This window comes from Callithrix jacchus, chromosome 7 (assembly GCF_049354715.1).
Source record: "Callithrix jacchus isolate 240 chromosome 7, calJac240_pri, whole genome shotgun sequence".
Taxonomy (NCBI): domain Eukaryota; kingdom Metazoa; phylum Chordata; class Mammalia; order Primates; family Cebidae; genus Callithrix; species Callithrix jacchus.
Window position 1 is genome coordinate 64,818,952 of NC_133508.1, and position 141,619 is coordinate 64,960,570.

At 46.1% G+C, this 141,619-nt stretch overlaps 5 protein-coding genes and 4 non-coding genes across 11 annotated transcripts; 3 read left to right on the forward strand and 6 right to left on the reverse strand.

Annotated features, from left to right (window-relative positions):
• Nucleotides 1-599: 599 nt before the first annotated feature.
• Nucleotides 600-704, reverse strand: LOC118143412 (U6 spliceosomal RNA). The gene has a single exon (XR_004727632.1). It is a non-coding gene; the product is annotated as a U6 spliceosomal RNA (small nuclear RNA).
• Nucleotides 705-2,319: 1,615 nt separating this feature from the next.
• Nucleotides 2,320-2,381, reverse strand: LOC118143435 (U7 small nuclear RNA). The gene has a single exon (XR_004727651.1). It is a non-coding gene; the product is annotated as a U7 small nuclear RNA (small nuclear RNA).
• A 2,622-nt stretch (nt 2,382-5,003) lies between these two features.
• PTAFR (platelet activating factor receptor) lies at nt 5,004-48,995 on the reverse strand. 2 transcript variants are annotated; one of them, XM_035308389.3, is made up of 2 exons: nt 48,884-48,995; nt 5,004-8,646 (listed from the first exon to the last, which is right to left on the reverse strand). In XM_035308389.3, the coding sequence occupies exon 2, from the start codon at nt 8,600-8,602 to the stop codon at nt 7,574-7,576; it is 1,029 nt and encodes a 342-aa protein (XP_035164280.1). In that variant the 5' UTR covers nt 8,603-8,646; nt 48,884-48,995; the 3' UTR covers nt 5,004-7,573. The 2 variants fall into 2 exon arrangements, with proteins under 2 accessions (XP_035164280.1, XP_017829948.1); XM_017974459.4 differs by lacking the exon at nt 48,884-48,995 and adding an exon at nt 32,976-33,073.
• LOC118143437 (U7 small nuclear RNA) lies at nt 15,530-15,593 on the forward strand. The gene has a single exon (XR_004727653.1). It is a non-coding gene; the product is annotated as a U7 small nuclear RNA (small nuclear RNA).
• LOC118143341 (U6 spliceosomal RNA) lies at nt 38,911-39,017 on the reverse strand. Its single transcript, XR_004727568.1, has one exon. It is a non-coding gene; the product is annotated as a U6 spliceosomal RNA (small nuclear RNA).
• Nucleotides 48,996-55,304: 6,309 nt separating the features above from the next.
• On the reverse strand, nt 55,305-81,788 carry DNAJC8 (DnaJ heat shock protein family (Hsp40) member C8). Its single transcript, XM_002750510.7, has 9 exons — nt 81,684-81,788; nt 78,462-78,563; nt 69,140-69,196; nt 63,497-63,563; nt 62,900-62,994; nt 61,226-61,297; nt 58,514-58,605; nt 57,280-57,355; nt 55,305-56,129 (listed from the first exon to the last, which is right to left on the reverse strand). The coding sequence occupies exons 1-9, from the start codon at nt 81,759-81,761 to the stop codon at nt 56,007-56,009; spliced, it is 762 nt and encodes a 253-aa protein (XP_002750556.1). The 5' UTR covers nt 81,762-81,788; the 3' UTR covers nt 55,305-56,006.
• A 6,980-nt stretch (nt 81,789-88,768) lies between these two features.
• On the forward strand, nt 88,769-91,067 carry ATP5IF1 (ATP synthase inhibitory factor subunit 1). Its single transcript, XM_002750511.6, has 3 exons — nt 88,769-88,915; nt 89,006-89,097; nt 90,804-91,067. Exons 1-3 carry the CDS (start codon nt 88,829-88,831, stop codon nt 90,943-90,945), a joined length of 321 nt encoding a protein of 106 aa, XP_002750557.1. The 5' UTR covers nt 88,769-88,828; the 3' UTR covers nt 90,946-91,067.
• An 11,381-nt stretch (nt 91,068-102,448) lies between these two features.
• Nucleotides 102,449-112,074, reverse strand: LOC144576960 (uncharacterized). The gene is made up of 3 exons (XM_078330905.1): nt 111,420-112,074; nt 103,861-103,946; nt 102,449-102,547 (listed from the first exon to the last, which is right to left on the reverse strand). Exons 1-3 carry the CDS (start codon nt 111,807-111,809, stop codon nt 102,541-102,543), a joined length of 483 nt encoding a protein of 160 aa, XP_078187031.1. The 5' UTR covers nt 111,810-112,074; the 3' UTR covers nt 102,449-102,540.
• Nucleotides 111,512-132,609, forward strand: SESN2 (sestrin 2). 2 transcript variants are annotated; one of them, XM_002750512.7, is made up of 10 exons: nt 111,512-111,931; nt 120,134-120,199; nt 122,279-122,476; nt 122,918-123,100; nt 123,180-123,392; nt 123,943-124,093; nt 124,617-124,735; nt 125,718-125,908; nt 129,401-129,545; nt 130,833-132,609. In XM_002750512.7, the coding sequence occupies exons 1-10, from the start codon at nt 111,842-111,844 to the stop codon at nt 130,917-130,919; spliced, it is 1,443 nt and encodes a 480-aa protein (XP_002750558.1). In that variant the 5' UTR covers nt 111,512-111,841; the 3' UTR covers nt 130,920-132,609. The 2 variants fall into 2 exon arrangements, with proteins under 2 accessions (XP_002750558.1, XP_035164281.1); XM_035308390.3 differs by lacking the exons at nt 129,401-129,545; nt 130,833-132,609 and adding an exon at nt 126,331-126,457.
• Nucleotides 132,610-141,619: the final 9,010 nt, after the last annotated feature.

Here is a 141,619-nt window from a genome sequence, read left to right on the forward strand (position 1 = left end):
TTAGTAAAGACGGGGTTTTGCCATGTTGGCTAGGCTGGTCTCGAACGTCTGACTTTGTGATCTGCCTGCCTCGGCCTCCCAAAGTGCTAGGATTACAGGTGTGAGCCACTGTGCCTGGCCATGAACCATAATTTTTATGTAAATTTAAAATGAATACACGCAAAAAATATCAGCATACATTTTACAAGCATACATACAACATCAAGGATATATATTGCCTGCACTAGAACTGCTGTGGAGGATGAGAATGGAAAATGTTGATAAAAGCAAATGATATGCATTCAGACAAAAATGAATGAGAAGCACTCGCACGGTAGAGGCAAAATAAGGATCTCTGCATCCGGTTATTGCTGTGTGACCTGGATGTTAGTCATTTTACCTGCTTGATGCTCGTCTCTCTTGTCTGGAAGGTGGAAGATAGGGATCTTCACATTCTGTGTCATGAAGGGGAAGGCAGTGAGGCAGAATGAGCTTGGGAGCTGGATGGACGCAGCTAGGCCAGCCATTCACTGTGTGACCTTGGGAATCACTTTATCGTCCAAGCCTCTATTTTTTGCGGGGGGGGGGGGGGTTGGTTTTCATTTTTTTAAATTTATTTTAGTTATATGGAACACTTCATGAATTTACATGTCATCCTTGTTCAGGGGCCATACCTGTATCTCTGTATTGCTCCAGTTTTAGTTATGTGCTGCTGAAGCAAGCACTGTTTTATATATATATATATATATATATATATATATATATTATTATTTTTTTTTTTTTTTTCAGGAGGGCACTGAGTTTAATGAGACTGCAGAGCCATGAAACCCTGCACACTCCCTACCCAAGCCTCCATTTTTTTTTTTTTTTTTTTTTTTTTTGAGTCAGAGTCTTGCTCTATCACCCAAACTGGAATGCAGTGGTATGATCTCGGCTTACTGCAACCTCAACCTCCCAGATTCAAGTGATTCTCCTGCCTCAGCCTCCTGAGTCGATGGGATTATAGGTGCCTGCCACCATGCCCAGCTAATTTTTGTATTTTTAGTAAAGACAGGGTTCTGTTATGTTGGCCAAGCTGGTCTCAAACTCCTGACTTCAGGTGATCTGCCTACCTCGGCCTCCCAAAGTACTGGAATTAAAGGTGTCAGCCACTGCACCAGGTCCCAAGCCTCTTTTTTTTTTGAGACAGAGTCTTGCTCTGTTGCCAGGCTGGAGTGCAGTGGTGCGATCTTGGTTCACTGCAACCTCTGACTCCCAGGTTCAAGTGATTCTCCTGCTTCAGCCTCCCGAGTAGCTAGGATTACAGTCACGTGTCACCATGCCCAGCTTATTTTTGTATTTTTAGTAGAGATGGGGTTTCACCATGTTCGTCAGGATGGTCTCAATCTCCTGACCTCGTGATTTACCTGTCTCAGCCTCCCAAAGTGCAAGCCTCCATTTTTGAGTGAGATAGTCAAGCAGGCCTCACCAAGAAGGGGACATCTGAGCAAAGCTGTGAAGGAAGCAAGGAGGTGAGCCGTGTGGATCTCCCGGGACAAAATAACTCAGGCAGAGGGAAGAGTCAGTTCTAGCCATAGGGGCTTGGGAGGAGTAAAGTTCCCCTTCCAGTAAGTGGTCAGCAAATGTCAAGTGGCCACCTCTGACCCTCCTCTTAGGATATCAGGATCCAGGTGACGGATAAGAGCACCTTCTAGCTCCAGTGACAGTGACCACTCTGGCTTCTGAGGGTCTCTGGAACACTGTGTTCATGGATGCCATCCACCCTCAGGGGTAACCTCCCTAGCTGACCAAGGTTACCCGAGCTCAGGAAACAGTCATTGCTGCTGGGGTTTTAACCTGCACGGGGAGCACAGAGGCCTCAAAGAGGAAGCCAGAAACAGCAAGGTGGAGGCCCTTACCTCCCATTGGAGGTCTCTTGGGTCATTCCCCCAAGAGAGCCCTGTCCCAGCGCTTACCAAACTGCCTTGAGAGAGGGGCTTGGGCGAGGGTACAGCCACATGGCAGGGTGGGAAAACACAAGGAAAGAGACACATGCTTACTAAGGCAGATCTGGCTTTGAATATTATTATGTCATTTAGTAGCTCTTTTTTAAATCTACCTGTCTCAGGTACCTGAACCCTTCTGAGCCTTAATTTCCTCATCTGTAAAATGGGCATGAAATGTTCTGTTCTGTGGGGTGGTTGTGAGGACTTGATGAGATAAGATAGGTGAAAGTGGCAGGCAAATAGCTGGGGCCCCCTTCCTTCTGTACCAAGTACCTGGGAGGCAACCACTACCTCTTATTCAGTTAGCTCAGGTCCTTATTTATGTTATTCATTTTTTTTTTATTCCTTCTTTTTTAAGGGCTTTCTGGCAAAAGTTGGAAAGCCTGCTAGACAAATTCTAAAAGAGCTGTAACACTTGTCTTATTCATTTCTGTGGGGATAAAACCACCCATGTTTCAGGGAGAGTATCAGGTTTTAGTGAGAGAACTGTTGTTGTTGTGTTGCTGGACCAAAATAGGCCGTCCATAGGTGTTTGTCAGTTACCTAAAGGGATGAGGGAATGGATGGATGAATGGATGGATGGATGGATGGATGGATGGATGGATGGATGGATGGTAAAGGGATGGTTGGATGGATGGATGGTTAGAGGGATGGATGGATGGATAGAGGTATGGTGGGATGGAGGGATGGATAGGCAGACAGATGAATGGGTATGTGGGAGGATGGCTTACTGGCAGAATGTCAAAAGGAATAGGATTTTTTCTACAGAAATATCAAGTCTGCACAAAAACCAGGTGCTTTACAGGAAGGTCTTATTATATCTCTTTGCAACCCTAGGTCTTGAGCACAGATATAACACATGAGTGAAAACAGGCATTAACACACCCAGGTCTAGTCAACTGTGACCTCCACTTACCATTCTGGGGTCTATGATTCACCTCAGCGAGGCCAGGTCTTACATAGCCAGCATTCACCAGCTGAGATCACTGGTGGTTCCCTGGGGCGAAAGCTGAGATCGGGGCAAATGCAAGGTGAGGCTTTCCTGATACACAGGATGCCTTGGAAATTCTAATCAGTGATGTTTCATCAAAAGAATTGCAACTCAACTCCTCCCATAATCCCTGTCATCGTTGCAAGAATGGAGAGATGCCGGTGAGCAACCAGCCCTGCATCCGCCACAGCTCCACACCGTGTGACCTCCGCAATCACTTAGCCCTCTGAGCCCCATGATCTCCTTAGTAAGATGAAGGGGTTGGACCCTTCCAGCTCCACGATGTTTTGATTCTCTGAAAACTCTACGTCTTCCTTTAAAATATGGACCTAGAACTTTGGAAGAACATGTATGACATTTCTTTTCCATCTGTCTCTATAGGGTCTCCTCAAACCCTTTCAAAATATTTGCACGTATATGTCAACATGTCTGTTTATTCTAAGCCCTGGGGAAGCTGTACACTTTGGAGACAGACAGATCTCAATTCCAGGCCGTGTGAGAAACTGGAGACAGATTGTTAAGATTCGGTTCCTGCCCCCCAAGATGGGAAAGATGGCATTGCAATGGGTTCACTTTAATGGTCACAGTAATTAAGGTAGACAAATGTTGGACTTTCCCACTCCCAAAAGGCTGCCTGGAGGAATTCAGAAGACTGCTTATTGGAGTATTCTGGGATATGTCAAAAAGAAGAGAAGGGCTGGGTACAGTGACCCATTCCTGTAGTCCCAGCTACTGGTGAGGCTGAGGTAGGAGGATTGCTTGAGGCCAGGAGTTTGATCCTGTAGTATGCAATAGTCATGTCTGTGAATAGCCATTCCATGCCAGCCTGGGCAATATAGCAAGATCCCACCTTCAGAAAAAAGTTTAGAAAAAAAGAGAAGAGACAGAGGATACAGGAGGAGTAAAGGTGGCTGTATTTGGGTGGTGGGGAGATCAACAAGGCTGTAGCATGAGCTACAACCTACAGTACTCCTCCCACCCCGCTAATCCTTATGAGAGCACGGTCTATGTGTTGAGGTGACATTCTGGGAGAAGTAAGGAGGTAATCACAAGTCGCTGTCTCAGAACTGTCAGTTACTCTTTTTTTTTTTTTTTCCAATTAGAGACAGGGTCTCGCTATGTTGCCCAGGCTGGTTTCAAACTCCTGAGCTCAAGCAAACCTCCTGCCTTGGCCTCCCAAAGTGCTGGGATTATAGGCATGGGCCCAGAGTTAGTCTTTATTGAGACCCTGTGAACTTTACACACATCACAGTAGAGCTTCCTGAAGTGCTACACAAGTCACTAAGACATGTCGAGTGACTTTAGACAGAACACAGAAAAACTTTTTTTTTTTTTTTGAGACAGGGTCTTGTTCTATCACCCAGGTCAGAATGCAGTGTGGCATGATGATCACAACTCACTGCAACCTCGACCTCCTGGTTCAAGCAATCCTCCCACTTCAGCCTCCCAAGTAGCTGGAACTACAGATACACATCGCTATGCCTGGCTACTTAAAAAAATTTTTTTTTTCTTTTTTAGACAGAGTCTTGCTTTGACTCCCAGGCTGGAGGGCATTGGCACAATCTTGGCTCACTGCAACCTCTGACCGGCGGGTTCAAGTGATTCTCCTGCTTCAGTCTCCCCAGTAGCTGGGACTACAGGTGCCCACCACCATATCCAGCTAATGTTTGGGTTTTTAGTAGATACAGGGTTTCGCCACATTGACCAGACTGGTCTTGAACTCCTGACCTCAAGTAATCCATCCTCCTTGGCTTCCCAAAGTGCTGGGATTACAGGCGTGAGCCACCACACCCATAAATTTTTGGTGGAGACAGTATTTTGCTATGTTTGTCAGGCTGTTCTCAAACTCCTGGGCTCAAGTAATCTGCCCCCCTCAGGCTCCCAAAATTCTGGGATTACAGCCATGCACCACTACATTCAGCCGAGAAATATTTTTATAGTTACTATTTTATGTTTTCGTTTACCTTCTATTTGTGACAGGTAGTATTAGTTTTTATTTATAGTTATGTTATAATGTTTTCTTTCCAATAAATGTAAGCTTTTAAAAATGACTTAAAGAAAAATTTATTAAGTAAACATATAGTTGGTACATGGATATTGCAAAAATTTCAAGGCGGGTACACAAATGACTGAAATTCAGGAGACACTGGAGTGAGCACAGAAGCATTGTTCTTGTTCAGAGTTCTTTTGGCTGTGAGTCATAGACACTCAATCAAATCAGCTTCAGCAAAGTAAGAGAATATATCCTGACAAGGGACTCTCACAGGGCCCAACGGAAAGAGTGCTGGGTCCCTGGAGGGTGGAAGGAGGCCAGCAGGTCCCTGGAGACGGTAGGCACCCCGTTGCTCTCCAGGCACCTGTGATTCCCCTGGTCTCTGCCTTGCTATGCGTATCTTTTCTCTGAGCAGAGCCATTTTCTCCACTACACTCATGCAGGTGGCCATCCCCCCAACACACACAGACACAGTCACAGCTCCAGAGTTTCTATGTTTTCAGGTAAAAGACCTGCAAAGCCTGAACAGCATTCCTGCTCTAGATGCCCACCTTGCATCTTTTCTGCTCCCATCAGAGCATCAGGGGGCGGAAATTCTCAGGAAAGGGGGAGGGTCTAGGATGAGCAGTCGCCCTGATCAAGAGGTGTCTACCTCAACATTGGCCACTCATAACAATCCCATGAGGTAGCTTTAACCTCATAGACAATGACCCCAAGAGGTAGGAAATTCAGCGCCTGGTCTCTCAGCAGGAAATGACACAACCAAGACTTGAGCCAGGCCTCTGTGACACTGAAGCTCAAGTGTGCTGCACTAGGCACCCAGTCACGTTATCAGCCAAGTCCAGCCCACAGCTACCATCCCAGACTTCAGCAGTTTACTGGCCCACGGGGAGACATTTCTCAAAATCCACAATTGGCATTTGCCAGGTGCACAGGATGCGAGTATCCCAGCTTCACAGGGACACCGACTGGGAGGAAGGAAGACCTCTGAAAGAGCACAGCGCTCTGCAAACCAGAGACATTTCCTCTGAGCCCCTTGGGTCTGAGGCTGCCAGATTGACACTGCAGGTACTTGTCTCGGCAGGAGAGGCGGCTCATTTGCATATACTTGCCAAAAATCACAAGCAGACATCTAGAGATCCTCAAGAGAAACTGACACCTGGCTGACATCTGCTGACAGTAACTGCTCCTCCCACCTCCTGGAAGCTGTGTTAAGAGGAGCCTCCCAGAGGGCAAGGAAGGGGAGAGGAACTGACACAATCTTCCACCCAGGGGCCTCACACACTTCCCAGCCCACAAGCCTGTTCGCATGGAAGCCCCTGGACATCGAGATGTCCTGGCCTGGACAGCCCCAATTTTGTTTCTTTTTTTTTTGAGACATAGTCTCACTCTGTCATCCTAGCTGGAGTGCAATGGTGAGATCTCAGCTCACTGCAACCTCCGTCTCCTGGGTTCAAGCGATTCTCCTGCCTCAGCTGCCCAAGTAGCTGGAACTACAGGCAGGCATGCAACACCATGCCCAGTTAATTTTTATGTATTTTTAGTAGAGACAGGGTTTCACCATATTGGTCAGGCTGGTCTCAAACTCCTGACCTCAAATGATCCACCCACCTCAGCCTCCCAAGTGTTGGGATTATAGGCACGAGCCACAGCACATGGCCTTAATTTTTGTATTCTTAGTAGAGATGGGGTTTCACCATGTTGGCCAGGCTGGTCTCAAACTCCTGACCTCAGGTGATCTGCCTGCCTCGGCCTCCCAAAGTGCTAGGATTACCGACATGAACCACTGCATCCAGCTTCAATTTTGCTCTCAAGGGGCCTTTGCCCATCCTCAGTAGGTGGCTGCCCCACAGAAGATACTTAATTAGTGACTGTTGTTGAGACGGAAGGATGGAGGAGGTGGGCATCTCTCTCCCACTCCCCCAGAGCTGACCAGGCCAGAGGCGAGGCCTTTGTGGAGAGACACGTCTGCCTTGGGAAGCAAGCTCCTTTCCTAGCTTTTGGTCTGTTCATGTTTTATTTTCTCTGGTCACCATTCGGGACAGGTTGCCAGGGGAGTCAGAGAAGGTTCCATCAAGGCACTTCCCCTGAGAAAGGTCACAAAGACCTTGTGCCTGAGGGTAGAGAGAGAATGGCATCATCCTAGCTCTTAAGTCTGCCCCAAGATAGTGCCACACAGAGAGGGCAGTGTCCCTTTCCCAACTCCCATTTCTGCCTCTATCACTTGAGAGTGCTTGCCCAAAGCTTTAGACTGATGCCCCGTCGGGGAGAACTAGGCGGCTCAAAGTCTTCCCCCAGTGTCTGCACCTCTGCACCTGGCCCTGGCATTCCTTCCAGCCCCATAAGATTAAGGGACTCAGGATGAGGTAGTCCACCACAGTTACTACAGTACACGCCCACAGGCGGATGAAGGGGCTCATTTGAGTTCTGGATTTTCTGACAGTCTGGCTCTGCCATCATCCCTGCCCGGGTGAATTAGCCTCCAAACCTAATGGCCCACCAGTGCTATTAGGTGGCAGTACCACGGAGGTGGTACCCAGACCACAGCAGATATCCCTTCTTCCCCAGCTCAGTTCATGATGTCCAAGGGGAGAAGACTTCAGGCCTGGTCCCAACAAGCAGGGACTAATTTTTGAGGGGAGTGCCAGGGACCTGGTTGAGTGGCACAACCACTTCAGTGACTGTATCTGTGGTGGCCCGGGAGCATTTCCGGCTGCTTCGCATGCTGTAGAACTTTTCGGAGAGATGCTTACGGAACTTCTTGGTGAGGAAACAGTAGATTACAGGGTCTAAGACACAGTTGGTGCTAAGGAGGCAGAGGGTGACCTGATGTGCGTCGTTAATGGCCTGGTGGAAGTTGCTGTTCTGGAATCCCAGTTCAGCCAGGGTCCAGGGCAGCTGCACCACGTGGTGGGGCACAAAGCAGATGATAAACACCGCCAAGACCGTGCACACCATCCACAGCGCCCGGCGCTTGACTTCAGCATTGCGCTGCTGCTGCACCGGCTGCATGAGCAAGGTACGAATGATGACCAGGTTGCAGAAGAAGATGATGAGGAAGACCAGGAAGAAGCTGAACACGATGAAGATGTGGATGATGAGGACTGGCATGCTGCCCTTCTCGTAATGCTCGAAGCAGCGGGTGATATTGCCGGAGCCAGCACTGTTGGACACTGTGTTGGTGGAGTCCATGATGAGGAAGTAGGATGCAGCCCCCACAATGGCCACCCAGATAGCCAGGGACAAAGAGATACCACGCTTGCGCGTGTTGGTCTGAGCAGTCTTGATGGGCTGAGTCACTGCCTGGAAACGGTTATAAGTGATGACGCCCAGGAAGGCCACAGAGCAGTAGGTGTTGATGAAGAAGAAGCAGCCAGCCAGGTTGCACAGGAATTTGGGGAGAATCCAGTTGCCCCGGTTTTGGTAGTAGACAATCCACAGTGGCAGGGTGATCAAGAAGAGCATGTCCGCCATGGTGAGGTTCACCATGAAGATCTTTATCTCATTGAGTTTCTTGGAAGGGTACAGGCGGGCAAAGACCCACAGCACGTAGCCATTAGCAATGACCCCAAGCACAAAGATGATGCTATAAACAATCGGGAAGAGAGTGTATCGGAACTCAGAGTCCACGTGGGAGGAGTCTTGTGGCTCCATTGCTGTGGGCTGGAAGGATCAACTGGTCCTGGCCCTGGCAGTGCCTGGAAGACCACACAAAAATTCTGGTTAATAAAGGGACAAGAAGGGACTGTTTTATTTCATGAATTCCAAGACTCCTTGCCATGGTTAGGATGATGTCCCCTCCAAAGTTTATGCTGAATCTTTTTTTTTTTTTTTTTTTGAGACGGAGTCTTACTCTGTTGCCCAGGCTGGAGTGGCCTGATCTCAGCTCACTGCAACCTCCGCCTTCTGGGTTCAAGTGATTCTCTTGCCTCAGCCTCCTGAGGAGCTGGGATTACAGGCAAACTAATTCTAGCCTGTAATTTTTATATTTTGAGTAGAGATGGGGTTTCACCATGTTGGTCAGGCTAGTCTTGAACTCCTGACCTTGTGATCCACCTGCCTCAGCCTTCCAAAGTGCCGGGATTACAGGCATGAGCCACTGTGCCTGGCCTCTGTCGAATCTTAATCCCAGTGCAGAGGTGTGGCCTGTGGGATGTGATTAAGTCCGAGGGTGGAATGGGATTAGCATGGTTAGAAAAGGGTGCCAGGTTGCCTGGGGAGGTCAGGTTGAAGTGAGCCATGATCTGGCCACTGCACTCCTGCCTGAGTGACAAGTGAGACCCTGTCTCACACACAAAAAAATTAATAATTCTTTAAAAAGGGCTCAAGGTTGAAGAAAGCACTTAATCTTGCCCTTTTTGTCTTTCCATCCCTTTTGCCATGTGAGGTCACAGCTTTCAAGGTGTGACCTTGGAAACAGATAACTAAACCTGCTGGTGCCCTGATCTTGAACATCCTCCAGAACTGTGAGAAATAAATTTCTTTTTCTTTTTTCTCTTCTTTTCTTTGTTTTTTGCTTTTTATAGACAATCTTTCTCTGTCGCTTAGGCTAGAATGCAGTGGTGTGATCATGGCTTCCCACCTCAGCCTCCTGAGAAGCTGGGACTATAGGTATGTGTGTAACACCACACCCAGCTAACTGTTGTATTTTTTGTAGGGAAGGGGTTTTACTATGTTGGTGGTCTGGAACTCCTGGCCTCAGACGTTTCTCCCACCTCAGCCTCCCAAAGTGCTGGGATCACAGGTGTGAGTCACCACTCTCGGCCAGAAATACATTCCTTGCGCTTTATAAATTACTCAGTGTCAACACTGATGTTGAGACACTCCCAGTTTATACATCTTTAAAATTCTGAAATTGATGGCATTTTCCAATTAATTGGCAGTGGTCCTTCTCTCTCTCTCTCTCTTTCTTTCTTTCTCTCTCTTTCTTCCTTTTTTTTTGTTTTGTTTTGTTTTGTTTTGTTTTTTTTTGAGACAGAGTCTCACTCTGTCATCCAGGCTGGAGTGCAGTGGCAAGATCTAGGCTCACTGCAACCTCCACCTCCTGGGTTCAAGCAATTCTCTGCCTCAGCCTCCCAAGTAGCTGGGATTACAGGCACCCGCCACCACATCTGGCTATTTTTTGTATTTTTAGTAGAGATGGGGGTTTCACCATCTTGGCCAGGCTGGTCTTGAACCCCTGCCATTATGATCCACCCGCCTCAGCCTCCCAAAGTACTACAATTACAGGTGTGAACCACTGCATCTGGCCTCTCTCTCTCTTTCTTTCTTTTCTTTCTTTCTCTCCCTCTCTCCTTCCTTCCTTCATTTTTTTCTTTCTTTTGAGACAGAGTTTCACTTTGTCACTCAGGCTGGAGTGCAATGGCATGATCTCAGCTCACTGCAACCTCCGCGGGGTTCAAGCAATTCTGGTGCCTCAGCCTCCTGAGTAGCTGGGACTACAGGCATACAAAACCACACCTGGCTGATTTTTTGTATTTTAGTAGAGATAGGGGTTTCACCATGTTGGCCAGGATGGTCTCCAACTCCTGATCTCAGGCAATCTTTGCTCAGCCAGAAAAGTTATATTTTAAAATGGAATAAAAAAAAGAGGCCTGGCACGGTGGCTCACACCTGTAATCCCAACACTTTGGGAGACCGAGGCCGATGAATCCCGAGGTAAGAATTTTGAGACCAGCCTGGCTGACATGGCAAAACCCCGTCTCTACTAAAAACACAAAAATTATCTGGGCGAGATAGCACGCGCCTGTAATCCCAGCTACTTGGGAGGCTGAGGCAAGAGAATTGCTTGAACCTGGAAGGTGGAGGTTACAGTGAGCCAAGATTGCACCATTGCACTCTAGCCTGGGCAACAAGAGTGAAACTCTATCTCAGGGGAAAAAAAGAAGAGGAAGAAGAAGAACAACAACAACAACAACAGAACTGCTATTGATTTTGTTGAATTTCAGTTGCTATTCATTGTCAAAACACATCATTATTTTATGTAGAAAAAAAACACTGCATGGTCAGGTGTGGTGGCTCTCACCTGTAATCCCAGCACTTTGGGAGGCTGAGGCAGGTGGATCACCCAAGGTCAGGAGTTCAAGACCAGCCTGGCCAACATGGTGAAACCCTGTCTCTACTAAAAATACAAAAATTAGCCAGGTGTAGTGGTGCGTGCCTATAGTCCCAGCTACTCAGGAGGCTGAGGCAGGAGAATTGCTTGAACCCGGAGTCAGAGGTTGCAGTAAGCTGAGATCCTGACATTGCACTCCAGCCTGGGCGAGACTGTCTCAAAAAAAAAATAAAAATAAATAAGTAAAAATTAAATAAAATATGTTTGTCTTCTTTTGACCTAGAATTTTAGATCATCTGTTTCTACATGATAAATATATATACATTCTTATTATACAAAATTTGAAATTTTAATATTTTTCTTTTTCTTTTTTTTTTTTTGAGACGGAGTTTCGCTCTTGTTACCCAGGCTGGAGTGCAATGGCACGATCTCGGCTCACCGCAACTTCCGCCTCCTGGGTTCAGGCAATTCTCCTGCCTCAGCCTCCTGAGTAGCTGGGACTACAGGCATGCGCCACCGTGCCCAGCTAATTTTTTGTATTTTTAGTAGAGACGGGGTTTCACCGTGTTGACCAGGATGGTCTCGATCTCTTGACCTTGTGATCCACCCGCCTCGGCCTCCCAAAGTGCTGGGATTACAGGCGTGAGCCACTGCGCCCGGCCCTTTCTTTTTCTTTTCTTTCTTTCTTTCTTTCTTTTTTTTTTTTTTTTGAGACAGTCTCGCTCTGTTGCCAGACTGGAGTCCAGTGGTGTGATCTTCTCTCACTGCAACCTCTACCTTCTGGGTTCAAGTGATTCCCTGCCTCAGCCTCCAGAATAGCTGGGACTACAGGGGTGCGCCACCACACCCAGCTAATTTTTGTATTTTTAGTAGAGACAGGGTTTCACCACATTGGCCAGGATGGTCTCGAAATCTTGTCTTCATGATCCACCTGTCTTGGCCTCCCAAAGTGCTGAGATTACAGGCAGGAGCCACAATGCAGGGCCAAAATTTGGATATTTTTCTACCGATAAGATTTGAAATAAAAATTTTTATGGTAAAATGCCCTACATTTTAAAATAAATAATGTGCTCATCAAAGGTCTGGAAAATATAGAAGTATACTATTAGGGTCACCCAGAGAATAAAATAGTAGCCATCATTTAAAAGGACGTATTAGATATGGCCGTACTGATTTGGAAAGGTGTCCTTGGAATACAGTATTAACTAAAAACAAAACAAAACTGGCCAGGCATGGTGGCTCACACCTGTAATCCCAGCACTTTGGGAGGCTGAGGCAGGTGGATCTCCTGAGGTCAGGAGTTTGAGATCAGCCTGCCCAACATCATGAAGCCCTGTCTCTACTAAAATTACAAAAATTAGCCAGGCGTGGTGGTGGGTGCCTGTAATCCCAGCTACTCAGGAGGCTGAGGCAGGAGAAACACTTGAACCCAGGAGAAGAGGTTGCAATGAGCTGAGATCAAGCCACTATACCCCAGCCTGGGCGACAAGAGCAAGACTCTGTGTGAAATAAATAAATAAATAATAAATAAATAAAAATAAAAAGAAAACAAAACAGAAAAGTTGCAAAAAAATATTTGGTATGAGCCCATTATGTGTGTTTGAATAGAAGATCTAGAAGGATACATCTCAAGCAGTTGACAATGGTAAGTAGCCTCTGAGAAGGTGAAGTAGCTTAGTGGGAAGTTTATTTACTTTATACTTTATGTGTTTGTTTGAATCTTTAAAGGGCACTTCTTATCTTAATAATTTACAATTCTGAAAATACAGTGTAAGGGTATGCACAGTGGCTCATGCCTGCAATCCCAGCATTTGGGAGACCGAGGCAGGAGTACTGAGTGAGCCCAGGAGTTCAAGACCAGTCTGGGCAACACAGTGAGACCCCTGTCTCTACAAAAATAAATAAATAAATAAATAAAAACAATTAGCCAGGCATGGTGGCGCATGCCTGTAGTCTCAGCTACTCAGGGGACTGAGGCAGAAGGATCATTTGACCCTCGGAGTTTGAGGTCAGTCTAGACAACATAGTGAGACTTCATTTCAAACAAAACAAAATAGTTGCTCCCTCCCCTCTTGTTCCTCCCACTACTGCTGTCATGGTAAGCTTCTAGGAGTTCCCCTGTTGTTTACGTTGCAGTGGGCATGACTCAGGGAAGCAGCAGGCAGGGAGGAGGATGGGAAGCAAGATCTCAGCTGGGGCTAAGCGAGGTCCAGCTCATCATAGCTAATAGTGTAGTAAAAAGAGTACAGTAGGCCAGGAACAGTGGCTTATGCCTGTAATCCCAGCACTTTGGGAGGCTAAGGCAGACAGATGCTTGAGCCAGGAGTTTGAGACCAGCCTGGGAAACATGGCAAAATCCTATCTCTACAAAAAAAAAAAAAATTAGCCAGGCGTGGTGATGCTCGCCTGTAGTCCTAGCTACTTTGGAGGTTGAAGTGGGAGGATCGCTTGAGCCCAGGAGGTGGAGGTTGCAGTGAGCCGAGATTGTGCCACTGGCATTCCAGCCTGGGTAATGGAATGAGATCTTGTCTCAGAAAAAAAAAAAAAAAAGGGAGTGAGACACAAGGAAGACAACACCTGGAGCAACTTCTTTAGAGCCAGGTTCGCTGCTAGGTGCTTCCACGTGTACTACCTCATTTGAGTCTCACACAAACACTTTGAAATAGGAAGTAAAATGTTACAGAATAGGAAACTGAGTACAGGGTGGTTATGTGACTTGTGCAAGATCGCACAGCTATTAAAGAATGGTGCCAGGATGTCAGGTGCAGCTCTATTCTTTCACATATCCAACCAACAAATATTTCTGAGCACCAACTGCATGTAAGGCACACGGCTAAGCACAGGAGCTACAGGGCAAACATCCAGCAGAAGGGCCCTGCCCTCAGAGAATTTACATCTCTTGGGAGAGACCGACAAAAGCAATTTAAACAAACACCATTGTTATACAAATAAAAAGGGGTGCTGATATGGAGAACAAAAAGAGATCTACTTAGAAAGGAGGTAACGTTTCAGTTGAGGCCTGAAAGAGGAACAAGAGCAGAACATTCCAGGCAGAGGGCTCTGCATGGGTCCACAACTGAGGGAAGAGCTTGGTGGTTTCCAGGAATGGAAATAAGCTTACCAGATGGCCCTGGCCCTGACCTCCAGCTGCCAGTCTACCCTCACCTCATGCGACATTAGCATCAGGCTCTGGCCAGGACAGATTTCCCAGGTGGACCATCAAACCTGTCCAGATGTTTCCTGCCTAGGAGCCTCCACAATACCAACCTATCTTGCTGCTTTGAATGCTTTTAATGCTTTTTTTTTTTTTTTTTTTTGAGACAGTCTCACTCTGTCACCAGACACCAGGCTGGAGTGCAGTGGCACAATCGTGGCTTACCGCAACCTCTGCCTCCTGGGTTCAAGCAATTCTCCTGCGTCAGCCTCCCAAGTAGCTGGGACTACAGGTGCGCGCCACCATGCCTAGCTAATTTTTGTACTTAAGTAGATATGGGGTTTCACCATGTTGGCCAGGATGGTCTCAATCTCTTAACCTCGTGATCCACCCGCTTTGGCCTCCCAAAGTGCTGGGGTTACAGGCATGAGCCACCGCGCCCGACCGCTCTTTTTTTTTTAGGCTGGAGTGCGATGGCACAATATCGGCTCAATGCAACCTCCACCTCCTGGATTCAAGTGATTCTCCTGCCTCAGCCTCCTGAGTAGCTGGGATTACAGGCACCGGCCACCACGCCCAGCTAATTTTTGTATTTTTAGTAGAGACGGGGTTTCACCATGTTAGTCAGGCTGGTCTTGAGCTCCTGACCTTGTGATCAGCCCACCTTGGCCTCCCAAAGTGCTGGGATAACAAGCGTGAGCCACTGCGCCCGGCTCTATTCCCCACTTTCACCCTGCCAAGTGCAACTCATGCTTTGGACTTCAGCTGAATTTCACTGCTTTAGGGAGGTCTTCGCTGGACTTGGGCCCAAGTCAGCATCTCCTACTCCTCCAAACTCTCTGTACTTTATAAATCTTAGCATGGTTGCAATCATATTGGTATTTGTGTGATTATTGAACATTTCCTCACTTGACTATGAACACCAAGAGAGCTAGGACCTTCTCTATCTCTTCAATACTGTGTGTTTCCAGTGCTAAGATGAAGGAATGGGTGACAGCCTTTGTTAATTAAGCCCATCCCTTCTGGAGCCACAGCAATGGAAACACTTAAAGAAGCCTAAAGATACTTACAAACTTACAGGTATGTTTAAAGAAGCAATTGGCTCTAATGGAATTTGGTTCACTGAGATTTTTATGCTTTGCTCCATTGAGTGTGGTGGTAGTTTATCTGCCTTAAATATAAATATGTATTTTATTATTGCCAATAAATCATTGTTATTTTTTTTTTGAGACAGGGTCTCACTCTGTCATCCTGGCTGGAGTGCAGTGGTGCCATCTTGGCTCACTGCAACCTCAACCTCCCAGGCTCAAGCAATCCTCCTGCTTCAGCCTCCTGAGTAGCTGGGATTACAGGTATGAGCCACCATGCTCTGCTATGTTGTAGCTCTTTTAGAATTTGTCTAGCAGGTTTTCTGGTTTTTACTGGAAAATGCCATCCCCCAACAAAAAAATTACTAGGTTCCACTGTGCTGGGACCCTTTCCATCCCAGAGTTAGTACTGCCATCTATTCCAAAGCTCCAGGGCAATAGTTCTCAAACGGTGGCCTATGGAATTGGAGACTTGGGAGTCTGCGAGGCCAAAACTATTTCCATAATAATACCAAGACATTATCTTCCTTTCCCACTGTATTGACATTTGCACCAGTGGTACAAAAGCAAAGCTGAGTAAAAGCACTGGCTCCTTAGCACAAATCAAGGCAGCAACACCAAACTGTATCAGGAGTCATTGAACCCTTCACAGCCCAGACTGAGCGTGGGGGGAAATGGTCAACTTCACTTTAAAATGTCTTCAATAGGCCAGGCGTGGTTGCTCTCGCCTGTAATCCCAGCACTTTGGGAGGCCGAGGAGGGTGGATTACTTGAGATCGGGAATATGAGACCAGCCTGACCAACATGGAGAAAACCCGTCTCTGAAAAAAAAAAAAAAGAGAGAGAAAAGAAAAAAAAGTCTTCAATAAAGCAAGGAAATGATGCATTTTATTAAATCTTGAATATATATCTTTATAATATTCTGAGTGTAAAACAGGAAATATTCATGAAACACTTCCGCTGCAAACCTAAAGTGGTCTTAGGAAAAGCACCTACCTCTGAGATTGTTAGAGTTGTGAGCTAAACTTTTTTTCTGGATCATGATTAGAATAAAATGACTGATCAGTCGGACACAGTGGCTCACGCCTGTAATCCCAGCACTTTGGGAGGCCAAGGTGAGAGGATCATTTGAGTCCAGGAGTTCAAGACCAGTGTGGCCAACATGGTGAAACCCTGTCTCTACTAAAACTACAAAAATTAGCTGGGCATGGTGGTGCATGTCTGTAATCCCAGCTACTAAAGAGACTGAGGCAGGAGAATACCTGAACCCGGGAGGCGGAGGTTGCCATGAGCATCCTGTCACCACACTCTAGCCTGGTCAACAGAGCAAGGCTCTGGCTCAAAACAACAACAACAACAAAAAGACTGACTGACAAACTAGGATGGTTTTTTAGACTTGGGTGTCTGGCAGACATTTCCTTAAATACAAATGAAGAGAGCCTATTGCTTCAAGGGAAACAAATGATGAGATTTGTTGCCAATGATAAAATTTGAGCTTTCAGCCAGGCACAGTGGCTCACGCTTGTAATCTCAACACTCTAGGAGCCCAAAGCAGGCAGATTGCTGGAGCCCAGGAGTTTGAGACCAGTCTGGTCAACATAGAAAAATCCCGTCTCTACAAAAGAAAAAATTTAAATTAGCCAGGCATGGTGATGCACTCCTCTAGTCCCAGCTACTCAGGAGGCTGAGGATTGAGCCTGGAAGCTCACAGCTGCAGAGAGCCGTAATTTCACCACTACACTCCAGCCGAGGCAACCAGACCTTGTCTCAAAGAGAGAGAGCGAGAGAGAGAGAGAGAAAGAGAGAGAGACAGAGCTTTCAAGAGATAATTAAAATTTTTGGAAAAATTATATTTGCCAGTATGAGCTTGACGGCTTTCTAATACCTGGCATTCTGATGAAATTAGTGGAGAGATTGACTGGGTGCAGTGGCTCACACCTGCAATCCCAGTACTTTGGGAGGCCAATGTAGCGGATTAGTTAAGCCCCATAGTTTGAGACCAGCCTGGGCAACATGGTAAAACCCCATCTCTACCAAAAATACAAAAATTAGCTGAGATGGTGCTGCGTGCCTGTGGTCCTAACTACTTGGGAGGCTGAAGTGGGAGGATCATTTGAGCTGAAAAGTTGAGGCTGCAGTGAGTTGTGATCATGCCACTGCACTCCAACCTGGGCAACACAGCAAGACCCTGTCTCAGAACGAAAAAGTCCATTGATATAATTTAGGTTCTACGTTATAACAAACCTTTAAGAAACTGCTATTTGTGGGACTTTGGTATCATATCAAAGAAGAGTATCGGCTGGGCGTGGTGGCTCATGCCTGTAATCTCAGCACTTTGAGAGGCTGAGACAGGTGGATTACCTGAGGTCAGGAGTTCAAGAGCAGCCTGGCCAGCATGGTGGAAAACCCCACCTCTACTAAAAACACAAAAAATTAGCCAAGCGTGGTGGCAGGTGCCTATAATCCCAGGTACTTGGGAGGCTGAGGCAAGAGAATCATTTGAACCCAGTAGGCAGAGGTTGAAGTGAGCCAAGATCATGCCATTGCACTCCAGCCTGGGCAACAAGAGTAAAGCTAAAAAAAAAAAAAGAAGAGTATTACCAATTACCCGAAAAAGCCATTAAAAGATCCCTCCCTTTATAAGTACATATCTGTGTGAAGGCAAATTTTCAACCAAAAAAAATACATCACAGCAGCCTAAGTGCAGAAGCAGATACGAGAATCCAACTGTCATCTATTTAGCCCAGCATTAAAGAGATGTATAAAAAATGTAAATCGATGCCACTTTTTTCCCTAAATTGTTTATGTTTTAGAAAATCTAGTTGTTTTTCACAAAAATGTGTTATTTATGTTAACATGGAAGGAGTTTATTATTGGGGTGTTTTTGTTCAAAAATGAAAATTTTTAGAATGTCTAAGTTTTAATTTTTGGTACAGTAAGTATTGCTGGAGACAACTTACGTAAACAAAAGCTCTTTGGCGCCCGAAATAATCTTAAAGGATACAAAGGGAGCCTGAGACCAGAAGATTTGAATACTGCTGCTCCACAGTCCCAGCACCCCCACCCTTCCTTTGAGCCCAAGATGCCAAGTTCACCCAGGACCGGCCTTGTTTCTCTCTCAGGCTAGACCCTCTTGCCTTGGGGGTCCTGTTCCCAGGGCATGGAGGCATATTTGGCCTAGCCCTGCCTGTATGTGGCTGGGGGTGGCCCACAGCTGGGCAAGGGCATGGTGCTCACTCTGCATCTTTGGGGAAGTCAGGTCCCTATGTCTCTGCCACCCCCGTCCCCTTGCCCAACACAAAGTGCCTTCCTCTTCTTGGGTTTGGATTCTCTGGAAACTCTCCAGCCAGAAGACTCAACCCAGGACATCCTAAGCCCTGCACCCTGCCTGCCCAACCCTGTTGAGAAAGCCTTTCCTCCAGGGCCAGGACTAGAATGAAACATGTGAGGCATTCACTGGGTGCAAAAGTTAAGGAGACGCCAAACCTCAGTAATCAAGATAAATAATGTTTTACTTTATTTATTTAGTTTTGAGACAGGGTTTGGCTCTGTCACCAAAACTGGAGTACAGTTGCGTAATCTCAGTTTACTACAACTTCCACCTCCTGGGCTCAAGCCAATCTCCCACCTCAGCCTCCCAAGTAGCTGGGATTACAGGCACATGCTACCACACTAGGCTAATTTTTGTGTTTTTTGGTAGAGATGAGGCATGCCCATCGTGGCCAGCTAATGTTTGTATTTTTAGTAGAGATGGGGTTCTGCCATGTTGGCCAGGCTGGTCTCAAACTCCTGACCTCAAGTGATCTGCCCCACTTGGCTTCCTAAAGTGCTAGGATTACAGGCGTGAGCTGCTGCGCCTGGCCAGTAAATAATACTTTAATGCAATATTTTTTAAAAATCAAAAGGAGTATTACTGATTCTTCCCTCCTGCCTCAGGCTCTAATATGACTCTGTCTGGCACTATCATGATACTGTCTTCATCTAAAATGTTGATACTTTGTTCATCATACATTTGTTTTGCTTTAATTTTGATTTTTTAAAAAAGACCTTCTCATCATGTGAACAGAACACACACAGAGACTAGCCTAATTCACTCATTCAGTTGCTCATTCATGCATTCATTGGACAAGCATTCATAGCTCCAGAATCTGAGCAGTGCACTGAGGCCTCAGAGAACAGACCCAGCCCTGGCCCTTGAGCTGCTCACAGGCCATTTTGCAAGAGAAAGAGATTCAGAGACAGACAAGCAGTCGGTGCTATAATGATGGAAGTTTCAGGTGTAACAGGGATTCAGAGAAGCTGCCCCTAGCCCAGACTTGAGGGTGAGAAGAGACCTCCTGCCTATGTGGAAGGAGTTAACTTTAATAGTGCAAGGAGAGAAGAAAACAGGCAGAGGGGACTGCAGGGCAGAGGCCTCGAAGAAGAGGCAAAGATGCGCCTTGTTCTAAAGGAACGTGAACTATTTGGTTTGGCTAAAACTTAAAGTCTAAGGAGTTGAGAAGTGACAAGGCTTAAAAAATAAGCATCAGTCAACTCAAGATGGGTCCTGGAGGTCTAAGTGCAATAGGACACTGGAAGGATAAGTGCCCTCAGTTAAAGAAAAAGCAGGAATGTCCGGAGCAGGGGGCCTCAGGAAAGGCAGATGGAGCTGTGTTCAATATGGCAAAAGGGTTGCTGGACTGAATCGGACTGAGATCATCTGCCCCCAAGGAGCCCATGGTCAGGAAGACAGTAGGGGGCAGAAGACAATCTCCTGGGACTAACTGTGAACCAGGCCCCAGTGGTTATCGAAGTGAAGCCAGAGGCACAGCCAGTTAGACAAAGACAGTACTCAGTTCCGAGGGAGCCCTTGAGGAAATCCAAGTCCATCTCAGACACTTGAAAGCTTTTGGAATCACAGTTCCTTGGAAATATTGCAGGAAAAGCCACCGACAGAACCCCTCAGACACCAGAATGAGGAAGGAAGAGACTTTTATTCAGCTAGCTGTGGAGCTCGGCTTTTTTTTTAAAACACACGTCAATGGATGCCCCACAGCTAGCTGAATAGAAGTCTCTTCCTTTCTCACTCCGGTGTCTGAGGGGTTCTGTGAGTGGCTTTTCCTGCAATATAAGGAGTCAGGACTTTGTTCTGCAGATAATGGGAGTTATTGAAGGATCTTGAGCTTGGGAGTGACAAGACAGGGTCTGGATTTGGTGAAGATGGCTTTGACCGCTGTGCACAGAATGAACTGGAGGGAATCAGACCAGAGTCCGGGAGACAGCAAAGAGACTAATGCAATCATCTGGAGGGCCTCAAGAGGACTGCACCATGGCAGAGCAGATGGAGGGAAATGGATGGTTGTGAGAGTTATTTGGGATGCCAGACGGACAGAACTTGGTGATGGATGGGATACTGGTTGAGAGAAAAAGGGAATCAGAGACAACTGCCAGGTTTCTGGGCCAGACGATGGAGGATGTGGTGGCATCTGTTTTCATGGAGAAGACTCTGAGGAGGAACAGCATGGCGGGGGGAGGATGAATTCATTTAAGGACATATCCCATTTGGGGTGCCTGTGAAACACCCAAGAGGACCAGGGTTAAACCCTCAAGAGCCCAACATCAAGGAAGCTGTCAGACGAGAAACCTACGAAGGAGGCAGAGACAGGACAGTCAGAGACAAGGAGGGTTCCATGCTGAAGGCCTAAAGGAAGAAAGTTTCAAGAGCTTGGGAAGACATGGGCAGCAGTGTGAAAAGCCACAGGGAGATGAATAATGTAGACAGAAAGGCAAACACTGGATGTGGCAACATGGAAATCAATCTCATGTGATCGGATCATGTGATCAGAGGGAGAACAGTAGCCCAGGCATGGATTAAGGAATGAGTGATAGGAAAGGAAGGGGAATGTCAAATCCTCATTCAAGAAATTCAATTGAGCTGGGTGCGATGGCTCATACCTGTAATCCCAGCTCTTTGGGAGGGTAAGGCAGGCAGATCACTTGAGGTTAGGAGTTTGAGACCAACCTGACCAACAGGGCGAAACCCCATCTCTACTAAAAATTAGCCAGGTGTGGTGTCTACTAAAAATACAAAAATTAGCTGGGCAGGGTGGCAGGCACCTATAATCCCAGCTACTTGGGAGGCTGAGGCAGAAGAATCGCTTGAACCCAGGAAGCAGAGGTTGCAATGAGCCAAGAACATGCCACTGCACTCCAGCCTGGGCAACAAGAGTGAAATTCCGTCTCAAAAAAAAAACAGAAGTTCGACTGAGCAACAAAATGCTGTGTGAGGACCTTTTTCGGATCCTGATTCAAATAAACCAAGTATAAAAAATATTTTCTAGACAATTGGGCCAGCTGTGGTGGCTCATGCCTGAGGTCCCAGCACTTTGGGGGGCCAAGGTGGGATTGATTGAGCTCAGGAGTTTGAGACTGGCCTGGGCAATATAGCAAAACCTGATCTCTATAAAAATTTTTAAAAATTAGCTGGGTATGCTGGTGAATACCTCTCGTCCCAGCTACTCAGTGAGCATTTTGGGAGACCAAGGCAGGCAGATCATTTCAGGTAAACAAATGAAACTAGCCTAGCCAACATGGTGAAACCCCATCTCTACCAAAAATACAAAAATTTAGCCGGGTATGGTGTCAGGCACCTGTAAACCCAGCTACTCAGGAGACTGAGGCAGGAGAATCACTTGAGCCCCGGAGGTGGAGGTTGCAGTGAGCAGAGATCCTGTCACTGCACTCCAGCCTGGGCAACAGAACAAGACTTCATCTAAAAAAAATAAAAAATTCCAGGAAGACCAGGTGTGTTGGCTCATGCCCGTAATACCAGTACTTCGGGGGACTGAAGAAGGAGGATAGCTTGAGATCAGGAATTCAAGACCAGCCTGGGCAACATAACAAAACCGCATCTCTACACCTGCCCCCTCCTCCCCCCGACACACACACGAAAATAAAATATTCCAGGAAAATCATGTCTGCGTGCTAGTCTCTGTTTCAAAGTTGGCTTCCCAGGAACCCAACCCAGGAGATTGTATACTCAGGTCTATCTGACATCAGAGCCTCCCCAGTCCACACGGCCCCCACCGGAGGCCCAGCAGGAGTAGCCTCTTCCTTCCAGATATAGGACCAGAATCAGTGAGGGGAGTCCTGGTGGAGCCCCTGCTTGGCTCAAAGCCACTGCACTTGGTGCCGCCAGTACCTGTCATCCCGGCTTTTCCTACTTCCTCTGCCTTCTGTTCAATCCCAGGTTCCTGGTCCCCATGTGACTCCCACTCCCTGGCCCCAACCCAAACTTGGTGGCTATCGCTGTATCTTTGCCTCAGTAGAACCCTTGAAATCACCCGAAATGTAAACAGCTGAGTCTCCTCCGAGCCTGAGAGCTTGTACTTTCATGACTTCATTCACGCTGTTTCCTCTGCCAAGAAATCCTTCCTTCCTTGTCATTGCCTGGATGTTTACTAGAACATTCTTTGAGATTGCTCAGACCTCATTTCCTCCGAGTAGCTTTTTCTAAGCCTCCTGGCCTCCTGCACACCCGGCTCCACCCACAGCCTGGTTAAGTGCCCATCCTTTGGATTTCCAATAGCTCATGGCTCTTTATCCCACTGAAATTGCCTCTATGTGTCTTCTCTGCCATCCAGAGGCAGGGACAGTGTCCATTCATTCACCTCACAGTTGTTGACATCCCCACTGTGTTGGGGAGTCTGCAGAAATAAAACAGACAAGGTTTCTGCTCTCGAGGGGCTTGCATTCTAGTTGGGGGAAACAGTCAAAAATAAGTGGAGTGACAAACAAGGTAATTTCAAACTGTGATGAATTTAATAAAGGAAATAAACATAGTAACATGAAGATAGGGTAGATGGCTTAAAAGAAATTTTTTTTTTGTAATAAATAGAGATAAGGTTTCACTATGTTCCCCAGGCTGGTCTTGAACTCCTGAGCTCAAGTGGTCCTCCTGCCTCAGCTTCCCAAAGTGCTAGTATTACAGGCATAAGCCGTTACACCCAGCCGATGGCTGTTTTAAGTAGAATGACCAGGGAAGGCTTCTTGGAGGAGGTGACATATAAACAAACCCAGAGGCAGCCTTACCATGCAGTCAATAAAGCTTAAGCTTTAAAGCCCTCTCCTGGGCCCTCTATCTAATTGTATATTAGTAATTTGGCGTCTTCAAAGGCAGGGTCCCTTCAAATTGTATAAGCTTTAGTAACCTGCAAAATCTGTGTCTCCTCTTGGCTGAATTCTAAAAAAGATAAAAGGAACAAGTAAGGGGAAGATCTGGATTTTTTCAGGCAAAGAGTATCATGTGCAAAGGGCCTGTAGTGGGAGTAATTTATTCCATCATGTTCTGAAGTAGGAACAAGAAACTGAAAGGTGAGTGTGGCCCTAGGGAGTGAGAAATGGGAAGAGTAGGATGTGATCAGTGGACAGCAGGCTCCAGATTGCTCCTGAACCATAGTAAGGAGCAACCATTTTATTCTGTGAGCATCGGAGAGCCGCTGCAGTGTCATTAAGCAGGGAAGTAACATGATCAGACTAGCTTTAGTTGTTAGGTAGAGAATAGATAGTAGGGAGAAAGCATGGAAACAGCAAGACCATTCTGGAGGTCAGACGTGGTGGTGGCATGGACCAGAGAGTGGCGTTTCCAATTCCTCTCCCCATCCCCTGTACTCAGGGGACTTAGTGGGGCAAAAGTTTGGTAAACATTTGTTGGGTGAACAAACACCTAGCAAACGGCAGGATTGCCTGCTCACAAGACAGAGCAGCTGCCACACAAGGCAGAGAGCCCTCTGCAAACTCAGGACTCAAACTGTGGTCCTTGGACCAGCAGCATTAGCACCACCTGCAAGCTTGTTAGAAATGCAGAATCTTGGGCTCCACCTAAGATCTCCTGTATCAGAATCTGTATGTTGGCTGGGCGTGGTGGCTCACACCTGTAATCCCAGGACTTTGGGAGGCTGAGGCAGGCGGATCACTTGAGGTCAGGAGTTCAAGACCAACCTGGCCAACATAATGCAACCCCTCTCCACTAAAAATACAAAAATTAGCTAGGCATGGTGGTAGGTGCCTATAATCCCAGCTACTCTGGAGGCTGAGGCAGGAGGACAATTGCTTAAACCCAGGAGACAGGTTGCAGTGAGCTATGATCACACCACTACATGCCAGCCCGGGTGACAGAGCAAGACTTTGTCTCAAAAAAAAAAAAAAAGAATCTGTATGTGAATAAGATTCCCAGGTGATTCGTGCATGCACTGAAATCCAAGACGTGGTGCCCCAACACACTGCCAGCCACACACACTCTCCTGGTCTAACACCTTCCATGGCTCCCTGGCCCAGGATCAAATCCAAGCTCCTTTCCTACCTCATTTCCACTGTTCCCCGCTACTCATCCTCTACTGTTGCCACACTGAACTTCTTGCTGCTTCCCTAAAAACTCCACTTTTCCCCCAAATCTCTCTGCCTTTCCACAGGCCACATCCCGCTTTTGCTATTGCTTTACCTAGAAAAATCTTACTCACCTTTAAGACCTAATCTAAAGGGTGCTTTTTTTGTGATGCCTTCCCCAATTGCCACAGACAGAATGAGCTGCCGCCTTCTCTGGGTCCCCATGCACTGGGCGCATACCTCAGCCTAGCATCTGACACAATACGTTTTAAGTATTAATTTCTATGGCTATTTCCTTGGCAGATTGGGCACTTCTTGAGGGCGGGGACTAGATCTTTTTCACCTCTTTAATCTCAGTATCAGGCACTGAGGAATGGAAGGATGAATGACCAAGCCCTGATGACTGCTCCGAAATCCCCGGCACAAAGGAAATGTGCGTGGTCTCCCCAGGGAAGGTGTACTGGGGTGGAGTGGGTTGGGGGAACAAGGTCTCTGGAGTCAGAAAGGTCTACAGGATCATGTCTGGCTTCCCATCTACTTGCTGCGTGACCTTGGGCAAGTGACCTCACCTCTCTGGGCTTCAATGTCTTTGTTTGCAAAATCTTACAATCCTGATAATGGTTTCAATGATAAGTATACAAAGTGGCTGGAATAGGACCTGAGCCACAAATGACCAAGCCTCCCTCTCCCCACTGGCCCAGCTGCTTGGAGCCAGGGGAGGGGATTGTGGGGCACCACTGACCCAGGGGCTTTGACCTACACACTGGCTTTCCTGCCAGCTCCAGAAAGATCCTCCAGCTAATGCCAACAAAGCTTTCAACAGCTCAGGAAGAGGATGAACATTTGAAAAGAAAAGAGGCTCAGACCACTCAGTTTGTCACATGGGCACAGTTCCCTGATGGATCAAGGCTGGGCAGCTAGCCCAGGCATGGCCCTCAGCTAGGAGTATGGTAGGGAGGGCATAAATATTCATGGAGACAGAAGAATTCTGCTGTCTTACCCTTTCCCCTGTGCTGCATTCAGCCCCCATCCCTGCGGGAAACATTCTCAGTCCCTAGGGAACCTGGAGAAGGGGTTCTCATCCATAGCTGGACAGCCAGGGAAGAGGGAGCTTCAGGAGATGGGCAGAAGGAGGTTTGTGCTGGTTGATTCCCCAGGCCAGATTGTGGGTCAGGAAGTTGGGTTCACCAGTCATGTTAGCCCCTAACATTTGGGGGGCCAGTTGAAGTCAAAAGTACTAAAGTCTACGTATTTATAAGCTGTAAATAAGATACATCCAAGTTCATCCACAGCTCCTGTTCCTTGCAGCCCCGCAGGCCTGAGGATACGTTCACCAACAGGGCAAGAGCTAGAAGTGGTCAAGGTGGGGGGTCGAGGTGGGGGAACACCATGTTCCAAGTGGTCACACTATCTTGGATCCAAGTACTCCTTGCTCTGTGCGGAGCATGAGGCTGGAGCCCCCCTAATTTCCAGGCACTAGGCACCATTTACTGGTTAAATGTACAGATACATCTTGCCTATGATCATATTTCCTCCTCACATCATCTTCATGAGGCTGGTTTTACAAGATACCCAATTTTTTAAGGGTAAAAAGACTAGAGAAGAAAACAGATTTGTCCACAATCGCACAGCAGGGAAGTGACAGACTTGGGATTTTGAACTCCAAGTTCCATCCTGACTCTCCTAGAACAAGTGGTGGTCTCTGCTGGAAGCAAACCGCTCCTGGGCCAACTTGTGTACGCACAGGCCTGTCCGCCAGCCTGACAATGGGAGCTCCAGATGCTCTGAGGCCCCGGAAGGAGATGTCTTTGACGTGGGGTCCTGCTTTTACCTTTGTTCCTCAAAGCTGGGAAGGGCATGGGACAAAGGAATGGCATGACCTGCTCTGTATCCATCTGACTACCGCCTGGCAGGGAGAGAGCTGGGTCAGGTCCTAGTTCAAACACTACTCTCATCCTGTGGTTGAGTCTCTGTTTCCTCATTTGTAGGCTGAAGATTTTTTTTTAATAAGGCTAAGAGAAAATGATATTAAGAAAACAATCTCATTTACAACAGGATCCAAAAAAATAAAATACTTAGAAATAAACTTAACCAGCCAAGCACAATGGCTCATGCCTATAATCCCAGAACTTTGGGAGTCTGAGGTAAGCAGATCACTTGAGCTCAGGAGTTTGAGACCAGCCTGGTCAACACAGTGAAACCCCGTCTCTACTAAAAATACAAAAATTAGCTGGATGTGGTGGTGCATGCCTGTAGTCCCAGCTACTCAGGAGGCTGAGGCAGGAGAATGGCTTGAACTGGGAGGCGGAGGTTGCAGTGAGCCAAGATCCTGCGACTTTCACTCCAGCCTGGGCAACAGAGCAAGACTCTGTCTAAAATAATAATAATTAATTAATTAAATTAAATAGAATAAATAAACTTAACCAAGAAAGAAAAAAACTTGTGCACTGAAAACTACCAAACATTGTAAAAAGAAAGAAATTGAAGATGATACAAATAAATGGAAAGATATCCCAAATTCGTGGATTGGAAGACTTAATATTATTAAAATGTCCAAACTACCCAATGTGATCTACAGATTCAATGCCATTCTAGCAAAATCCCAATGTAATTTTTACAGAAATTTTTTAAAAATTATAAAATTCATATGAAAGCTGAAAGGACACAAAATAATCAAAACACTCTTGAGAAAGAAGAACAAAACTGAAAGACAACTCCTAATTTTAAAACATATTACAAAGCTACAGTAATCAAAATGGTTTGGTACTGGCATAAAAACAGACATAGATCAATGGGACAGAATAGAGAGACCCCCAAATAAACCCCCACATACATAGTCAAATAATCTTTGTCAAAAGGACCAAGACTACAAAATGGGGAAAGGATAGTCTCTTCAACAAAAGGCACTGGGAAAGATGGATATCCACATGCAGAAGAATGAAGATAGGCTCTTATCTTACACGAGATATGGATTAAAGATCTAAACATAAGACCTAAAACTATAAAACTCCATAAGAAAACATAAGATAAAAGCTACACAGCTGGGTGAGGTGGCTCACGCTTGTAATTTGAACACTTTAGGAGGCCAAGGTGGTCTGATCACCTGAGCTCAGGAGTTCAAGACGAGCCTCGCCAACATGGTAAAACTCCATGTCTACAAAAATACAAAAATTAGCCAGGCATGATGGTGGATGCCTGTAATCCCAGCTACTCCAGAGGCTGAGACACGAGAATCACTTGAACCCGGGAGGTGGAAGTTGCAGTGAGCCCAAGATCGTGCCATTGCATGCCAGCCTGGGTGACAGAGCAAGACTCTGTCTCAAAAACAAACAAACAAAAAAGGCCAGGTGTGGTGGCTCACGCCTGGAATCCCAGCACTTTGGGAGGCCAAGGTGGGCAGATCCCCTGAGGTCAGGAGTTTGAGACCAGCCTGACCAACATGAAGAAACCCTGTCTCTACTAAAAATACAAAATTAGCCAAGTGTGGTGGCACATGCCTATAATCTCAGCTACTCAGGAGGCTGAGGCAGGAGAATCGCTGTAACCCAGGAGGCAAAGGTTATGGTGAGCCAAGATTGCTTCATTGCACTCCAGCCTGGGCAATAAGAAAGAAACACTGTCTCAAAAAAAAAGGCCCAGCGCGGTGGCTCACACTTATAATCCCAGCATTTTGGGAGGTCGAGGCCAGCAGATCACCTGAGGTCAGGAAATAGAGACCATCCTGGCTAACATGGTGAAACCCCATCTCTACTAAACATACAAAAAATTATCCAAGCATGGTGGCACACTTCTATAGTCCCAGCTACTCGGGAGGCTGAGGCAGGAGAATCACTTGAACCTGGGAGGTGTCGGGAGGCTGAGGCAGAAGAATCACTTGAACCTGGGAGGTGGAGGTTGTAGTGAGCTGAGATGACACCACTGCACTCCAGCCTGGGCAACAGAGCGAGACTTGGTCTCAAAAAAAAAAAAAAGACATTTTCACATTTGCCGTCTCTTAGGCCATTAATTTTTTTTTTTACTGCGGTGAAAAACCATAGTAAAAATATTCACAATTATCAAGCGTGGAAACACCGAAAATCTCCAAAGACAGATGAATGGATAAGCAAAATGTGGTATCTACATACAATGAAATATTATTCAACCTTACAAAGGAAGAAAATCCTGACACATGTTACAACATGGATGAATCTTGAAGACATTTATGCTAAGTGAAATAAGCCAGCCACAAGAAGACAAATACTATATGATTCCACTTACATGAGACATTTAAACTAATCAAAAGTATAGAACCAGAAGTAGAATGATGGCTGCCAGCGGCTGGGGGGAAGGGAAAATAGAGAGAAGTTCAACAGATGTAGAGTTTCAAGCAAGATGAAAACATTCTCTTTTTTTCTTTTTTCTCTTCTTCCTTTTCTTTCTTTTTTCTTTTTTTTTTTTTTTTTTTTTTTTGAGACAAAGTCTCACTCTGTAACCCAGGCTGGAGTGCTGTGGCATGATCTCAGCTCACAGGAACCTCTGCCTCCTGGGTTCAAGCAATTCTCTTGCCTCAGCCTCCCAAGTAGCTGGGACTACAGGCACGCACCATCACACCCAGCTAATTTTTGTATTTTTAGTAGAGGTGGGATTTCACCATATTGGCCAGGCTGGGCTTGAAATCCTGAACTCAAGTGATCCTCCCACCTTGACCTCCCAAAGTACTAGGAGCCACTCCTCCCAGCCATGATGAAAACATTCTCTTGGCACTCACAGAATTTTTTTAAAAAGAAACTGGGAAAATGTGGCACATATACACCATGGAATATTATGCAGCAATCAAAAATGATGAGTTCGTGTCCTTTGTAGGGACATGGATGAATCTGGAGAACATCATTCTCAGCAAACTGACACAAGAACAGAGAATGAAATACCGCGTGTTCTCACTCATAGGCGGGTGATGAATAATGAGAACACATGGACACAGGGAAGGGAGTACTACACACTGGGGTCTACTGGGGGGAATAGGGGAGGGACAGCGCTGTGGGGAGCTAGGGAGGGATAGCCTGGGGAGAAATGCCAAATGTGGGTGAAGGGGAGGAAGGCAGCAAAACACACTGCCATGTGTGTACCTATGCAACTATCTTGCATGTTCTGCACATGTACCCCAAAACCTAAAATGCAATGAAAAAAAATATGTGAAGTTAAAGAAGACTAGATTATAGAATAAATGTTAACAGTGATTGCTTTTGGGAAAAAAAGAAAATATTCTAGAAATGTATTATAGAACAATGTGAATATAGTTAGCATGACTGAACTATACACTTTTAAAATGTTAAGAGGGACCAGACACATGACTCATGCCTGTAATTCCAGCACTTTGGGAGGCCAGAATGAGTGGCTCATTTGAGCCCAGGAGTTTGAGGCCAGACCAGACAACATAGCAGCACCCCAATCTCTATAAAATAAGTTTAAAAATTCATGGTAAGAGAGTAAATTTGTTATGTTTTTTCACCACAGTAAAAAAAAAATTAATGGCCTAAGAGACGGCAAATTTGAAAGCACAATGTATTTTTAAGTTAGAGTCATGTAGACTCAGTTATGACTTAAAAGCTGTGCAACCTTTGGTAAAACTGCTTGCCTTCTTTGGGCCCCATGTGTAAAATACAAATAGTAACACATCTTTTTTATAGGACTTTTGTAAGCATCAAGTGAAATAAAGGCTGTATAGTATTTAGAGAACAGTGGTTAAGAGCATCAACTCTGGAGTCAGACAAACCTGGGTTCAAATCCTGCCTCTCTCACTTATTGGCCACAGGACCACAGCCAAGCATGTCCTCCCTCTAAGTCTCAGGTCCCTCCCTGAAAATGGAGCTGATAATCCCCAGGCACATGCCTCTCCAGAGTGGTGAAGAGTCCATGAAATAATGTGTATAAAGTCCTCATCAGGGCCAGGTGCAGTGGATCACGCCTATAATCCCAGCACTTTGGGAGACCAAGACAGGCTGGAGCAGACCACCTGCAGTCTAGATATGATCCTGGCCCGTCATTCCAGATACATGTGGACATAGCTAGAGCCAGCTCCCTGTCCACCCCACATAACCACAGACACATATGCACACACAAAAACACAACAGAAACCCAAGAAGGGCTGGTCAGAGAGGAGGCTGCAGCAGGGTCCCAGTATTTGCCCTTCAGGAGCTGGCTCGTCTCCTAACCCAGACACACATCCTCAGGCCCAGGGGTGCTACCAAGCTCCTGCTCCACTGTTGCCCCCTCTGAGGCCCAAGCCTCCACCGACCTAGGGGATTGGTACAGGGAAGTGGGGATGCCACCAAGAAGGAGAATGCCATCCTCTTCAACAAGGCCTCCTTCACAGGCCTGGGGTGGGAGGGGGAAATCTTTGCTCCCTGTAAAAGGACAACAGGATTCCAGCTTCTCCTCATACCTGCCTTTCACCCCATCACCAATTTGGCCATTGAAGGAGTAAGGAACGGCCAGATTGGTGACGGGGTGAAAGGCAGGTATAAGAAAACTCACTCCTGGAGGCACGTTTTTGTCATTGATGCTGTAAACTGTGAATTCCTTACTCCTTCAATGGCCAGATGGGGAAACTGAGGCCCAGGTATGAGAAAGCATTTTCCCAAGGTGAGCACAGTGTCGGGGGCAGAGCTGGGACCAGATACTGGGTCTCTGGTTCACTGTCCATTCCCTAATAACGGCAACGATCTCTTCATCATTCATCTTTCCTGTGCATATTCTAAGCATATGCTCTGTTGCAAACCCTGTGTTAAGGATAAAGGATACAACAGTGAACAAAACAGATTCCTCATCCTTAAGGTGCTCACAGCAGGTATCACCGAGTCAGTGTTAGAGGGAATGCATTGGTCCCCTTTGCACAGCATTTTCCAATTGACAAAGCACTTTCCTACCCCACCTCTTATTTCATTCTTCCCGCAAACCCACAGGTCAGCTTTTGTTGTTGTTGTTGTTCTGTTTTTGGTTTTTTTGAGCGGGAATCTTGCTCTATTGCCGAGGCCGCAGTGCAGTGCTGCAGTCTCTGCTCAGTGCAACCTCTGCCTCCTGGATTCAAGCAAATTCTCCCACCTCAGCCTCCCGAGAAGCTGGGACTACAGGCTTGCACCACCACGCCCAACTAATTTTTGCATTTTTAGTAGAGACGGGGTTTCACCCTGTTGGCCAGGATGGTCTCAAACTCCTGACCTCAAGTGATCCACCCACCTCGGCTTCCCAAAGTGCTGGGATTACAGGTGTGAGCCACTGAGCCCAGCCCACAGAGGTCAGTATTTTAACCCCCAATCTGCAAAGGAGGAAAGTGGAACTTCCGAATGGCTCAAGGCCCCGGCTTGTCAGCAGGAGCTGAGATCAAAACCCTGGATGCCCACCTCAGTCCCAGGACCCATCTTCATCTACGGAGCTGACCTCTTTCTCCAGCTGGTTTGCCAGGACCTAAAGCTAGTTGTGTCTTTTTTGCTTCGCTAGCACTCCCCAACACACCTCCTACCCCTCCTCCCCCAACACACACACACACACACACACACTCCCCAAACACCTGGAACACAGCTGGGTATTCAGTCAGAGCTAATAGAAAACAGCCTAAAGGTGTGGGGAGAGCGCCTGCTGGTTCTGTCATATTTCCCAAGTGAGAGAGTGCACAATCCCACATCTGGACCTCCTGCCAGCCGAGGACGGTGGGTGCCAGCCTGGACCCTGTCCCCAGCACCTGGGACCTGATAGGGCCACTGGTTGTGGGCTCGGCCCTTTGTATAATAACCTGGTTATTTCAGGAACCCCTTCCCCACCCGGCAAACCTAGCATTTAGTGAATTCCTAAGTACCCCGCCCTGTACCAGGTCGTTTATGTGTTCCAGCAATTCTGTGGGGGAGATAGCATTATCCTTATTTGAAAATTTAGAAAACTACGCAGAGATGGAGTGTAACTTGGCCAAGACCACACAGCTTGTCAAGCAGATGTCATTTGGCTCCCCGAGATCCAAGTTTCCCCCATCACCACCATCACCACCTCCCAGTGAGGTTTCTGGGGTCACCTCAGCACTGCCTTAAGACTCAGAAAGCCAAAGATGAGTGTTGGGCTCTCCAGGAATGTTTGAACTCAAGAAATTATTTCTTTAACATGAGACTCCCAGATACTGTGGAGGCTGAGGTGGGAGGATGGCCTGAGCCTGGCAGGTCCAGGCTGCAGTGAACTGTGATCACACCACTGCACTCCCACCTGGGTAACAGAGTGAGATCCGGTCTCAAAAAAAAATAGAAGCACCCACCTGTGCAGCCTAGTGGCATGACCTTGGTTTGCCTCCCGAGGACATTTTTATAGCCTCCCCCTTGCCCAGCAGGGGCCAGGACCCCATCTTACCTGTAGTAGGGGCAGTGGCTGCAGCTGCAGGGGCTGTGTGTCTCTGCCTGGGTCCTGGCCCCAGCCTCAGTCTCTGCGCAGCTGGCAGTTGCAGAAGTGAGGAAACAGAGTGTATCACTGCCAAGTCACCCCCGGGAGGAAATGCTGTGACCCTAGGGCCTCTCAGCGGGTGCCACGGGAACTTCCAAGCTGGGCAACCAGGACCTGAGCACTGCACAGAGGCTTCTCATAGAGCAAGGGGCCAGGTCGGGTATAGGCAGCACCCAATGCCAGGGAGCTGAGGTGAGAAAGAGGAAAAGCAAGAGAGAGAAAGCAAGTGAGAAAGAGAGCATGAGGGTGAGGAATAGGAGGGAGGAGAGATGAGGGACCAGGAAAATCGAAGGAGAGAAGGGGGGTGTGGGACGGAGTCAGGAAAAAAAATGAGAGGGTGGAGGAAGGGATGGAGGGAGCGAGGCTCAGGGAAAAAGATGTAAACACCGGGAGAGATGAGAGGAACAAGGAGATACACAGACAAAGACCAGGGAAGGTCCACAACCAGACACAGTCAGTGAGCGGGCGCCTGTGCACATTTGGGTCTGTGTGTCTCTGGATGGGGGTGAGAGAGAAAATCAGAGACAGGGAGCAGAGGAAAGAGAGTGGCCTTGGGATATAAAATGGAGAGAGAAGAGAGGAGCTCAGAAGAGCCACTGTGGTGAGTGGCACGACTGGGCAGGGCATCCCTAGTGACCAAGAAGCATTGAGCTCAGAAATCCCATGGGAACAGAGCTTTGGGGCTGGAGGCGGAAGCTTCCTGAGATCTGGAGCCTGGGTTGGGCAGTGTGTGAGTTCATGGGAGCGTGTGGGTGAAGAGGGGTGGGCAATCAGGGATGAACGCACATGAATGTGTGAGTGTGAGTGTGAATGTGGGGGTATGTGTGAAAGTGAGCCAGTGGGAGCATCCTGTGTGCATAAGTGAGGGGTGAGCCAGAGTCCCTGCCTCAGTTTCCAATTCATTTACCCACTCACTCCTTCAACCAGCCAACAAGCACCAACTGAGTACCCCCAGGCACCAGGCCCGACCGAGGGTGCCTGTCTAAACAAGCAAGTCCCTCAGACACATCAGCCAAGCCAACAACCTCCTACACAGGGAGGGAGACGGAGGTCCCGACAGGACCAGGGTCCCACAGCAAGGCAGGTGCAAGCAGAGTCAGGGGCCTGCGTCAGCATCAGCCTCAACTCCACACTGGGTGTCTGGGCCAGCCTCCTCTTCCTAATGTCCCTTATCAAAGCCAAAAATGGCTCTCAAAGGACAAATCACCTTTTTTTTTTTTTTGAGATGGAGTCTCACTCTGTCACCCAGGCTGAGTGCAGTGGCAAAATCTCAGCTCATTGCAACCTCTGCAACCCAGTTTTAAGTGGTCCTTCTACAGAGTAGCTGGGATTACAGGCCTGCACTGCCACATCCAGCTAATTTTTTATTTTTAGTTGAGATGGGGTTTCACCATGTTGGCCAGGCGGGTCTCAAACTCCTGACCTCAAGTGATCCACCTGCCTTGGCCTCCCAAAGTGCTGGGATTACAGGTATGAGCCACCACACCCAGCCCATTTTTTTTCTTCCCCCCCACCCCCCCACCCTTTTGTTTGAATCAGGATCCAAGAAGATTCATGTAGCAATTGGTTGCTATGTCTCTTAATTCTCCTTATTTAATTAATTTATTTATTTAGAGGCGAGTTCTCACTGTGTTGCCCACGCTGGTCTCAAACTCCTGTGTCAAGTGATCCTCTTGCTTTTTTGAGATGGAGTCTCGCTCTGTCACGCAGGCTGGAGTGCAGTGGTGCGATCTCAGTCTCACTATATTGTCCAGGCTAATCTCAAACTCATGACCTCTCAAGGTGCTGGGATTACAGGAATGAGCTCCTACCCACTCGACCTCCTAATTCTCTTTTAGTGACTAGTTTCTCCCTATATCTTTTTTTCTGGTTTAGAATTTATTTATTGAAGAAAGCAGGTCTTTTGTTCTGGATGTTTATCATCTGCGTTTGCTGAGCTAAATCCCTATGATCCATTTCCTTCTGTTAACTGGAGAAAACTGGTGGTTGAACTTGCTGATTCTACTTCGATTTCCTGGCAAGACTGTTTCGTAGGTGGTGTTGTGAATTGTGCATGCTCAAATACAACTTAGAAAATTTTTCATACATAACACAAAAAGAGAAAGCAGATTACAATAAATCCTTGTGGCAGTTTCCTATGGCTGCTGTAAAATGTTACCACAAACTTAGTGGTTTAAAACAACACACACTGGCCAGGTGTGGTGGCTCAGCCTGTAATCCCAGCACTTTGGGAGGCTGAGGCAGGCGAACTGCTTGAGGTCACAAGTTTGAGACATCTCAAAAAAATAAATAATTTAAATAAATAAATAAATAAAATATGTTGCCATACTCTCTATTTCTCCCCCCTCCCTTTATTCCTCTTCCTTTCTTTCTTCTTCATGCTCTCTGTTCATCCTTCTTTCTTTTCTTTGTCTTTCTTACTTTCTCTTTCTCCTTCCTTCCTTCTTATTTTGCTGCAATATTTTAAAGCAAATTCCACATATATGAACATTTTATTATATAGCTGTAACACCATTGTCTCCTAGTAAAATTATCAAGAAATCCTTAGAATTATCTAAAATCCTGTCCATATACCAGTTTCCAGTTTCCTTGATTTTTCTCAGATATGTGTGTCCTGGATATCTGCTGTTGTCTCCTCCAGACCCACTCTGGGAATGGTGGTGCATGCTCAGAGTGCACTCCACCCTCTTCACCCCGCTCTGCGCCCCGAGAAGCTGCCCTGTATGGACCACGTTAATTGTTCCCTTGTTTCTGGCTGGGCTCAGCCAACTGGCGGTGCTGATAAGACGTCAGAGGATGGGAGAAAAGAAAGGGTTGAGTATTTATTTCCTGGTTCCTCCCTGCCAGTTGCAGGATCAGCTGCAACTTTCTTTTTTTCTTTTCTTTTTTTTTGGAGATGGAGTCTTGCTCTGTCATCACCCAGGCTGGAGTGCAGTGGTGTGATCTCAGCTCACTGCAATCTCTGCCTCCTGGGTTCAAGCGATTCTCCTGCCTCAGCCTCCCAGGTAGCTGAGATTACAGGTGCATACCACGACGCCCAGCTGATTTTTATATTTTTAGTAGAGATGGGATTTCACCATGTTGGCCAAGCTGGTCTCAAACTCCTGACCTCAAGTGATCTGCCTGCCTCAGCCTCCCAAAGTGCTGGGATTACAGACATGAGCCTCTGTGTCCAGCCTCTTGAATCTCTTTTAATCTGAAACAGTCTCCTCTCTGTTTCTTGTGTGCTTTTATTTCATTTTATTTTTAACCTTTTGTGTGTGTGTGTGTGTGTGTGAGGGTAGAGACAGGGTCTCATTATTTTACCCAGGTTGGTCTCAAACTCCTGGGCTCAAGAGATCCTTCTGCCTCAGCTTCCCAAAGTGTTGGGATTACAGGCATGAGCCACTGAGGCGGCCCTGTGTTTGTTTTTGTGTTCATGTGGTTGATTTCTGGAGAGAACTGGCTCATTTGTCCAGTAGAATGGTCTATATTCTGGAATTGGCTGATTTGCTTCCTTGTGAGGTTCTTTAATTTATTCCTTTGTCCCCTGTATTTCCTGAAAACTGAGGTTAGACCTAAAGGCTTAATTAGATTCAAATTTGGACATATATATATATTTTTTTCACCCAGGCTGGAGTGCAGTGGCACCATCTTGGCTCACTGCAACCTCCGCCTCCCATGTTTAAGCTACTCTCCTGCCTCAACCTCCCAAGTAGCTGGGATTACAGGCACCCAATACCACACCTGGCTAATTTTTGTATTTTTAGTAGAGATGGGATTTCACCGTGTTGGCCAGGATGGTCTCAAACTTCTGACCTCAGGTGATCCAGCCGCCTCAGCCTCCCAAAGTGCTGGAATTACAGGCATGAGCCACCATGTCCAGTGGTTTTCAATTTTTTATAAATAAAAAAGGGTTTTTGTTGTTTGTTTTTTTAAAGAAATTCAATTTGGTGTTTGTTTTTTAAAGCAATACTTGGTGAGTTTTGAGATCAGAACAGCAGTGGAAAAGAAAACTGTCCCAATATGATGTAGTGGATAATTGTATCTTGGGATGTAATTTTCCTGTGAGAGCGTCTTACTGGGATGTTAAGTGCTGCATCATATTAAATGTGGACGGAAGTGAAAATGATGCAGCCTAGAAAGCTCTGTTAAATGACGAAGAGGGGCCATAACAGCAATGAAGGCGCTGGCATAACAGATGCCTATAAAGGTTTGAATACATTCGTTTTATGAAATTTGAGTGCAAAAAAGAAATATTTATAAAATAATGAGCTATTGCCCAAAATGTGTAAGTATATACGTAATTAAAGAAATAAGTTAAACATTATAAGTAAGGCTGGGCACAGTGGCTCAATGCCAGCACTTTGGGAGGCCAAGATGGGAGGATGGCTTGAGCTCAGGAGTTTGAGACGAGCCTGGGAAATGTGGTAAAACCACGTCTCTACAAGTAATAAAAAAAAAAAAAAAAAAATTAGCTGGGTGTGGTGGTGCACATCTGCAGTCCTAGCTACTCAAGAGGCTGAGGTGGGAGGATCACTTGAGTGCAATAGGTTGAGGCTGCAGTGAGCCGTGATTGCACCACTGCCACTCCTGCCTGGGAGACAGAGTGAGATCCTGTCTCCAAAAAATGTGTCTGTGTAATAGGTAGGCATTTGACTATACCAGTGATTCTCAACCAGGAGCTATTTTGCCTTCTAGGGACAACTGTCCGTGTCCAGAGATATTTTTGGTGGTGACAACTGGGAGATGGGGTGGGGTGAGGTTGTGCTGCTGGCATCTAGTGGGTTGAGGCTAGGGATGGGGCTAAAAATACGACAACGCACAGAACAGGCCCTACAACAAAAAATTATTTGATTTAAAATGTTAATAGTACTAGGACTGAAAAACTCTATCATATTAGCTATATTCCTAAGAGTTTCTATATATTCAACTTGACCTTTAAAAAATCTCTTTTGGCATCTTATCATCAAGAAAGTAGGAGACTGCTTATTTTAGGGGTTGCCTTATTTTTTATTACTTATTTATTTATTTTTGAGATGGAGTTTTGCTCTCGTTGCCCAAGTTGGAGTGCAATGGTGCAACCTCAGCTCACTGCAACCTCTGCCTCCCAGGTTCAAGTGAGTCTCCTACCTCACCCTCCCAAGTAGCTGGGATTACAGGCATGCATCACCACCCCCAGCTAATTTTGTATTTTCAGTACAGACGGGGTGGCACTATGTTGGTCAGGCTGGTCTCACACTCCTGACCTCAGGCGATCTACTCACCTTGGCCTCCCAAAGTGCTGGGATTACAGACATGAGCCACTGTGCTAGGCCAGGGGTTGCTTTATGTTTGTGTTCATAAGCTATTTTTAAAAAATTTTCGTCAAACCTATTTTAAATTTTAAAATAAATAAATTTACTTTAAATTTTAAATGATGGAGGGATGACAAAATGAGTAGGTAGGGAGAAAGAAAAAGAGAGAGGAAAGAAGGAAGAAGGAAGGAAGGAAGGAAGGAAGGAAGGAAGGAAGGAAGGAAGGAAGGAAGGAAGGAAGGAAGGAAGGAAGGAAGGTCCAAAATCTTGCCACTTCTCACCACCTCCACTGCTACAGCCCAGCCCTGGTCCAAGTCCCTCCACCTCCCTGCTTGATTGCAGCCTCCTCCCCATCTCCCTGCTCCTGCTTCCATACTCTTTAGTATGTTCTTTTTTTTTTTTTTTTGAGTTGGAGTCTTGCTCTGTCACCTAGGCTGGAGTGCAGGGGCATAATCTCAGCTCACTGCAACCACCACCTCCTGGGCTCAAGCAATTCTCCTGCCTCAGCCTTCCAAGTAGCTGGGATTATAGGCATGCGCCACCATACTCAGCTAACTTTTGTATTTTTTTAAAATATGGAACGCTTCACGAATTTGTGCGTCATCCTTGCGCAGGGGCCATGCTAATCTTCTCTGTATCGTTCCCATTCTAGTACATGTGCTGCCAAAGCAAGCACTAATTTTTGTATTTTTAGTAGACATGGGGTTTCACCATTTTGGCCAGGCTGGTCTCAAACTCCTGACCTCACGTGATCCTCCCACCTCAGCCTGCCAAATTGCTGGAATTACAGGCATGAGCCACTGCACCCAGCCTAGTCTGTTCCTAACACAGCAACTAGGTTGAACTATTCGACATCAATCACTTCACATCATTCCTCTGCTCAAAGCCCCCCAGGGCCTTCCATCTCACAGGAAAAGTCAAAGTCCTTTAAAGCACCTGTGAGATCCTATAAGACCTCTGCTCATCCCCTACATCTCACTCCCCCCGCTGTAGTCGTTCTGGTCTTCCCGCCCTTCCTCAGCACACTCTCACCCTCACCCTTTTATTTTTCTTTTTTGTTTTTTTGTTTGATTGTTTTTGAGACAGAATCTTGCCCTGTCAGCCAGGCTGGAGTTCCATAGTGTGATCTCAGCTGACTGCAACCTCCTTCTCCCAGGTTCCAGCGATTCTCCTGCCTTAGCCTCCTCAGTAGCTGGGATTACAGATGCCCGCCACCACACCAGCTAATTTTTGTATTTTCAGTAGAGATGGGGTTTCACCATGTTGGCCAGGCTGGTCTTGAACTCCTGATCTCAGGTGATCTGCCCACCTTGGCGTCCCAAAGTGCTGGGATTACAGGTGTGAGCGACCGTGCCCAGCCTCACCTCACCCTTTTGTACCTGCTGTTCTCTCTGCCTGAAACACTCTTCCTCAGACACTCAAAGTTTGATCTTTCCTCAAATGCCACTTTCTCAGTGGGGCCTTTCCTGACCACCCTAATAAGTTGCAGCCATCACCCCTCATTCCCAGGCCCTCACCCTGCTTTCCTTTTCTCTATAGCAAATATCACATCTAATAAAACATGTCTTTTATTTATTTACTTTGCTCATTATCTTCTCCCCAACTAAACTGTAATCTCCTTGAGTTTATTGCCAAGATCTAGAAGATGGCCTGGCACTTTGCAGATGCTGGATAAAGCTTATTGAATGAATGAATGAATGAATGGCATTAGAGAGAGGAAGTGATTTACCTAAGTAACATAGCTGGCAGGTAGCAAAGCTGGAATTAGGACCCAGATACGCTAAACTAGGGCAGTCCTGCACAACTATCACAAAGGTATCGTCCAGTTCTTTCTGCCTTCAAAACCTGTCCTTTGCCAAGAGTGTTGTGGACACTTTCTTGCTGTAAGTATTGCTTTTCTCATCAAGAAATGAAGGATAATACGAGTGAAAGAATACCATAGGGAAAAGGGCACAGGTTTTAGAATCAATGAAACTTGAGTTCAATTCTTGATGCCACCTGCTTTCTGTGTGAACTTGAAAAACTCAAATTACCTCTTCAAGCCTGCTTTCTAATTTGCAACTGGGAATAATCATATAGGAATAATCACAACCTCATTCTGTTGTGAAGAGTATCAGACCAAAGGAAAAAAAGTTATGAAGATTGGAAAGGAAAAGCAAACCTGTCATCTTCACAGACAATATGACCTTTTCCATAGAAAAATTGCAGCAATTCCATGGAAAATTTATTAGAACCAGAAAAGCACTTAAACATGTAAAAAGCAATCACGTTCCTTTAAACTAGCAATTAAACAAAAAATGACATTTTTAAGAAGACACAACTTACAATAGCAAGAAAACTATTTTGGCTTGTTTTTTTTTTTTTTTTGGCCAAAGATTGCAGGATCTTTGAGATGGAGTCTTATCCTGTCACCCAGGCTGGAGGGCAGTGGCACTATCTCAGCTCACTGCAGCCTCCATCTCTTGAGTTCAAGCAATTCTCCCGCCTCAGCCTCCCCAGTAGCAGGGACTACAGGCACACGCCACCATGCTTGGCTAATTTTTTTTTTTCCAGTAGAGACAGGGTTTCACCATGTTAGCCAGGCTGATCTTGAACTCCTGACCTCAGGTGATCTTCAGCCTTGGCCTCCCAAAGTGCTGGGATTACAGACATGAGCCACTGCACCCAGCCCTAAGATGTACAAAATCTTGATAAGGAAAATTATAAAACTCATTTTGAAAAAAACAAGAAGCCAGGCGCAGTGGCTCACGCCTGTAATCCCAGCACTTTGGGAAACTGAGGCAGGAGGATCATAAAGTCAGGGATTCAAGACCAGCCTAGCCAACATAGTGAAACCCTGCTTCTACTAAAAATACAAAAATTAGCTGGGCATGGTGACACATGCCTGTAGTCCCAGCTACTCGGGAGGCTGAGGCAGAAGAATCACTTAAACCCTGGAGGCGGAGGTCATGGTAAGCCAAGATTTCGCCACTGCACTCCAGCCTGGGCAACAGAGTGAGACTGTCTCAAAAAAAAAAAAAAAAAAAAAGCAAAGAGCCAAGAGTAACGGAGAAATTTTTGAAGAACAAGGGCATATATATATGAACAACAAGGATACCTGAAATGACTTTTCACATCCCATGTCAAGTCTTAATACAAAGTCATAGTATTGGCCAGGCACAGTGGCTCACACCTGTAATCCCAGCACTTTGTAAGGCCGAAGTGGGCAGATCACAAGGTCAGGAATTCGAGACCAGCCTGACCAACATGGTGAAACCCCATCTCATCTAAAAATACAAAATGTAGCCAGGTGTGGTGGTGGGCGCCTGTAATCCTAGCTACTCAGGAGGCTGAGGCAGGAGAATTGCTTGAACCCGTGAGGCGGAGGTTTCAGTGAGCCAAGATCACGCCATTGCACTTCAACCCAGGTGACAGAGCAAGATTCCATCTCAAAATAAATAAATAAATAAATAAAACAAAGTCACAGTATTAAGACAGAGTGGGGCTGGGCATAGTGACATTCACCTGTAATCCCAGCACTTTAGGAGGCTGAGGCAGGTGGATCACCTGAGGTCAGGAGTTCAAGACCAATCGGGGCAACATGGTGAAACCCCATCTCTAATAAAAATATTAAAATTATGCCAGGTGCAGTGGCTCACGCCTGTAATCCCAGCACTTTAGGAGGCTGAGGCGGGCAGATCACAAGGTTATGAAGTGAGACCATCCTTGTTAATACAGTGAAACCCTATCTCTACTAAAAATACAAAAAATTAGCCATGCATGGTGGCACATGCCTACAGTTCAGATACTCAAGAGGCTGAGGCAGAAGAATTGCTTGAACCTGGGAGGCGGAGGTTGCAGTGAGCCAGGATCATGCCACTGCACTCCAGCCTGGGTGACAGAGCAAGACTCTGTCTCAATAAAACAAAACAAAACAAAACAAACAAACAAAAATTATCCATGGTGGTGGCATACGCCTGTAAATTCTGCTACTCCAGAGGCTGAGGCAGAAGCATTGCTTGAACCTGGGAGACAGAGATTGCAGTGAGTTGAGATCGTGCCATTGCACTTCAGCCTGGGTGACAGAGGGAGACTCCATCTCAAAAGAATAAAAAAAATAATAATAAAAGACAGAGTGGTTTTTTTTCTTTTATTGAGACAGAGTCTCACTATGTTGCCCAGCCTCATCTCAAACTCCTGAGTTCAAGCGATCCACTGGCCTTGGCCTGCCAAAGTGCTGGGATTACAGACATGAGCCACCTCGCCTAGCCCTCAGAGTGGTATTATCATAGTGATTCCAAAACCCATGCTCTTCTCCCTGTGGTATTCTTCCACCCCAACTATCCTTCATTTACTGATAAGAAAAGGGCTACTCACTGAAGTGAGGAGGGATAAACAGTGGTAAAAACAAAACAGAGACCCCATAAATAGAGAGCTCATCTATGGAAATTGACACATCACAGAGTTGCCATTACAGATCAATAAGAGTAGATACTAGCTACTAATAGTCACTAATAGTGCAAGTTATTAGCTATCCATTAAGGAAAAAATAATAAAATTAGATCCCTCACATCATATCCAGAATTAAATTCCAAGTGGAGGAACAACCCATGCAAAGCAAAGTATGCAAAGTTCTGGAAGAAAATAGAGGAGAATATCTTTATGATCTAGGGTAGGGTAAAAAAAGGGGGAGGTTGTTTGTTTGTTTGTTTTGAGACAGAGTCTCACTCTGTTGCCCAGACTGGAGTGCAATGGCACACTTGGGGCTCATCACAACCTCCGCCTCCTGGGTTCAAGCGATTCTCCTGCCTCAGCCTCCCAAGCAGCTGAGATCACAGGTGGGTGACGCCATGCCTGGCTAATTTTTCTATTTTTAGAAAAATAGAAATAGTAGAGATGGAATTTCACCTAGTTGATCTCAAACTCCTAACCTCATGATCTGCTCACCCCAGCCTCCCAAAGTGATGGGATTACAGATGTGAGCCACCATGCCCAACCAAAAAAAAAATTTTTTTTTAAAGACAGAGTCTCACTTGTCACCCAGCTAGAGTGAAGTGTTGCAAACTTGGCTCACTGCAACCTCTGTCTCTGTGCTCAAGCAATCCTCCCACTTCAGCCTCCCAAGTAGCTAGGACTAAAGACACATGTATTTTTTGTAAAGGTGGGGTTTCACCATGTTGCCTAAGCTGGTCTCAAACTCCTGGCCTCAAGCGATCTGTCCACCTCAGTCTCCCAAAGAGCTGGGATTACTGGTGTAAACACCATGCCCAGCCAAGAAAACTTCTTAAATTAAGACATGGAAATTACAAATAATAAAGAAAAGCTGGATCAATTTGACCAGAGAAATTTGAAAACTGTGCACATTAAAACACACTGTAACACTGACGAAAGCCGGTGCAGTGGCTCACACCTGTAATCCCAGCACTTTGGGAGGCTGTGGCAGGTGGATCAGTTGAGCCCAGGAGTTCAAAACCAGCTTGGGCAATATAGCAAGATCCCATCTCTGCTAAAAATACAAAAATGGCTGGGTGCAGTGACTCACACCTGTAATCCCAGCACTTTAGGAGGCTGAGGTGGGCAGATTGCTTGAGCCCAGGAGTTTGAGACCATCCTGGGCAACACAGCGAGACCCCATCTCTACTAAAAGTACAAAAATTAGCCTGGTGTGGTGGCACGCGCCTGTAATCCCAGCTACTCAGGAGGCTGAGACATAAGAATCACCTGAGCCCAGGAGGCAGAGGTTGCTCTGAGCCAAGACTTCACAACTGCACTCCAGCCTAGGTGACAGAGGGGGACTCTGTCTCAAAAAACAAACAAACAATGTGGGTGAAGGGGAGAAAGAAAGCAAAACACACTGCCATGTGTGTACCTACGCAACTGTCTTGCATGTTCTGCTCATGTACCCCAAAACCTAAAATGCAATAAAAAATTAAAAAAAAAAAAAAAAAAAACAGGCTGGGCACAGTGGCTCAGGCCTGTAATCCCAGCACTTTGGGAGGCCAAGGCAGATGGATCATCCAAGGTCAGGAATTTGAGACAAGTATGGCCAACATGGTGAAACCCAGTCTCTACTAAAAATACAAAAAATTAGCTGGGCATGGTGGCTGGCACCTGTAATCCCAGCTATTTAGGAGGCTGAGGCAGGAGAATCCCTTGAACCTGGGAGGCAGAGGTTTCAGCGAGCTGAGATGACACCATTGCACTCCAGCCTGAGCAACAAGAGCAAAACTCAGTCTCAAAAAAAATAAAACTGATGAGGAGTCACAGATCAGGAGAAGATATTTGCAACACATATAACAAAGAATTTTCAGCCACTGTATAATATAAATTTCATAAGTCAACTTTAAAGAAAAACCCAGTAGAAAAATAAGTCAAGAAAATAATAGGCAATGCACAGAAGGAAAAGCCCAAATGATCAAGAAATATAAAAATATAGTCAACGTTCTGGGAAATCAGGCGCCAAGTTAAAACAATCACCACCCACCTGAATGGAAGAAATTCAAGTCTGCCAATTCCAAGTACTGGAGAGGGTACAGAGCAATGGAAACTCTCATTACCCTGCCAAAAGACAGTGCAGCTGCCACTACTATTTTGGAAATTAATTTCATAATAAATGCTTGCCAGATGATGTGTCAATAATTTTATAATAAAGTTAAAAATGTGCACATTCTTTGCAAGTATTTACCAAAAATATTAAACACAGAAGGAAACAGACATTTGTATGTTTTTTCAATGCAATCCTGTGCATATGTGTACATACGTTAAAATGAAAAGAGCTGCATATAACAACAAGGATAATAAACATGCAATACTAAAAAAGCATGTTGCAGAGGATAAATTACACTTTTGAGATGAGGTCTGGCTCTATCACCCAGGCTGGAGTGCAGTGGAGCGATCTCGGCTCACGGCAACCTCCACCTCCTGGGCTCAAGGCATCCTCCCACCTCAGCCTCCTGAGTAGCAGGGACTACAGGCATGCACCAAGTGCCCAGATAACTTTTGCATTTTTTGTAGAGACAGGGTTTCTCCATGTTGGCCAGGCTGATCTCGAAATCCTGGAATCAAGTGATCTGCCTGCCTTGGCCTCCCCAAGTGCTGGATTACATGAGCCACTTTGCCTGGTCAGATAACATTTCTTAACATATTAAAACATTGTTATGTTGGAGAAGGCAATACACACGCATCCATATATAGAGACAAATTCAGGATATGATTACCTCTGGGAAAGAGGGGGTGAATTAGTGTGGGTACACAGGAGGCTTCTATTATAACTGTAATATTTAACACTATAGTGGATACACAGGTGTTTGTAATACTATTCTACAGATTATATCTATTTTATATTGTATGAGACAAATACATGAGCCTGATATTGCCAAACAGAATCTGGAGAGTGAGAGAGTGAGAAGTCCAGGAACATGCCGCATCATCTATCAGCCTTGCCATTAAGTTGTAGTAAAGAAGGGATGGTATAGACAATTCCAAGGACAGGTGATAGCGCAAAAGAACAGAATAGTCACGGGAGGAAGGGGATTGCACTAAAGAAACATACAAATGTCTGCTTTACAACCAGAGGCCCCTGAGAGCCCAAAAGTAAGTTGGGCAGAGACTCCTGGGGATGAACAGCCCTGAATCTTCTCTCCCTCCTCACCACAACTTCAGCTTCTCTCTCTCTCTCTTTCTCTCTCTCTCTTTCTCTTTCTCTCTCCTCTCTCTCTCTTTCTCTCTCTCTCTCATCCTCTCTCAAATTTTGGGAGTTTGAATCCCATCTCTGCCACTTCACAACTGCATCACCTTGGACAAGTCCCTGGGCCTCCCGGAGCCTCAGAGTCTTCATCTGTGAAGCACCCCATCCTCACAATGGGATTCAGCCAGTAAAGGACAACGCCTGGCCACTATGATTCTCCTCTCTCTTCTCCTCTCCTCTTCCTCTTCTTCTCCCTCATCCTTTCCCTCCCTTGCTCAGGTCTGAGTCCCGCTGGCCCTCACTCTCCAGCTCAGGAGCAAAGAAAGAATTGCTCTGCTCCCCATCTTGTAAGGTTGCACCGGCATGCACTGTATCCTGAGAGGAAACCTCAGACCATGCAGAGGAGGACTGACGGGGAGAAAAATCCAGACCAGGAGATTCAAAGGCAGGGAGGTCCCTGGAGATTTAGGGCAGCAGAGGACTTAAATTCCAAGAAGCCCTGGATGAGGCCGCTGGCTTTGCCTGGGCAGGGGAGGGCCTTGGAAAGCCCACAGAGCCCGGGCACTCTTCTTAGAGCCCTGAGAGACTAGAAAGCCATGACATTGGTATGAAACGTAACCGTCATAAGTCTAACTCAGTGGTTCAAAGAGAGGTCTTCAGCCAGTCGCAGTGCCTCACACCTATAGTCCAAGCACTTTGGGAGGCCAGGGTGGGTGGACCGCTTGAGCCCAGGGTTTGAAACCAGCCTGGGCAACATAGTGAGACCTCATATCTACAAAAAGAAAAAAAAGAGAAAGAGACAGAGAGAGAGAGAGAGAGAGAGAGTCTCCAAGAGCGACTCAGGCTTCCCCCAAGAGGGAAATAGGGTGGTTGGAGAACAAGGACAGGCGAGATCTTCTCTCCATGCACTCTTTTATATCTATCGAAATTTTAACTTGCTGATTATTACCTCTCATTTTGGGTTTCTTTGTTTGTTTTAAATCAAAAAAGCAGAGGCTGGGTACGGTGGCTCACACCTGTAATCCCAGCACTTTGAGAGGCTGAGGCGGGCTGATCACGAGGTCAAGAATTCGAGGATACCAAAAATACAGAAAAATTAGCTGGTCGTAGTGGCACATGCCTGTAATCCCAGCTACTCGGGAGGCTGAGGCAGGAGAATCACTGAACCTGGCAGGCAGAGGTTGCAGTAAACTGAGATCAGGCCACTGCACTCCAGCCTGGGCAGCAGGGTAAGACTCTGCCTCAGGAAAAAGAAAAAAAAAAGAGGTAAGAGGCCAGGTGCTGTGGCTCATGCCTGCTATAATCCCAGCACTCTGGGAGGCCAAGGCGAGAGGATTGCTTGAGTCCAGGAATTCAAAACCAGCCTAGGCAACTTGATGAAACCTTGCCTCTACAAAAAATATAAAAATTAGCTGGGCATGGTGGTGCATGTCTGTGGTCCCAGCTACACATGAAGGGACTGAAGCAGGAGGAACGTTTGAGCCCAGGAGGTCCAGGCTGCCATGAGCCAAGATCATGCCACCACTACACTCCAACCTGGGTGACAGAGTGTGATCGTGTCTCAATAAATAAATAGAAACGTTTAAAAAAGAGATGGACTCTGGGACTAAATTCACCTAAGTTTAAATACCACTACAGCCTCTTAGCTGTGGTACATTAGGCAACTTTTGTAACCTCTCTCAGCCTATTTCCATAGATATAAAATGAAGACAAGAATCTCTACTTCATAAAGGTTTTACACAACTGTATAAGATAAGGCTTGTAAAAGCCTTGAGCATGGCGTTTGGCTCCCAGGAGACGTGGTAAATGCCGGTAGCTGGAGCTTTTCTTTTTTTGAGACAGAGTCTTGCTCTGTGCCCAGTCTGGAGTGCAGTGGTGCGATCTCAGCTCACTGTAAACTCTGCCTCCTGGGTTCAAGCGATTCTCCTGCTTCAACCTCCTGAGTACCTGGGATTACAGGTGCACACCACCATGCCCAGCTAATTTTTGTAATTTTAGTAGAAACAAAATTTTACCATGTTGGTCAGGCTGGTTTCAAACTCCTGACCTCAGATGATCCACCCGTTTTTATTATCAGTGTGCTGTAAGTTCTAGGGCCATAGGAAGCAACACTGAGACAGCTGGGATTGCTAGCCTCTCCTGTTAGGCTCGGTGCAGCTGGGACCCCTGGCTCTGCTCCTGCCCTTTTTGACCCACTGTGCTACCCTGGCTGCCAGCACTTGAGGAGGGTGAGAAGTGGGGATGGGGTTCCTGACTTACTGACTGAAGAGTAGGGCAGGGGCAGAGGCGCATCTGAGGGAAGGGCAATTCTGTGGTATGTACAGGTGGTTGCGTTGTTGTGTGTATGTGTGTGCATGTGTGCACATGTGGGGCAGATATTTGTGAGACCTTGTGGAGTGGGTTTGTTTGCAGTGAATGGGTGGAGGGTCTTCCAGGTTGGGGCGTGTGTCTGCCAGTGCAGTTGTGCCTCCTGTGTGTCTGTGAGGATGTTTTTCCTTGGGTTAGGATCTGCATCGCCTGAGGCAATCTTGTCTGTTGGTGCCCATTTGTGTATGTGTATAGGGAGGGTCATGGGTTGTATCTGTGGATGATGAGGCTCTGTTGTGTGTCATGAAGGGGTTCTGTGGGTGATAAGGATGTGTTTTGTGTGGTCTGTGAGGGAGTGTGTGTGAATGGCCGTGAGGGGTGGGAGGATTGTGCTGTGTCTGTGGGCAACAAAGACGGGCCCTGTCTTTGAGGGGTGCTGACAGGAGGGCAATCAGGCGTCACCCAGCTCTGTAGACCCTTCCGGAATCTGAGCAGCCTTGGGGATTCTGCAGGGCAGCTAGATGAAGCGGCCGAACCTGAGTCCTTCCCTCAGGCCACCAGCCTCTTACCTGAGAAACGGCAGGGATGGTGGCCCAGGCACTGGCAAACGGGCTGAGGCAGACAGAGCACCTGAGAGCATGTTTTCTTGCAGCTTCTCCGGGAGCTCCTGGACGGCTTCTCGGGAAGGGCAGGAAGCAGGAAATGAGTGGAGAGGAGGCAGAGGACGGGTCCAGGCGCAGGTGTGTGACTCACTCTGCTCTAGCCTCCAATGGGCAGCAGCAGGATGAAGGGTTAGGAAAGGCCTGCCCCCGGGCTCTGCTGGGTGGGCAGGGCAGCTGAGGCCAGGAAGGCAGCTCCTGGGGTGGGGCCCCAACACCGAGGTCACCAGGAATACCCACATCCAGCCAGGCACACCAGCTCATCCCACAATACTGGGCTGGGCCCCCGCCCCCAGATGCTGTGTCCCTCTGGGAGGAAGGGCTGTGCCTGGGCTGCCAGAGGAGAGAGGAACTGGATCCTTTGACTGAGAGGGAGATGATCCCTAACCTGGAGAAGGACCCAGCCCTGTCCTCAGGAGCTCCCAGCCTGAGCCTTGTCCTAAGAAACCCAGGCTTCAGTGGGCGAGCCTTGTCCTAAGAAACCCAGGCTTCAGTGGGCACAGCCCCGAATCCAGTGAGCCCCAAACTGATGAAAAAGACCCAAAGCTGCCTCTAGAGGCACCCCTGTTTTAAGGGACATACAGCCAGTTTGTCCACAAGAGGCCAGTCCAATGGGTGTGACAAAGCTGCGCCTACAGGTACCCTCAACCGAAGAGGAGACAGCCCTGCCTTCAGAAATGCACAGCCTCTGGGAAAGAGAAGATTCTGCCTTCTGAAGCCATATCCAGCTGAGAGGGACACAAAGACATCCCTGTCCCCATAGCCCCCAGACTGAAGGAGGACACAAACCCTTGCTCTGAGGAGTCCCTTGTCTGACCAAGGCAAAGGACCAGAGTTCTAGGACTGCAGCTGGGATTCCAACTTTGCAGGTTCTGCACTGAAAGTTACACAATTTCTATTAATACCTCTGCCCACCCCTGACCCCGCAACCAAAATATTGGGCTTAGCAGGGAGCAGAGGTGTCAGGCCACAGAGAAAAGCAAACTGGGCCATGGCATAGGTGGACATTCTCAAATACCAACTCTAAGAATCTGACAGATCAGGCTGTAACTGCCACCTCTGGTCCTCATCTTGAGCCCTACAGTGAATGTTCTCTGAGTCTGCTTCCTGACTCTGTAGCAGCAAGACATACATCCTACCTCCCACTTAGCATGATGACTGCACATACCAGGAGTTCCGTAAATGAAAATCACTTTATTTACCCAAGCTCCTGTCCAGTGTCCTGGGGTTGGGAGTCAACTCCTTTCCCCACATCAGACTCAGTCAGAGAACTTGTTAAAAATAAAGGTAGAGCCAAGCATGGTGGCTCACAAATGTAATCCCAGCACTTTGGGAGACTGAGGTGGGTGATCACCTGGGGTCAGGAGTTTGAGACCAGCCTGACCAACATGGTGAAACCCCATCTCTACTAAAAATACAAAAATTAGCCAAGTATGGTGGTGTGCACCTGCAGTCCCAGCTATTTTGGAGACTGAGGTAGGAGGATCGCTTGGGCCTGGGAGATTGAGGCTGCAGTGAGCCATGATTGCACAACTGCACTCCAGCCTGGGTGACAGAGCAAGACCCCATCTCAGAAAAAAAAAATAAACAAGATTCTGAATCAGCAGTGCTGGTGATAGGGCCAGGAAGTGAAAAAAAAAATTTTTTTTTTTTTTGAGCAGAGTTTCACTCTTGTTGCCCGGGCTGGAGTGCTATGGCTCAATCTCGGCTCACCACAACCTCTGCCTCCTGGGTTCAAACGATTCTGCTTCCTCAGCCTCCACAGTACAGCCTCCATAGTAGCTGGGATTACAAGCGTGCGCCACCATGCCCTGCGAATTTTTTTTTTTTTTTTAGTAGAGATGGGGGTTTCTCCATGTTGGTCAGGCTGGTCTTGAACTCCTGACCTCAGGCTATCTGCCTGCCTTGGCCTTCCAAAGTGCTGGGATTACAGGTGTGAATCACTACTCCTGGCCAGGAAGTGAAATTTTAACAAGCACCCAGGTGATTCCAAGGTAGCAGTTCATGGAGCAATATAGGCTTGGAGGGACTCCAGAGGAAGCCAGGGAGAGGAGAATTTAGTCCTTCAGGGGCTCTTTCTTTTTCTTTTCTTTTTTTTCTTTTCGTTGTGAGAAGGAGTTTTGCTGTAGCCCAGGCTGGAGTGCAATGGTGTGATCTCCGCTCACAGCAACCTCTTCTTCCCGGGTTCAAGTGATTCTCCTGCCTCAGCCTCCCAAGTAGCTAGGGTTACAGGCATGTGCTATCACACCTTGCTAATTTTCTATTTTCAGTAGAGATGAGGTTTCTCCAGTTGGTCAGGCTGGTCTCAAACTCCCAACCTCAGGTGATCCACCTTCATGGGCTCTAACTATGCTTGCCGATGGCCCACCATGGGAATGGCAGCCCTGCTGAGCCACAGATGTATGGTTAGGGTAATGGCATCACTGACAGAACACTAAGCTCTGCCCACCCCCAACTTCTTGGAGGACTGGCTGTCCCTGCCCGATGGCCCCGGCCCCGGCTGGGTTAAATTGGGAGCTTGTTAAAGATTCAGCTGTCTGGCCGGGTGCGGTGGCTCACACCTGTAATTCCAGCACTTTGGGAGGCCGAGGAGGGTGGGTCATGAGGTCAGGAGTTTGAGACCAGCCTGGTCAAGATGGTGAAATCCCGTCTCTACTAAAAATATAAAAAAATTAGCCGGGCATGGTGGCGAGGGGCAGGTGATCCAGATGTGCTAGGATGAGGTTAGGGAGCGGGGAAGGAAATGGAAAGGGGCAAATCCTGTTTCCTTGAGGTTCCACCCTCAGAGCAGGCCCAGACCCAACCACAACCTCCCACACACTTCCTCCTATCTCCACTGGGCCCCAGGGAAGCAGGAGGGGCCAGAAGGTGAAGCTGGCTGTGGCTGCTCCAGAAAGCAGCTGAGAAGCCACAGCCATAGGGTGGGAGGGATTCAGATGACTGGAATGCCAAAGGCAGCAGCAATTCTCCTGCCTCAGCTTCCTGAGTAGCTGGGACACAGACACGCACCACCACGCCTGTCTAATTTTTATATTTTTAGTAGAGACAGGGTTTCACTATGTTGGCCAGGGTGGTCTCAAACTTCTGACCTCTAGTGATCTTCCTGCCCGAGCCTCCCAAAATGTTGGGATTACAGGCATGAGCCACTGCGCCCAGCCTACATTTCAATTTAACGGTGCAGTTCCCACTTTACATACGAGGATGCTGAGGCTGAGTTGATGTTTCCAGTTGTACCTGGCTGCCTCCTTCCACCCCATCTCTGCCCACAAAGGCTCTCTTGCCAGCAGTTGTCCCCAAAGCTGGGGAGCCTATCTGCTTCATTAGTCACAGAAAACAAGACAAATGGCTCATCCAGCCTTTCATTCTCTCTGGGTCCTGGCGCTCCTCCAGCAAGCCTTCCCTGTCCAGACAGCTCCCCTTAACCTATTCATGGATGAAGGGGCAGGAGAAGATGGCACTGTCATAGCTACAGCACTGCCCTGGAGGCCGGTCTTGGCTGTGCTGTCTCAAGTCAACACACAGCACACACCCCTCTCCCCAGCCAGGTCATCACAGAGATTGCTCCAAGCAGGGTCATAAGAATGTGCTGGGACCACTGCTGATCTTCTGAGTGGGTCTGTCACTAAAATGCACCAGAAAGGAAGTGGGAAGACTTTGGTCCATCTAAGAAAATAGGATGTCCTGATTGAAACCCAAATTCCTCAGTACGCCATTATGATCTCCCTGGTCTCATCTCACCTCACATCTGTGCTCCAGGCACAACAAACGTTATTCAGTCCCATGAATGGGCTAGGCTCTTCCCTCTAGGCCTTTGCACATGCTGTTTCCTCTGACTGAAACACCTTTCCTCAAGTCCTACCCGTCCCGTGCCAGACACTGTTTGTTGTTTCCAGCAGGCATTCTTTCATCCTTGCCAACAAAACTTTATTTTATTGGAAACAGGTGCCGAATCCCAAGGAGTAAGGTTTGGTGTATTGCCCACTCATTCTCCTTGGTGGCTCTCCTAGCCAAACTTACAAACATGGGTCCATGTGACCCATTTTCTTTTCTTTTTTTTTTTTTGAGACAGAGTCACTCTGTCGCCAGGCACCAGGCTGGAGTGCAGTGGCACAATCTCGGCTCACTGCAACCTCTGCCTCCCGGGTTCAAGCAATTCTTCTGCCTCAGCCTCCCAAGTAGCTGGGACTACAGGCGCACACCACCACGCCCAGCTAATTTTTGTATTTTTAGTAGAGACAGGGTTTCACCATGTTGGCCAGGATGGTCTCGATCTCTTGACCTCGTGATCTGCCTGCCTCAGCCTCCCAAAGTGCTGGGATTATAGGCATGAGCCACTGCGCCCAGTGATGTGACCCATTTTCTAACCAGTGACTTCTTCTGGGAAAAATTTCCTTCCTGGACAACTTATTTCTATTTGGTAGTTGTTAAAAGATGTGGTGCTAGAACCTTCTTACAACTATGAAATGCCAAGCCCTCCAGAGAGGATGGAGAAGCATAGTAAGAGCCTGTTTCCTTGGAGGTATTACTGAATGAATGACACCACCACAAACAATACCTGAAACCACCTGTCTCCTCTTATGGAAGTAAAATATTCCTCTAATTCTTTTTGCTAGTTATTCCTTGCAGCCAAAACATTCCTAACTGATGCATCAGCCCTAGGTTCCAGTTTTTTGGTTTTGAGATGGAGTTTCACTCTTTTTGCCCAGGCTAGCGTGCAATGGCACGATATTGGCTCACTACAACCTCCACCTCCCGGGTTCAAGCAATTCTCCTGACTCAGCCTCCCAAGTAGCTGGGATTACAGGCATGTGCCACCACACCCGACTAATTTTGTATTTTTAGTAGAGATGGGGTTTCTCCATGGTCAGGCTGGTCTTGAACTCCCGACTTCAGGTGATCTGCCACCCTTGGCCCCCCCAAAGTGCTGGGATTACAGATGTAAGTCACTGTGCCCAGCCGGGTTCCAGCTTTTAAAGAGTCCACTTTCTCCAGGAAATATTCCCTGGCTGCTAAAACCGAGATCAAGGGCCCCCTCCTTGGAGCAGTGGACACAGTCTCATTGCCTGTGTGCCCCAGCTGTGAGGCAGGCAACAGGGGTCCTGAGGTGTTCATCATGTTATTTCTAAACCAATATATTTGTTCAATGAAGAAACACACCTGATATGATTTGAATTTGTGTGCCCGTCCAAATCTCATGCCCAATTGTAATCCCCCCAATTGGAGGAGGGACCTGGTAAGAGGTGATTGGATCACAGGGGCAGCACCCTTTGCTCTTCTTGTGATAGTGAGTTCTCCCTAACACTGTCTCATGGTAGTGGGATCTGGTTGTTTCAAAGTGTATAGCGCCTCCCCCTGCACGCTCCTCCTCCTGCTCTGGCCATGTAAGACGTGCCTCCTTCCTCTTCATCTTCTGCCTCAATTGTTGTTTCCTGAGGCCTCCCCAGCCATGCTTCCTGTACAGCCTGTGAAACCATGAGTCAATTAAACCTCTTTTCTTTATAAATTACCCAGTCTCAGGTAGTTGTTCATAGCACTGTGAGAACTAATACCCATAGCTAATTGCTGGCACAGCCTCCCTGAGGGCAAAGGTAAGTTTGCAGATGGCTGAACTAAACAACCACCACTTAAGCTCTAAGGAAGGGGTGTGTGCACCCACATCCTGGAGATGGGGGTCACTTTGCTTTGCCTGGCTAGAAAAGATCATCATTGCCCCTACTCAGGACAGTCTGCATTACCTCACGTAATGTATCACTTTAGCAGGACAACTAAACATTTCCTCCCTCTGCCTCCGTCCAGTTTTAGCCAGGGGCACACCCACCCATCCACCCACCCACTCACCCCTGTGCTCTACTTCATGTGTGGTTTGGATGTGCTCAGCTGTACTTGGAAGGACAGTAAGACACTCTGTCCTCTCCCATAAAGAAATCAAAGCTGCACTTCTCATGATATTAAAAGACATTGTGCCTTTCGTAGTCATGGTGCCTGTTTACTCGTCTACAAGACATTAGTCTAGTTTTGAGTCACCTAGTTTCCTGTATCTTCACATTTCAAGTGTTACCTTTCCACGTCTCACTTTAGGCCCCACCAGAGGGCTGATTCTGTGGCTGGAAGCAAGCCAGCCTTTGAGCATAGACTAAGAGCTGGACGCTTCAAACGTTACTTCATTTAATTCTCAAAACAATCAGTATCTTCATTTTACACAGAAATAATAGTTTTGTAGATGAAGACACTATGGTTTGCCCAGGTCTGTCCAATCCCAAAGCATTTCAGGGTTGAGCCAAGCCAGACAAGGAACCCAAAAGGGATAGTACAAGGAAGAATACATCAATAGTTTGGATATAAAAATTTATTATACATAAAGAATATTACCACTAACAAATGCAGACAGGCTATGACACTGTGGTACTGGGTGGAGGACGGCTAGCTCTTTGGAAAGTGAAAGGTTTGGATGGCGTGGGCCTCATGCCACGCTGATTGGTCAGTAGACGGGAGGGCACATGCCAAATGCCACAGGGCACCAGGGCAGCAGGTGCCTGCTCTGAGTGCTCTCAAGTGTTCCCTGTCTCATCTGGGCCTTCAAAGGGAGCACAGCCAAAATCAAGCAACTGAAGCGAAGGGGTCTCCTAAGGTGCCCCAGGCCTGTCTCTGTAGTCACAGCAACACCATTTTAAGCAATATGTTTAATGGGATGATTTCCACAAACTATCCACAAAGTTTCTAACCATCACAATTCAGTGAAATACAAAACATTAAGTTACAGGCTGTGGGAAGAGAAGGCAGCACCAGTGGTGGCACCTTCCAATCCTGGTGGTTCTAGGGGCAGGGAGAGGGGAAGGTCTTCTTTTTAAACCAAGCCCCTCATTTCAATGTACAAAAGAATTACTCTGATCGGTATTAAATTGTATTGAAAACAAAATGGACTAAAAAGCAAATACTACTCTATGTTGGGGTGGAAGTGGGAGGAAAGAATGAGTCCTTCGAAGCAAGAAGGGAAACAGCAGGGGGAAGGTTCTGTGCCTGTGACCCTGGGCGGTCACTCACGCTGCTCCATTTTTACTTTCGGTGGTCTCAGGAAGGTCCGATTTTTCTTCTCTTTCTTCCCCTTTGTATTGGCTTGGAAATTTCGCCAGCTGTCTACACGACCATCTCTACTTTCCTAAGCACAAAGAAGTTTGAGGTGAGGAGACCAGTTAATGAGTAGAAAGGCCTAAACCTGCCCTGCCATCCACTCACCCTCCTGTAGCCCAGCCCAGTTCAGTCCTCTGAAATAATCCAAGAGTAGAACAGAGCTTTCTTCCCACTCCCATGGGCCCAAGAAAGTGTCATAGCGCCCCTAGAAAGCAGGATGAGCTGCACGTTGAAAGAGGAGGATGAAATGAGTAATAATCATCACAACACCAAGGCCCCATTTGTTGGGGACCTCGAGGCTAGAACGTTCAGCATATAGTATTTCTAATCTTCACCAAAAGCTGACTATGGTGTGTACTGCCACCAGCGCTTCACAAATGGTAACACTGAAGCTCAAAAAGGTTATATTATCTTCTCAAAGCCATAGAGCTAGCTAGCAGTATAGCTACTCTTTCCATTACAGCTTTCTGCTGCCTTCCAAAACTTGGATGGCTGCTCGGAAGCCAATACAATGCCGAGCCAGTTGTGTAGAGATGGCCACTAGGACCTCTGCCTCATTATCATTTTTTCTCTTTTCAAACATGAAGTGGAACAGAAACAAAGTCATCAACTCTGATTAACCAGCCCCTAACCATGAGTCCTAAACCCTATAGAAGATAAGACTGAATGTTGCCACAATGCAGAAACCGGCCACGCACCTGAAGGATATAACCAGGGTGTCAAAGAAGAGTCAAGTTCAAAAGTTTTAACTCTCTCTACAGGCAGGACACTGAGGCCACAAGAACTGCAGCGTCTACTAAGAGATCTCTAAGCAGGGCACTCCTCTATGTTTACCCCTAAATTAACAGCGCAACCCATTGTTCCTGAGCCCACTGGGCAGCTGTGCCTACTACAATCTAAAAAAGTCATTCAGGGTGCAACTGTTAGTGTGCTGTAAAAAGAAATTAAATAATAATTTTAAAAAACATTTTTAAAAAGCCATTCAGGCATCCTCACTGCCCTTGCCAAGGCTACAGAGCTCACAGGAGGCTAAGCCAGGACCAGCCTCATTCTTCACAGCTCCCACTCTTCCCCATATACCCCACTTCCCTCTGACCGCCCCACTCAGTCCTGGGAGTGCCACAGGAACCAAGCCGCCTTAATCTGGAATTAGAATCCCTGGCCACCATGGAATTTACCTCAAAGTTTTTCTGCCACTCTCTTTCTCGTTTGGCTTTTTCTTGAGCTTCGATCTCTTCCTCCCTTTGTCGCTTCCTGGGAGGAAAACCAGATCATAGTATTCATGTGATACTTACAGACTGAATTAACCATACAAGACGGCATCTCCCCACAGAAGCAAGCATATATGGTAAATCAGTTCCCTAGAAGTCTACAAAGACAGCGGTCTGCAAAGGACTCAAAGCACTTTCAGTCTAAAACACGCAGATGAGATTGTGGGCACAGCTGTGGGAAAAGACATAAATATCCCTGTTACACAGATAAAGTAACCAAAGCCCAGCCAACAGCAATCTGAGGTTTTGGGCTCTGTCAGTGACAAAGCTATATCAAGAACACAGGCCACCTTATTTCAGCAGAATGACCATTATAAACCCGAAGTTCTTAAGTTCTCTGGACAAAACCCTATTCCCAAACATGGACATTTCACATAACCTCAACTAGCAAATTTTAGTTACTGCTACACACCAAGCAACAATATAAAATACACACAGAAACAAAACTCGGCCAGGCATGGTGGCTCGTGCCTGTAATCCCAACACTTTGGGAAGCTGGGGTTGGCAGAACACCTGAGGTCAGAAGTTGGAGACCAGCCTGACTGACACGGTGAAACCCCATCTCTACTAAAAATGCAAAAATTAGCCAGGTATGGTGGTGCACGCCTATAATCCCAGCAACTCGGGAGGCTGCAGCAGGAGAACTGCCTAAACCTAGCAGGTGGAGGTTGCAGTGAGCTGGGATTGCACCACTGTACTCCAGCCTGGGCAACAAGAACAAAACTCCAACATTTCTGATGTTCAAGAGAAATCATATTTTAGAACACTGAACATTGTTACTGATAACACTGTACAATACACAATACTATATACTCACCAAAGCTGTAGCCACTAGTCCCACAAAAGGTTCTGGCCTCAATAACAATGGCCTTAGTAACTGCTTATTTTGCTCCAGGATGTCAGAAAGAACACAAGGCTCCTGATTATAAATAAACTCCCTAAGGACAGAGCTATTCAATAATTCCCAAAAGTCAAAAAAAAACTTCTTACCCTGGTGATTCAAATGCTTGACTGTTTTTAGGTAACTATTTTTACAGTCTCTTAAATGATATATCATTTGTTCGCTAGGAAAATCACCAAAGACCAATGTTAGTTAATCTAGGTGTTTAAACATGGTTTGAATGAAGACACTGCTATGTACCTTTCATGCATCTCTTTGGCTTCTCTCTCTTTCCTTTTAATTTCCAGCTCAGCAAAGAGTTTCATTGTCTGTTTATATACAGCTTGTTTGAACTACAAGAAAATCAAGAACAAAAGAAAATCAGAGTAAATATTTTTATCAGCAACTTGAACCATGTACTTTCACTTGAAGCCCAAGATAAAGCAGATTAAAACCTGGTACCGGCTGGGCACAGTGACTCACACTTGTAATTCCAATACTTTGGGAGGCCAAAGCAGGAGGATCACTTAAGGTCAAGAGCTCAAGACCAGCCTGGACAACATAGTGAAACTCTACCTCCACAAAAATATTTCTTAAAAACTAGCATGCAGGCCGGGCGTGGTGGCTCACACTTGTAATCCCAGCACTTTGGGAGGCTGAGGCAGCAGATCACCTGAGGTCAGGAGTTCAAGACCAGCCTGGCCAACATGGTGAAATCTCGTCTCTACTAAAAATAGAAAAATTAGCCGGGCGTGGTGGCACATGCCTATAAATCCCAGCTATTCAGGAGGCTGACGCAGGAGAATCACTTGAACCCGGGAGGCGGAGGTTGCAATGAGCTGAAATTGTGCCATTGCACTCCAGCCTGGGCAACAAGAGCAAAACTCTATCTCAAAAACAAACAAAAACTAGCAGGACATGGTAGTGTACACCTGTAGATCCACCTTTTTAAAAGACTGAGGCAGGATGATCACTTGAGCCCAGGAGTTTGAGACCACCCTAAGCAACATAGTGCTTTTGTAGAGCCCACCTCTACAAAAAATAATAAAAATAAAACATTAACCAGGTATGGTGTGCACACTTGTAGTCCCAGCTATTCAGGAGGCTGAGGTGGGAGGACTGCTTGAGTCCAGGTCAAGGGTGCAGTGAGCCAAGACTATGCCACTGCACTCCAGCCTGGACTCCAGAGCAAGATTCTACCTCTTGAACCCAGGAGGCGGAGGTTGCGGTGAGCCGAGATCATGTCATTGCACTCCAGCCTGGGTAACAAGAGCAAAACTCCGTCTCAAAAAAAAAAAAGTACACTGTATGACAGTCTTACAAAGATAGGAACACAAGCTATTATTATTATTTATTATTATTATTTTTGAAACAGGGTCTCAATCTGTCGCCAAGGCTAGAGTACAGTGGCGTGATCATAGCTCACTGTAGCCTTGAATGGTTAGGCTGAAAAGATCCTCCCACTTCAGCCCCCAAAGCACTCGAATTATAGATCTGAGCCACCAGAGGTTATTATTAGAATGTATAATATCCACTAAGGTGGGAGGATCACTTGGGCCCAGGAGGTCAAGGCTGCAGTGAGTTGGTCACGCCACTGGCCAAGCGCAGTGGCTCACACCTGTAATCCCAACACTTTGGGAGGCTGAGGCGAGCAGATCATGAGGTCAGTAGATCGAGACCACCCTGGCTAACATGGTGAAACCCCATCTCTACTAAAAATACAAAAAACTACCAAGGTGTGGTAGCACCTGCCTATAATCCCAGCTACTAGGGAGGCTGAGGCAGGACAATCACTTGAACCTGGGAGGCGGAGGCTGCAGTGAGCTGAGATCACGCCACTGCTCTCCAGCCTGGATAACAGAGTGAGATAACATCTCAAAAAAAAAAAAAAGATCACGCCACTATACTGCAGCTGGGGTGACAGAGGGAGACCCTATCTGTAAAAAGAATTACAAAAAATAAGTGAAGGTAAGTGACCCAGGCCCTGTTACACCAAGTAACAAATCACAATCCCCTCCCTACCAGTTTTTAATTCTTTATTTTCAAGAGTTCTTAAGAACAGAGCTTATGTTCTTACTGTACCTTTAAATTTTTTTCTCCAGATATAAAGTATTTTAAATATATATGGAAGTACAAAACTAATCCACCATGCAGATTTAATAGTGCCTATATTCTAAAATCAGACACTGGAGCAAAGAGTGATATATGGAGAAAAAGGAAAATTAAAAAGTCCCTAAATTTCTGTGACTTCTCTTTTATCCTGTTACCTGCTAGACACTGCTCACTGAAAGCAATGCTTCAAACCCCACTCCCTAATAAAGACAAACATCAAAGGGATAAAGGAATCTGTAATGAATAGTTCAGTATCTTTAAAAGCTCCAAACACTGGATAGACAGACACTGGTGATTTCATATTTTTAGTATTTCTCTGCTCTTTCCATATTTGCTATCATTAGCATGTGTTCTTTTATATTCAGGGAAGAAAAGCAACTGAAAAAAGTTGGGCCAGGTGCGGTGGCCCACGCCTGTAATCCCAGCACTTTGGGAGGCTGAGGTGAGAGGATCACTTGAGGTCAGGAGTTTGAGACCAACCTGGCCAATATGGTGACATCCTATCTCTACTAAAAATACAAAAATTAGCCAGGCATGATGGCGGGCACCTGTAATCCCAACTACTCAGGAGCCTGAGGCAGGAGAATCGCTTGAACCTAGGAGGCGGAGGTTTCAGTGAGCTGACATCTTATCACTGGCTCTCCAGTCTGGGTAACAGAGTAAGACTGTCTCAAACAAACAGATACATAAACAAATGTATATTTATATGTTTTAAGTTCAAATAAAATGTTTAATTTAAAAATTAAAATATGTGAAATGAATAGCACATATATATCATTCTTTTGGCTTCTGTCTCTATAACCAACCCATTTGCAGACTCAAACACACAAGATACAGTGGCTTCTCCCATATTTAACTCACCAGCTCAGGATCATCCTCCTCTACAATCGTAGGTTTTCCTTCCTTCTTTAATTGTTTTTTTCGCTCTTTCACCTAAAAAGAATTTTTTTTTCATCAAAAGATGAGCACCTGTGCTTTGAATATATCCACTGGGCTGTACACATACAATATATGTAACTTTCTGTAGGCACAGGTATAGAACAAGTTTCCATTAAAAAAAAAAATCTTTGTTTACACAGGCAAAAGAACAACAACAACAAAAAAATCAGACCCTCCCCTCCCTCCTCAAAAGAACAATGGAATCAAGAAAAATTAGGAACCACAAGTCCTTTTTCTAACCTCATCTAAAATCCAATCTACCAGGAAGAATGAAAGGGGACCAATGGGAGGTTGTCCCCAACTCACCAGATCCAAAAAGTCTTTGATGAAATAAACTGACTACTCATTTATCTTTCTTGGCTTGTGGTTATGTGTTTAAAGCAAAGAAAATATATTTGTCAAGTTTTAGAAAAAGCTACAGAATTTGTGGCATTATATCCAAGTACTGTTTTTCTGGCATTTCTGTAACTGCATTCTCAATCATTTTCACTGTGGAACCCTCTTAAACCACACATTATATTAACTGATACTTTTACCACTTTGGCCACTACTGAGATTAAAAAAAAATTAAATATACCCATTCATACAAGGATGACACTACTCCATGTACTGTCCAGTCTATTATACCAGCAAAGGCCATGTGCCCTCTAAGTTCAGAAAAGCCCTATTGCCACCCTGTGGTCAGGAAGCCTAATTACTTTCTTGCAGGCAAAAGACATAGGAAGGGTATCTACTATAATGATTTAAAGAGAAACTGTCAGGCACTTTTCCTATTTCTACCAGGATAAGGCCTACAAGTGCCATTTCCAACACATGACCGGCAGGACATAGTTATGGGCCCTTTGTTTCCTCTTCTTATCCATTTTTCTCACCGAAACTGGATTCATTATTACGGTTATAAAGTTCTGTTTCAGATTCCAAAGCTCTTCAAGTGAAAAGTCACATCCACATTCAATCACAATTGAAACAGCTCTTAAAAATGGCCACAAGACTCTTGCCCCAGCAAGTAAAAAGTCAAAAGACCTTTCTTACCTCAGGAAAGCCATACTGTCATTTCCCACCACATGGGAGATTTGTGTCCCCTCAAGAGCAAACAAAAGTAACACCAGCTATAACTTAACTTCCTTCAATTGAGTTCTTCCCAACTCTGTTATTATGATGGACATAAAGCTCCTATTTTAAAAAAATTTACACCTATCCTCCTGCTAGCCTTTGATAAGCCTTGTTCCAAACCCTTCGCAGGGACAAGAATAAAAATCAAGAGTCACAGGCTGCTTCACATTTCCAACGTAAGAACGGGATAATTGGCAATATGCAATGAAGGGGAGAGAACGACCCTTTCTCCCCAACACAGGACTGGTAAGGAAAGAGGTAGGAGCAGTGTCCTAGCTACTCCTCACCTGAGTTCTTCTCTTCGGGGTGAATTACAGCTTCAGGCACACACTATTCATGACCACCACCACAAAATGGTGGAGAGCATATTAAGTAGCCACAAGTTGTGCCAGTAGGCATTACTATGTTAACATGTACCCTCCTACAAGGTGCCCAAGGCTTGCTGATACTTCCTGTAAACACAGCAGCACTATAAATACTTACAGTGTGTTCCACGTATTCTTTTCCTGCCTGAATTACATCCAGGGCCCTCTTCTTTTGCTCCTGATCCAGTAGCAACTTGTAAGCTTTGTCCACAGCTAATGCAAAACATTGAAATTAACTGTTTCTGCAAACACCCTCTGAAAGTCTGAACTAAACTCAGGTAGTGTAAATGGACTTGTGCGTCTAAAGCATTCCCTACTTTAATTATTTACTGTCGTTAAACTAATTTTAAAAAAACATTCAACTACACCAATGACTTTTCTTGAGAGCCTGGGAAAAAATTAAATTTATACTCAAGGCTAAATACACCACATCTGGATTTAATTCAATAATAAAATTCTTTATGTTCAAAGAAAAAAAGTGATCCTATGCAATAATAGTTTTTGTTGGCATATAAAAGTTTTAACAAAGCAAAGTTAAGGTCTACTTCTAAAATAGCAACATTCTGCTTTGAAATGGCAACTGTTCTAATGTAAACCAAAGCTTCTTGGTGACCAGAAGACAAAACTATAACACTCTTTGCTTGATCTAGGACAAGGAACAGTTAGGCCCTGACATTCACAATCTAAACTCAGAAGCAGGTAAATTTACAAATACCTTCAAAAGCCTTTTGTGCTCTGTCAGCATCATCTTGATTTTTGTCAGGATGCACCAATATGGATAACTACAATAAGAGAAAAGTTGGAGTTGTCAATAAGAGAAACATTTACTTATTTCCAGCCTGCCATCTCGTTATAACCAAAAGCTCTAAGGTCCTACAGCAAAAAGAGACTCTTAGCAAGAAACATTTTTAAAAAATTAACAAAGCTCTTTAAATGCCCAGAAATACTGATCTTTAACAAACTTCAAGCACCAAAAGGTAAATGTACAACTAGGAAACATTTCAGGTTTTAATCACAAAGTTGAGAACAAACGTACCAGGCACAGAGGATCACGCCTGTCATGCCACTACTTTGGGAGGCTGAGGTGAGAGAATTACTTAAGCCCAGGACTTCAAGACCAGCCTGGGCAACATAGCAAGACCCTGTCTGTACAAAAAAATTTTTTTTAATTAGCCAGACGTGGTGGTACTCGCCTGTAGTCCCAGCTACTTAGGAGGCTAAGGTGGGAGAATCACTTGAGCCTGGGAGGCTGAGATTGTGCCGTTGCACTCCATCCTGGGCAACAAAGTGAGACCATGTCTCCAGGGAAAAAAAAAAGAGAGAGAGAACAAATGGAAGCCTAGCACTACGAAGATGTTGTAATAATTTGGGGGAGGAGGGAAACTGAAAAGTATCAAGTTCCTATCATGTTCCTTCTGCAGGCTGAGCACCCAAAATCCAAAATGCTCCAAAATCTGAAACTTTTTGAGTGCTGACATGACACTCAAAGGAAACGCTCATTGGAACATGTGGAATTTTCAGATTAGGGATGCTCGATTCTTATGCATTCCACAAATATTCCAAAATCTGAAAAAATCTGAAATGCTTCTAGTCTCAAGCATTTCAGATTAGGGATACTCAACCATACTGAGCACTAAGGCGGCTAAAGCAGGTTTGAGACATCACTTCTCTCCTAAAATAACTTCTAATCTAAAGCAGTGTTTCTCATTCTGGCTGTGCTCCAACCCTGTGAAGCTTCTAAAAAACACAGCAGTCTAATTTCCACCCTCAGACCTTCTGATTCAGTCTCCAGCATCTGCACTTTGTAAACCTCTACTAGACTGGGTTTCAGCTAATTGTAGGGAATTAGTGCTCACTCATTTTGTTAGGTGGGAAGTGGTTATGCAAGAAAATGTCCTTTTTTATTTTGGAAGGATACATGCTGAAGTATTCAGAGGCAAAGGATCATGGTCTACTGCAATTTACTTTACAATGATTCAGCCAAAAATATATAGTTAAATATATAGTTAATGTCAGCCAGGCGCGGCGGCTCACGCCTGTAATCCCAGCACTTTGGAACGCCAAGGCTGGCAGATCACTTGAGGTCAGGAGTTTGAGACCAGCAGCCTGACCAACATAGTAAAACCCTGTCTCTACTAAAAATACAAAAATTAGCCAGGGATGGTGGCACACATCTGTAATCCCAGCTACTCGGGAAGCTAAGGTAGGAGAATCACTTCAACGTGTGAGGGGGAGGCTGCCGTGAGCCAAGATCGCAACAGTGTACTGCAGCCTGGGTGACAGAGCCAGACTACGTCTCAAAATGAACTGTTCAATATATATGGTGGATATATGAATATTCATTATTCTAGTCATTCCTTTTTTTTGTTCTTGAAATGGAGTCTCACCCTGTTGCCCAGGCTGGAGTGCAATGGCAAAATCTCAGTTCACTAAAACCTCCACCTCCCAGTTTCAAGCGTTTCTACTGCCTCAGCCTCCTGAGTAGCTGAGACTACAGGCAAGTGCCACCACGCCCAGCTAATTTTTCTATTTTTAGTAGAGACAGAGTTTACCATATTGGCCAGGCTGGTCTCAAACTCCTGACCTCATGATCCGCCTACCTTGGCCTCCCAAAGTGCTAGGATTACAGGCATGAGCCACCACACCCGGCCTCATTCTTTTTTCTTTTCTTTTTTTTTTTTTTTTTTTTTTGTGAGATAGTCTTGCTGTATCATCTGGGCTGGAGTGCAGTGGTGCTATCCCAGCTCAATGCAGCCTCAATCTCCTGGACTCAAGTGGTCCCTACCTCAGCCTCCCCCGTAGCTGGGACTACAGGCATGCACCATCACCCCTGGCTAATTTTTGGGTTTTTTTGCTGTTGTTTCTAGTTTTTTGTAGAGACAGGGTTTCACCATGTTGCCCAGGCTAGTCTCGAACTCCTGAGCTAAAGCAATCTGCCCATCTCAACATCCCAAAGTACTAGGATTACAGGCATGAGCCACTGTGCTACTCCATTCTTTTCTTTTTTTTTTGAGACAGAGTTTTGCTCTTTGTTCCCCAGGCTGCAGTATAGTGGCATGCTCTTGGCTTACTGCAATCTCTGCCTCCCAGGTTCAAGCGATGCTTCTGTCTCAGCCTCCAGAGTAGCTGGCTATACAAGTGCCCACCACGACGCCTGGCTAATTTTTATATTTTGAGTAGAGATGGGTCTCACCATGTTGGCCAGGCTGGTCTCCAACTCCTGACCTCTGGTGATTCGCCTGCCTCAGCCTCCCAAAGTGCTGGGATTACAAGCATGAGCCACCATGCTGAGCCCCATTCTTTTTTCTATATAAAATTTGTGTAATAAACCAGCTGCAAAAAAAGGACTTTCATAGGTAATTCAGAAACTCACAGTTAAAAAACATGACATACTGTCATTGACAGATAGAAACCAACTAGTTGGAGGCCAGGTGTAGTAGCTCATGCCTGTAATCCTCACACTTTAGGAGGCCAAGGCAGGCAGATCACCTGAGGTCTGGAATTTGAGACCAGCCTGACCAACATAGAGAAACCCCACCCCTACTCAAAATACAAAATTAGACAATTGTGGTGGTGCATGCCTGTAATCCCAGCTACTCAGGAAGCTGAGGCAGAATTGCTTGAACCTGGGAGGCAGAGGTTGCAGTGAGCCAAGATTGCGCCCCTGCACTCTGGCCTGGGCAACGGAGCAAGATTGTCCAAAAAAAAAAAAAGATTTAAACTAGTTATACAGCTCCAACACACATACTCTTTCAATCCATATTAATGATTTAGTAAGAACTCTTAACTCTTATTAAGTTCTTTATGTAGCTACATAAAAATTTGTTTTGACTATGAACTTGAATGCTTATTAATTTGGGAATGACTGGTAATGCACTATTAGAAAATTTGAAATTTTAGAAAAACGATAAAAGCTAAATATAAGCATAGAGTAGAGCTTAGGAAGGAAAAAATAAAGATATTAAGTTACATAAGGGAAAATGATTACGTAGACTAAGATAAAAAACATCTTGGCTTAACTGCAGATCAGAAAATGACTATGAGCCAGCAATATGGGTGGAGAAAATTACTGCACTGAAGAAACAAGCACACCACTGTGTATTAACCAGTATCTCATGCAGAAGCTAAAAATTACATTCAGCACTGGTCAGACACTATTAAAATATGAAGTACATAAGAATATAAAGACGCTAAGGCAAGTTTTTTTTAAAAGACATGGAATATACAGAAAATCCACAATGCAAAGACAAATTACAGGGACTCTGATTATTCAACTCATAGACAAAAAGGCCGCCAGGCACAGTGGCTCATGCCTGTAATCCTAGCACTTTGGGAGGCTGAGACAGTAAAATCACTTGAACTCGGGAGGCAGAGGTCGCAGTGAGCTGAGATCACGCCATTGCACTCCAGCCTGGGCAACAGAGCAAGACTCCATCACAAAAAAAAAAAAAAGAGGCGGGGCGCAGTAACACATGCCTGTAATCCCAGAACTTTGGGAAGCCAAAGCAGGCAGACCATGAGGTCAGGAGATCGAGACCAGTCTGGCTAACATGGTGAAACCCTGTCTCTATCAAAGATACGAAATTAGCTGGGCGTGGTGGCACATGCCTGTAGTCCCAAGTACTTGGGAGGCTGAGGCAGGAGAATCGCTTGAATGCAGGAGATGGAGGCTGTATTGAGCTGAGATCATGCCACTGCACCCCAGCCTGGCGACAAAGCAAAACTCTGTCTGAAAAAAAAAAAAAAAAAAAAAAGGCTAGGGATGGTTACTCAGCTGTCAAAACTGAAGGATTTTTTTTAAAGTTTATTTTAAAACTTTGTAGTTCCGAGCTGGGCGCTGTGGCTCACGCCTGCAATCCCAGCACTTTAGGAGGCTGAGGCGGGCAGATCACGAGGTCAGGAGTTCGAGACCAGTCTGACCAACATAATGAAACCACATCTCAACTAAAAACACAAAAAATTAGCTGGGTGTGGTAGTGTGCACCTGTCATCCCAGTTACTTGGGAGGCTGACGCAGGAGAATCACGTAAACCTGGGAGGCGGAGGTTGCGGTGAGCTGAGATTGCACCATTGCACTCCAGCCTGGGCAACAGTGTAAGACTCCATCTCACACACACACAAAAAAACCTTTGTAGTTCTGCTGGGCACAGTGGCTCATGCCGGTAATCCCGGCACTTTGGGAGACCAAGGCAGGTGAATCATGAGGTCAGGAGTTCAAGACCAGCCTGGCCAACATGGTAAAACCCTATCTCTCCCAGAAATACAAAAATTAGCCAGGCATGGTGGCATTCATCTGCAATCCCAGCTACTTGGGAGGCTGAGGAGAATCGCTTACGAGAATCGCTTAAAGGCCGGGCACGGTGGCTCACACCTATAATACCAGCACTCTGGGAGGCCGAAGAGGGTAGATCACAAGGTCAAGAGATCGAGACCATCCTGGTCAACAAGGTGAAACCCCGTCTCTACTAAAAATACAAAAATTAGCTGGGCATGGTGGTGCGCGCCTGTAATCTCAGCTACTCAGGAGGCTGAGGCAGGAGAATTGCTTGAACCCAGAAGGCGGAGGTGGTGGTGAGCCGAGATTGTGCCATCGCACTCCAGCCTGGGTAACAACAGCGAAACTCCGTCTCAAAAAAAAAAAGAGAATCACTTAAACCCAAGAGGTAGAGGTTGCAGTGACCCAAGACATCACCACTGCACTCCAGCGTGGGCAACACAGCAAGACTTGGTCTCAAAAAACAAAAATAAAAAATAAATAAAATTACAGATAAGGCAGGGCATGCTGGTTCACGCCTGGAATCCCAGCACTTTAGGAGGCCAAAGCAGGCGGATCACTTGAGGTCAAGAGTTCAAGACCAGCCTGGCCGACATGGTGAAACCCCATCTCTACCAAAAATACAAAAATCAGCCAGATCGAGACATTATACTCAAGCCTGGGTGACAAAGCAACACTCTGTCTCAAAAAAAAAAAAAAAAAAAATTACAGATGAATGGGGGTCTTAAAGGTAAAAATGTGCTATGAATCATTTGATGTGTTCCCTCCTAGAAGACAGGGTGTTTGGTAGTTACAACTTCATGTAAGCTCTATTATTTTACTTTATACTTATCCCTCTTAATTAAGGAGCTGCAGATATTCTATTTAGATGTAAAATTCATTCTATTTATAGGTAAGCTATGGTCGTTAAATTATTTAAAATTTTATATATTACTATGAGCTTTTTTACACAACAGTTATACAGCCTTAAAAGAAAACAGGTTAAACTGTGGCCCAAACATATTAAGTCATAATAGCAAATACTGAAAGAATCATGTGCTTCATACATTTTCAAAAAGATCAAACAGGGAAATAATACTGTACCTGCCGAAACCTCTTTTTTATTTCTTCATCTGTAACTTCAGGATCTATCTGAAGAACCTGGAAGTATCAAAATCAAAACCATATAAAAGGTGAAAATAAATTACATGTATATTTAAGAAGTGCTCAGTAATTATATATATTATAATCAGCATCTAGAATAGTACCTCATGGTCTAGAACACAGGCTGGCACACAGTTCTAGAAATCATTCAAGAAATATGAATAATCAAATCAACAGAGTAACAATTATATTGTCTTATGGTCCTCAATTAATATGCTTATTTTCTCTTCATCAGAAAAATAATATATTTTATACCCAGAGACATGTTTTTACATGAGAAAATTTTGCATTTTTCCTTCGTTCATTAAAAAAGTTTAACTCTCAGGCCGGGCGCGGTGGCTCACACCTATAATGCCAGCACTTTGGGAGGCCGAGGCGGGTGAATCACAAAGTCAAGAGATCGAGACCATCCTGGTCAACAAGGTAAAACCCTGTCTCTACTAAAAATATAAAAATTAGCTGGGCATGGAGGTGCGTGCCTGTAGTCCCAGCTACTGGGGAGGCTGAGGCAGGAGAATTGCTTGAACCCAGAAGGCGGGGGTTGCGGTGAGCCGAGATCGTGCCATGGCACTCCAGTCTGGGTAACAACAGCAAAACTCCATCTCAAAAAAAAAAAAAAAAAAAAAAAAAAAAAAACAAAGAAAAAAGTTTAACTCTCCCCTCCCTTTATCTTTGCAAATGTCAAGAAAGCATAGTAACTCAAAAAAGAAAAAATTAGGCCAGATACCTGTTCATCTCAATCCAGAAATGGATACTTTATAATTTACGTGGCCCAGGGGTTCTTAATCAGAGTGAATATTAGAATCACCTGTAGAGGCCAGGCACAGTGGCTCACGTCTGTAATCCCAGCACTTTGGGAGGCTGAGATGGGCAGATCATGAGGTCAAGATATCAAGACCATCCTAGCCAACATGGTGAAACCCTGTCTCTACTAAAAATACAAAAATTAGCTGGGCATGGTGTCGTGCGCCTATAGTCACAGCTACTCTGGAGGCTGAGGCAGGAGAATTGCTTGAACCCAGGAGGCAGAAGTTGCAGTGAGCCAAGATCGCACCTCTACACTCCAGCCTGGCACCTGGTGACAGAGTAAGCCTCTGTCTCAAAAAAAAAGAATCACCTGTGGAAACCTGCCAGCAATGGCTTGCCACTTTAAGAAAATCTGATTCCAATCCAGTAGAGTGGGGGTAGGGCCAATGGCCAGAACAACCCTATTTTTTACGCAACACTTCTTTAAACAAATTTTTTTTTTTGAGACAGTGTCTTACTTTGTTTGAGCAGTGTCTCACTGTGAAGTGCAGTGGCATAATCATAGGTCACTACTGCAGCCTTAAACACTGGGGCTCAAGTGGTCCTCTGGTCTCAGCCTCTTGGGCAACTAGGACTCTAAGTGCATGGAGCATACAACCATGCCCAATGACTTAAAAAAATTTTTTAAACATGGGGTCTCCCTGGCTGGGAGTGGTGGCTCATGCCTGTAATCCCAGCACTTTGGGAGGCCAAGGCTAGTGGATCACTTGAGATCAGTTCAAGACCAGCTTGGCCAACAAAGTGAAACCCCATCTAAAAAAAAAGTTAAAAATTAAAAATTAAAAAAAAAGAACAGAAAATCAAACACTGCATCTTCTCACTCATAAGAGGGTGTTGAACAATGAGAACACGTGGACACAGGGAGGGAAGCATTACACACTGGGGTCAGTCAGAGGGGGCTAGCGGAGGGACAGCAGAGGGTGGGGAGGGATAACATGGGGAGAAACGCCAAATATAGATGACAGGGGAATGGAAGCAGCAAACTATCTTGCCTTGTAAGTACCTATGCAACAACCCTGCACGATCTGCACATGTACCCCAGAACCTAAAATACGATTTAAAAAAAAAAAAGAAAGAAAGAAAAAAGAAAAGAAAAACCTGGCAACAAGTAATGTCAAGATTTATGGCCAGGAACAGTGGCTCACACCTGTAATCTCAGCATTCTGGGAAGCCAAGGCAGGCAGATTGCCTGAGCTCAGGAGTTCTTAATCAGCCTGGGCAACACAGTAAACCCCCCAACTCTACTTAAAAAAAAAAATACAAAAAATTCACTGGGCACGGTGATCACCTGAGGTCGGGCATTCTTGCCTATAATCCAAGCACTTTGGGAGACCAATGCAGGCAGATCATGAGGTCTGGAGTTCAAGACCAGCCTGGCCAACATGGTGAAACCCCATCTCTAATAAAAATACAAAAAATTAGCAGGGCGTGGTGGTGGGCACCTGCAATCCCAGCTACTCAGGAGGCTGAGACAGCAGAATTGCTTGAACAACCGTGGAGGTGAAGGTTGCAGTGAGCTGAGACTGCACCACTGTACTATTGCCTGGGCAATAGAGCGAGACTCTGTCTCAAAAACATAAATAAACAAACAAACAAACTTTTGAAGGTTATGACAGGAACATACACATTTTCCAATATTGGGGGTACAAAAGGGAAGAGGGAGAAGTAAGAATCACTTTAAAATGAAAATTTTCAAGTCAGTGCACCCCATTCTTACACCTTCCCAAGGGAGAAAGGAATTGGAAAAGCCACTTAGTAGGAAGAGCAAAGTCACATAAGATTTACAGACAAGGGGAGGTAACTGCTCATACAAAAGTATTCATAAGAGAACCATTAGTTCTGAGGAAAAGGACTTTCTAGGGGCAAACCAAAGCCTAAGAAATCCCAGGTGTCCAAAATAAGTGAGAAAGAATAGAAATTGTCCCACACCCACAAAAAAAGCCTCTGATAAAGTAAGAGTTTCCAACTAATCATGCCGAAATGCAATTCATAAACTCTGATTTCTTTTTAAAAAACAAATTTTGCTGTGTATATTTGGGGCTTACAACATGATATTATGAGATATATACAGACAGTAAAGTGGTTATAGTGGTTTTTGAGCTAAAGGGAAAACTAAAATAGCTATAAAGGAGATTTTGGGGACAGCTGGGCCCATTTGCATGTTAACTATATGCTGGATGAAGTTACTTAATCTTGTTTTCCTATGGCTAAAGTTTCCTTAGCTCTAACTTTATTAGAGGCTTTTTGTTTCGTTTTGTTTTTTGAGGCAAAATCTTGCTCTGTAGCCCAGGCTGGAGTACAGTGGCGAAATCTCAGCTCATCACAACCTCCGCCTCCAGGGTTCAAGCGATTCTCCTGCCTCAGCCTCCTAAGTAGCTGGGACTACAGGTGTGCGCCACTATGTCTGGCTAATTTTTGTATTTTTAGTAGAGACAAGGTTTCACTATGTTGGCCAGGCTGGTCCTGAACTCCTGACCTTGTGACCCACCTGCCTCGGCCGCCCAAAGTACTGGGATTAGACTACAGGCATGAGCCTCCACGCCTGGCCTATTAGAGGCTTTTTTTGTGAAGATCAAACGATTTCTTTTTTTTTTTTTTTTTTTTTTGGAGACAGAGTCTTGTTCTGTCGTCTGTTACCCAGGTTGGATGGAGTGTAGTAGAGCAATCTCAGCTCATTGCAACCTCTGCCTCCTAGGTTCAAGCAAGTCTCCTGCCCCAGTCTCCTGAGTAGCAGAGATGACAGGTGCATGCCACCACACTAATTTTAGTAGAATGGGGTTTTCAGCTAATTTTTTGTATTTTAGGAGAGATGGGATTTTACCATGTTGGCCAGGCTGGTCTCAAACTCCTGAGCTCAGGCAAACCACCCATCTCACCTCCCAAACTGCTAGGATTACAGGTATAAGCCACTGTGCCCAGCCTTTCTATTATTTTGTAATGTTATTTTCCATGACAGTGGTGTCACAGAAGTGTTCTTGTTTTGAGGAGATGCATGCTAAAGTTGCTCAAGTATTTAGGCATTAAGTGTTAACAATGTCTGTAGCTTACTTTGCCACATGACTGGGCAAAAAGGAAGAGTATATATACATACATACACATACAAACGCACACCCCAAAAGTTATTTTTCTAAGAGTTACATCAAAGCAAATATTCACTGAGTGCCTGCAAAGCCAATCCAACTCTTCTTCCTCTTCTTTGAAATCAGCTTTATACATTAAGTACCAACTTTTAGAGCACAAAACGTTTCTAAGACAGCTAGATACTGTGCTCACTACTTTTCTTAGTCTGTTTTGTATTGTCAGAACAGAATACCATAGACCGAGCAGTTTATAAAGAAAAGAATTATGGCCGGACAAGGTGACTCACACCTGTAATCCCAGCACTTTGGGAGGCAGAGGTGGACAGATCATGAGGTCAGGAGTTCAAGACCAGCCTGACCAACATGGTGAAATGCCATCTCTACTAAAAATACAAAACTTAGCCAGACATGATGGCACATACCTGCAATCCCAGCTACTCAGAAGGCTGAGGCAGGAGAATCGCTTGAACCGAGGAGGCAGAGGTTGCAGTGAGCAAAGACTGCGCCACTGCACTCCAGCCTCGGTGACAGAGTGAGACTCCATCTCCCAAAAAAAAAAAAGAACAGTCATGGAGTCCTGCCCACTGCCCGCTCAGACATAATCTTGCACCTTTCAGAGTGTGCAACCTCACCATATCTTCACACATTTAAACATACTTCCTATAATGAGAACAAAGGCTACTGGGCAATGAGTTCCACTTTCAGAACCACATTAACTAATAGGGTACTAAAATCCTATCCCCAACAACCTGTCCCTTCTCAAAAAAAAAAAATATTTATTTTTTTTGAGACAGTCTCGCTCTGTCGCCCAAGCTGGAGTGCAATAGCGCAAATCGCCAGGCATGATGGTTCACACCTGTAATTCCAACACTTTGGGAGGCTGAGGTGGGTGGATCACCTGAAGTTAGGAGTTCGAGACCAGCCTGACCAATATGGTAAAACCCACTCTACTAAAATTACAAAAATTAGCCAGGTGTGGTGGTGTTCACCTATAGTCCCAGCTACTGAGGAGGCGAGGCAGGAAAATCGTTCGAACCCGGGAGGTGGAGGTTGCAGTGAGCCGAGATTACGCCACCGCACTCCAGCCTGGCACCTGGCGACAGAGCAAGACACTACTCAAAAAAAAAGAAGAGTTATGGGGATGGATAATAGTAATGGTTGGACAACACTATGAGTGTATTTAAAACCAATGAACTGCATACTTAAAAATGGTTAAGATGGTAAATTTTATGTGTATAATTTTAAAAATTAAAAATATATATATATTCTTCAAACTTTTTATCTCCCCCTTCCCTTCCTAAGCAATAAATCCAAATCCATTAAGTGAGTCAGGCAGAGCAGACATCTACTCTGGGTGGGAGTCACATGGCCCAGAGCACAGCATCAGAGTCCACCTGGAACAAGGAAGGCAGTGACCACACAGGGAGTGGTGGCTAGTCACAGGGTGCTGGAGCCCAAATGGGGTGAGAAGGGCATCCACAAAGAAGAACAGCCTGACATGGAACACAAAGCAAGTTAAGAAAGGCATCCCATAGATAGGCAGGCTGGCACAGGAACATCAGAACCTAAGTAGGGAAAAAATATCAGCATGAGAGGGCAGCCAGTGCTGGATTTCAGAGCCCAAGAGGGATGAGGAAAGCATCCGTGTAGAAGTACAGCCCAACACAGGGTGTCTGAGACCAAGCAGGGTACAGAGGTTGTCCACAGGCGAAGGTAGCCTGGCACAGGGTACGAGAGCCCAACCAAGGAAATTCTCACAAAGGGCAGCCAAGCATGGGATATGGAAGCCTGGGTATGGAGAGAAGAGTGTCCAAGTAGGAAGGCACCCAGTGTAAAAAGGCAGCCCAACACACGGTTCAGAGCTCAAAAAAACATGGAGAGACCTGGAAAGTAGAGCCAGAGCCCAAGTCAGAGAAGAAAGGTGTTCATGGAGGCTTGACAGAGGATGTCAAAGCCAGAGCAGGGTAGGGAAGATGCCTACTCAGCAGGGAGGATCAGTATGGGATGCTGGAGCCCATGCAGTGAAAAGAGCCCTCAGCAGGTAGAAGGCAGCCTCAGAAAGCCAGAGAGGATGGAGGAACACACCCACATGGAAGGGTGGCCTGACATGGGAGTTCAGAGCCCAGGTGCGGTGAGAAAGGCTTTTGCATAGACACATCCTTGTGCTGCTATCAGAGAACAGTGGGGCAAGGAGAGCATTCAGAGAAAAGGAGTGGTAATGGGAAGTTAGCTGCATACAGAGAGACTGTCTCAAAAAAAAAGGCTGAGTGCAGTGGCTTATGCCTGTAATCCCAGGACTTTTGGAGGCTGAGGTGGGTGGCTCACACGAGGTCGGGAGTTCGAGACCAGCCTGAACAACATGGAAAAACCCCCATCTCTACTTAAAATACAAAAATCAGCTGGGTGCGGTGCCATGAGCCTGTAATCCCAGATACTCAGGAGGCCGAGGCAAAGAATCACTTGAACCCAGGAGGCAAAGGTTGAAGTGAGCCGAGATTGCACCACTATACTCCAGCTTGGGCAACAAGAGCAAAACTCTGTCTCAAAAAACAAAAAAGAAAGAAATGATTAAACAAATTATATAGAATTATTTTTTTGCCCCCACTCTATTATTTTATAAACCATTTAATAAGTAGTTTCTTGGGGATGATATATTACTTACACATTTTCTATGTAGTAAGCATGTATGCATATGTGAGTGTATCCAACATATACACTCACATATGCATACATGCTTACTACATAGAAAATGTGTAAGTAATATACACATTTATATTACTTACACATCCTTGGCAGGGAGGATACCAAAAAAAAAAACTGCAAAAAAAAGTTTTCCCTTTTTTTTTTTTTAGTTGTCAAATTTTTTTTTTTTGGCTGGGCACAGTGGCTCACATCTATAGTCCTAGCACTTTGGGAGGCTGAGGCAGGTGGACTGCCTGAGCTCAGGAGTTCAAGACTAGCCTGGACAATACTGCAAAACCCCATTTCTAGTAAAAATATACAAAAAATCAGCCAGGTGTGGTGGCACGCATCTGTAGTCCCAGCTATTCGGAGGCTGAAGCATGAGAATCGCTTGAACCTGGGAGGTGGAGGTTGCAGTGAGCCAAGAACATGCCACTGCACTCCAGCTGCTGGGCAACAAAGTGAGACTCTGTCTCAAAAAAAAAATTGTTCTTTCTAACTTTTAAATTTACCAAACACATTTAAAATGTTATATAAACATATTTTCATTAACAATATAGGATTAAGGCCAGGCACAGTGGTTCACCCCTGTAATCCCAGCACTTTGGGAGGCTGAAGCAGGCAGATCACTTGAGGTCAGGAGTTCTAGACCAGCCTGGGCAACATGGTGACACCCCATCTCTACTAAAACTACAAAAATTAGGCTGGGCTCGTGCCTGTAATCCCAGCACTTTGGGACGCCAAGGTGGAAGAATCATGAGGTCAGGAGTTCGAGACCAGCCTGGTCAACATGGTGAAACCCCATCTCTACTAAAAATACAAAAAATTAGCCGAGTGTGGCAATGGGTACCTGTAATCTCATTGGGAGACTGAGGTAGGAGAATCTCTTGTACCCAGGAGGTGGAGGTTGCAATGAGCCGAGATCGTGATATTGTACTCCTGCCTAGGCAACAAGAGTGAAACTCCATCTAAAAAAAAATTAGTCGGGCATGGTGGCACACACCTGTAATCCCAGCTACTCAGGAGGTGGAGGCAGGAGAATTGTGTGAACCTGGGAGACAGAGGTTGCAGTGAGCTGAGATTGTGCCACTGTACTCCAGCCTGGGTAACAGAGTGAGGCACCATCTCAAAAAAAAAAAAAAAAAAAAAAGGATTAGCTAACACCCTTTTCGGCCTTAGCCCACCTGTACCCAGGTGAATAATAAAAATATTTCAAAAAAAAAAAAATGCATTTAAAACAGCATCGAAGCTGGACATGGTGCCGAATGCCTGTAATCCTAGCACTTTCGCCCAAGGTGGGCAGATCATTTGAGCCCAGGAGTTCAAGAGCCATGATTATACCACTGTACTTCAGCCTGGGTGACAGTGAGACCTTGCCTCAAAAAAATAAAATAAAATAAAATCATATTAAGCTGAGTCAGGCATAGTGCCACATGCCTGGAGTCCCAGCTACTCCAGAGGCTGAGCAGGTCAGGGAGATCACTTAAGCCCATGAGTTCTAAGCCAGCTTGAGCAACATAATGAGGCCCCTCTTGTTTTTCTTTTTTTAAAGAAAAAAAAAAAAAAGTGAGGCGCAGTGGCTCACGCTTGTAATCCCAGTACTTTGGGAGGCCGAAGCTGGTGGATCATGAGATCAGGAGATAGAGACCATCCTGGTCAACATGGTGAAACCCTGTCTCTACTAAAATACAAAAAATTAGCTGGGCTGGTGGTGCACGCCTGTGGTCCCAGCAACTTAGGAAGATGAGGCAGGAGAATCACTTGAACCCAGGAGGCGGAGGTTGCAATGAACCGATATTGTGACACTGCACTCCAGCCTGGCAACAGAGGGAGACTCTGTCAAAGAAAATAGATAAATAAAAAGCAGCAGCAGAAGCATTAAGTGTATGATGCTCCATGTTTTTAAGCAAAACAGTTTGACTGTAAACACTAGTGGTTATTTCTCTTAAGTGGGATTATACATGATTATTCTTGCTTTCTGTATATTTATAACAAATATGACTTACTTTTATAGTCAGGAGAAGTTTAAAGTTATAAAATTAAAATCAAAAAGTATATTCACATATCTAAAATCTTGTGATCTGTTTTGTTGTTGTTGGGTTTTTGGCATTTTTTTTAATACAGTAACAGAAAAGTTTTAACAAGAAGTCTAAATCAAGAATCCTAAATTTATCAGAGCTAGTCACATCTGAAATTAAATCCTTGTATATCTGGGTTGCTAAAAGATGACAGAGAATATGTGACCCTCTCACTTTCCTTAATTTGCTGCCTCACCAGCTCTGCTCAGTAAAACCACCCAAGTTTAAAGACAATTTACATACAGGTTTCATATCCCTAACCCAAAAATCCAAAATGCTTCAAAATCTGAAACTTTTTGAGAGTCAACTGATGCTCAAAGAAAATGCTCGTTGACATTCTGAATTTTCTAATTTGGGATGCTTCAACCAGTAAGTAAGTAGAATGTATACATTCCAAAATTCAAAAAAAAAAATCAAAATCCAAAAAATTTCTGGTCCGAAGCATGCTGGATAAGGAATATTCAATATTGTACTGTACAGATTCCAACACTTTACTCCACCATTTTTCTCAATCCTAACTATGATATAAATTAAGTATGTATTCTTATGTAGTTACACCTGCAGCTATGCAAAGCTCCCACATTACAGAGGCCCTAGTAACATCAATCGGCTCACCTCAAATGGGTTCAAATTGAAGTAAGAGGAACCAGGACGGGTCAGTCTTTCAATCTGATTTTTGGATGTTAGAACCGAGTCTCTCTTCTCTATTTGTTTCACCTAAAATTATGAGGATTAAAAACTTCATTAATAGATTTCAATAATAAACTGAATTGTTTATCTTAACACAATATTTACTGACATGTTCAACAAACATTTATTTGTATGTTTAGCACATGCAAGACATTTTGCTAAATGCTTTGAGAAATAATTAAAACTACCATTTGTTGAATTTTAACACAAAAACCTTAATGTATTTATTAATCTCAACAACTCTATGTGGTAAATACTGCTATTATACCCATTTCACAGATAAGAATACTGAGGCTTAGAGAAGGTAACTGACTTATTCCCAATTAACCAACTTGTAAGCCAGAATTTTAACTCCAACAGTTTCACCCCACAGCAGGCATCAAAAGGATTCAAAGATAAATAAGTCACAGCCTTTAAAGAATTTCCACTCTAACGATGGAAGATGTGCTCGTGTGTGGTTATACTTCATTTACAACTTTCAACTTTAAGAAAAGAAAAATGAGAGATTTATTTATCTGTGGGGAAAAAAAATAAAGAAAAAAATTAAAGAGCAAAAAAAGGAAAATTACAATCACAGTAAGACATAAACTACAAGCAACATTTAAAACTGTCATAGGAGAGAACAAATAACTCCACCACCTAACTCTAATAGAGTTAGAAAAATCCCAGACTTGGCCAGGCACAGTGACTGTCACCCGTAATCCCAGTGTTTTGGGAGACTGAGGTAGGTGGATTGCTTGAGCTCAGGAGTTGGGAGACAAGCCTGGGCAACATGGCAAAACCCCACCTCTATTTTTAATTTAAAAACAAGGGAAGAAAGAAAAAAGAAAAATCCCTGACCTGAAGACAATGCCAGGGAGAACAAGCACCAAGCAGCCCCCGGAAAACATTCTTGGTGTCACTGTCAGAGCTGGAATGCTAGTTGGAATGAATCTCTGGTATCCTATATACCATCTTTATTCCTATGGCCAAAACAAGGTTGGAAAGAATTTCATTAACATAAAAAGTCATTCCTTCTAGACATCTTCCCTCTTTACTCGTTGCCTTCATACTCTCTATCCTCTTTCTTAGATTTACTTATCGCTACCTGACACCATGTAGGATATCTGTTTGTTAGGGTTTAACCTACTCTACAGAATGCAAGCTCTATGAAAACAGGATTTTTCTCTCTTGTTCACTGCCACATACCCAACACCTAAATAGCAAGCTAGTACACTTCAGATGTTCAATAAACATCAGTTAAATGAATGAGGCCAATGTGATAGCTTATGCCAGTAATCCCAGCACTCTGGGAGTCTGAGGCAGGAGGATCATTTAAGCCCAGGAGTTCAAGACCAACGTAAGCAACATGGCAAGACCCTGTCTCTATTTTTTAAAAAATGACTGAAGCATCCTTCCTTAGATATTTTTTCCCATACAATTCAAACAAACAAAGGTATTTGGTTTTTTTGTTTTTTTTTTTTTTTGAGATGGGGTCTTGCTCTGTCACCCAAGCTGGAGTGCAGTGGCAGCCTGGGTCACAGAGCTGGGTAATCATGGCTCACTGCAACCTCCACCTCCTGGGCTCAAAGGATCCTCCTGCCTCAGCCTACTAAGCAGCTGAGACTACAGGCAGCACCTGCCAGGTGTCTAGACCTAAATGTAATACTTTGGAGAAACTACTATGTAACAAGCACTGTTACAAATGCAAGAAATAAAAGATGAATGTGATATGGTCCTTACCCCTGAATAGCTCACAGCCTGCTGGGGGGCAAGTCTATTCCTCAAATCCACGCCAACCTACAGAGGTCCCATCTCTGTCTTGTTTAACCCTGAGAAAGATGCTTCTGTTTTATTTTATTTTTATGAAATATTTTCTTATACATTAACTCCTTTAGTACTCACGAAAACGCTTGTTTTAAAATTAACTCTGGTCAAGCACGGTGGCTAACACATGTAAACCCAACACTTTGAGAGGTCAAGTCAGGAGAAATGCTTGAGCCCAGGAGTTCAAGACCAGCCTGGGCAACACAGGGAGACCCTGTTGCTACAGAAAAAAAAAAAAAAAAAATCAGCTGCGCATGGTGGCACAGACTTGTAGTCCCAGCTACTGGGGAGGCCGAAATGGGAGAATCACTTGAGCCCAGGAGGCAGAGGCTGTGCATTCCAACTTGGGCTAGAATGAGACCCTGGCTCAAAATAAATAAAATTAACTCTCACGCTTTTACAGATGTGAAACATGAAGATCTGCAAAATTAATGCCTTGTAAGAATTCAATCTCAGTCCAGTCAGGTTAACTGCCTTCCAAGAATTTTTTTTCTAGCCTTTTTCTTTCTTTTTAAAGAGACACGGTCTCACCCTACCGCCAAGAATGGAATGCAGTGGTCCGATCATAGCTCAACGCGGCCTCAAACTTCTGGATTCCTCCCACGTGAGCCTCCCAAAGTGCTGGGAACACAGACGTGAGCCACTGTGCCCGGCCCCTTGCAAGAATTTAATCTGAGATTCTGATTCCAAATGCCATGCTTTTATTTCATTTATTCATTCATTCACTCAACAAATATTTACCGAGCATCCACGACACACTAGGCGCTGGATATGCTATAGTAAAGGAGGCTCAGACCAAGCCCACTGCTGTCCTAACATACCACCAGGCTGTAACCTACTGTAAGGCCCCAAACTATTTCACCTCCCTAAACCTCAGGTTCGTCATCTGTAAAATGGGGGTAATATAATGTCTAACTGGCATGATACACACTGCCTGGCGTTCGTGAATGGCATAAATAACCACGAAAACAACTCCTTACAGACGACTAAAAAACGTCTTGGGGGCCAAGAAGGCTAAGTCACTCCCAGGAAGGGCCCAGCCTCTTAGCAAGTCCCCGACTCCGCGGACTTGGGGCACTCTGCCCGCGCGCCCGCACTACGTTGGACACATGAGCCACCTCCCTCGATAGGTCGAACACCAGCCCCTCTTTTGTTGCCGGTGGCATATCCCAGCAGCTATCAGTGGGAGACGCTCACACACCCCTAGACCCCCTCCACCCCGAAGACTGGACTGGAGGAATAGCCCAACGGTCCAGGCCAGGCGGCCACTGCCTTTGTCCACTGGGAAAGCAGGCCCGGGAGAGGTCACCCCGGTGCCAATACTCCTCACTCTGTGCTCACCTCACTGTAGAAGGTCATAAATGCTTCCTCTGTGCTGCCTCCGCCGCCCGAAGTCCCGCTCTCTCCCGAAGCCGCCATTTCCCTGGCCAGCCACCACGTGACCCTTCTGCGCAGGCGCCGCCTCACGTGATTCTTACAGGTCCGCCCCTCTAGCCCCGCCTCCCGTCTGAGAGACTCTGAAAGAGCTCTCAGCCCAGCCAGGCACTTTAAACCTAGGTGGGCTTTTTGAAATTTAAACGAATTGCCCATAACATATAATTAGCCAGTTTTTTTTATTATTTATTTATTTATTTATTTTGAGACGGAGTCTTGCCCTGTCGCCCAGGATGGAGTGCAGTGGCACGATCTCAGCTCACAGCAGCCTCCACCTCCCGGGTTCCAGGGATTCTCCTGCCTCAGCCTCCCGAGTAGCTGGGATTATAGGCTCAGGCCACTACTCCCGGCTAATTTTTGTATTTTCAGCAGAGATAGGGTTTCACCATCTTGGCCAGGCGATTCTTGAACTCCTGACCTCAGGTGATCCTCCCACCTCAGCCTTCCAAAGTGCTGGGATTACAGGCATAAGCCACCGCGCCTGGCCATAATTAACCACTTTAAAGTAAATAATTTGCTTAAGTTATTATTGTTAGGTTAAAAAAAAATTTTTAAAGTAAATGATTCAGTTTTTTTGTTTGTTTGTTTTGTTTTTTGAGACAAGATCTCGCCCTGTCGTCCAGTCTGGAGTGCAGTGGTGCAGTCACAGCTCACTGCAGCCTCTACCTCCTGACCTCAAGCTATCCTCCCACTTCAGCCTCCCAAGTAGCTGTGACGGCAAACGCGCGCCACCATGCCCAGCTAAATTTTTGTACTTTTGTAGAGACCGGGTCTTGCCATGTTGCCCAGGCTGGAATTCCTGGGTTCAAGTGATCCACCAGCCTCAGCCTCCCGAATTACAGGCGTGAGCCACAGCGCTGGACTGGCTCAGTGGTCTCTAGAACACTCACAGTGTTCTGCAACCACCACGTCTCTCTAGTTCCAAAATACTTTCATCACCTCAAAAGGAGACCTAGTACCTTTTTTGAGGCAGTCTTGCTCTGTCGCCCAGGCTGGAGTGTAGTGGGGCGATTTCCGCTCACTGCAATCTCCGCCTGCCAGGTTCAAGCGATTCTCTTGCCTCAGCCTCCCGAGTAGCTGGGATTACCATGTCCACCTAATTTTCGTATTTTTAGTAGAGATGGGGTTTCACCATGTTGACCAGGATGGTATCAATCTCCTGATCTCGTGATTCACCCGCCTCGGACTCCCAAAGTGCTGGGATTACAGGCGTGAGCCACTGCGCCCTGCCAAGGAGACCTGGTATCTATTAAGCAGTTACTCCCTATTCACCCCCCTCCTCAGTCCCTGAAAACAAGCAATCTGTATTCTATCTCTATGGATTTACCTATTCTGGGTATTTCATATAAATGGAGTTAAACAATATGTAAATAGGTATTTCACATAAATGGAATTAAGCAAAATGCCAGGTAGGGCTGGTATTTTCCTAACCAAAAGAATATCAATAAAGCCAATTTTAATATTTCATAGAAAACGAATTTTGTTTTGTTTTGTTTTTTGTTTTTAGACAGAAGTCTCGTTCTGTCGCCCAGCCTGGAGTGCAGGTCTCGGATCACTGCAATCTTCGCCTCCGGGGTTCAAGTGATTCTCCTATCTCAGCTGGCTCACTGCAATCTCTGCTTCTGGGGTCAAGTAATTCTCCTGTCTCAGCCTCCCGAGTAGCTGGGATTACAGGCACGCCACCATGCCCAGCTAATTTTTTTTTTTTTTTTTTTTGAGACGGAGTTTCACTCTTATTGCCCAGACTGGAGTGTAATGGCACAATCTTGCCTCAACGCAACCTCTGCTTCCCAGGTTCAAGCGATTCTCCAGCCTCAGCCTCCCAAGTAGCTGGGATTACAGGCATTTGCCACCGTGCCCGGCTAATTTTTTGTATTTTTAGTAGAAACAGAGTTTCTCCATGTTGGTCAGGCTGGTCTCAAACTCCCGACCTCAGGTGACCCACCTGCCTCAGCCCCCCAAAATGCTGGGATACATGCCCGGCCCCAAAGAAAGTATTTTTATAATCATGAATCTGGCCCAATTCTCTCATCTAAAGGAGAAGAAACAGAGAAGATAAAATGACTTAGAGAAGAGCTATAAACTTTGTGAAAGTAAAGATTACTATTGTCTTATTCACATTCATTAGACAGGAGGTGAAGGTTAAGCTTTCCCTAGACTCCTACTTATGCTTTTTTTTTTTTTTTTTGAGACAGAGTTTCGCTCTTGTTACCCAGGCTGGAGTGCAATGGCGCAATCTCGGCTCACCACAACCTCCGCCTCCTGGGTTCAAGCAATCCTCCTGCTTCAGCCTCCCAAGTAGCTGAGACTACAGGCACGTGCCACCATGTCCAGCTAATTTTTGTATTTTTAGTAGAGACGGGGTTTCACCTTGTTGACCAAGATGGTCTCGATCTCTTGACCTCGTGATCCACCCGCCTCGGCCTCCCAGAGTGCTGGGATTATAGGCATGAGCCACTGCGCTTTATGCTTTTTATTTTTTTGAGACGAAGTCTTGCTCTGTCACCCAGGCTGGAGTGCAGTGGCGTGATCTTGGCTCGCTGCAACCTCTGCCTCCCAGATTCCAGCGATTCTCCTGCCTCAGCCTCCTGAGTAACTGTGACTACAGGCACATGCCACCCTACCCAGCTAATTTATTCTTAGTAGAGCCAGGGTTTCACCATGTTGGCCAGGATGGTCTCGATCTCCTGACCTCGTGATCTGCCTGCCTTGGCCTCCCAAAGTGCTGGGATTATAGACGTGAGCCACCACGCCCAGCCTCCTCTTTTCTACTCCATTGTACCACATTGCCAAAAGTGCAGTTATTAAGCCCATTTAACAATATGTTGTTAACAACAACAACAAAAACTGTAAAATAGTTTTAAAAGGTTTTTTTAAATTGCATTTTAGGTTTTGGGGTACATGTGAAGAACACACAAGATTGTTGCATAGGTACACACATGGCAGTATGATTTGCTGCCTTCCTCCCCTTCACCTATATCTGGCATTTCTCCCCATGCTATCTCTCCCCAACTCCCCACCCCCCCACTGTCCCTCCCCTATTTCCCCCCCAACAGACCCCAGTGTGTGATGCTCCCCTCCCTGGGTCCATGTGTTCTCATTGTTCACCAATATGAGTGACCACAGCTTGGGGAAACACAGTCTCAAGAGGTCCTAGGAAAGTGTCCCTGAGGTCATCAAGTTATAATTTGGATTTTCTTAAGGGTTTTTTTCGGAGAAGGAGTATTTTGTTTTTTGAGACAGTCTTGCTCTGTTGCTCAGCAGGCTGGAGTGCAGTGGTGCCATCATAGCTTGTTAATATCTTGAACTCCTAGGCCCAAGATATCCTCTTAAGTAGCTAAGATTATAACGCATATACCACCATGCCAGGCTAATTTTGGAGGGAAAGGGAGGTAGAGATGATGTCTCACTACATTGCCCAAGGTGGTCTCAAACTCTGGCATCAAGTGATCCTCCTGCCTTGGCTTCCCAAAGTGCTGGGATTACAGACATGAGCCACCGCACCCAGCCCACAGTTTGGTTTCATACATTTCAGGGAGACAGGAGTTACAGGCAAAGATATAAATGAATTCATGAAAGATATACATTGATTTGGCCCAAAAAGGTGCAGTATTTTGAAGCACGGGCTTAGAGGTTATAGGTGGATTCAGATTCTTTAATTTGCAATTGGTGGCCAGGCGCGGTGGCTCAGGCCTGTAATCCCAGCACTTTGGGAGGCCAAGGCGGGTGGATCACTTGAGGTCAGGAGTTCAAGATCAGCCTGGCCAACATGGTCAAACCCCATCTCTATTATTTAAAAAAAAGAAAAAGAAAAAGAAAAGGAATTTGCAATTGGTTAAAGGAGTAAAATTAGTCTAAAAATTTGGAGTCAGCAGAAAGAAATGTTTAAGATAAGGAAGGCTGTTAGCCAATACATTGGGTCAGAGTGACCTGTAAATGTGTGTGGCATAGCCTTAAGTCCTATTTATAATTCAATATCTAATTTTCACAAAGAGTGTGTTTTGCTAATCTTATGATCTCTATTTCAACATTGACGCTGGTCAGTTGTTGTGCTTCAACACCAAATGGAGGGAGCATAACAAGATGTGCGTCTGACCTCCCTTACTTTCACAGCTGGCTAAGAATTCAGTTTTGTTTGTTTTTGTTTTTTGTTTCTTTTTTCTTTTTTTTTTGAGACAGAGTCTCACTCTGTCTCCCAGGCTGGAATGCAGTGGTGATCTTGGCTCACTGCAAACTCTACCTCCTGGGTTCCAGCAAGTCTCCTGACTCAGCCTCCCGGGTAGCTGAGACTACAGGCATGTGCCACCTCACCCAGTTAATTTTTCTTTCTTTTTTTTTTTTTAAAAGTAGAGACGGGGGTTTCACTGTGTTGGCCATGCTCCTCTCGAACTCCTGACCTCAAGTGATCCTCCTGCCTTGGCCTCCCAAAGTGCTAGGATTACAGGTGTGAGCCACTGCACCCGGCCTTGTGTTTTTGTTGTTTTTTGTTTTGGAGATGGAGTCTCATTCTGTGTCCCAGGGATGGAGTCTCACTCTGTGTGCCAGGCTGGAGTGCAGTGGCGCAAACTCGGCTCGCTGCAATCTCTGCCTCCCAAGTTTAAGAGATTCTCCTGCCTCAGCCTCCAGAGTAGCTGGGATTACAGGTATGTGCCATCATGCCTGGCTAATGTTTTGTATTTTTAGTAGACACAGGGTTTCATCATTTGGCCCAGGCTGGTCTCCAACTCCTGACCTCAGATGATCCACCCACCTCAGCCCCCCAAAGTGCTGGGATTACAGGAATGAGCCACCGTGCCTGATGAAAATTCAGTTTTTAATGATTTTTCTGGTGTCCTTTGGCCAAGAGGGGGTCCATTCAGTCGGTGGGGTCGGGGGGCAGCTTGCAATTTTATTTTTGTTAATATTAATACAATCCACAAATATTAATTCAGTGCCCACTTGAGCAAGGACCTGATAACTTCACAAGGTGAAAAGTGCAAAGAAAAAGAGACCAAAACAGGGAGGAGATATGAGAGAATCCCTGGTGATAGAATGACAGAGGAGGTTATATTTAGGTGTTTTTCTTTTTTTAGTAGAAACAGGTGTTGCTATGTTGCCCAGGAAGGCCTGAAACTCCTTGGTTCAGGTGATTCTCCCACCTTGGCCTCCCATACCATTGGGATTACAGGCATGAGCCACTGTGCCAGGCCAGGGAAGTTTTCTATGAGGTGACATTTATGTTGACTGGAGAGTGAAATGTCAATGAAACAAAAGAAGCCTGGGTAACACAGCAAGACCTTTTCTCAACTAAAAATAAAAAATTGGCTGGGCGCAGTAGCTCACACCTGTAATCCCAGCACTTTGGGAGGCTGAGGCCGGAGAATCATGAGGTCAGGAGATTGAGACCATCCTGGCCAACATGGTGAAACCCCTTCTCTACTAAAAAAAAAAAAAAAAATTAGCTGGGCATGGTGGTGGGTGCCTGTAATTCCAGCTACCCAGGAGGCTGAGGCAGGAGAATCGCCTGAACTAGGGAGTAGGAGGTTGCAGTGAGCAGAGATCCTGCCATTGCACTCCAGCCTCAAAACAGAGAGAGACTATGTCTTAAAATAAATAAACATAAATAAATAAAATTTAAAAATTAAAAAAAAGTAGCGGGCACAGTGGCATTCGCCTAAAGTACCAGCTACTCAGGAGGCCGAAGTGGGAGGGTTGCTTGAACCAGGAACATGGAGCGTTCACTGAGCAGTGATTGCATCACTGCACTCTCTGAGTGCAGACTCTGTCTTAAAAAGAGAGAGAGAGAGGGAGGGAGAGAGAGAGAGAGGAGAGAGAGGAGAGAGAGAGAGAGAGAGAGAGAGAGAGAGAGAGAGAGAGAGAGAGGGGCCAGGTACAGTGACTCACACCTGTAATCCCAGCACTTTGGAAGGCCGATTTGGGTGGATCACCTGAGGTCAGGAGTTCGAGACCAGCCTGGTGAACATGGCCAAACCCCGTCTCTACTAAAAATCCCAAAAAAATTAGCCAAGAGTGGTGGTGCACTCCTGTAATTCCAACTACTCGGGAGGCTGAAGCTGGAGAATCGCTTGAACCTGGAAGGCAGAGGTTGCAGTGAGCTGAGATCATTCCACTGCACTTCAGCCTGGGTGATAGTGAGACTTCATCTCAAAATAATTAATTAATTAATAATTAAAAATAATTTTAAAAAAGAAACAAAAGAACACTGATACTTTTTTTTTAAGAGGAGGTCTTGCTCTGTTGTCCAGGCTGTAGTGCAGTGGCACGATCTAGGCTCACTGCAACCTCCGCCTCCCAGGTTCAAGCCGATTCTCCTGCCTCAGCCTCCCGAGTAGCTGCGATTACAGGTGCGTGCCACTACAACCGGCTGATTTTTCTATTTTTAGTATAAACGAGACAGGGTTTCACCATGTTGGCCAGGCTGATCTCGAACTCCTAACCTCGGGTGATCAACCACCTTGGCCTCCCAAAGTGCTGGGATTACAGGCGTGAGTCACCACGCCGGGCCAGAGAACACTGACACCCCTCGTAACAAATGAATGCGATTTACGTAACTCTAAGCCGAGGCACGTCGGACGTCGGTATCCTGGACGTCAGCATCCAGGGACACAGCTCCCAACTCCATGTTCCCCCATTTTATTGACGCTAGCAGGCCAGGGAAGGGAAAACTTCCTTTGAGCTTTGAAATAACAACGACTTTTAGGACTGAAATCGTGGGCTGGGGCTGGACGCCACGCCTCATTCTGATGGGTCCAAGAGCTGAAATTTCGGCTTCTGGTTCTCTCCTCACCCAGCTCTCTAAGCTCCTCCGTCATTCTTCTTTCCAGTCCATTGCCCGGAGCCCTTGCTAGCGATTGGCTAAGAATAGGCTCGTCTCTTGCTCGGGATTCGCTGTGAGCTCCAGGAAGCCCGCCTCCGCTCTCCCATGATTCGCTACTTCAGTATTCATCCGCCCCTCCATCGACCAGATTGGGTGCTTGCCCGTCCCCGTCGTTAGCGTGTACCCAAGTACTGCTTGCTGCGGTAGAGACGCCAGAGGTGCAGCTCCAGCAGCAATGGCAGTTACGGCGTTGGCGGCGAGGACGTGGCTTGGCGTTTGGGGCGTGAGGACCATGCAAGCCCGAAGCTTCGGCTCGGATCAGGTACGCTGCGACAGTGTCAGCTGCCCCAATCGCGAGGGCGGATCCCATCTTTGCTTCCGCATCTTTACCAGCGTCCCTGTCTCTTTGCAGTCCGAGAATCTCGATCGGGGCGCGGGCTCCATCCGGGAAGCCGGTGGGGCCTTTGGAAAGAGAGAGCAGGCTGAAGAGGAACGATATTTCCGGTGAGGCTCACCGGGTCCCAAGTCCAGCCCTAGATCTCCCAGGGCTTTCCATCCTTAAACTGCCAGTCGCCCCACCTATTCCTACCTAATGCCTTGGGGCACCCCACCCCCCAACAGAACTCTAGGGCCCCTTGATGTGCCGACCGTTGCCACCTATAGGGCACTCCTAGTTCCCTGCAGAACAGTCTCAGGCCCCCAAACCATTCCACTGGCGAGTCTCCAAGACAACCCACGGCTCAACTCGTCCTTTATCATTACCATCCCCCGCGTGGAGTTCTCTCGTCGTGCGAAACGCCCCAGATTCTTCGCACAGGGTCTAGATCCCACCATCCAATGCTTGCCTCTCAGCCTGACTCCCTCGGCCCTCACCTGTCACCCCCTCTACGCTCTCTTTCCTCCCCAGCACGCCTTAGCTTTGCAAGCCTGCATGCATGCAGGCTTCTCAGGCGTTTCCAGACCCCCAACTCCACAAGAGTGAGGGTGTTGGGAGCTGGTCATGGGAGCTGCTTATGGTTGAACTACACCATCTCCTAAAGGCTTTTGCCCTACTTAGCTTAGCCTAGACCTGTAGATTTCCCTCTCCTGCTTGGGAGTGTGGAGTGGGCTGGGCCTATCTACCAGCCCTGAGTTATCTTTAACTGACTTCTGTCCACTCTGGAGAGCAGTGAGGAATTAATCTTGCTTTTGCTTGTCCTTTGGCCGTTCACTTCTGCCTTCTGTTAAGAATTATCACCATGGCACCTGCCATACTGTATAGAGCCAAGATACAGCCCTTAGAGACTATCTAATTGAGCCCCTACATTTTATAGTTAGGAGAACTGAGGCCTAAATATGGCCAAACCAACATTGTAATCCAGTCCCTTCTTGGGACCTAAATTGAACTGCCAACTACTGCCCATGCAAGAGACCCATTTTTGGCCTTACATTGGGCCATGCGTGTCTATAGGCAAAGAAAGCCCTAGACATATTAAAATAGGAGATGGGTGCCAGGCATGGTGGCTCACGCTTGTAATCCCAGCACTTTGGGAGGCTGAGGCAGGCAGATCACAAGGTCAGGAGTTCAAGACCAGCCTGACCAACATGGAGAAACCCCATCTCTACTAAAAATACAAAAAATTAGCCAGGTATGGTGGCACATGCCTGTAATGCCTGCTACTCGGGAGGCTGAGGCAGGAGAATCGCTTGAACCTGGGAGGCGGAGGTTTCCGTGAGCTGAGATCGTGCCATTGCACTCCAGCCTGGGCAACAAGAGCGAAACTCCGTCTTAAAAATAATAATAATAATAAAATAAAATAGGAGATGGGTATTTGTCTTTTAACCACACCCCTTAGTCTTCCTCATTTTGTTCCTTTGTTTCCTCCCAAAGGGGAGTCAAGTTCCTTGGGTTGTTCCTTGCTTAGGTATTAGGGACTTGTGTCACATCTCTCTGGAGTTTTCTATTGCAAAAAGAAATCTGAAAGCAATAAGCTCCTAATGATGGAATTTAAGCCACTAGCACCAGTGGAATCATTTTGTTCTCCTTAAGATGGCTAAACCTCAATTTAAGATGGGTATTCTTTCACTAGTTAAGGAGTAGAAGAGGATGACCAGCCAGACTCCCATGGGATTGGGATACCTGTTCCTTGCTTAGGTATTACAGGTTATGCTTAGAGATCTCTTTGGGGTGAAGGATTGACATTAAACCCTGAGCCACTGTGTCCTTGTAGAGCACAGGCTAGAGAACAACTGGCAGCTTTGAAAAAACACCATGAAGACGAGATCGTTCATCATAAGAAGGAGATTGAGCGTCTGCAGAAAGAAATTGAGCGGCATAAGCAGAAGATCAAAATACTAAAAGATGATGATTAAGTGCACACAGTTCCCCATAGAATGGCACATATCATTGCTCACTTCTGTGTAGACATAGTTCTGGTTTAATTAATATTTGTCTGTGTGCTACTAACAGATTATAATAAATTGTCATCAGTGAACTGTGTTTGATGCCTTCTTCTATCTGGGAAAGATAGAGGGACAGACACTAATGAAGTACTGAAATGAATTAGAAGGGTCCCTGCATCAGGAAACCCACAAGCAAAGCACAGTGTGATAAGTGCTATGAAACAACGCAAGTGGGGGGATGGGCATGACATAGAAAAGGTACCCCTCCCAGTCTAATTAGAACTGTTCAGAGAAAGCTTCTTGAAGGATAAATCCCAATCTAAAGCATAAAGATCAGGAGCATCCTGGAGATCAGAAGGAATCATTGCTTCAAAAGATACAATTGGGCCAGGTACTGTGGCTCACGCCTGTAATCCCAGCACTTGGATAGGCCAAGTGGTAGGGTCACCTGAAGTCAGGAGTTCAAGACCAGCCTGGCCAACATAGTGAAACCCCGTCTCTACTAAAAATACAAAAATTAGCCAGGTGTGGTGGTATGCACTTGTAGTCCCAGCTACTCAGGAGGCTGAGGAAGGAGAATCACTTGAACCTGGGAGGTGGAGGTTGCAGTGAGCCAAGATTATGCCACTACATTTCAGCCTGGCTGACAGAGTGAGACTCTTGTCTCAAAAAAAAAAAAGGAAAATTGAAAGCACCATTAGTTAAAACAGCATTTTGCATTTTTAAAACGGTTTAGAGGACATTTAATATGAGCTAGTCATCCTTGTTCTAATTTTGTAGACTGAGAGAACTGGAATTAGAAAACATGTGATTTATGCAGTCACTCAGCACCTTGGCAATGAGACTTGTGTCCAGGTTTTATGACTTCTAATCCAAGTCTGTTATTAGCAGAAAATCAGAATTATTTCTTAAGTTATATTTTGCTTTGCCAAGTATGTTTTTGTTTAAAATTAGACTTGAGGGCCTTGTATAACTAAATTATTATACAAACTAGTATAAATCCTCTAGGCAAAAAAATTTGAGCTGACCTTTTGGCCATTAGCAAAACATTTTCAGTTCACCAATTTAGTAGAGTATTTGCCCAGGATTGTAATGAGTTATTTGTTCAAAACCCTGTCTATCTCACAAAGGCTTCTGGGGCCATTGAGTGATAAAAGCTTGAAGAAGTCACATGGACCTTGTCCACAACTTGCCCATGAAACTGAACACTGAGCAAGGTGTGGTTGTGCGTGCCTGTAGTTCAGCTACTTGGCAGTCTGAGGCAAGATGATTGCCTGAGCCCAGGCATTCCAGACGTGTCTGGGCAGCATTTTAACCCCAACTCTTAGAAACAGAGAGAAAGAAATGCTAAACTTTGAATTACAATGATTATAATGCTGCTGAATCTCAGCGTTGAGGCCTCAGTAGTGCCTATTTTTCAAGTAGCCAGCACAAAATGAAGTTCAAGAAACAATCATACTGGCCAGGTGAGATCTGTAATCCCGGCCCTTTGGGAGGCCAAGTTGGGTGGATCACAAGGTCAGGAGTTCGAGACCAGCCCGACCAACATGGCAAAACCCCGTCTCTACAGAAAATACAAAAATTAGCCGGATGTAATGGCAGGGGCCTGTAATCCTAGCTACTCAGGAGGCTGAGGCAGGAGAATCACTTGAATCCAGGAGGCAGAGGTTGCAGTGATCTGAGATCGGACCATTGCACTCCAACCTGGAAGACAGAGCGAGACACCATCTCAAAAAAAAAAAAGGAAGAAAAAAAAACCAGAAACAATCATACGAAGATCAAGTGCTTTTTCTTTTAATGTTATTAACAGAATAACACTTGAAAAGTTTAAAAATGGGGAATAACACGTTAAAAGTTTAAAAGATGTTTTAGCAAACATCTTTCATTTTGCATACTTATAACAAAAAAAGCATACAAAATCCCCAAAATTGTACATGATAGTGTTTTTTGTTTTGTTTTTTTACTTATAATCAACAATTGTCTTACTAGGAGTAATGTTCCTAAATTGTTTCCTCAGTAAAGATGTACCATCTAGGTCGGGCACAGTGGCTCACGCCTGTAATCCCAGCACTTTGGGAGGCGAGGTGGGCGGATCACCTGAAATCAGGAGTTCAAAACCAGCCTGGCCAATATGGAGAAACCCCATCTCTACTAAAAATACAAAAAATTATTTTGTGTTGGTGGTACATGCCTGTAATCCCAGCTATTCAGGAGGCTGATGTAAGAGAATCATTTGAACCCAGGAGGTGGAGGTTGTGGTGAGCCAAGATTGAGCTATTGCACTCCAACCTGGGCAACAAGAGCGAAATTCCATCTCAAAAAAAAAAAAAAAATACAAAAATTACTTGGGCGTGGTGGCACACATCTGTAATCCCAGCTATTTAGGAGGCTGAGGCAGGAGAATTGCATGAACCTGGGAGACAGAGGTTTCAGGGAGCTGAGATCATACTACTGCACTCCAGCCTGAGAGACAGCGAGAATTTGTCTCCAAAAAAAAAAAAAAGTACCATCTACTCTTGTCGTATATTTTATTTTAAATAAGAATCAGTCTGACCAGGCACAGTGACTCGTGCCTATAATTCCAGCACTTTGGGAAGCCAAGGCGGGTAGATCACGAGGTCAGGAGATTGAGACCATCCTGGTCAACATGGTGAAACCCTGTCTCTACTAAAAATACAAAAAAAAACATTAGGTGGGTGTGGTGGTGTGCGCCTATAGCCCCAGCTACTCGGGAGGCTGAGGCAAGAGAACTGCTTGAACCCAGGAGGCGGAGGTTGCAGTGAGCCGAGATCACGCCATTGCACTCCAGCCTGGGTAACAAGAGCGAAACTCCATCTCAAAAAATAATAATAATAAATAAGAATCAGTCTATGATTGAACAAACCAAGCAAAAATTGCAACTTTAAAGTGACGACGAAAGAATCATAGCTTGGGCCAAGCACGGTGGCTCACGTCTGTAAACCCAGCACTTTAGGAGGCCAAGTTGGCAGATATCTGAGTTGGGAGTCCCAGACCAGCCTGGGCAACATGGTAAAACTTCTGTCTCTACTAAAAATACAAAACTTAGCCGGGCATGGTGGTGGGCACCTATAGTCCGAGCTACTTGGGAGGCTGAGACAGGAGAACCACTTGAACCTGGGAGGCAGAGGTTCCAGTGAGCTAAGATTGTGCCACTGCACTCCAGCTTGGGTGACAGAGCAAGATGCTGTCTCCGAAAAAAAAAAAAAATCATAAAAATGAATCTGAATTTAAAAAAAAAAAAGAATCACAGCTTGAATTCTTAAAATGATGAAATAGGCTAATTTCAGCCAGACACAGTGGCTCACACCTGTAATCCCAGCACTATGGGAGGCCAAGGCGGGGGGATCACCTAAAGTAAGGAGTTCAAGACCAACCTGTCCAACATGGTGAAACCCCGTCCCTACAAAAATACAAAAATTAGCTGGCCATGATGGTGGGTGCCTGTGATCCCATTTACTCAGGAGGCTGAGGTGGGAGAATCACTTGAACCTGAGAGGTGGAGGTTGCAGTGAGTCAAGATCACGCCATTGCACTCCAGCCTGGGGGACAGAGCAAGACTCTGACTCAAAAAAAAAAAAGATTAAATAGGCTAATTTAAATATATCTGAACTTTGTGAAAATGGTAACTCGCGTTCTTTTTGTTATGATACACCTATGGTTAATTTTGCTACCTTGCTGCAGTAAAAGCAAGATGTAAGATGTAAATACATACAGAATAATATCACAAACATGGTTAAATCCTAAAAGAGTTTATGTGACATGAGCCAGTAATCACAGAAAAGGTAGCACAGGTCATAGGTTTCACCTGGAACCTAGAAGGGCCCCAGGTGGTTCTTAGAATCAGGATAATTTGGAAAGTACAATAGCAGTGGTTCCATAAGCCAGCAATGTCAGCATCACCCGGGAATTTGTTAGAAATGCAAATTCTCAGACCCCACCACAAACCTGCAGAAACTGGGGGTTTAACTCAGAAATCTTTTTTTAAATTTTTTTTTGAGACAGAGTTTCACTCTCATTGCCCAGGCTGGAGTGCAATGGTGTGATCTCGGCTCACCGCAATCTTTGCCTCCTGGGTTCAAGTGATTCTCCTGCCTCAGCCTCCTGAGTAGCTGGGATGACAAGCATATATTGCATGCCCAGCTAATTTTGTATTTTTAGTAGAGATGGGGTTTCTCCATGTTGGTCAGGCTGGTCTGGAACTCCCGACCTCAGGTGATCCTCCCGCCTCAGCCTCCCAAAGTGCTGGGATACAAGCCTGAGCCACCGCGCCCTGCCTTGACTCAGCAATCTTTTAACAAGACTTCCAGTTGATTCTGTTATGCATGCACTGAAGTTTGATGACCATTGTAGTACCGGTAGTTTCTCATGGAATCTGCTAGCATTTTTGGATACACATGTTTATAAAGACAGAATATTAGGTATAATAAAAGTAACTATATGTGTTTAATATAGTTCATAATATGAATGTGACTTTAGGATTTAGAAATAAATGGTTTTTGTTTGGAACTCGTTAACACTTGAAAACACAGCATTCCACAGAATACAATTTGGGAAATACTTCACTTGCATAATATATGTATTGCCTTAGTCAAAATTCTTTTTTGTCCTCCACTCCCACTGCTTCACTTGACTAGCCTAAAAAAAAATCCTTTTGTTTACATGTAACAGAAACCAGCACTGGCTGTCTCAAGGGGAAGGAAAAGACTAATTTACTGGAAGAAATAGGGCTATTGTCTCACAGAATCTCAAGAAGACTTCAACAAACAAGACTCAGGAAAGAAAGGGACTGCAGTAGCCAGAGTAGTTCTGTGAACTGCAGGAGCGGATCTGTCTAAGCAACTTCCAAACCCTCTGTGTCAGAATCGTGCTGTCTGGGCTGGACACAGTGGCTCCCCCACTAATCCCAGCACTTTGGAAGGCTGAGGCGGATGAATCACTTGAGCCCAGGGAGCTTGAGACCAGCCTGGGCAATATGACCAAATCCCATCTCTGTGGAAAACAAAAGAAATAGCCAGGAGTGGTGGCGCAGGCCTGCACTCCCAGCTACCTGGGAGGCTGAGGCTGAAGTGAGCAATGATCACAGACAGCACTGTACTCCAGCCTGAGCAATAGAGGGAGACTCTGTTTCAAAAAAGAAAAAATTAGGAATCATTGGGGTGCTTTTTTTTTGTCATTTGAAAGACTTCTATAGAACTTTATGCAGTGAAGTTATTTAACAATCGCACAATTAATAGAGCACTTTAAAATTATTGGGTCATTAAATCTCATATTTTTAGCAAACAGATCCATTCCATTAGTTTAATTTTATACCCAAAGTAACTAAAGCAGGGAATTGTGAAGTAGTTTTCACAAGGTCACATAATCAGTTTTGTGCTGATCAAGGTCTTCACTTCAGAACTCTTGCTCCCACAACCTTGAGTTGCAGTTCCAATCCAGTGCTTCAGCTACCTATTAGCTCCCTCTTCAATGTGGGGGAGTGGGAGGTACGTGGACACCTGGGGATGGGTGGTAAAGGCAAGGGCTCTTGGCAGTAAACATAGAAGTGCCAGCGGTTGGTGTTGGCATTAGCTTTTTGGCTGTGACATAAACCCCATCAGCATGTCTATGCATGCCTACATGATGCAAACAGATGTTTGCAACAGAGCCTAGTTTGAGATTTTCACAACAGTAAGTCTAAAGTTGTAGTTCCCAGGCTGGGCGCAGTGGTTCATGCCTGTAATCCCAGTACTGTGGGAGGCCAAAGCGGGCAGATCACCTGAGGTCAGGAGTTCGAGACCAACCTGGCCAACATGGTGAAACCCTGTCTACTAAAAATACAAAAAATAGCAGGGCATGATAGCACACACCTGTAATCCCAGCTACTCGGGAGGCTGAGGCAACAGAATGACTTGAACCCGGGAGGCAGAAAGTCCAGTTAGCAGAGATCATACCACTGTATTCCAGCTTGGGCAACAGAGTGAGACTTCAACTCAAAAACATATAAAATAAAATAATAAAGTTGTAGTTCTCAGCACAGTTTTCTGCTTCCCAGAAATGTTAGCCAAAAAAACAAACAAACAAAACCTTGAGAGCAATTAAATCCAAATCAAGATTGAGGCCTGGGAATTGGTATGGACATACTTCATTTTATAGTGCTTCATTTTACTGTGCTTCACAGATACTGCAAATTGAAGGTTTGTGGCAGCCCTGCATCGAGCACTGTTGGTGTCATTTTTCTAAGATTATATGCCTCAATGTCATATTTTGGCAAACCCCTAATATTTCAGACTTTCTCACTATTATCTATTAGGGTGATTTGTGATCAGTGATTTTTGATGTTACTTTTGTAATTGTTTTGGGGTCATGAACTTAATTGATAAATGTTTGTGTGTTCTGACAGTGCTACCAACCTGCCATTTCCCTGTCTCTCTCCCTCTCCTCAGGCTTTCCTATTCCCTGAGACACAACAGTACTAGGCTAATTAATAACCCAACAACAGGTTCTAAGTATTCAGATGAAAGAAGGAGTCTTTTGTCTCTCTCTCTTTTTGTTTTTTTGAGATGGAGTCTTGCTCTGTCACCCATGCTGGAGTGCAATGGCAGCTCTTGGCTCACCACAACCTCTGCCTCCTGGGTTCAAGTGATTCTCCTGCCTCAGCCTCCTGAGCAGCTGGGATTACAGGCACACACCACCATGCCCGAATAATTTTTGTATTTTTAATAGAGATGGGGTTTCACGATGATGCCCAGGCTGGTCTCAAATTCCTGGCCTTAAGTTATCTGCTCACCTTAGCCTCCCAAAGTGCTAAGATTACGGGTGTGAGCCACCACAACCACTCCAACATTTTTTTAGATGTAATACTATTACACACTTAATAGACTACAGCACAGTGTAATTTTTTTTTTTTTTTTTTTTTTAAGACACAGTCTTGCCCTGTTGCCCAGGCTAGAGTGCAGTGGCACAATCTTGGCTGACTGCAACCTCTGTCTTCTGAGGTCAAGCAATTTTTGGGCCGCAGCCTCCCAAGCAGCTGAGATTACATGCATGCATAAAAAGAAATAAAAAACAACAAATTCCTGACTTCATGGAGTTTATATAATCTGAGGGAAGCAAAAAACGAACAAGTAAGTACACATATTAGGTGGAAGAAAATTAAAGCAGGGTAAGAGGACATGAAGTGGCTGGGGGCAAACTACCTTTTTTTTTTTTTTTTGAGACGGAGAGTTTCACTCTTGTTGCCCCAGGCTGGAGTACAATGGTGCCACCTCAGCTCCCCGCAACCTCTGTCTCCCAGGTTCAAGCAATTCTCCTGCCTCAGCATCCCAAGTAGCTGGGACTACAGGCATGCACCACAATGCCCAGCTAATTTTGTATATTTTTAGTAGAGACGGGGTTGATCCATGTTGGTCAGGCTGGTCTCGAACTCCCAACCTCAGGTGATCCACCAGCCTCAGCCTCCCAAAGTGCTGGGATTACAGGTTTGACCCACCCTCACCCAACCTATTTTATATAGTCTGATATGATAAGGTTGTCATATTATATATAGAGTTTGCTGATGAGAGAGAGGCCTTATAATAGCATGAAATACGAAGATACAGAGCATTCCAAGATGAGTTTGAATAGTAGTTGCCCTGAGACAAGAGTATCTTAACGTGGTCAAAGAACTGCCAAGTGGTTTGTCAGGGTGACTGACACCTGTAATCCCAGCACTTTGAAAGGCTGAGTCAGGAGGATCACTTGAGGCCAGGCGTTTGAGACAGCCTGAGCAATAGAGTGAGACCTTGTCTCTACAAAGAAAACAAAAATCTTTTTTGAGACAGGGTCTTACTCTATCACCCAGGCTGAAGTGCACTGGTACAATCACAGCTCACAGCAGCCTCGACCTCCTGGGCTCAAGCGATCTGCCTGCCTCAGCCTCCTGAAAAGCTGGGACTACAGGCATGCACCACCATACCTGGCTGATTCTTTTTAATTTTCGTAGATACGAGGTCTCACTATGTTGTCCAGGCTGGTCTTGAACCCCTGAGCTCAACAGAAACACTTGCCTCAGCCTCCCAAAGTGTTGGGATTACTGGCATAAGCCACCACCCCTTGCTAAAAAAGAAATTTATCTTTTTACTTTTTTATTTTTTTGAGACAGAGTTTCACTATTATTACCCAGGCTGGAATGCAATGGCGCGATCTTGGCTCACCGCAACCTCCGCCTCCTGGGTTCAAGCAATTCTCCTACCTCAGCCTCCTGAGTAGCTGGGACTACAGGCTGTGCCACCATGCCCAGCTAAGTTTTGTATTTTTAGTAGAGACGAGGTTTCACCATGTTGACCAGGATGGTCTCAATCTCTTGACCTAGTAATCCACCTGCCTCGGCCTCCCAAAGTGCTGGGATTATAGGTGTGAACCACTGTGCCCGGCCGAAAATTTTTTTAAGTAGCTGGACATGAGGGCAGTCATCTGTAGTCCCAGCTGCTTCAGAGACTGAGGCAGGAGTATCACTTGAGCCCAGAAGTTTGAAATTACAGTGAACTATGATTGCACAACTGCACACCATCCTGGGCAACGAAGCAAGAACTTGTCTAAAAAAAGAAGAAAAACAGCAAAGTGACCAATAAAGCTGGAACAGAGTGAGCAAGGAGGAGAGAAATAGGAAATAACGGGCAAGAGCTGTATGTGAAGTTGCACACCCTGTAGCAGATTTTCTACTGGACATTCCATTCCATTTGGTTTGATGCAATTGGCTGACTATGACCTGGTCTTATCAAGCAAAATAAACACCTCAGGTTAATGAGTGAAGAAGCAAATGTGTTACTTAAAAGAGCGTGGATAACAAGATGAGAAATGCTGGTTGTAATTCTCATTCTGCCTTAAATTTTTACCTTGAGAAGTGTGTGTGAGCAAGAGTGGAAGGAAGTAAAAATGAAAGGGGGAAGGAGATGAGGGGGGAAGGTGCAAGGCTATCATGGAGCTTTGGTTTTTTGTTTTGTTTTGCTCTTTGAGACAGAGTCTCACTCCGTCACCAGGCTGGAGTGAAGTGGCACAATCTCAGCTCACTTCAACCTCCACCTTCCAGTTTCAAGCGATTCTGCTGCCTCAGCCTCCTGAGTAGCTGGAACTACAGGCATCTGCCACCATGCCCAGCTAATTTTTGTAATTTTAGTAGAGACAAGGTTTTACCATGTTAGCCAGGCTGGTCTCCGAACTCCTGACCTCAAGTGATCCACCCACCTCAGCCTCCCAAAGTGGTGGGATTATAGGTGTGAGCCACCGCGCTGGCCAATCATGGAGTTTTGAATACCATGTTAAGGAATCTTGATCCCATCCAAGAGTTTTGAACTCAAGTTTCTACAGAGGCCAGGTAATGTAAATGATCAAGTGTTCCATTTTTTACTATTATGGGAAGTGAGAAGCCAAGTCTGGTTGTGGGACCCTGGAATGCAGTCTCAGTGTTGCCAGATCTTCCTGTTTTCCAAGGGAATTCATAAATTGGAGATTTTAAAATCTTAGTAAAGTATTCCAACCCGGAGGACTGAATAATATAAATCAGTAAACCAAATTATGACCTATCGCATGTCCAAGTACAACCAGGACAATGCAAGACAGAAAGAGTTTTGTGCCCAGAAGTGTCTGGGTCAGAGTATTTTTGGATGTCTTTGCTCATCTGGGCTATTTATATTTGCCTCTCATGTCACCTGTCTGATCCTGGCAGCCAGATTTTGGCCATTACTCATCTCTGTACTCACCCGCACCACCACCCCCGCAAGGATAGCACCACTCCCGGCTAACTTCCAAACGTATATTTAAAAGAAGGAAAAGGAGGGGAGAAAAAGAAAGAAATGAAAAGCAGATAGGGCAGTTCAGCCTCTTCTCGCGGAGGCGGAGCCGGGCGGAGTCGGGGGCGGGCTGCCTGGCCTACACCAATCAGAGCCCGGTTGACAGGCAGAGCCTGGAGACTTCAAGACACGCCCCCCCGCACTTTGCTTACGGAAGCGAAGCCACGGGGATTCGCTTCCGTAAGCAGCTTGGAAACCAGCCTGGGCCTCTCCTGCGCGCCGCTGCGGGCTACTATTGGCTGCCAAGAAACCCCGCCCATCTTCCTGCTGATTGGCCGGCGAGGTTTACGTAAGAGGAGCCTGTTGCTGAGCGAAGAGTATGTTCTGCAGTTTTCGCTAAGGTGTTAACTCTGAAACCGCACTGGGCGCCCTGGGGTCAAAAAAAGCAATACAAGCCACAGTTTATTAAACTGCTACTAAATGCCAGGCTGTGTGCACCAAACTTTTAATATTAACGGTTGTAGCCACCTTTCTTGAACACCCACCACTATCAGTCAGTCCCTGAGCCAGATCCTTTAAAATAACCGTAAAAATATAAATAAAAATTACAGTTTACTGAGCATTTCATTTGCATCAAGACTTGTTAAGGGGTTTGCATGCATAAACTTTCATTCTCACAACAGAACGGTGCAGGTAAATTATTGCCTATTTAACATGCAGTCTTGTAGACCCAGCTATTCTGGAGGGTGAGGTGGGAGGACTCAGGAGCTCCAAACTGCAGTGAGCTATGATCTCGCCACTGCACTCTAGCCTGGGCGACAGAACGAAACCTGTCTCAACAAAAACAAAAACATAATAAAACAAAAACAGGAAACAGGTTCAGAGAAGTGAAGTGACTTGCTCAGGTTCACAAAGAAAGGGTTGGAATTGGCACCTTCGACTCCGACATCCTGATTCCAAGTGTGGCTTTTTAGGGAGCGGGTCGGGGTACAGAAGTCCGCTGGGGATAGGGAAAGGTATGACAGGATGGTGGCGGGCCAGAGGCGTTTTTCCAGGGACAAGCCTCAGGGTGATTCTCTGAGAATAGGATGTATAGAGCCTCGGGGAGTGAAGGGTTGGGGAAGGAAGGCAGACCAGAAGAAAGAGAGAAGTTGTTCTTTCTCAAAATGTGAGGCTCCTATTAAGGTGTAGGTAGCCCTGGATCCCGAAATTCTAGTCTCCACCCGGTGGCCAACTTTCTAGGGCAAATTCCTTCCTCTCTCTCTTGACCTGAGGCTTCCGGCCTTGTAAGAGAGGTAGTAAGCCAAAATAATGGGAAGTGTATTCGGGCTGTGAAGTATTTGGGGACTCTGGCCCTTTCTGACAGCAGGGGGAATCTTCAGCAACCACAAGACCTTACTCACCTGTTGCCTGGCCTCTTTTCAAGACCTTCAGGCGGTGATATGGACCCTGACAATCCTATAAACGCCAAACGGTTTGGGCCAGCCCTTTCCCAGTCCATTCTGACTGAGCTATAGCAGGATCTGGCCTGCAGGGGGCGTTGAGGAACCACTCAGCGGACAAAACTAAACTAAATCAATTACGCAATTTGCCCAAAAGCACCCAGTGCATTAGTTTTCACATTTTATTTAAGAAGCGCAAACGTTTCCAAACCTGAAGATTTCTGTCCTCAGTATGCAATTGAGGAAGGCGAATTATATGCACTGCCAGTTCTCTGTGGCACCAGTTGTCACCATAGCGGCTTTGGAAGATTAGTGCTAATTTCTATTTCTTTGTTTTACAGGTAGGGAAACAGATTCTAAGAGCTGGAAAAAAAAATTCAGTTTGGGTTACTTGACTAAAAGCTGGCACCCGAGTTGCCTGACCCCTGGGGAGTGCCCTTAGGAGATAGTTGGCTTTGTTTCTGGGAGTCTGTGGTTGTCCTGCCTGCTAATGTACAACTCCAGAGGACAATTTTGGTTGTGTAGCTTGACAGCTCAGCACCTGTCAGCTCTGTGCAGGAGGGACCTCCCTCAGCACCTAGCACAAGGCCTGCTTAATGAGTAATTGAATTACTGTATGAACAAGCCTTGGAGGGTGGGTCTCCTTTGGCTTTATCAAACCAATTGGAGTGGAACTTCTTATCTGAAAGCTCCCCCTGGGCAGGAATTGTATCTGAGATTAGCAAATGGGGAAGGAAACCAAGAAGAGCTCAGAAAATGACATCTGGGGTGATAAATCACAGTCCCCAGAATGGTCCCATTACAAGGTCATTATAGTAAAGTGGTCCCAGAATTTGAGACTAGAAAACTAATTCAGGAAGAATGAATACAGAACAGGTTAGAATCACATAAAGGTCATAATTTGAAAAATGATCTAAGCTGAAGACATCTCAAAAACATTTCAAATCCAGTCTAGGCAGGTGTATCTTTGGGACTGGAATGTGATTGAGGAATAAAAATAGCTTTGGCCAATCAGTGGCCTCAGCATAGCTGATGCAAGAGTTGAGAGTATGGCAACAGGAGAAGGAGATCTTTACCGAACCAAAAATACAAGGCAGTAGGGAGGGGAGGAATGTGCCCAGCCAGTGGCACCCTGCCATGCCCTGCTGGGCTGCTAGCTTCACCACTAGATTTCCCAGAGCCAGACACAGCACCTAGTACACACAAGATGGTAAATAAATATTTACTGAATGAAAGAGGGAAGGAAGGAACTGGAGCCCCAACCAGCAGTTAGTTGCTGAGTTGGGCGGTTCAGTAATTGTCTTTTCACTTGCTCAAATTCCAGCTGCCCTACCTACCTTCAGATGATAATTTGGCTTTCAGTAAAGGCTCTCCTACAAAGAGGAATGCCCTGGCCTCTCATTATAGGTCCCTTGACAGTTATGTTTTTCACTCCCAATTAATATATCTGCTTTAAGCATCAGTTCCTTCTGCCAGCCTGCTTCCTACATATTCATGTGTTTGTCTCACCAATGGAGAGGTAGAGTTTCTGCACAGGAGTCATTTCTGCCTGGGTTTGAATCCTTATTACCAAGCTATCTGACCTTGGCCCAGACGTGTTACCTCTTGAGCCTCAGTTTTCTATCAGTCAAATGGAGACGCAATAGCCTATTTCACAAGGCTGTGGTGAGAGTTACCTGAGACAGTGATGTATGCTGAATTCTTGCTGGTGCTCAGTAACTCTTAATGTCTGTGCTTCTTCCTGGCTTTTCTTTCTTGGAGACTACGTCACAAAAGATCAATTAATAATATCAAGGCTAGGCATGGTGGCTCACACCTGTAATCCTTGAACTTTGGGAGTCCGAGATAGGCAGATTGCTTGAGCTCAGGAGTTCAACACCAGCCTGGGCAATGTAGTGAACCCCCATCTCTACAAAAAATACAGAAATTAGCCAGGCATGGTGGTGTGCACCTGTAGTCCCAGCTACTCAGGAGATGGAGATAATAGAATCGATTGAACCCAGGAAGCAGAGGTTCCAGTGAGATGAGATTATGCAACTGCACTCCAGCCTAGGCAACACAGCAAAACTCCATCTCAAAAAAAGAAAAAAAAAATGAGAATTTCAAGTCAGGTTCAGTGGCTCACACCTGTAATCCCAGCACTTATTTATTTATTTATTTGTTTTTTAATTATTAATATAATTTCTTTTTTAAAAAAGATGGGGTTTCACCATGATGGCCAGGCTGGTCTTGAATTCCTGACCTCAGGTGATCCACCCACCTCAGCCTCGCAAAGCACTAGGATTACAGGCGTGAGCCACTGCACCCAGCCAATCCCAGCACTTTAGAAAGTTGAGACTGGGAATTTGAGACCAGTCTGGGTAACATACTGAGACCCCTGTCTCTACAGAAAATAAAAAGAAATTGGGTGGACAGCATAGTGCACACCTATAGTCCTCGATACTTGGGAAGATAGTTTGAGCCCAAGAATCTGAGGTTGCAGTCAGCTATGATTACACACCACTACACTCCAGCCTGGGTGACAGAGTAGAGGGAGACTGTCTCAAAAAAGAAAAAAAATTTTTCAAAGAATTTTTGGCTTTTCTTTCTCACAAAGTTACTATGTAAATGAAGCTTTGGGAATGATTTAGAGACTTCCTTAAAGATTCTAAGGAGTTATTTAACAGAGGAGGGTAACTCATACATTCATTCAAAAATATTCACTGACGACTCACTACAAGCATATCTTGTTTTTTACTGTGCTGCACTTTATTGTGCTTTACAGATACTGAATTTTCTTTTGAGACAGTCTTGTTCTGTCTCCAGACTGAAGTGCAGTGGCGCGATCTTGGCTTACTGCAACCTCTGCCTCCCAGGTTCAAGCAATTCTACTACCTCAGCCTCCCGAGTAGTTGGGATTACAGGCACTTGCCACTCTGCCAGCTAATTTTTGTATTCTTAGTAGAGACAGGGTTTTGTGATGTTAGCCAAGCTGGTCTCGAACTCCTGACCTCAGGTGATTCACCCACTTCTGCCTCCCAAAGTGCTGGCCACACCATGCCTGGCCACATGCTGCATTTTTTACAGATAAACATTTGTGTCAACCCTGCCTCAAGCAAGTCTATCAGTGCCATTTTCCAACAGCATGGCTCACTCAGTGTCTCCCGTCCACGTTTCAGTAATTCTCATAATAGTTCAATCTTTTTCATTATTATTATATCTGTTATGGTGCTCTGTGATCATTTACCTTTGCTGTTTACTACTGTAACTGTGTTTGGGAGCCAGGAATTATGCCCACATAAGACTGAAAATTTAACTGATAAATGTTCTGTGTTCTAGCTGCTCTACCAGCCTGGTGGTTTCCCTGTCTCTCTCCCAGTCTCCTTGGGCTCCTGTTCCCTTAGACACGACAATATTCAAATTCGGCCAATTAATAATCCTACAGTGGCCTCTAAGTGTTCAAGCGAAAGGAAGATTTGCTTGTCTCTCACTTTATTTATTTACTTATTTATTTGAGACAGGGTTTTGCTCTGTCGTTCAGGCTGGAATGCATTGCTCAAGCAATCCTCCTGCCTCAGCTTTCCAAGTAGCTGGGATTACAGGCATGCACCACCATGTCCAGCTAATTTTCTTATTTTCTGTAGGGACAGAGTCTCGTTATGTTGCCCAGGCTGGTCTCAAACTCCTGGGCTCAAGCTCCTCCTGCTGTGGCCCCCGCAAAGTGCTGGGATTACAGGCATGAGCCACCGAGCCTAGCTGCATGTCTTTCACTTTAAATCAAAAGCTAGAAATCAAGCTTAGTGCAGAATGCATGCGGAAGGCCAAGGAAGGCCAAAAGCTAGGTCTCTTAAGCCAAATAGCCAAGTTGAGAATACAAAGGAAACATTCTTTTTTTTTTTTTTTTTTTTTTGAGACAGAGTCCCACTCTGTCACCCAGGGTGGAGTACAATGGTATGGTATCGGCTCATTGCAACCTCTGCCTCTTGGGTTCAAGTGGTTCTCTTGCCTCAGCCTCTCGAGTAGCTAGGATTACAGGCACACACCACCACACCCAGCTAATTTTGTATTTTTAGTAGAGACATGGTTTCACCATGTTGGCCAGGCTGGTCTTGAACTCCTGACCTCGTGATCCACCTGCCTCATCCTCCCAAAGTGCTAGGATTACAGGCATGAGCAACTGCACTCAGCCAAAAAACATTCTTAAAGAAAAATTTTAAGTGCTACTCCAAAAAACACATGAATGACAAGAAAGCGAAACAAGCCGACAAGCCAGGTGCTGAGATGATATTGGCATTTTTGTCTATACAGTTTTTTTTTTTTTTTTTTTGAGTCTTGCTCTGTTGCTTAGGCTGGAGTGCAGTGGTGTGATCTCAGCCCACAGCAACCTTCACCTCCCAGATTCAAGCGGTTCTCCTGCCTCCTGAGTGGCTGGATTGCAGGCACCTGCCAGTATACTCGGCTAATTATTATTATTATTATTATTATTTTGAGACAGAGTCTTGCTCTGTCACCAGGCGCCAGACTGGAGTGCAGTGGGGCAATCTTGGCTCACTGCAACCTCAGCCTCCCGGGTTCAAGAAATTCTCCTGCCTCAGCCTCCCAAGTAGTTGGGATTACAGGCGTGCACCACCACACCCAGCTAATTTTTGTATTTTTTAGTAGAGACGGGTTTTCACCATGCTGGCCAGGATGGTTTCAATCTCTTGACCTTGTGATGCACCCGCCTCAGCCTCCCAAAGTGCTGGGATTACAGGCGTGAGCCACGACACCCAGCTAATTTTTGTATTTTTAGTAGAGACAGCGTTTCGCCATGTTGGCTAGGCTGGTCTTGAACTCCTGACCTCAAGTGAGCCGCCTGCCTCCCAAAGTGCTGGGATTACAGGAGTGAGCCGCCGCGCCCAGCAATAAAATATTTTTAAATTAAGGTATGTATTTTTTTTTTAAAAAGAAAAAAAGAGCTGGGCACGGTGGCTCATGCCTGTAATCCCAGCACTTTGGGAGGCTGAGGCCGGTGGATCACAAGGTCAAGAGATCAAGACCATCCTGGTCAACATGGTGAAACCCCGCCTCTACTAAAAATACAAAAAAATTAGCTGGGCATGTTGGCGCGCGCCTGTAATCCCAGCTACTCAGGAGGCTGAGGCAGGAGAATTGCTTGAACCCAGGAGGCGGAGGCTGCGGTGAGCCGAGATGGCACCATTGCACTCCAGCCTGGGCAACAAGAGTGAAACTCCGTCTCAAAAAAGAAAAAAAGAAGAGAGAAAACTTCCACGAAGAATGTGGAAGGGGACCCCAGAGGGGAAATCCCTGTACTTTTTTTTTTTAGACAAATGCTGTTACGTGCTTAATAGACTACGGTATAGTGCAAACATGACTTTTTTTTTTTTTTTTGAAACAGTCTTGCTCTTGTCACCCAGGCTGTAGTGCAACGGTATGAGCTCAGCTCACTGCAGCCTCTGCTTCCCAGGTTCAAGCGACTCTCCTGCCTCAGCCTCCTGAGTGCCTGGGACTACAGGTGCTTGCCACCATGTGCGCCTAATTTTTGTATTTTTAGTAGAGACAGGTTTTTGTCATGTTGTCCAGGCTGGTCTCGAACTCCTGACCTCGTGATCCGCCTGCCTCAGTCTCCCAAAGTGCTTTGATTACAGGCATGAGTCACTGTGCCCACCTCTAGATTATTTGTTTCTCCAAACTTAATCAAAGAAATTTTACCTATTTTATTTTAAGACAGGGTCTTTTTTTTTTTTTTTTGAAACAGCATCTCACTGTCACCCAGGCTTTAATGTATTGGCATAATCATGGCTCACTGCAGTGTCAACTGCCTATGCTCAATCGATTCTCCCACCTCAGCCTCCCAAGTAGCTGGGATTATAGGCACATGCCACCACACCTGGCTGATTTTTGTATTTTCTGTGAGTACAAGGTTTCTCCATGTTGACCCAGTTAGTCACGAACTCTTGGGCTCAAGGGAGCCTCCCTTTTGGCCTCCACAAATGCTGGGATTACAGGTGTTAGCCACCATGCCCGGCCAATTTTACCTTTCTGAGCTCTAGTTTCCTCACTTTGTACAAGTGGTCAATACGATATTCCATTATTAGTAGAGGGAAGTGGTGAGATATATACACAATATCAAAGATATTTTAAATTAAGGTATGTACACCAAGTTTGGAGATCAGTGGTAGAAAGAGAAACAGAATGTGTTGAAGGTGTTGAGGACTGAGCGAGATTACTTTCAGTTGAGCTTTTTGAAGGATGTGTCATTTTAAAGTCTTCCTTCAGGCTACAAACAGGAATGAAGGCATTGAATGATGGATACAATTTCAATGGGTAAAAATTTGCAAGGAAGAGTACTGAAAGAAAGATTTGAAGGCCAAACAAGAGAGGAGGCTGTTGCAGGTAGTAAGAATGGAAGGGTAGGCTGGGTGTAGTAGCTCACGCCTGTAATCCCAGCACTTTGGGAGGCCAAGCCTGGTGAATCTTTTGAGGTCAGGACTTCGAGACCAGCCTGGTCAACATGGTGAAACTCTGTCTTTAAAAAAAAAAAAGAAGAAGAAGAAGAAGGAGAAGAAGAAGAAGAATGGAAGGGTAGATTAAGGCACATCTTGGCAAACCTTGAATGTTAACATAGGAGTTTGATTTTTTTTTTTTTTCGAGACAGACTTTTGCCCTGTCACCCAGGCTAGAGTGCAGCAGCACGATCTCGACCCACTGCAACCTCTCCCTCCTGGGTTCAAGTGATTCTCCTGCCTTAGCCTCCCGAGTAGCTGGGACTACAGGCATGCACCACCATGCTTGGCTAAATTTCATATTTTCAGTAGAGATGGGGTTCCACCATTTTGGCCAGGCTGGTCTTGAATTCCTGACCTCAGGTGATCTGCCTGCCTTGGCCTCCCAAAGTGCTGGGATTATAGGCATGAGCAACTGTGCCCGTCCAAGGAGTTTGATCTTGATTCTGAAATACCAGTGAAGCCTTTTGATCTGGACTTCGACATTACATGGTACATTTTTTAAATTAAAGCTGAAGCTGATACAGGGTAGTTTAGAGGGGAAGTTAATGCAAAGGAAGATTCAGTGATTAAGGGCATATGATTGACAGGACATTGTGCTAGGTGACACAGGGAAGGAGACAGATGTCAAGATGTAAATCCTGCCGGCTGTGCATGATGGCTCAGGCTTGTAATCCCAGTACTTTGGGAGGCCGAGGTGGGCAAATCATGAGGTCAGGAGTTTGAGACCAGCCTGACCAACATGATGAAATCCCATCTCTACTAAAAATACAAAAATTAGCCAGGTGTGGTGGCATGTACCTGTAATCCCAGTTACTCAAGAGTCTGAGGCAGGAGAATCACTTGAACCTGGGAGGCAGAGGCTACAGTGAGCGAGATTGTGCCACTGTGCTCCAGCCTGGGCAAAAGAGCAAGACTCCATCTAAAAAAAAAAAAAAATGTTGACCCTGCCCTCAAAAAGGAGTTTGTAATTAAAAAGATCTGATGGCCGGGCATGGTGGCTCACGCCTGTAATCCAAACACTTTGGGAGGCCGAGGCAGGTGGTTCATGAGATCAGGATATCGAGACTATCCTGATCAACATGGCGAAACCCCGGCTCTACTAAAATACAAAAAATTAGCTGGGCGTGGTGGTGCGCGCCTGGAGTCCCAGCTACTTCGGAGGCTGAGGCAGGGGAATTGTTTGAACCTGGGAGGCATAGGTTGCAGTTAGCTGAGATCACACCACTGCACTCAAGCCTGATGATAGACTGAAACTTCATCTCAAAATGGAAAAAAAAGATTAGATAAGCCAGACTCAGTAGTGCTCAGACTCAGAGACACCCACGTTTTAGGGAGTGGGTGGTGAAAGAGTAGCCCCAGTGACTTGGGGGGCTGAGGAGGGGATATCGCTTGAGCCCAGGAATTCGAAGCTGCAGTGTGCTATGAACATGCTACTGTACTCCAGTCTGGGTAACAGATAAACCCCATCTCTAAAAAACAATACTAATAAAAAGAAAAAAGGGTCAGATAAAACATGTATATAGAGAATTACAATACAAGGTAGAATGTGGGAGGCATGGTGGCTCATGCTTGTAATCCTAGCACTCTGGGAGGCTGAAGTGAGAGATTGGCTTGAGCTCAGGAGTTTGAGACCAGCCTGGGCAACATAGTGAGACCCTATCTCTACTTAAAAAAAAATAAACAAGGTAGAATATGATACATGTTAAAAGAGATCCAGCTCAAGTGCCTTGGGAGCTTAGGGGAGGGTGAGATTAATTTCCTTCTCCCAAGACGCTGGAGGCAGGAGACAAAGTCGGTTTCATCTTTGGAATTGTAAGCCTAGACTCAGAAGTCTCAAGAGGGGGACATTGGGGGTCTTCTCCACGGTCACCCCTGCCAGGATTCCCTGTCTAGAATAAACAATAACTTTAAGGAGGTCTGAAGGAAAACTGTGAAGGAAGAGGCTCCGTTTGAAGTGAGTAGAAAATGAATTTAGCTTTGAGGTGCTGAGGTGTTGGTAGAGGCAACTTTCTGGCAAAAGGAGAGTTGAAGGCCAGGAAGTGGATGAGATCAGGGAGAATGTCTGGAGGGAAGAGGGATAAAAACAGAAACTGGGGAAGCACCCACGTTTTAGGGAGTGGGTGGTGAAAGAGTAGTCAGAGAAGGAGTGGCCAGAGGGAGATGTGAGAATAGATCCAGCAGAACACCTTGTTACAAAGTTTCGAGGAGGCTGGCAGGGGTGGAAGCCAAGACTGGTAGCAGAAGGAAGAAAACTTTCAGCAATAGGGATTGAGGTTTTCAAGGAATGAAGGCTTTTCCTGAGACTCCACAAATAATGTGAATTACCTGTGTCTGTCACCTTTGGAGCTTCCCCGAGGCTAGTGGGGAGCAGGGTTGTACCCTCTAAATATCTGGGGTTCAGTTATATAATTAGCAACACCGGATAGGACAGGAGCCAAACCTCTGCTAACCCTAACCAGTCCCTCCAGGAACTGAAAAGATGAAGAATTCATTTAGGAGAGATTTCACACTCGGCTGTCTGTCCTAGCCCAGTGAAGTCTCTTTTCACCACGCAACCCAAATGACTCTTCAGGCTGTCACTGTCGTCTGGTATTGCCAGCGATCTGACTAAACCGTCTTGCAAAAGTTTGCAGCATTCGCCCGAGGCGGACTACAACTCCCAGAGTTCCGGGCGTTCCCCGGTGCTGATTGGCGAAGCCATTGACTCCAGGGGGCGGAGTCTTTCCCGCCTCCCCAGGGAAACAGACCTCTGATTGGCTGGGCCGCGGGGCTTTTGTGTCCCCGCCCTCCCCCGGGGACCGCAGCGGGCTGAGCTGCTGGGGTCTAGAGCCCGGCGAGCACTGGCAGTTCCGCGGCGGGGATGCTGAGGAGCGCTGAGTCCGCGAGCAGCCCTGGCCCCTGTGGACTTCCGAGGCCGTGAAAACCCCTGTGCCGCGGCCCTTCCCAGGCCCCCGAGGCCGTTCGCCGTTCTCGAAACCCGACTGGGGGAAGAGTCCAGCACCACAGCGGCCGTTCTCGGATTCCGGAGCGTTCTGTAGCCCCGAGAGACGCCCCAGGATTCTAGAAGCTCCCCGGTGGCGCCCAGTCCCCGCTCCCTTAGGGCGCCCGTCCGAAACCCGCTGGGGTGCACGGGTCATCGGCTAGCCACGGCCGGGTACTGGCGCGCACCATGATCGTGGCTGACTCCGAGTGCCGCGCGGAGCTCAAGGGCTACCTGCAGTTCGCCCCGGGCGGCGTCGGCGGCTCGGGCCCCGGAGAGGTAAGCGGCGGCCGCGCGACGCCCCTCTTCCCTGGAACGCTGACCCGCGTCTGAGCCGCAGGCTGTCCGGAGCTGAGTCGGTGCGCTCCGGGCTCGCGGAGGGAAAGCCGAGCGTGTAACCCGGGACCGGGGTTGCATCAACTGGCAGCCGCGGCCCTCGGCACCCCTCCCCCTCCCCTTCCCCTCCTCTCCCCTCCCCCCTCCCCGGGGCAGCGGAGCCCTCCTCGGCTCCCTCCTACTCCTGGCCAATGAGGGAGAAGCCTTCTCGAGGCTCGCTGGGCTTTGGGCTCCTGAGCGTCTTCAAGTCCGGGCAAATCCCGACCGGAGCGGCCCGACCACTCCTCCTCCCCGCCCCCTTCCGCGGAGTCCCTTCCTCTTCTCGGGAGCCGGCGGGCTGAGGACCCTTTCTGGGGTGCGTCCCGGCTCCTGTCCCCTAGCGCCGGGACTGGCCAGCGAAAGTCGACCTCATCCCCTGCCCCCCGCACCCCTGCTTTGGAGGGAGGGCGCGGGGGCTCTGGGGGCTTGGCGGGCCGCCCAGTACGCGGCGGCGGCAGCCAAAGGTGGAGAGAGAAGGGACAATCCCGGTCGCGGCTCCCGAAGCGAAGCGCGGGTTAGGCTGCGCTCTGCTAAGTAAGTGGTCTGAGGCCCCAGAAGTTTGTTTTCCAGAAATTCCTCCCCGTCCTCTCTTCGCGCCGTCCCCACACCCCCTCGCCGCACCCCAGCATAGCCCGGAGGGACTCTGCAGGGAGACCCGGAGTTAGGCTGGACCTAACCATACTGACTGTTCGCACTCCACCACCAGCAGCAGCGATGATGGACATCTTATCATTTATTATGCATCTACTAGATACCAGGCTCTAAGGTTTTTTCGCCTTTAACCTGAGTTCTCAGGACTAAACCAGTAAAATACAACCTACGTTATAGCCCCATTTTACGGGATGAGACCATTGAGGCCCACGATGGGCTTAGAGAGAGGCTTTATTCATTAACTCCACTGAATAGCAGCATTCTTTGACCTTATAATTTCGGAGATTGCTTGGCACTAGGAGCTTCTCGTTGCTTTAGTTTACAGGCCTGGAGTGCGGTGGAGGTTGTATTCTGGACGTGGGATTTGGTGGAGTGCTGTGTGACCCCAGGGAAATCCCTGCTCTTCTCTGAGCACCGTGGTTTCTGGGGGTCCTACCTCGGTCGGTGCATGGTTTGTGCCCTGCTTTTTGTTAGCTTGCTTACCCTTCCTTGCCATGATTTAGGAGCGCCAGGTGGAGAAATGGCTCTTCTGCAGCTTCTTGACGACGAGTGACTTCTTTGGAAAGATGGAGATAATGTTACTATTGAGAACACGTGTATACTAGAGAGCAAGAGTGCTAGGTTCATGTCCCGGCCCTCTTGCTAACTTGCTGTGTGTGTCTCAGCCAGTAATCACTTCTCTGATCTGTAGTTTCTTCCAATGGGGATTTGACAGTATCTCTAAGGGACTGTTGGGACAATTAACCAGAATACAAGCAAAGGCTGAAGCGCCGTGACTGGAATATAGTAACTGCATAAAACTTGCTATTAGAATGTGGCTGTGACACACACAGCTTTCTCCTGAGTGTCTCACAAGGGGGTGCCCCAGCCTTTTCCTGAGATGAAACTTAGTATACCCACCTGGGACAGTGCCTGGAAACTGGTCCAGGGCGAAAAGGCTTTGAGGGAGGGCTCTTTACACAGAAGCCATGTTTTCCTTAGTGGAGAAAACTGGTGCTATCTGGGAGGTTTTGTTGGTTTTTTGTTTTTTTTTTTTGAGATGAAGTTTCACTCTTGTTGCCCAGGCTGAAGTGCAATGTCCTGATCTCAGCTCACTGCAACCTCTACCTCCTGGTTCAAGCAGTTCTCCTGCCTCAGCCTCCCTAGTAGCTGAGATTACAGGCATGCACCACCATGCCTGGCTAATCTTTGTATTTTTAGTAGAGACGGAGTTTCACTGTGTTGGCCAGGCTGGTCTCGAACTCCTGACCTCAAGTGATCCACCTGCCTTGGTCTCTTAAAGTGCCGGGATTATAGGCGTGAGCCACCACACCTAGCCTATCTGGGAGGTTTCTTTGTATTCTCTCTTGAGAAAAGAGGACCTTGGCACAGTTTCTGCTTTAAGTGGCATCCTTGGAAGACAGCAGGGTGCTGATCTTTGAGTTGGGTGCCCGAGGCCCAAGGGAAGACCCAGGTGTGCAGCTCCCTTAACTCTCCGTCACTTCACCACACACTCCCTTTCAGGAGCTCATTGCCTTCAGATGTGTGTATCTTGACAGTTCCAAGGGCTTCACTCTAGTACTGGCAGTATTGGGCTCCACAATAACTTTCTCGGCCAGATGCAGTGCCTCATGCCTGTAATACCAACACTTTGGGAGGCTGAGGCAGACGGATTGCTTGAGCCCAGGAGTTCAAGACCAGCCTGGACCACATGGTGAAACCCCATCTCTACAAAATACACAAAAGTTAGCCAGGTGTGGTGGTGTGTGCCAGCTACCTGGAAGACTGAGGTGGGAGGATTGCTTGAGCCTGGGAGGTGGAGGCTACAGTGAAGTGTGATCACGCCACTGCACTCCAGCCTGGGTGATAGAACAAGATTCTGTCTTAGAAAGAAAAACCCCAAAATTTCTCAGGCATCATTTCTTTAGGGAAGTCCTTCCTCCTCCACCAGATAAGTCCCCTTGCACACCTTCCTCCAGTCCTCCTCCTCCACTGTAGGAGCTTTGGTCCCACTTATGTGAAACAGTCCCTTGCTGGAGACACCCTGCAGGTCTTATCCCCAGCGCTGCTCTTTGCACCTAATAAGTTGTTCGTGACTAGTTGCCCCTTATTGGCTTAGCTAACCCTTGTGAACTATTCCAGCCTTGGAGTCAGATCTGAATTGTGCCCATTTAGAAGAGGACCTTTCTGACCTGTCTCCAAAGAAGGGATTACAAGAACTATTTCCCTCTGGGTGGTTGGGAGGAATTGGCACGATCAGATGTGTAAAGCACTTAGCATGGTGCTCAGTTCGTGATGGGCAGACAAGTGTATGGCACCACTCACTCACACCCCTCCACCCGGCCCCAAGGCTGGAGGTCAGTGGCTGCTTGGGCTGTATTTCTGTATCGTCTTCTCAGGCGTAAACCCAGGCAAATATCTGAATTCAGCTGGGAGTGGGGGAAGGAGAGTGTGTGTCTGTTCTTTCCCAGCTGGCAGAGTGAGTTACCAGGTGTCTGTAGCTGAGTCCAGGGATTTGTAGGCTCTATAAAGGATAATATAGGGTAACCAAGAATAAAGGCTGGGGCTTCTCCAAGAAGCGGATATGGGTAGAGTGGACAGAACCCTTGGAAGCCAGACTGAACTGGGTTCAACTCTGCAAGTCTGAGGCCACTTCCTGAAGCTGTTATTGTAAAGTGAAATGGACCTTAGAAGCCAGACAGCCGTGGGTTCAGATCTCAAATTGGCTACTTGTCAGCTGGTGCCTGACAGGAGCCTAATCTTTGAAACCTTCATCTTTCCTTGTGTGCAAAATAGACTCCGCCACCACCCCAAAACAGATGAAAATTAGATGGAACCTGTGTGCAAGTACTTGAGCTAATTTAAAAGTTAACATATAGTAAGTGCTTAAATTAGGATCCATGCCAGGTGTGGTGACTCATGCCTATAATCCCAGCACTTTGGGAGGTTGAGGCAGAAAGATCGCTTAAGCCCAAGAGTTTGAGACCAGCCTGGGCAACACAGAGAGACTCCATCTCTCTCTAAAACAAAACAAAACAAAACAAAACAGGAGCCAGACACAGGTCTGGGGCCATTATCCTCTTTTTATAGCTTGCGTGAAGACCTTTCTGTTGAGTGACCACCTGGAGGGTTAACTTCAGTGTTCCTCCTGCCCCATGTGATCTGTTTAGTTGAAACTATAAGAATAGCCACCATTGATTCTCCCTCTGTCCCACACTAGCTCTGTTATTTTGGACAAGTAACCTGACCCCACTGTGTTGCCCTTTCTTGTTTTGTAACGTGGAATGGGATCATGCCTTTATCAGGTCTGCTGAACCCATCCAATATAGTAGCCCCTCACCACATGTGGTTATTTAAATTTAGATAAAATGAAAATGTTTTGCTGCGTTTGTCACATTTCAGATGTTCAGCCACAGTGACTAGGTACTCTCGCATTTCTTGGACAGTACAGATATAAAATATTCCATCATTGCAGAAAATTCTGTTGGACTGTGCTATGCTAGGCATTGGGGCTACAACAGGGAACTAGATTCAGTGTGTGCCCTGAAGTTTGACAGGTGCTGTGACTGGAGCTTCTCACTCTTGGTGAGCCTCAGATGCAACAACCTGGAGACTTTTGTGACTTTGAGAAGTTTAGAGAATGGAGAATTATTTCTGCACTTGCAGAAACCTGGTTTGTATCCCAGCTTTCCTACTGCCTTCCTGCCTGATTGGCCAGAAGTGAGTTGACCTCTCTGAGTTTTGTCTCTCATCTGTAAAATGGAAGCCCTGGTAGTAGCTTCTGCCTTGAAGTTCAGGTAGTGCATGTGAAATTAACACTTAGCCAGTGGTAACCAGCCTTATTACATACCATTATTATTAATGACTCCCCACTCCAGGGAATTGCAGCAGGGAGGGCTGATTTGGGGGGGTCATTTCTTGGCAGTAGTATGCTGCCCTGCTGGTCTCAGGGTCGTGGAAGCATTCAGGCTGTTGGTGCCATGGATTCCTATCTACTTGGTCTTCCCTTCAGGGCTTTATACTGTCTGTTTCCTCTGACTGGAATGCTGGTCCCCTATTTTTTTTTTTTTTTTTAGACGGAGTTTTGCTCTTTGTGCTCAGGCTGGAGTGCAGTGGTGTGACTCGGCTCACCACAACCTCCGCCTCCCAGGTTCAAGCAATTCTTGTGCCTCAGCCTCCCAAATAGCTGGGATTACTGGCATGTGCCACCACACCTGGCTAATTTTTGTATTATTAGTAGAGACGAGGTTTCTCCATGTTGGTCAAGCTGGTCTTGAACTCCCAACCTCAGGTGATCCGCCCGCCTCAGCCTCCCAAAGTGCTAGGATTACAGGCATGAGCCATTGCACCCACCTTTTTTTTTTTTAAAAGAAGGTGTCTTGTTTTGTTGCCCAGGCTGGTCTCAAATTCCTAGCCTCAGGTAATCCTCCCCAACCAGGCCTTCTAAAGTACTAGGGTTACAGGTGTGAACCACCCTCCCTAGGACCCCTACATCTTTACAGGCCTTGCTGCCTTCTCATTCAGATATCAGCTCAAAGACCTCCTCAGTGGCTTTTCCTGTCTTCTTATGCTAAAATATTGCACACTCTCCCACCCCATCATACAGTTATTGCTTTATTTCACTCACCTTAGAGAATCTGTGCTTTAAAATCCTATTTATCAGATTCTGAAGCATATGAAGGCTGAGGGCTTTGTCTTCTCACTACTCTATTCTTGCTACTTGTAATATAGCCATCAAAAATATTTGTTGTGTGAACAGATTAATTCTGTTTTCACCTGGAAAGTACTTAGCATAGTGCCTTATTTTTGAGAAAGTGATCAATAAATGGTATAAACAATGTTCCTCACCCTGGCTGTATGGGGCCCCCACCCCAGACAACTAAATTAGAATTGCTGTAGGTTGGGACCTTGGCATTATTATTTTTTTTAAAGCTTCTCAAAGGATTCTAATGTACTGCTTGGGTTGAGAAGCCCTTGTTTGATACAGCAAGGAGGTTAATGATAGCTGACTTTTATTAAGTGCTTATTGTCATAGAGATAGCGAAGTAAGATACACAGTGTTAGCTTACTAACACTTATCACTAGCCTGTGAAAGTAGTTACTGTTATTCCCATTATTTGGTGAGGAAACTGAGCCTCATAAAGCTAAGGGATAGCAGGTGGTGGAGCTGTCATTTAAGCTCATGCAATTTGTGTCAAGAACCCCTATCTTTTCTTTTTTTTTCTTTCTCTTTCTCTCTCTCTCTTTTTTTTTTTTTTTTTTTTTTTTTTTTGAGATGGAGTCTTGCCCTCCTTCCCAGGCTGGAATGCAGTGTCACGATCATAGCTTGCTATAACCCCAAACTCCTAGGCCCAGGCAATCCTCCTGCCTCAGCCTCTTGAGTACCTGAGACTACAGGTTGTGTGGCACCATGCCCAGCAAATTTACTAACTTTTTATAGAGACAGGGTCTCACTGTGTTGCCCAGGCTGGTCTCAAACTCCTGGCCTCAAGCATTCCTCCCACCTCAGCCTCCCAAGGTGCTGGGACGAGCTTCAGTGCCATCCAAGGGCCCCCTATCTTTTAACTACACTGTATGTTGTTGTTGTTGTTGTTGTTGTTATTGCCGAAAATGTTGATGGATCCAGACCCATGACTTAGAGCTCCTTCTTTTGACACTTCTTAGGTCAGATTTTGGAGTGAGCTGGGATTCCCAAGGCTGTTCCTGTCCCTCCATAGCGCCCCTGATGGGCCCTCTCTGCCTCCCTCAGTTCTGCCCCACCCTACCCTGCTGTGGCTTGCTGTCTGTTCTCAGGTCCCCTGACGTGGAGCCCCAATTTGTGGAGTCAGCAATCCTTATCTCCTAGACAGAGCTGTTGGGCTTTTTCTTTGGTGAAGGGGGAGGGAAGCTTCAAAGGGGAGTGTTTAGGGATTGTGGTGGTTACTACGCTGAACTTGGACCAGCCTGGCCCAGAAGTTCCCAGAAGTGTGGGCTGAAAGCTGCCTGCACAGTCAGCTTAATTCCCATTTTGAAGGTAGCTGGGCTACTTTACCTACCAGGATTAAGGCCCAGATAGTCTAGGCCTTTAACTTCCCCAGAGCCACATAGCAAGTTAGTTGCAGAATTGGTACCTTCCCCAGAGACTTTGTAGTCTTCTGGAGTCCCAGAGCTCTGCCTCCTCAGTGGGCTTTTGGCCATCTGAGGGGGAAGGTTCAATTACAGTTTTTAGTTCCCGGCTACGCTGAGGGCTGGTCCTAAGTCTGGATCTTAATGGAGAGGAGGGAACATCCTCTTAATGGAGAGGATGTGCGTCTCCTATCTCTGTCCAGTGAGGGCATGGCTTTGATTTAGGGTAAACTATCCAAGGCCAATGCTAAGAGCTGCCTCCACTGTCAGATTAACAAAATAAATAAGTAGAGCATCCTTCCTGAACCCCATCTCTAGGACTAGGAGAAGCAGATGTACTATGTACGTGATTCTGGTGGTTTCTAAAGAGGCTCCAACATACACAGGTCAAAACAGTTGCTACCATCAGTGCTGTACACCCTGCTTGGATTCCCTCAGTGCCTTTCCGCTTTCTCTGTCTTCATTCACAGACTAGTATGAATGGCCTGGCACTGCTCTTCACTAAATGTGATCTGGTAGGTTTTGGGGTCACAGGTGAGGGCCAGAAAAATGTTCCTAGACCCTGTGGTTTAGCTTTGCAAAGGGAGTGACCAGTGGGACTGGGCCACTAATTTAAATGGAGGCCCATGGGAGGAGGAGGTAGGGTTTTAAGCCAGTTGTTCAGATTTATACTTCAGAAGTTAATGTGGCTACTGGGTAGAGGATGGATAGGAGAGCGCAGTGCTGAGGAGGCCAGGGGACAATTGGTGAGGCTATGAGTAGTGGTCCAGGCAAGAGGGGGTGGTAGTTGTTGAGGTAGTGGTGGTGGGAGGACAGATATGCAGCTAGGCATGGCAGTGCCTGTCTATAATCCCAGTGCTTTGGGAGGCCAAGGCAGGAGAATCCATTGAGCCCAGCAGTTTGAGGCTACAGTGAGCTGTGATTGCACTACTAAAGAAGGAAGAAATGAACATGTAAGAGAGATTGAAGCTAGTGCTGAGGCATCTGGGGTACTTGGGTTACCTGGCTTCAGGGCAAACCATGGGGTGTTCTTGTATGAGTTCTCTGGGGTCACTAAGAGGGTGGCCTCCTGGAGACGCACAGCATGATGGCTATATATTTCCTTCTCCAGGCCCGTCCCACCTCGAAATGCTGGGGTTCTTGGGTCCCAGCCCCGTTCCTGAGGAGCTCAGCCTGGAGTGAGCCCTCTTTCTTGCTTACCCTTCCAAACATGCATATATCTCTCACCTGGCTCCACCATGCACGGTGTGATAGAAAGGTGGGTTTAACAGCTCACTGTAGCCCCTTGGATAGGAGGAAGAGGCTGGATAGGTAACAATCCTCTTTATTCTCCCTTCTACCATGGACTAATCTCCATGTGTTTCCTCCCAGGAGCAGAGGGAAAGCCGGGCTCGGCGAGGCCCTCGAGGGCCCAGCGCCTTCATCCCCGTGGAGGAGGTAAGTTTGGAAGGGGTGAGAGATCTTTGGTCCCTGGGAAGAAAGGACATGGTGTGTTGGTGGGCAGGTGTCTTTTCCTGTTCCTTAAATTGCAGCTTTGAAACTATTCCCCTCTGATTTCTGATTCATTTAATTCACAAAACAGCTCCGTGAAGCAGGCACTATCAACCCCATTTTGCTGGGAAGAAACATACTCAAAGAGATCAAGTGCTGATAACAGCCTGGTAGTGGCCAAACTTTTGGTACCTTAGATCAGTGCCTGTTTTCCCTTAAGAAGATATAACTATGTTTGTCCTCTCATCCATGACTGTACATATAATATATGTTCTTGTCTGTTTCAAAAGTAATATGTGTTTATTATTTTAAAAATTTCCATTGTTTCAGAAAGCTCTGATCTCCTGTCTCCTCCTGCACCCTGTAGAGATCATCACTGTTAACCATTTGCCACTGTTTACTGTGCTTTTTTTCAAGCTAATACTTTCAGTACAGAACCAAGGTCATAGTTTACAACTTGTTTTTTTATTTTGTTTTTCACTTAATACAAGAAAGACATCTTTCATCTACTGAGTCAGTTCATTCATTCATTTACTTCATGTATCTATTGAATGATTAATCTGTGTCAGGCACTGTTCTGGTTGCTTGGGATATAGCAGTGAACAAGACAGACAAAAATCTTTGCCATTATGGAGCTTACATTCTAGTGTGTTGGGATAGTGGAGATACTTTCAAAACATATGCAGAAAAATGTAATAAAACTAGTGTCCTCATTTTCTTTGGCCTTCAATGAACAATGGCAAATTTTTTGTTTCCTCTTTACTCTCTTTTGTTCTCCAAATGTGTAGGGCAAGTGGTTAATAAGCTAACAAATGTTTAACCTCCCTCTATACCCTGTTCCTCTGCTCCTTTGTAAATGTAAGGCGAGCAACCTCTTGCTGATTATTTATGTCTGTGGCCCAGAATTCTAAGCTCAAGTATTGTTCTTATGTTTTATTTTTTCATTTATGAATAATCACTCTTTTATAATAAAAGAAACAGACAGCCAGGCGCGGTAGCTTACACCTATAATCTCAGCACTTTGGGAGGCCAAGGTTTGGGGATTGCTTGAGACCAGCCTGGAAAACATAGTAGGACCCTGTCTCTATTAAAAAAAGAAAGAAAGAAAGAAATAGGCTTTGGAGTTCATCTGGATTTGAATCTGCTTCTGTTATTTATCAGATCTGTGACTTTGAGCAAGGAATAAAACTTCCTGGTTTCCTCATCTGGCAAAGTGGGGGAAATAGTATTCACCTCACAGGCTTATTGACAAGATCCCATGAAATCATGCAGAGAAAACCCTAAGCTCAAAGATGGCATGAAGACAGCACTCAGGAAAAGTGAACTATTTTGCAGTGTTAGAATAGACGTTCCATGAAGGGAAGGAGAAACTGTCCTTTTACTCTCTGTACCTGAGTTTTCCTACCTAAAAATGAAGAAACGGAACTTCAATTTTATAGTTGTTGTGAGAGTTTAGTTAAAATATGCATACTTGAACAGTGCTCGGCACATAGCATTGTATGTGTAAGTACTGGCCGTTATGAGGTACATAGTATGTATTCATTGAATCACTTTTTAAAATAATCTGTTTCTTCTCATTCCTTGTTTTTGGACTTGGTGGTGGTTTTTAGTTTCTTTTTTTTTTTTTTTTTTTTTTTTGAGATGAAGTTTCTCACTCTGTGGCCCAGGCTGAAGTGCAATGGCGCGATCTTGGCTGACTGCAACCTCTGCCTCCCAGGTTCAAGCCATTCTCTGCCTCAGCCTCAGGAGTAGCTGGGATTATAGGTGGCTGCCACCACAACCGGCTAATTTTTTGTATCTTTAGTAGAGATGGGGTTTCACCATGTTGTCCAGGCTGGTCTCAAACCCCTGACCTCATTTGTGATCCACCCACCTCAGCCTCCCAAAGTGCTGGGATTACAGGCATGAGCCACTGCACACGGCATGGTTTTTAGTTTCTTGCTATTAAAAACCCACTAGAAGAATACTTTGGTCTCTTTGATGAGTGGGGCAGGAGGGAAACCCACGCTCTCCTCCCCTTTGCAGGTCCTTCGGGAGGGGACTGAGAGCCTTGAGCAGCACCTGGGGTTGGAGGCACTGATGTCCTCTGGGCGGGTGGACAACCTGGCAGTGGTGATGGGCCTGCACCCTGACTACTTTACCAGCTTCTGGCGCCTGCACTACCTGCTGCTGCACACGGATGGTCCCTTGGCCAGCTCCTGGCGCCACTACATTGCCATCATGGTGAGCCTCTGTGGGCCTGACACTTGGAGAGGTGGCCTTGTGGGGGGTTCTGCCCTTTGATCTCTTTTCTGGGAGCTTTGTGAGCTGATTCCATAGACAAGGAGGTAAGGTAGTGTAGAGTAGGGAAAGCCCTGGTTTTATCTAACTTACAGAGTTTTAGGTTTTTTCTTTTTCATTTTTCTTGGTAGGAAGGCTTCAGGAAAAGTTTAGGTTTTGAAGAAAGGCATTGTTAGTGCCTGTGTTACATACAGATTGGCAAACTGAGGGTGCCAAAAGGAGTTAGGTGACCAAGCTGGTGGCAGAGCTGGGGTTACTTACAACTTAGATTTCCGGCTTCTTGGGTAACACTGAGCCCAACAACCTCTCCCCTGGTGGGGTACCCATCCTGGGCCGGGCACAAAGGGAGTAGGGTGACTCAGGATCTGTCCACTACCTTTGCAGGCTGCCGCCCGCCATCAGTGTTCTTACCTGGTAGGCTCCCACATGGCTGAGTTTCTGCAGACTGGAGGAGACCCTGAGTGGTTGCTGGGCCTCCACCGGGCCCCCGAGAAGCTGCGCAAGCTCAGTGAGATCAACAAGTTGCTGGCACATCGGCCATGGCTCATCACTAAGGAACACATCCAGGTGCAGGGGACAGAGAGGCCTGGTTGGCAGCCCAGGGAAGGCACTGAGCAGCTCTGACGTTCCATCTTGTCCCCTCCAGGCCTTACTGAAGACTGGCGAGCATACCTGGTCCCTGGCTGAGCTCATTCAGGCCCTGGTCCTGCTCACCCATTGCCACTCGCTTTCCTCCTTCGTGTTTGGCTGTGGCATCCTCCCTGAGGCAGATGCAGATGGCAGCCCTGCCACCCAGGCACCTACACCCCCCAGTGAGCAGAGCAGCCCCCCCAGCAGGGACCCATTGAACAACTCTGGGGTAAGTCACAGACCTAGGTCTTGATGGGGGAAGAAGCAGGCATGACCTCTGGTCCTTGAGTAGAAGCCACTGCTTCCCTATCCTTGGTGCCTGCACTACCTGCTGCTGTGAGAGACCACATAAGTTATTTGACTCTGAAGCTCAGTTTCCTCTGTGATATGGGGGGATAAAGACCCCTTACTCACAGTAGGCTGTGAGGGTTAAATGAAATACCATGTGACTAATACTGTATAAGCCATAGGCTTAAAGTCTATTGGTTTTAGCACTTTAAAACTACAGTTACCTCTTACTCTGTAATGTGACCTTGTTTATTTTAATACAAAAATGCAGATACTTTAAAAATTCCTGCTTAGGGAAGATGTGTCCGTTCTATAGCTTCTTAAACGTCACTTTAGGAAGCACAGACCCCATGGGCTATGTGACACAGTGGCTGGCACACAGGATGCCCTGGACCTTTGTGATTGTTAGGACAGCCTGGCCTGTGGGAAGGATGAGTGGAACTTCCCAGAGGCAGAAGGAGTAGTCAGTCACCACTGGTCTTCTACTCCAGGGCTTTGAGGCCGCCCGAGATGTGGAGGCTCTGATGGAACGCATGCGGCAGCTGCAGGAGAGCCTGCTGCGGGACGAGGGGGCATCCCAGGAGGAGATGGAGAGCCGCTTTGAGCTGGAGAAGTCAGAGAGCCTGCTGGTGACCCCCTCAGGTACAGGATCACAGGCATCCAGGCTCCAGGGAGTGCTCCTTCTTAGGCCATCTCTGGTGGAGAGGAGCCGCCTCCTGCATTCCAGAGGCAGCCACTTCTTAACCTCCCTTCCAAGAGGTTCTGAGCACGGGCCTTGGGCTCAAACCTGGGTTTGAATCCTGGACTGCTAGCCTTTGTGGCTGTGCAATCACTGACGAGTCACTTCCTATCTCAGGACTTCAGGATTCCTGTGTGGGATTAGTGGGGCAGCAAAGATCTTAGCACAGCGCCTGGCCCAGGGGAGCAGCTCCATAAATAACTGCCACTATTATTGTTACTAGGGGCCTGGCTTCATGAGTCCATGGGCCTGATTCACCCCCTCCCCAAGGCCTGCCTCTAGCTGAAGTCTTGCCCCACTCACTGTAGCAAGGGGCTGTTTTTTGCCCTCTACTCTGCCTTCCCCTCCCCTTTTGGTGATAAATCAGGAGTAGAGCCCTGCCTGCCCCATGCCTCAGCCTCACTGTGACCTCTTTCTGGTTCTCAGCTGATATCCTGGAGCCCTCTCCACACCCAGACATGCTGTGCTTTGTGGAAGACCCCACTTTCGGGTATGAGGACTTCACCCGGAGAGGGGCTCAGGCACCCCCCACCTTCCGGGCCCAGGTAATGCTCTCTCTACTAGTCTTAGCCATGGCTCCACATTTACAAACAAGTGGCAGGTGGATAGTTTGAGTAGTTACAGAGTTAGGTAACCAGCTGGGCATGGTAGTTCATGCCTATAACCCCAGCAATTTGGGAAGCCAAAGTGGGAGGATTGCTTGAGGCTTGAAGCTTGAAACCAGCCTGGGCAACATGGCAAAACATTGTCTCTACAAAAACATTTTATTTGATTTTCTTTTTTTGAGACGGAGTCTTGATTTGTCACCCAGGCTGGAGTACAATGGCGTGATCTCAGCTCACTGCAACCTTCGCCTTCTGGGTTCAAGCGATTCTCCTGTCTCAGCTTCCTGAGAAGCTGGGATTACAGGCACCCAACATCATGCCCACCTAATTTTTTTGTATTTTTATAGAGATGGGGTTTCACCATTCGGCTAGGCTGGTCTCAAACTCCTGACCTCAGGTGATATGCCTGCCTTGGTCTCCCAAAGTGCTGGGATTACAGACATAAGCCACCACGCCCAGCCTACAAAAACATTTTATAAATTAGTTGGAAGGTGGTGCATACCTACAGTCCCAGCTACTTAGATGGCTGAGGTAGGAGGATCACTTGAGCTGGGAGATCAAGGCTGTAGTGAGCTGTGATCGCACTACTCCACTGCAGCCTGAGTGACAGAGCCAGACCCTGTCTCAAAAAAAAAAAAAAGAGTAGGATACCTTCTTTCCCTCAAGATTCCGTGAGGGCAGTGAGGTCCCTGTGAATCCTTAAGGGGACACATCTACACCCTAAGCTCAGGAGTTGCTGATCATAAGGAGAAGGTCATCACCAAAGTGTTCCCTTCTGGACCTCTCCGGCCCAGAGCAGGCAGCACATTTAACATCAGGAGGGAGAATTATGGAGAGCCCAGGTCCAGAGGTCCAGAGGATGGGGTCTCTCTGGCTGGTCTTGGGCTCTGAAAACTCACCAATCCCTTTCCATGTACCTAAGGATTATACCTGGGAAGACCATGGCTACTCACTGATCCAGCGGCTCTACCCTGAGGGTGGGCAGCTTCTGGACGAGAAGTTCCAAGCAGCCTATAGCCTCACCTACAATACCATCGCCATGCACAGTGGCGTGGACACCTCCGTGCTCCGCAGGGCCATCTGGAACTATATCCACTGCGTCTTTGGCATCAGGTGAGTTCATGTTCTTTCACCTGGGAGGGTGTGTGCACTGCAAGTCTTCACTCTGGGCTCACAGTTGTTTCTGTTTTCTTTTTGTTTTTTCTTTTCCTTTCTTTGCCTTTACTGTTTTTCAAAGCAAATTTAACTCTTTGGTGATTTTAAAAGATGATAGAAGTATTCATTGTTTGAACCTTGTAAATGAACTCTTTAACTGCACTCCCAGACATAACTATGGTTTGATATCTGTAAATGTACATATATACACATTCACACATATATATATACACACATCATCCTATATATATGTAGAGTTATGTATTTCCATTTCGAGTAGTAATTCTTTTCTCAAATAAGGACATGTATATTGCGTAATATTTCACCATACCCGGCCAAACAATTAATTTTTTATTTAAAATAAAAAATCTCTCTACCAGAAGTGGTGGCTCATTCCTGTAACCCCAGCACTTTGGAAGACTGAAGCAGGTGGATTGCTGGAGTCCAGGAGTTCGAGACCAACCTGAGCTACATGGTGAAACCCCATCTCTACAAAAAATACAAAAATTAGCCAGTTGTAGGGCTGACACCTGTAGTTCCAGCTGCTTGGGAAGCTGAGGCAGGAGGATCCCTTGAGCCTGGGAGGTAGAGGTTTCAGTGAGCTGAGATCATACCACTGCACTCCAGCCTGGACAACAGAGGAAGACTATCTCAAAATAAATAAATAAAATTTTAAAACACAGTTAACAAAAAAGAATATAAAGGCAGGTACAGTGGCTCACACCTGCAATCCCAGCACTTTAGGAGGCTGGAGCAGGAGGATTACATGAGGCCAGGAGTTTGTTGCCTCAGCCTGGGCAACATAATAAGACCTATTTCTACAAAAAATTAAAAGTAGGCTGGGTACAATGGTTCACTCATATAAGTGCTGCACTTTGGGAGGTGGAGGCAGGTGGATCACCTGAGGTCGAGAGTTTGAAACCAGCCTGACCAACGTGGAGAAACCCCATCTCTACTAAGAATATAAAATTAGCCTGGCATGGTGGTGCATGCCTGTAATCTCAGCTACTTGGGAGGCTGAGGCAGGAGAATCGCTTGAACTGGGGAGGAGGTTGCGGTGAGCTGAGATGGTGCCATTGTACTCTAGCCTGGGCAACAAAAGCAAAACTCCATCTCAAAAATAAACAAATAAATAAATAAAATTAGCTGAGTGGGGGTGGCACTTGCCTGTAGTCCCAGGTATTCAAGAGGCTGAGATAGGAGGATCACTTCTGCCCAAGAGCTCAAGGCTATAGTGACCGTGATTGCACCAGTGCACTCCAGCCTGGGCAACACAGCAAGACCCTTCACTAAAAAAAAGAAAAGAAAAATTATGTGTTACACTATCTGCTCTTTTTTTTCTTTTTTTTTTTTTTGAGATGGAGTTTCGCTCTTGTTACCCAGGCTGGAGTGCAATGGTGCGATCTTGGCTCACTGCAACCTCCACCTCCTGGGTTCAGGCAATTCTCCTGCCTCAGCCTCGTGAGTAGCTGGGACTACAGGCACGCGCCACCATGCCCAGCTAATTTTTTGTATTTTTAGTAGAGACGGGGTTTCACCATGTTGACCAGGATGGTCTCGATCTCTTGACCTCATGATCTACCCGCCTCGGCCTCCCAAAGTGCTGGGATTACAGGCTTGAGCCACCGCGCCCAGCCCTACTATCTGCTCTTATAACTATGTTATCTCCTTCCTGACTCTTTTTTATTTTTATTTATTTATTTTTTGAGACAGAGCCATGGTCTGTCACCCAGGCTCGAGTGCAATGGAGAAATCTCAGCTCACTGCAACTTCCAACTCACAGGCTCAGGTGATCTTTTGCCTCATCCTTCTTAGTAGCTGGAACTACAGGTGCACACCACCATGCCCAGCTAATTTTTGCATTTTTAGTAGAAATGGTGTTTGACCATGTTGGCCAGGCTGGTCTTGAACTGCCAACCTCAAGCGATCTGCTTTTCTCAGCCTCCCAAAGTGCTGGGATTACAGGTGTGAGCCACCATGCCCCACATCTTTCTTTCTCTATGCACGAATAACAAAAGCATATATAATTTATGAAAACAAGATCTGTGGCCATTTCCCTATTAATTTCAGTTATTTTATTCATTTACTCAAACATGAGCATGTTTTAGTGAACATGATTTTTTTCCTTCTTTTCTCACTTAACAGTTCATACCAAGCACCAAAAAATTATCCCCCAATTTTAAAAAAGATACATGTTCCTTGTAGAAAGTTTGTGTTTCTGTGTATTACTAGCTGTAAATCATATTTCACTGAGTGGGTTGAGCTATGTTTAATTAACCATTCTCTTACTCTAGTTATTAGTAGGTTTCCAACCCATGGCTGGCCAAGGGCAGGCTTCTTAGAATGTGGCTCAGGCTGGTTTCTGCCCAGCCCTCAGGCTTCTCCACTCTCCAACAAGGCCCTTGCTCCTATTTCTTTGTCTTCCAAATCTGCCTTCCAGTTTTCAGCCAGTCATTCCTCCATCTACACTGATCTGCGATTACATTGGCTGCCCTAACTCACTAGACTGGGGGTGACTCAGTGGCTTCTAGACTCGTCACTAACTTGCTTTTTGGCTTTGAAGAAGTTAATCATCTTTTCCAGGGCTTAGTTTGCCCATCTGTAGAATGAGTACAGCTCCTTTTTACCCTTATCCTCTTCCTTCTCCTTCACTGACCTCCTCCTCTACCTTCTGTGGCCTTTACTGTAGAGTAGTGAAAATGGCCTCTGAGCTAGGGAAAGCTGGGTTTATAACCCATTCCTGGCCAGGGACAGTGGCTCACACCTGTAATCCCAGCACTTTGGGAGGCTGAGGTGGGCAGATAACCAGGTCAGGAGTTCAAGACCAGCCTGACCAATATGGTAAAACCCTGTCTCTGCTAAAAATACAAAAATTAGCCGGGAGTGGTAGCACATACCTGTAATCCCAGCTACTCAGGAGACTGAGGCAGGAGAATCGCTTGAACCCAGAAGGCAGAGGCTCCAGTGAGCTGAGATCACGCCACTGCATTCTATCCTGGCAAGAGAGCAAGACGCTATCTCAAAAAAAACCAAAAAACAAAAAACCATTCCTTGCTGTATTAACTAGGACAAATGACTTCCTTTCTCTGAATCTCAGTTTTCTCATCTGTAAAGTGGGGTTGATGAATGTAGTAGATTGCATACACCATCTAGTCATATACACAATAGTGTAGTTTTGAGGATTCCGTGAGTACCTCTCCACATGGCACATAGTTGGTATTCAATACAGCGTGCTCATTCTCTGCATTCCTTGAAGTCATCCCCTGCCAATGTGGCAGCCTGTAATACATGGTGTCAGCTGTTTCTCCAAGAGGAACTAGGCTTGTTGTTGCTTCTACCTTCTGACTTTCCTCAGCACTCTCTGTTCTTCCCTCTATAGGGTGCGGTTGAGGGGAGGAGCTGCCTCTGGGAGGAGAGGGTGGGTAATGCTGCTGGGACTTTTCCATCCAGATATGATGACTATGATTATGGGGAGGTGAACCAGCTGCTGGAGCGGAACCTCAAGGTCTATATCAAGACAGTGGCCTGCTACCCAGAGAAGACCACCCGAAGAATGTACAACCTCTTCTGGAGGCACTTCCGCCACTCAGAGAAGGTATGACCTATACAGGCAAGGCAGGATGGAAGTAGACAAGCCCAGCCAGTGGAGAGGGCAAAGGGTTAGGACCCAGTGAGGGCCCCCAGACTGAGTCTGTCCTGCTAGGTGGGATACCTGGACCTGCTGCTCTGGATTGAAGTCCTGTTCCACTGTGTGATTTCAGAGTCCATTTACTCACCTGTAAAATGGGAATGTGAGTGCTTGTTTCACATTAATGATAGCTTAATGGACCTGGGTTCAAATCATAACACTATCTCTTAGTAGCAGTGTGACTTTGGACAAGTCACATTATCTCTCTCAGCTTTTTTTTTTTTTTGAGATGGAGACTCGCTCTGGAGTGCAGTGGCATGGTCTTGGTTCACTGCAACCTCTGCTTCTTGGGTTCAAGCGATTCTCCTGCCTTGAACTCCTGAGTAGCTGAGATTACAGATGCGCATCACCATGTCTGGCTAATTTTTTGTGTTTTTAGTAGAGACGGGGTTTCATCATATTGGCCAGGCTGGTTTTGAACTCCCGACCTTGTGATCCTTCCTCCTCAGCCTCCCAAAGTGCTGGGATTACAGGTGCGCCATCATGCCTGGCCTTCTCTGAGCTTTTTATCCTTTTCATTTTTGTTTTTTTTTTTTTGAGACAGGGTATTGCTCTGTTGCTCAGGCTGGAGTGGAGTAGCACAATTTTAAATCACTGGAGCCTCCACTTCCTGGGCTCAAGTGTTCTCCCACCTCTGTCCCCAGAGGGCCTGAGGCATGCACCAACTAATATTTTAATTTTTAGTTGAGATGAAGTCTCACTGTGTTGTCTATCCTGGTCTCAACCTTCTGAGCTCAAATGATCCTCCTACCTCAGCTTCCCAAAGTTTTTTGTTTTTGTGATAGGGTCACACTGTTTTGCCCAGGCTATATTTGAACTTCTGGACTCAAGTGATCCTCTTGCCTCGGCCTCCTGAGTAGCTTGGATTTTATCTTTATAATGCGAATAAATACTGCTATATTTCAAGAATGTTAGGAGGATAAAATGAGAAAATGCACGTAAACCTCTGATCCCCAGTAGATGCTCAGTTAGTAGTAGCTCTTGTTTCAGCTTCAGGGAATACAGAGCTTAGTCATGATAGGAATGAATGTGCTTGTCCTTGTACTATACTGCTCAGAGCCTTAGCAGAGGCCAGGGCATCTCTGTAGGAAAGGAAATGGTGAGGTAAGTGGGTCAGGGATCTTGGCAGTCTGGGAGGGGTGTGGAGGGTGAGGAGTGACATCAGTTGCCAATATGCCCTCCTCTGTACCCCAGGTCCACGTGAACTTGCTGCTCCTGGAGGCACGCATGCAAGCTGCTCTGCTCTACGCCCTCCGTGCCATCACCCGCTACATGACCTGACTCCCTCCTGAGCAGGACCTGAGCCCGGAGCAGCTCCCCACAAGGACTTCTCTCTCTGGAGACAGCCCCAGACCCTTTTGTGTCCCACGCCCACCATCCCCACTCTGGAGTGGGCTTGTGTGTGATGTGCAGTCCCCAAGCCACACCCTCCCTTTTCCTCACTGGAATGGACAGTTCATTGCACTGACTCTGGGATCTCAGCCCTGCTCCTGGGAGCTGGAAGAGCAGTAGGAGATCCCAAGGGACCACACCCTTCCTCCTTCCCCTGCCCCCAGAGGCAGAGGGCACAGGAAGGAAGATGGGCCAAGCTTGGACTTATGTACCACAAGCATGGTGGCCTTCCTGAACTGGGAAGTCCCTGGCTGGCCCCCGAGGGAGAGGGGCAAATGCCTTCGGGACTGACACTCCAGGCAGCTTCTCTCCCCTGTCATTCCCAGATTTCATTACCTCCCACTTGCCATTCACCCATCAATGTGAAAGTCAGGGTCACAGCTGGTCTGTGTGTCCAGTTCCCCAAAAGCCTGTTCTGTTGGGCAGCCTGAGGCTGTTCCCTGGTTGCCCAATTCCTAGTTCAGTTTTTTGACTTCCTTTGCCCTTTTTTCCTTTTCTCCATGTCTGATGGTGTGAGGCCTCAGGAGAGAGGCCAAGTACATAGAAAAGCAGATTAGAGAGTTTGAGCCTTTGCTGGTCACGTTGCCTTCTGAAGAGGAGGGAGTATTAGATTATAAATCCTCTTTATTTTGGTCCTTTATGCTTGAGGTTTCAACCTGAAGCCACAGGCAGTGTGTGAGAGGAGGAGGACAGGGAGAATTCTTTTCTCCCAGAGCTGCAGCTGCCTCGCAGAGGCCAGCATCCCCCTCCCCTGCCTCCAGTGGCTCTGCACAGACGTTTGCCAAAAAGTTGAGCCTTTTTAGATGGCTTAGGTGGCAGCATGACTCAGTAGGAGGGGCAGGAGGCACCAAGGTTCTTGTTTGGGCCCTGCCCCTAGGCCATGGCCAGGTGACTATGGCTACATTGCCAAACCTCTAACTGCCACAGTTGCAGACTGAGAGTGGGTCTGAGTCCCCACAATGTCCAAAGCTGCCCCCCGGGATTCTCAGGTCAACCTGCCAACAGCAAATTGATTTTCTTGCAAGAGCTTGAAGGCCTCCAGGGACCCCACTTCTGCAGCCAGTCTTCCTGGGTGCCTTCTGGGAACTCCCACCCCTATCCCAGTATCTCAGCTGTCCCCTCTCCTGGAGTTTAAGTGGATTGCTTGGAGGCAGAAGCATCCAAGGACCGATCCCCAGGCACTTTCTGTAGCAAATGACTGTGAATTATGACTTTTCTTGCCCTTCTAGCAGTCTGTGCCTCCTCTCTGACCAGTTTGGAGGGCACTGAAGAAAGGCAAGGGCCGTGCTGCTGCTGGGCAGGGCAGGAGAGGAGCCTGGCCATGGGCCACATTTCATACCCGTGCAGGCACGGAGAAGCAATCGGCACCCCCTTCAGGCCTGATAGCACTCCCTGTGAGAAGGTGTGCAGGAGAGAAGGGGCCCCGGCATGGGGGTTGGGTTCTAGAGGGGATGTGATGACTGTACATGTTCACTGGGTGGGTAGGGAGTGGTATCCAGTGTTCAAGTGCAGAAATCTTCGGCCTTGCTACCAGTTCCACATGATGAGAAATAAACGTTCACTGAGGTTTTGTTTCGTACTCCTTGTTTATGGGCTGTTTTTTCAGTTTCCTGAAGGTCATAGTTCGCCTTGTAGCATAGGCAGAGAGCTGTGATTGCATCATGGACCTGACCTGATAGCCCCTGCCCTGCCGAAAATTCGTGCCCAGTGATTGCAGGTTGGGACTGTTGGCACTGAAAGTCTACTTCTGTCCCTTGGACATCCAGTCCTGTCACCCTTCAGTGGCTGGCCTGGCACTATGGAGTAATAATGATCATGTTGTTTTTCTGACTAAGCCTGGCCATGGGCTGAGTACTTGGAGACCATTCCTCTGAATCTGCAGCAATCCTGAAAGGGAATTGAGACAGGTGAAGTGACATTGTTGAGGCCAAATAGCTAATCAGTGGGGGGGCCAGGGTTCCCACCCGCTCTACGTGACCCTGAGGCCTTGGCATTTTACCTTGCTGTTTTTCCCACTAGCAGACTTCCACTGTGACAGAGAGGCTGTTTGAATCTGGAAGGACCCCCTTGTGTCCCCATCCCCCACATTATTACCTGCTTCTCATCCTTCCCCCTCCAGCACCAAGGAGACAAAACCAGGAATAAGAGTTAGATGCAACCCCCAAGCTGTGCCAATGCTGTTTATGGCTGTGTGACCTTGGTCAAGCTTCTTAACTTCTCTGGGCACCAGGAACTAGTTAGCTTATCAGGAAAACCACATCATGATTAAGAGTTAGGACCTCTCATTTGGGCTTCGTACTTCCTCTAAACACTCATAAAAAGAAAACTAGGTCTCACAGGCAGCCTCTTCTGGTGGACTCCATGCTGCCCTTTCCCTTGAGGCACCTGCTCATTTTTGCTGGATCCCATACACTTAACCTTCCTCTAGGGTCATTTGAGAGGGTTCGAGAGAAAGTGAATCATACTTGGAGTACAAAACTTGGATTCTGATCCTGTTTGAGCCACTCACTGTATTGCTGGGGAGATAGATTAATTTCACTATATCTCAAGTTTCCTTGGCCGTAGAAATGAGGATAAAAGTTTTCCATTTCTTTTCCAGGTGGCATGCATTAGGTGTGTGTGTGTGTGTTTGAGATGGAGTCTCGCTCTGTCGCCCAGGCTGGAGTGCAGTGGCACCATCTGGGTTTACACTGCAACCTCCACCTCCCAGGTTCTAGCAGTTTCCCACCTCAGCCTCCCGTAGCTGGGATTACAGGCCTGCACCACCATGCCCGGCTAATTTTGGTATTTTTAGTGAATAAAGGGTTTCACCATGTTGGCCAGGTTGGTCTCCAACTCCTGACCTCAAGTGATCCACCTGCCTCAGCCTCCCAAAGTGCTGGGATTATAGGTGTGAGTCACTGTGCCTGGCCTAGGTGGCATGCTTTGAGTGTGACTGTTGCCAAATGTTTTCAAATTAATCTCCCAATCTTCAAAACAACCCTGTGAGGAAAGGGTGTGTTCTCATTCTATAGATGTGGAAATGGACCCCAAATAAGAACCTAGGGAACACCAATGTAACAGACCCAGATTCAAATTCCAACTTTGACATTTAATGTCTGTCTGATCATGAGCAAGTTGCTTCAATACTCCTCAATTTCCTTATCCATGGGATGGAATTAATACCTAAAGTTACAGGAGGGTTGCGAGGATTAAATAGTGCGTGAAGACCACCTAGGACAGTTCACCTAGCATTCATGAGCTGTTCAGGATTCAGAAATTTGCCCAAGGTCATGCAAATTTTTCTGGGGTAGAATCTGAATCCTTGTCACTCTGATTCCAGAGTTCTTTGCATTGTTTTTGTTTTGTTTTGTTTTTGAGATGGAACTGGAATGTATTGGCATGATCTCAGCTCACTGCAACCTCCCCAGGTTCAAGTGATTCTCGTGCCTCAGCCTCCAAAGTAGCTGGGACTACAGGCATCCACCACCACGCCGGGCTAATTTTGTATTTTTAGTAGAGGTGGAGTTTTGCCATGTTACCAAGGGTAGTCTTGAACTGGGCTCCAGTGATCTGCCCACCTCAGCCTCCCAAAGTGCTGGGATTACAGGCATGAGCCACCATGCCCAGCCCTGTATGCATTATTTTTGTCTCTAAAGTGCCTAAATCCTCAATATGCATTTTTTAAAAAAAAATCATGTTTATTAGGCTGGGCATGGTGGCTGACATATGTAATCCCAGCACTTTGGAAGGCTGCAGCAGGCAGATTATTTGAGGTCAGGTATTGGAAACCAGCCTGGCCAACATGGTGAAACCCCATCTCTACTCAAAATACAAAAATTAGTCGGGTGTGGTGGTGGACCCCTGTAATCCCAGTTACTCAAGAGGCTAAGGCAGGAGTATTGGAGAATTGCTTGAGCCCAGGAGGCAGAAGTTGCAATGAGCAGAGATCACGCCATTGCACTCCAGCCTGAGTGACAGAGTGAGACTCTGTCTCAAAAAAATAATAATTTAAAAATATTTTTTAATCATGTTAAATTTGCACATGGAATTGAAAACTCAGCTTCAAATTGGATCTAATGAATCTATTTTAGACTTCTGTAGCCTGCAACCCAAAACCTGTGTACATCTACCCAGGCTGGAGTTTGCAGAAGGTGGTTCTTAGCTCAATTCTTTTGTCTTTTGAAGCCATGCTTGGTTTGAGGACTGCTGAGAGTGAGTAGAAAAAGGAGCTGGGTGAGTCTCCTCCAGCAGGCTGCAAACATTCACCAGAGCCCTAGAGCAGGTGGATTGGAGAAGCAGTCCTGACTGTTTTGTACCTTAGAATTGCCTTAGAGACCAGTGGTTGGAGGCAGAGTTCAGCAATCTGCATCTTTAACAGCTTCCTTGGTATGGGTTCTTTGAACAGATAGATGTTGTGCTTCTAATGTGTCACATGTCCTGGAGACTTAGCTGTGAAGCGGTAGGCATGGTTCCTGCTTTCTTGAGACTTACTGTCAAGTGGAAGACACAGACGTTAGACCACTACACAACTAATTATTTTTTATTTTTTAAATTTTTTTGAGATGGAGTTTCACTCTGCCACCCAGGCTGGAGTACAGTAGCACAATCTTGGTTCACTGCAGCTCTGCCTCCCAGGTACAAGTGATTATCCTGCCTCAGCCTCCCTAGTAGCTGGGATTACAGACATGTGCTACCACACCTGGCTAATTTTTGTATTTTTAGTAGTGATGGTGATTTTACTATGTAGGCCAGGCTGGTCTTGAACTCCTGACCTCAGGTGATCCACCCACCTCAGCCTCCCAAAGTGCTGGGATTACAGGTGTGAGCTACTGCACTCAGCCTTTGTCTTTTCCAGTCATCTCTGCCTATATGACTCCTATACAATCAAAAAGCAAGGTCAAACCATGGAAAACATGTAACATAGGGGTTAAGAGCACAGACTTGAGAGATAAATGTACGTTCCCTAGCCATGTCATTTACTAGCTATGTCACCATGGATATATTGTACCACCTTGCAGAAAATCCATTTCCTCATCTGTCAACTTGAAAATAGCTGCATTACCTTCATCACAAGATGATAGAACTAGCTAAACTGTGGGAGGGCTTTTGACACAGAGCCTGACAGGTAACCAGAAATTTCCCTTTCTGTCCTTCTGTGATGATTCTTAGATCAGGAAGTCATGAAGTTTCTTTCCTCTGACCTCTGACTTTTGACAACAGCTAAGTGGCGTCACTTGATTCACATTTCATCATTTTCCCTGTGTAGTAGTTCCCCCTTTTTTTTTTTTTTTTTCTGAGACTGAGTTTTGCTCTTGTTGCCCAGGCTGGAGTAGTGCAATGGTGCAATCTTGGCTCACCACAACCTCTGCCTCAGGTTCAAGTGATTCTCCTGCCTCAGCCTCTGAGTAGTTGGGATTACAGGTGCCCACCACCACGCCCAGCTAATTTTTGTATCTTTTAATAGAGATAGGGGTTTGCCACGTTGGCCAGGCTGGTCTTGAACTCCTGACCTCAGGTGCTCTGCCCACCTCAGCCTCCCAAAGTGGTGGGATTACAGGCGTGAACCAACATGCCCAGACTATTATTTCCATTTTAAAGTGGATCCCAACCACCACCCAGAGGATCCATCTTCCTTCCTTAACTCTTACAAAGTGCTTCTGTTTTCTTTTTTAATTTTTAATTTATTTTTATTTTTTTAGAGACAGGGTTTCACCATATTAGCCAGGATGGTCTCGACCTTCTGACCTTGTGATCCACCCACCTTGGCCTCCCAAAGTGCTGGGATTACAGGTGTGAGTCACTGCGCCCAGCAGTGCTTCTGCTTTCTGAGGCTTTTTTTTCTAAAATTATCATTTGTGTGGCTCCCTCATCTCCCCATTCAACCGGGGGTCCCATGAAGGCAGGGATTTTTGTCTGGTATGTTCACTACTGTATTTATCTTCAGAGCCTAGCACAGAGCCTGACATATAGTAGGGGTTGAATAAATAGATGTGGAATACATGCTTGTATCCACCAGGATACCTGGGCTAGTGCTGAACCTGGGTGTCAGTGCTCAAGAAATTATGGCCTCCTGCTGCTGTAGACCAGGCCTCTGTTCTGGCTGTCTCTTCCTGCCTGGTTGTCTGTTACATGGCTAGCTCTCAGACACTCATTGCCGTCTAGTGTCAGGGAAAGAACATGGACTTTGGAACCAGACAAATGAGGCTCAAATCTGAGTGCAAATCCAACTGGAATGAGGCAGGGTATAAATAAACAAAATCAGTCGGGCCAGGTGGCTCACGCCTGTAATCCCAGCACTGTGGGAGGCTAAAGCGGGTCATGAGGTCAGGAGTTGAAGACCAGTGTGACCAACATGGTGAAATCCCATCTCTACTAAAAATACAAAAATTAACAGGCGTGGTGGCAGACACCTGTAATCCCAGCTACTGGGGAGGCTGAGGCAGAATTGCTTGAACCCGGGAGGCGGAGGTTGCAGTGAGCCGAGATTGCGCTGCTGCACTCCAGCCTGGGCGAAAGAGTGAGATTCAGGGCCGGGAACGGTGGCTGAAGCCTGTAATCCCAGCACTTTGGGAGGCTGAGGCAGGTGGATCACGAGGTCAAGAGATCGAGACCATCAGGTCAACATGGTGAAACCCCGTATCTACTAAAAATACAAAAAAATTAGCAGGGCGTGGTGGCGCGTGCCTGTAGTCCCAGCAACTCAGGAGGCGGAGGCAGGAGAATTGCCTGAACCCAGGAGGCAGAGGTTGCGGTGAGCCGAGATCAGGCCATTTCACTCCATCCTGGGTAACAAGAGCGAAACTCCGTCTCAAAAAAAAAGAGTGAGATTCAGTCTTAAAAAACAAAAAAACTGTAGGCCAGGCGCAGTGGCTCACACCTGTAATCCTAACACTTTGGGAGGTCAAAGCGGGTGGATCTCCTGAGGTCGGGAGTTCAAGACCAGTCTGGCCAACATGGAGAAACCCTGTCTCTAGTAAAAATACAGAATTAGCCAGGTGTGGTGGCACGCACCTGTACTCCCAGCTACTCGGGAGGCTGAGGCAGGAGAATCGCTTGAACCTGGGAGATGGAGGTTGCAGTGAGCCCAGATTGCACCATTGCACTCCAGTCTGGTCAACCAGAGTGAAACTCTGTCTAAAAAACAAAAAATTGTTGTCAGGACAAATAAGAAAATGTTGGATTCATTCCACAATGTTGCCAAAAAAAGAGAAAATGTTGGATTCCAAAAAACAGGGTTTAAAAAGAGAGAGAGAGTGATTATAAAGTTCCTGTTTAGTTAATTTAATTCTTCCTTTCAGCAGAAAAGAGTCAATGCCATTTTTTTTTTTTTTTTTTTTTGTCCAACGCCCACTTGGAGTCAATGCCGTTTTCTTAGACTCAAAACCACAGTTTCCTCATCTATGAAATGGGAATTGTGAGATACAAGATAACATAGAATTCCCACAACCTGGAATGTGTATGGGGCAAACTCCTAAACCTGCAGTTCTCACCTTTAACATTGTCTCATCAGAGTTCGGACCTGATCTGTTTCTCAATCTCACCCTGCCCCCCATTTCTTCTCTCTTTAACACGTTTCTTGATCTTTATTGTTTCCTGCCTATCTCCATGTTCACTGTTGTATCCCCAGTGTCTACCACATGCTAGCGTAAGTGCTCAACAAATATTTGTTGTTTTCATTACATTTTTTTTTCTTTCCAACTTTTAAGTTCAGGAGTCATTAAATATTTTGGGGGCAGAATGAAGTGGCTCACACCTGTAATCCCAGCACTTTGGAAGGCTGAGGTGGGAGGATCACTTGAGCCCAGGAGTTCAAGACCAGCCTAGGGAACATTTGAGACCCCGACTCTACAAAAAACAGAAAAAATTAGCTGGATGTGGAGGCACGTAGTCCCAGCTACTTAGGAGGCAAAGGTGGGAGGATCGCTTGAGCCTGGGAGGTCCAGGCTGTAGTGAGCTGTGATTGCACCACTGCACTCCAGCCTGAGTGAGACCATGTCTAAATATCTGAATATACATATATATATATATATATATTTTTTTTTTTTTTTCTTAATCACTTATTTATGAGCCAAGACTGTTCTAGGCAATCCTAACCACAACCTTGAGACATAGGCAAAGTGAGGATTTAACTGATTTGATAGCTGTGAAAGCTGAGGTCTAGCAATATTAACATTGCCCAGACATGTCCCCAGCAAATTAGCAGGAGTTCTAGACTCTCCGGAAAGTGCTCTTTCCACCCACCCTTCCACTGCCTTCCGGGGGAAGGAGCACTGCAAGCCCAGGTACTAGTTCAGGCACTGTCTTAATTTGCAGCTTTAAGATTTAAGCAACTTCTTTCCCTGAAGGCAAATGTTAGTTTCCCCGTCTCTAAAATGGGGAGAATCTTTGACCTGACCAGTGGTCAAGAATTAGCTGAGTTGACTGAAACATCATTGTGGTAAATATAAATAAATATATATATACATTTTTTTAAAGAATCAGCTGAAATAATAGGCTGAAAGCATTTAATAAACTGAAAAGCACTCATTTATGGAGGTTGTTTGTTTTTGAGACAGGATCTCCTTCTGTCACCTATGCTGGAGTGCAGTGGCATGATCTCCTCCCACTGCAGCCTCCGCCTCCCAGGTTCAAGTGTTTCTTGAGCTTCAGCCTCCAAATAGCTGGGATTACAGGTGCACACCACCATGCCCAGCTAATTTTATATTTTTAGTAGAGATCGGGTTTTACCATGTTGGCCAGACTGGTCTTGAACTCCTGATCTCAAGTCATCCGCCTGCCTCCGCCTCCAGGTGAGATTACAGGCATGAGCCGCTGCACCAGGCCTATGAAGGAATTTTTAAATATTAATATGCAGAATGAACGTTCCTCCCAAACAAGAGAAAACACCGTGGGCTAGGGAAGCCAGGGAAGTTTCCTAGAAGTGGTGGCATTTCAGCTGGGCCTCCAGGACTCCTAGGTAAGAACTTTGGGAAACAAAGCTCAGAGCCAAAGTCATTGACCAACAAAAGCAGAAGCCTCAAAGCCTCTCTGAGTTTTTCTTCTTTCCCATTTCATGTTGATATCTTCCTCCAATCTGCACTTCCCAGATGCAATTTATTTTTTCCTTTTAAACCAAATTTATAGAGTAGAATCTGCATATAATAAAATGCACACCTTTTTTTTTAAGACAGGCTCACTCTGTCATTCAGGCTGAAGTGCAGTGGCACTATCTTGACTAACTGCAACGTCCACCTCCCGAGTTCAAGCGATTTTGCTTCCTCAGCCTCCCGTTAGCTGGGATTACAGGTGACCACCACCACACCTGTCGGATTTTCTGTATTGTTAGTAGAGACGGGGTTTTACCATGTTGCCCAGGCTGAATTTGAATTCCTGAGCTCAGGCAATCCCCCCACCTCAGCCTCCCAAAGTGCTGAGCTTAAAAGTGTGAGCCACTGCATCTGGCCAAAATGCACACATTTTATTTTATTTTTTTAATTTTTTTTTAAAGAGAAAAAGAAGGGGGGAAAAAAAAAGAGGGAAAAAGAAATATTACTTCATTCCTAAAATGGGTTTCAATAATGGCCGATCAATATTTTGAGTGTTTAAAGTGGTTAATGAGTTTTTTCCCATCCCTTGTTTTGAGTCTTTGTATATCTTTATATATATCGTTAGATTTTGTGGATAATGTATATTTTGTGTGTTTAAAATGGAGAGCTCTATTGAGTTTATTTGTTCTGGATCTTAGTTCCAGTCCCGGATATTGTTATCAATTTTCTGTCTCGTTGAATCTAAATCTCATTATGGGTCTTATGTATCTGGGTATTAAGATCTCTTATTATTACATGAATCCTTTTACCCTTGTATACTTGTAGCTTTGAGATCTATTTTGTCAAATGTGAAAATTGCAACTCCTGCTTTTTATTTATTTATTTTTGCTCTCCATTTGGTTGGTACGTTTTTTTTTCCCAACCCTTTATTTTGAGTCTATGTATATCTTTGGATATACTGTTAGATTTTGTCTGTATCTTTTGATTGGGAGATTTGGTCGATTTAAATTTGGAGATCGATCCAAGATGGCCGACCACTAACAGCTCAGGATTGTAGCTCACGGTGAAAGCTCAGAGAACGAGACGACGCCACATCTTTAGACGAATTTTCGTCACTCACCGATTAGCCGATTCCCAGTGGAGGAGCCCCATGGGTCGCCAGCGCGACTCTTGTGGCCGCCGCAGCGGTTTTGCCAGCGTCTCGGCGCAGCAGCTCTTCATGCAGAGCCAACAGGGACTGACCGGAGTTTGGAGCTCCGGGAAGTCAGAGCCGCTTGTTGCGGACTCAAGAGGGAAGCCAGACCAGAGATTCCCAGGCAGAAGAGCACCATCAGTCTTATCGCTACTATTTAGGCTGCCACAGTGGGTTGCTCGGATCCCAGCACTGGGAATCAATAAGTCGGACGTCGACTCAGAACCCTAATTAGAAAGGCGGTTCATCTACAATGAAGGGAAAAAAACAGCCTAAGAAGGCCGAGTATACTCAAAATCAGAACCCATCAGCAACCGAACAAGCCCTGATGGAAAAGGACTCATCAGTAACGGAAACAAGCCCTGATGGAAAAGGACTGTGTTCCATTA

Excerpts from the sequence above, each read along its gene's own strand:
- ATP5IF1 (XM_002750511.6), top strand. The coding sequence starts at position 88,829 with ATGGCAGTTACGGCGTTGGCGGCGAGGACGTGGCTTGGCGTTTGGGGC. Across the intron at positions 88,916-89,005 it reads GAAGCTTCGGCTCGGATCAG|TCCGAGAATCTCGATCGGGG; the intron begins GTACGCTGCGAC and ends GTCTCTTTGCAG. Across the intron at positions 89,098-90,803 it reads GAAGAGGAACGATATTTCCG|AGCACAGGCTAGAGAACAAC; the intron begins GTGAGGCTCACC and ends GTGTCCTTGTAG.
- LOC144576960 (XM_078330905.1), bottom strand. The coding sequence starts at position 111,809 with ATGACCCGTGCACCCCAGCGGGTTTCGGACGGGCGCCCTAAGGGAGCG. Across the intron at positions 103,947-111,419 it reads CGCGGCCCAGCCAATCAGAG|TCTCCAAGAAAGAAAAGCCA; the intron begins GTCTGTTTCCCT and ends TTTGTGACGTAG.
- DNAJC8 (XM_002750510.7), bottom strand. The coding sequence starts at position 81,761 with ATGGCGGCTTCGGGAGAGAGCGGGACTTCGGGCGGCGGAGGCAGCACA. Across the intron at positions 78,564-81,683 it reads TTATGACCTTCTACAGTGAG|GTGAAACAAATAGAGAAGAG; the intron begins GTGAGCACAGAG and ends TCATAATTTTAG. Across the intron at positions 62,995-63,496 it reads AGCACAAAAGGCTTTTGAAG|CTGTGGACAAAGCTTACAAG; the intron begins GTATTTGTAAAT and ends GTTTTGCATTAG.
- PTAFR (XM_035308389.3), bottom strand. The coding sequence starts at position 8,602 with ATGGAGCCACAAGACTCCTCCCACGTGGACTCTGAGTTCCGATACACT.
- SESN2 (XM_002750512.7), top strand. The coding sequence starts at position 111,842 with ATGATCGTGGCTGACTCCGAGTGCCGCGCGGAGCTCAAGGGCTACCTG. Across the intron at positions 123,393-123,942 it reads ACCCATTGAACAACTCTGGG|GGCTTTGAGGCCGCCCGAGA; the intron begins GTAAGTCACAGA and ends CTTCTACTCCAG. Across the intron at positions 125,909-129,400 it reads CACTGCGTCTTTGGCATCAG|ATATGATGACTATGATTATG; the intron begins GTGAGTTCATGT and ends TTTTCCATCCAG.